Source organism: Sinohyriopsis cumingii, chromosome 14 (genome assembly GCF_028554795.1).
Source record: "Sinohyriopsis cumingii isolate HCF-2022 chromosome 14, ASM2855479v2, whole genome shotgun sequence".
Lineage (NCBI taxonomy): Eukaryota > Metazoa > Mollusca > Bivalvia > Unionida > Unionidae > Sinohyriopsis > Sinohyriopsis cumingii.
In genome coordinates this window covers 101,085,462-101,229,640 of record NC_142974.1, presented here as the reverse complement: position 1 = coordinate 101,229,640, position 144,179 = coordinate 101,085,462, and the positions used below count along the sequence as shown (strand labels likewise).

At 33.9% G+C, this 144,179-nt stretch overlaps 1 protein-coding gene and 1 long non-coding RNA gene across 2 annotated transcripts; both read right to left on the bottom strand.

Moving 5' to 3' along the window:
• Window positions 1–29,343: 29,343 nt before the first annotated feature.
• Window positions 29,344–36,104, bottom strand: LOC149784497 (uncharacterized). The gene is made up of 3 exons (XR_016414147.1): window positions 35,568–36,104; window positions 30,509–30,599; window positions 29,344–29,501 (listed from the first exon to the last, which is right to left on the bottom strand). It is a non-coding gene; the product is annotated as an uncharacterized LOC149784497 (long non-coding RNA).
• A 22,524-nt stretch (window positions 36,105–58,628) lies between these two features.
• LOC149784496 (coiled-coil domain-containing protein 60-like) lies at window positions 58,629–141,184 on the bottom strand. Its single transcript, XM_089932997.1, has 20 exons — window positions 141,092–141,184; window positions 136,284–136,367; window positions 128,292–128,324; window positions 119,696–119,772; window positions 109,927–109,996; window positions 103,941–104,071; window positions 100,220–100,369; window positions 94,965–95,156; window positions 91,838–91,942; window positions 90,234–90,327; window positions 89,761–89,784; window positions 83,373–83,399; window positions 78,785–79,013; window positions 74,870–74,996; window positions 72,111–72,177; window positions 71,629–71,714; window positions 69,853–69,993; window positions 66,436–66,594; window positions 65,103–65,193; window positions 58,629–62,139 (listed from the first exon to the last, which is right to left on the bottom strand). The coding sequence occupies exons 1-20, from the start codon at window positions 141,182–141,184 to the stop codon at window positions 61,840–61,842; spliced, it is 2,280 nt and encodes a 759-aa protein (XP_089789123.1). The 3' UTR covers window positions 58,629–61,839.
• Between the last annotated feature and the right edge of the window lie 2,995 nt (window positions 141,185–144,179).

Here is a 144,179-nt window from a genome sequence, read left to right as displayed (position 1 = left end):
GACTCATAAAACTGCTTACTATTATTGTTCGCCGTACTTTTAACGCACACGTCGTATACAGTTCATATGCAGCGTTTAAGGAAAATAACAATCCTAGATATGAATAATCCTCAGGATAAGAAGAGGGGTTAAATCAAAGCGTTAACTATTATCACACATTCATCCAAACTTTTGCGATCATTTAACTTGATATATTTTCTAGTATGTTTATATGTGTTTGTGTCCTTTAAGTCGTTCTGTATTAGGTAGCTATAACTTTGAAACAAAGATTGGTCGTGCAAAGTATACAATTTGACACGCTATTGACCTTAATTCGAAAATAACAGTTTGCTTTGTCATTCCTTAATCATTCAAAATTAATAAGACAATAAGGCATGACAGATCATTTCAGTGCTTTCAGTTTGTTCTATACAAGTAATTAGACTCTCTAAGGGCTCTATAGATCGTTATGGACTGTAAGATATTTCGAACCAAAAAGCATTAATAAAAAATGCATAGAGTACTTGGGCAGAAAATGTGAAAAGCTTTTTTGATGTAAAACCTGGATCTGGATTAAACCTGACTTTAACAGTTTTGAAATGAGTGAAATTAAACATTCATGTGAAAACTGCTTCAGTCCAAATAGATCGATATGTTTAAACTCAACCGGAAAATTAAACGTTTAAGGCAAGGAATTTGCATTTCATCATCGAACACCGGAGAAAACTTTAAATAAATAATGTCGGTGATTGTGTACATTGTATGACAAACTGTCCGTCATTTTGCTGGAGTTATTGCACGTTTTGTTTATTAGCGTGATGCATGTCTGACAGAACCTAGTGAACCCGACTGGTCCCAAAGTTTAGACGGAACGTTGGTAAAACTATTAAATATTATAGACATCTGAGATATATATGAAAATAGAGCATGTTGACAAAGCATTGTGTTGTTGGGATTTTTGTTAGATCAAATCATCTTTTCTTACATGCAACTGGATAACGGAATCTTGTGAACGCTATTAGTTGCACAGTTTCCAATTAATTGCCAAAAAACGTTGTACATGCTTGGTCATCATCTGAAGATGAATATCGACAAATCATTGTGTACCTTCAAATTGTTTTTTATAGTTCTGGGTCTTTTATCCAAAAGCTTAATTCAATATAAGACAGTATCTTATAAACGCAACTTGTCATGCACGTTTTTTTGAGTCTCTGTGAAACCTGAAAAATATTATGGTCATCATTGAGAGATGAACATATTTAAACAAATCATTTCCTACATTTATTATGTTTACAGTAGATGTTATGGTAAACTTCATTAAATGTGTATATTGACCAATCATTGTACTCAAAGCTAGTTTCGGAAGAGTAATACATTTGTTTGACAATAGACTCATCGCCATAATTTTGGATATTTTATTCTTTTTTAGAGATCTCTTACTTGGATTTTTTCAGCGGCAATAATGAAGTGCGTAACACGTCCACTTGTAGCGAGAAAGAGTTGCGGTTCAAATTCCATTGATGATTTCAATTATTCACAGCGGAATACTGTTTCATTGTCTTGATTTTATCTTTAGTGCTTTTTCTTATCTCGAATGCTTTTTGCTTATCTCGAATGCTTTTTACTTGTCTTGAATGCCTTTTACCAAACTCGAATGCTTTTTACTTATCTCGAATGCTTTTTACAAAACACGAATGCTTTTTGACCTAACTCGAATTACTTTAATTAACTCGAATGGTTTTTTACTTAATTCGAATGCTTTTTATTTATCTCGAACGATGTCTTTTAACTCGAATGCTTTTTGCTCATGAAATTAATTGTTAATAAGGTAGTTTAATGCCTTTATTTCCATACTGCCTTAATGTGCTACTGTTGCAGGCCGTACTATTTGTCAGCTTTAGAGTCAATATACGCGATAGGGCTTATTTGAAGGAAAACTCATGAGATTCAGCATTACACCAGCTGGCTTTGAATATACATATATGATATACACATTGTTTAGCAGACATTAAACAGTATTTCACAAGCGACGTTGAAACATTGTATTGTGACTAATAGAGAAGCTACGAGTGACAATAGAAAAATATTTCCAGTTTAATCCATAACAGTAAGTCGGGGTCTGGAGATTTCGTATCGTACCTCCTTATTTTTATATGTATGGTTTATAACGTCATAACGTCAATCTTTGAATAATCTAGTATGATATATATATATATATATATATATATATATATATATATATATATATATATATATATATATATATATACAAAACATTAGGAAATCATGTCAATTTTACGTGTGCGGTAGTTAGGGTAGGGTGAGGTGGATGGGGTTAAGATGGGGTGGGTTTAGTGGGGTACCTACTCATGTAAAACAGTTAATTTCATGTATCTATTCTTGTACAAACGACAGATCTAATTTACTGTAACCCATACAGTTTCAATTGTGATGTGAACATATATGAGTCAATCAAAGATAATGACCGAAATTTGTAACTGACACATAATGAAACCACACCTATTGATGTATCGCTAGCTTAAAAATAATGTACTTAAACATATATCACATCCAGTAGATAGCAAGTTAACTCAATCCTCCCCACCCCTTGATATGGTGCAGGAACAGCAATTATTTTTTGAAATATTCACAAAAATAGCAATAATCTAAGAATGATTTTAGCGTTTTAAAACACACTGAATACCGTATTTAATGGAACATGAACACAAGTGGCTAATGCAGTCGTAGACTAATTAGATCAGCCGGTACTCAATACACCGGTAAAATCGGATGCCGCTGAAATGTGCAGTGGTTTTAAAAATTGATGCATGGACATGTTTAAATTACAAATGAGTAATTCATATGCAACATTTCGAGTCAGATTTAAGTCCATGTTGGATATACATGTATAAATTTATAGATTTCTTGTCATGACATTTTGAACAGTTGCATCGCTTGGCACTCAGCTTTAAGAGGTTAGTGTTAGGACTGTTGTGCCTGGTGTCAGAATAATGTGACTGGGTAGGGCATCATGTTACATGTCTGCGGCATGATGACCCAGTGCTAGACATAACTATAAACTGCCACACTGCAGATATCGTAGCGATATGACTGAAAAATTGTTAAAGCTACGTTAAAAATCCTAATCACACGTACATGACATTTTGTCGAAATATATCTTAAGGATTAATGGGTTGCGCTTTTCGCCCACTGATCATGAAAGTCGTGTTCTCACAATTCAAACGAAATTTTATTTGTTGAAATCTCCCCGGACCGAAATACAAGAGGTAGTGAGTACATTAGAACTTTTGCTCTTTCACAGTGACGACTGTGATACCATTTCGTCAAGGGAATCAAAACCTGTTGCTAGCATGTTTTGGTATGCTAGAGTTGACCATGTTTGTTACTATCTGTAACAAGGAAGATAATAAGTGTCAAGGATGCATATACATTTTTACTTTATTAAATCACAACAAAAATCATAAAACTACTTGTGTAAACAAACATGAAATTATCCCTCCTGACGCTTCAAAGTAAGTAAGGCTATTTGCAAATTATCACAGAATTTATGTATTGGCAAATGTCCTATGAAATGCTGCAAATAATCATTCAATACTGAATCGTGATTAATGTTTATGCTGAAATGAAATAAACAATGACTCATTAACACATGTTTTCGAAGAATTTCACTTTTTTCAAATTAGAACTATACATATATCCCTATGAGTTTAGAAAGTCATTACAACAAACAAATTAAAAAGTCTTGCGTTTAGAGCTATTTTATTGGACTCTTACCATACACATGTATCCGCCAAGTTGATTGGCGTAAGGATAATACATATAATTTTGTAGTGGGTCAAAAGATGGCAGAGGCCTTTTACATAGTTGCAATGGTAAAGGTCCTACAATAGAAGATTATATTCTAGTTCCGCACGTGTGAAATCATAGTGTTAGACGAGTCCAGCCTATTACTTTTGTCAGTTGTCAATTGTGTCAATTTGTCAGTTGAATTTTGTCATTCAATCTGATTCCTTAAACCACTGCATATGTGTGGTATTGAACTAAGCGCCCTATTCAATACACCTTCGATTCGAAAGTAATGTATGATTAACATTTTGGTTCGGAATGTGCCTCATAAATGAAACATTAAAACGAAATATTAGAGTATAACAATAAGACCACATATAAGAATGTTCCTAGAATGTTTGAAATATAAAAAGTAAGTGACCTTAAAGTGTGATCAAATTGTTATGTGCAGCAGATGAGTGAATCTAACTAACCATTGTAGATGTGTGGTATTGAACTCGGTGCCCTGTTCAATACTCTTTCGATCCAAAAGCAATGTTTGATTTATATCGTGGTTCCAGGTGTGCCTGATAAATTAAATACTAAACATAACATTAGAATATGACAATAAGGCCTGGAATGTTTGAATTATAAAAAGCAAGTGAATTTAACGTGTGGTTCTATTTAGATATGTTCGAGGTGATACAGAATGTATTTTATATGAAATTTATGGATGTACCATATACGTGGACGTTCCAAACAATTTGATGGAATCTTACAAATTAAGTGATGTATGAATGGACCAAAGAAATGCTAGATGAATTGATCTAAAGGACAAGTGATGTATGAATGGATTAAAAGAAGTGACGGATTAATTGATCTTAAAGGAGAAGTAACGATTGACTGGACCTAACATAGAAGTGACATATGACTGGATCTAACGGAAAAGACAGAGATAGGATCCATGGATGTATGAATGGGTACAAAGAAGTGACAGTTGAATTGATCTAAAGGTGAAGTGTCGGTTGATTGGATCTAACACAGAAGTGACGGATGACTGGATCTAACGGAAAAGACAGAGAAGGGATCTATGGATGTGACAGATGAATAGATCTAAAGAAGAAGTGGCATATGAATGGATGCATAGGAGACGTGATTGGTGAAGGGATCGGGGACTATATGAAATGTTTTGGAATAAGTAAGGAAGAAAAAACTTTGTTATATGACAGAAGATTACAATGACAGATGTTAAAGACGTATGTAAGTATGTATGTATGAGATAAAATTTGAACAGGACCTTACACACAACCATTAAAAATGTATTATCTGATTAAGTATTGCTATTTTTTAATAATTACACCGTTATATTATAGTGTATATTGCTATTTGGAATATTATATTATTTAGTCTGTAAGCCTTTACACCGCTGCTTAATGACATTCTGTTCATTTGTGTATGTAGTTATCTTGTATATTATACATAATTATATTGTATATTATATAGAGTTATGTTGTATATTATATAGAGTAATCAAGTATATTATATAGAGTTATCTTGGATATATATTATATAGAGTTATCTTCTATATTATATAGAGTTATCTTGTATGTTATATATAATTATCTTTTATATTATATAATTTAGTTTATAAGCCTTTACAATCCTGTATAATGATACTCAATTATTAACAATAAAAACGTTTTTGTTAGCTTATTATCATCTCTAAATGGGGTGCATCCCATGTTATGACAGGAGATCAAGATGTGCTTATCCCACATACACCTTAACAGGAGTGGATCTTAGCTAGAAAACACAACCGATATGTGAGACTAATCAATTGGGAAATTGACATAACAGAAATAACAGAATTCCAAAGCGTAAAATATATGATAGAATTCTGTTACATAGTTTACTATTTTAAGGATTCCGCTCTCATCGCATCATTATATTTAGACTTGAATTCTTTTTTCACAGTACGGACTCTAGATAAAGTTTCATTCATCTTATATTCAAATTCGTGTTAAACAAAAACATAAAGTGATAGTCTGTTATTTATACAATAACGATTTATCTCTCCACCTAAACTACATATACATATTACACTACATTAAGTATATAAACAGACAGACAGAAAGAATAATAGCCAGTGGAAGAAAGGTTCACATATAGTGACAGAATTAGCAGAATTGTAAACGCCTCCAGAATGAAACGGCGGATTTTAGTATGGAATACAATCTAACCAATAACCTATAACAGCGGTGCATGCACCATTGGTCGAAGATAGTGGAGGCAATTGACATAAAAGGATACTTTGTAAGTTTAAAATAGAAAGTATCACTACGTGGCCGAAGAGAAACCGTTACATGTTTATTTGAGTGAAAAGTTTTTATACAAACACGAACCGGCAGTAGAAAATCTCTTATGTATGAGTCCATTCATTTTGCGTGCTCCCCTTGTCTCGATCTTGTAGGAACAGAGTGTTGAAATTTAAACAACTTAGTTTTGATTGGATGCAGTGGCTTTCCAATGAAGTTCACAGACCCGAAGCACATAAATATCTGCTCAATACGCCAAGGTGTAAATAGGGTTAACATATTGGAACATTGGCTAGCGAAGATGCAATTTAAAAGCCTGTGCAATATTCAAAATGAGACACGGTTATTTGGAAACTATTAATTTGCTAATGCAGCACTTTTAAGTTAGGCTGTGTATCCAACATTTAAACTATGCATTTCGGCTAATCAAAACTGTATCTTTTTGAATTTGTGCAATCCAAACAATTCAAAGTAAGGGTATAAATTATCGAGAGCTATTAGCATCAAATTGTCAAGAAAAATACAAAATTAATGTTGCAAAATAGTGGTCTAAGGCAGAGGAAGAAGCAAAACCTCAACAAACAAACACACACAATGTCTGCTAGAATAGTATTGTCTCAATGTGCTAAGCAATCAATAGATGGAATAATACTTGCAAGACACCAGGCACATCTACATTAATTCACAAACGAAATATATGTTCCTTCCTCGAAAAGTGAGGAGAAAATGCAATTCATACAATACACAACACCTAAGTGCTCTTCGTACCGAACAGTATATAAGAAAATCCAAAACAATTCTGAGAAAAGCAAACGGTGTTTGATTACTACATTTACCTATTAGATAACCAATGACATGTATTATGTGCCAAATATCTGCATACAATATTTTAGAAACATACAACAAAACTGTATTGAAGCAAAACTAGAAATTTGTATGTTCAAATATTTCGTAGGTGGCATACAGCACACGAATAACCATTGGACAAATCACACATTAATCTATTATAACGTTATTTTTACTTTAAGTTTGAAAACAACACAGAGGCTATTGATAAATCGCATTTAATTTTTAAAAGAGACAAAAGGGTGCGCGATATCATTAATCTGGCAGACCATGGCCAAAAATTGAATGCCCAGTGATATGCATTATCAGTGTGATGTCAATATGACGGCGCTTAATTATAAGTAATTTTAATGTTGTTATTCTTTATTATCAAACGCCATGCTGCAATGAAAAAACTTCTTAAAGTATACGTGTACATTTTTTATCAAACAGTTGATGAGAAGATATAATATAATGAAGCTAATGGCCCTATGCAACATTCCTTCAATGAGTTACCCAACATAGTAAGTTGAAAATAAGAAGTAAAAGAAAAATCCAAACGACCATATGTAACAATCCTTCAAATAATTACTAAACTTATTCATTTGAACATAAAAACCTAATGGTCCTAATTAACATTCCCTCAAAGAATTACTACACTTAGATGAAGAAGTAATATAAAAAACCTAGTGTTCAATTGTAACATTCTTTCAAAAATTGCCAAACTTAGTCAGATGAAGATAAGAAGTAATAGAAAGACCTTTTACACCTGCTACAAAGGACTCAGCACCATTGATGGAGACACAATCTCAGATACATTTTTATAAGACTTCTTTTTAAGAAATATTAATGTCAAGTTTGATCATACATTATTAAATTATTAAGGCAAAAAAGTGAAAGTTTAACACGAACTGAAAACAACCTGTAATAAAGATAAAAATAAAGGGATTGGTTTAGTCAATCTGCAGAAGGTGCAAGCATGTTTCACCCCCTGAAACCGCTATTCCATAGGTAGGTCAAACCAAAGATAGATTAGAACATCGTTTGATCAAAAGTAATAATACAAGTTTGGATATTACTTTACCCACAGGTGAACTTAAAGGAAGGAGTATGAAAATAAAAAAGAGACAAATTGGTTCTTTTTAATCATGAGGTGCTGGATCAAAAATGGCTTTTATGACATAGAAAAGGAATTGTTCCGTCGCAATTATAGTCATTGATACCTTTCCAGAGCAACACACATGCACAATCCTCATTATTTAAGTTATCTGGCTGTCCTGGATACCAGAAGGGATCAACTATCTCTCCATTCCAGCTCACCCAGCGTCCTTCATCAGTTTGATCGGACAAACCGATATATACTAACCAGCCTGTAAAAACAATAAATATGTATATGCATACATTATTCCCACACTTGATACACATGTACGTGTATACATGCATGTTGATATTCCCGTGTATTTATGTATGTTTGCATGTTTATTGTTGGGTGTCATTTTAACTTATGGCAAGGGGTATTTATTCTTTGTTTATTCCGCACATCATATCAAGAGAAATTGAATTTACTTTGTATTCGAATTAGGTCAACAAGAAAATAAACTTGCACTAGTTAAATGGGATTTGGGGAAAAATCAACGAAATATACCTCTTTTGGCAAAAGAGTTTTTCCGTTTCTACTTAAATTGCCAAGCACCAATCTTATTTACAACCGAATATGCTTCTATTTGTCAATGACATTGTGAAATAATTTGATGATGATGTGTTCTCTCTGCAAAGGAACAAAATATTCAAAAGCAATTGAAGAATACAAAATCGAAACACCCCGAGACTTTTCCAGTGACAAAACGCCCACGAGTATTCGATTGGACACAATAATTGTCCTCGGAACAAAAATATATAGTTTTTAAAATGTGTACACCCCTCAAATTGTTTGAACTTACAAGCTCAGTTCTGTTATTATCTTTTCTTAAATAACTTTGCTTAGTCACCGATTTTAACTCTTCTACTTGATGCCTCATTCTTTGCAGGGAAAATCTGAATTCAGTGAATGGCACGATAAGTTTTCATCTCAAATGCTTTAAATGGCAGTACATATATTTTATAGTGGAATTATTGTTTATTTTAATTTACATACAGCAATGAATTAAATGCCAAATTGTCACTCGGTTGTCAACCCCCAATCACGATCAGGATGCCATCCATAATACACTACGTTCTAATTTATCAAGCGATCGTGCATCCAAACCGAGCCATTCTTTAAGAAGTCTTAACTACACAAAATACATTATATGAATAAAAAGGGATACGTACATCCATAAATGGTATTGGTTGCAAAGTGACAGGTTTATGTCAGCGAAAATAGCGATTTTGGCAAGCTGTTGTGATGAACTTGATGTATTGGTGCAAGAAAAGTATGTACTATGTCATAAAATGACAGGTATACAGATACAATCTGCTATTGCAAATAAATCGTATGAAACAAAGAATGATATAATAGACACAGAATGAGTCCAACGGAGCGTTTAACACCAACAATGTTAAATGTACATGATATGTTTCATCATTAGATGTGTAGTCCCATTTCAGCTTACCTAACTGTAAGGTCAAATGATCTTAAGGGACAACTTTAAGTCCGACTTCCGTAAGTCAAGAATTGGCATTTTCAATTGCTTCTAAAAAAAATAATAATGGACGCATTCTGAACTAAATTTATCGCTGAACAATTTAGCATCAAGTACTTAAAAAATATTGCCGTCATTATTGCCGCCATGAAAAAAATGATAAAAACAAATTAAAGGATTTCTATCCATATATTCGTCTATTATAAACAGAATCTGATCAAATTAGGAAAAAAATACAGGAAATAAAGACTCTTCCGGTTTGTGTATATGACACTGAACCACCATTAAATATGGCCGATCTTGGTGATTTTGTTGTTTCGGTGTGTAACACAATTTCTCACCGCAAGATAGGATATACATTATTTTATAGTATTCCTAGTTGATGAAGAACCCTGGGAAATCCCGCTTAGAACGACCAGCTCACGGGAAGCTGGCAAGCTTTATCACATGCTTACATTGGCTGAGCTCAAGATTAGCACCCACGCTGATAGAGGAGAGTTAGCCGTGATCGGTCAAGGCAAGCGCTTTAGACCATTCAGGCACCTGCTGCTGCGAATAATAAAGAAGTTGCTGTTATTTAAAGTAGACAAATGTTTAAGCTGTTTTGGGGAATACTGCTCGATAGAGTTAGACCGAATCTAGCATATCAACTTTTGGAGGAAAACATTTCAAGTTTGTAGAAATGATGCAAATGTACCATACAATATGGCCACCATTGCTAAAAATAATAAAACGTCTAAACGACTTGCTCTCGACAGATTGCGACAAAACTTAAGAGAAAACGCCATGACACTGAGAGCCTTCGAGATTTGTAAATGAGGATGATCCTTTATCAAAACGGCAACCGTTGCAGATATAAAAACAACTTAAATGAATCCTTTATCCATCAGTGGCGGACAGAATTTGCGAACAGAATAAACATCCGTAGAAGGCTTCTTTAATAAACCGCTCAACATAATTTGATAAAACTTTGACATAAAGTATTTTTTAGTAAAGAGTTTGAAATATGTGCGAACTGTTCTGATCGGTTATCAGATTCTGTCCACCCTTGCTAAAACGAGAAAAAACTTTAAGGACAAGCAGCGCTGAACAGAATATTAGAAAACTGTGCAAAGTCTCATGTTATGAAGGAACCAAATGATGTCACTTTTACTAAAAGAGAAAAGCATTTAAATGACTACTTTTCCATACCCACTGAGCATAATTAGATAATAACCTTGTTGGCATTAAGACCTTTTAAATGTTTATAATGTTTATTTGCCATCAAATACAGTCGTCGTTACCACAAATAGGAATAAATAAGACAACTACATCATCTCTAAAACTGTTGCAATAAATTAGCCAAGCTTGGCAGAAAGCGACCTATCATCAAATAACGTTGTTGGTGCAATAATGATAAAATCTTTTAAGACTAAAGCGCTCACCGTAACTGCCATCTCACCTTTGTCTGTGTGGGGTCGAGTCTCGGATTCGAGCAATGTAGATATGTGAGAAAACTTGCCAGTAGCTTCTCGTGGATCCGTGGTTCTTTCCGGGGTTTATCCGGGTTTTCTTCCACCATTTATACTGGACGCCATGTATGCCCCATCTTGTGCTAAAAAAAGTCATTAAGCCCTACGGCAACAACAACAACAATCTCCAAACCTGCTGAAAGAATAAAATCTATTTTAATAGAAAGCATCTTTGCATGGTGACCTTTATAATTTGTATAACTGATTCTCAATAAAATATACCGCTCGGGTGGCCAAGTGCTTAGAAGGTCCGCCTGGGAAGCGGGAGGTCGAGGGTTCGACCCCCGGCCGAGTCATACCAAAGACATACAAAAATAGAACTAACAGATGTCTCGCTAGACGCTCAGCATTAAGAGGTTTGTGTTAGGACTGGTCGGCCTGGTGTCAGGATAATGTGACTGGGTGGGACATCATTCTACATGTCTGCAGCATGATGCCCCAGTGCTAGACATGACTATAAAATTCCACACTGCAGATATCGTAGCGATATCACAGAAAAATTGTTAAAGCGACGTTAAAACTCCTAATCACACACACACACACACACACACACACACGCTATATATAAAATATGGCGACCGTTTCTATAAATAAACACGTTTGAACGACTTTTGAAAAACTGCTGAAACGAATTTGTTAAAGATTGGCAGAGATTATCCTAGCAGAAATACAATGTTACAAATGATTTAAATCCACCACTACTAGACGAACCCCCAACTCCCCCAACAAACAAAAAACCCAAACATTTTTAAAATTTTATTTGTCGAGGAACAAACTGCTAAACATATACAAACCAGCTTTGACACAGAGAATTATGACCTAGAGACCTTTCTGCATTGGTCTAATGATGCTGATGTGCCATGAAATATGGATGAACATTGTTTTTAGACTAATAAGATAACAATTAACATCATTTTAGGATATTGCAACATAACGCATCCTGCTATAACAGATCTTTTGCCAACTGCGCTATCTTAGGATTTTAGGAAGACGTCAGCTTACTAAGCAACATAGGTCTACTTAGATTTCTTGCTGATATAACTATGGTTCAGAGACGTCTTGTTATTTCATGTTATTCTGGAATCTTCTGGAGGAAGGAACTCAAGGTTAGGTTCGAAACCCTCAAAACAGATATCGTAATCGGATTATGCCTACCTAATAAACGTAATACTTGGAGTATGCCAGCGTAATTGAAATCTAGTCAAGTGTACAATGTGTATACTAAACTATCACTACATAATATATGACCGAAAAATTCACACGGATTTCGTTGCCGCGTACAGCATTACCAGGGCACGTATAGTTTCAGCCTTCGCTAACTCAAAATAGGTTTGGTTTGCCCACAGCTGCAGATACAAAGTGACGACGGTGAGAAACCCAACTGCCTCGAGTTATCTGGCCGTGGATTGTACCATGATGAGAGTACTTACAGCATAATATCCACTTTGTATTGTCATTTTACGGAAGCAGACTCCAGCTGTTGATCTTTTCACATATATAAATTACTCAATCATTGCAACATTTGTTCAAATAAGATATGCAATTAACAGTATTGGAAGATATTGCAACAGAAAGCATCCTACTATAACATTTTTTTTTTTTGCCAACTGCACTATCTTAGGGTTTTAGGAAGATGTCAGCTCACTGAGCAATATATGTTCATTTGCATTTCTTGATTATATAAATTTGGTTCAGAGACGTTTTGTTATTTCTTGCTATTCTGGAATCTTCTGGAGGAAGAAACTCAAGGTTAGGTTCGAAACCCTCAGAACAAAAATATCTTACTCGGATTATGCCTACCTAACAGACGTAATACCAAGAGTATGCCTGCATAACTGAAATCTAGTCGAGTGTCACAACAATGTGTATACTAATAAACTATCACTACATAATATATCACCGAAATATTCACACGGGTTTTGTTGCTGCGTGCAACATTACCAGGGTACTTAATGTTTCAGCCTTAGCTATCTCAAAATAAGTTCGGTTTATTCACAGCTGCGGATACGAAGTGCCAACGGTGAGAGGCCAAACTACCTCGAGGTATCTGGCCATGGACTGGACCATGATGAGGGTACTTATAGCATAATATCCACTGTATTGTCAATTTACGGATGCAGACTTCAGCTGTAGATCTTTTCACATATATAAATTACTCAATCATTGCAACATTTGTTCAAATAAGATATACAATTAACAGTATTGGAATATATTGCAACAGAAAGCATCCTACTATAACATATTTTTTTTGCCAACTGCACTATCTTAGGGTTTTAGGAGTACGTCAGCTTACTGAGCAATATATGATCACTTGCATTTCTTGATTATATAAATCTGGTTCAGGGACGTTTTGTTATTTCTTGCTATTCTGAAATCTTCTGGAGGAAGAAACGCAAGGTTAGGTTCGAAACCCTCAGAACAGATATCTTACTCTGATTATGCCTACCTAACAGACGAAATACCAAGAGTATGCCTGCGTAATTGAAATCTAGTCGAGAGTCACAACAATGTGTATACTAATAAACTATCACTACATATCACCGAAATATTCACACGGGTTTTGTTGCCGCGTACAACATTACCAGTGTACTTAATGTTTCAGCCTTAGTTATCTCAAAATAAGTTCGGTTTATCCACAGCTGCAGATACAAAGTGCCGACGGTGAGAAACCCAACTACCTCGAGTTATCTGGCCATGGATTGGACCATGATGAGAGTACTTATAGCATAATATCCACTCTGTATTGTCAATATACGGAAGCATACTCCAGCTGTGATTTTGTCACGGGGAGTCATCGAACTCTGGAGTTTTATGTAACAGGAATATACTGTCAATAGTGACGTTGCTTCGAATGAGTATTGTGTCTGATTTATTCATGATTCATTTACATTGTAAACAGACATCTCATTCACATCATTGACCTTAGTGTTTTTGCTAGATCCAAGAACGCCGGAATTTATGTTACTTCAAGAAACATCAAGTAAAATTATGGGACTTGCTAATATCACAAATCCCTTTAAATGTTTTAAAATGGCACTGACTAGCGTTTGTTACATGTAGAGGCTCTTTTCTCGCTGATAAATATCAGAATGGGTCATTTGCAGATGACTCTAAATTCAGTATTGGCAGTAAAAGGAATACATTGCTACATTTACGGTTGTTTTGAGATTTATTGTTGACACTGCACCTGTACGCACAGTAAATTGTACCAACATGTTCTGAGTACGCACAGCCTCAGGTACCTTTCTCTTTTAGGGGCTTGCGTTATTATTTCTGTCAATCTGTGGTCTGTCTTTTCTATAATTATTGTATCTATGTGCCTCCAGTTAAATATCATTTACAAGCCCTTGCATGTTTCTAATTTAAAAAATGTTTATATCTTCACTTTAATCAATGTGAATGAATATGTTGATGTTTTCAGACTCTGAGCTTGAGCTTGAGTTTATTGCTTAAACAGTTTTGAGAATATAACATGTTTACTTTGTTCTATATATGTAGCTGCAGGTTTACTTACGAAGGTTCTCCCATATCTTTGATAAGTCATTAATCTGAGCTTTTTTTGTAACGACAAGTAGTTTGGCCTTTTCAGATTCGCACGCTTTCATTGCTTCGTTGAAAGATTTCTCTTCCGGGTGGTACTTGATGCAGAAATCAGAACCATCCAATGTGACATTCCTATACTGCAAATCACATGAGGTCGATGGCGCTGTAAAATGCAAATTCATAACTTTTGATTTAAAAAAACAAGAAAGAAGAAATATAGAAACAAACAGACACAGAGAAAGTATGAAAAGCAGAATGAAACAAATGACTGATCGATCGGTTGGTAAAAATATAAACAAAAGAGGAAACAGGCGGACATGCGATTTAAGTATCGAGGAAATTAATGCACAAATCATCTGATCGTTAGGCAGGTGTTTCTCAGACTTTATACAATTCATAAATGCAACTTTTTCGTACTAAAAATACATTTCATTACTTGGAAACGTGTTGTTGGCATCCGTTAGTCTCGAGAGAGGATGGAAAGGCGCCCATGAAGGATGTCCCGGTTGATGGATGTGCAGCGTCTGCTGTGGCTATGTAGCCCAACACGCGAATTGCGGTCGTTGCAGCACTTGCTGCACTTGAAGGTTGCGTCTGGTGTGGGTTGGAGCTGCTTCTTCTTCCTCTGCGATCGCTTCTCATCAAGTAGAAATCGTAGCTTGTTATCGCCGGTTTTCAGACCAGTGATCAGATCATGTCGCCAGCTGTAACGGTCTAGAGCGAGTTCTTCACATGTGTTGACATCGATGTCAAGGGCTTTCATGTCGCGCTTGCAGACATCCTTGAAGCAGAGACGTTGCCGTCTGACGTTGCCGTCTTGGAACGATCAAGCACCTCGTTGTTTGTTACTCGATCGTTCCAGGTGATCCCGAGTATGTGTGGGAGGCACTGCATGTGGAAGGCGCTCAGTCGTTTCTCTTGTGAGGTTGTTAAGCTCAACATCAAGCTTGAGGTTGCTGATGGTGGTAGAGCCGAGGCACGTGAACTGACTGACCACCTCGAGTTATTAGTTGTTGATGATGACGCTTGGGAGGGGGGGGGGGTCACGTCCTGAACCATCACGTTTGTTTTCTTTAGGCTGATGGTCAACCCAAACTCATCGCATGATTTAGCAAAGCGGTCCGTCGGGCGCTATAGCTCAGCTTCTGTGTGAGTAGCTAGTGCAGCATCGTCTGCGAAGAGCATGTCCTTGATGTTTGCTTCACGCACCTTGCTCTTTGCCTTAACTCGTGCCAGGTTGAACAGTCTGCCATGTGATCGCGTGTATTCCTTCTGTGGACGTCCCAAAGGCTTTCTTGAGCAGGAACGCAAAGAAAATGCCAAAGAGCATGGGGGCAAGGAAGCAGCCCAATTTCACTCCACTGCGGATGTCAAATGGGTCAGATGTTGAGCCATCGTACTGCACTGTGCTTTTTATGTCCGTGGATGGACTGGATCATGCTTAGCAGTTTTGGAGGGCATACAATTTTCGCCAGGATTGTGAAGAGTCCGTCTCTGCTGACCAGTTAGAACGCCTTGGTAAGGTCTATAAAGGCCAGGAAGAGGGGGCTGTGTTGTTCTCTGCATTTATCCTGCAGTTGCCTGACGTAGAAGATCATGTCAATTGTGGACCTCTCTGCACGGAACCCGCACTACGACTCTGGATACACTCTGTCAGCAAGCGTCTGCAGTCTGTTCAGGATGACGCGTGCGATAACTTTACTCACGGTGCTGAGAAGGGTTATGCCCCTGTAGTTGTTGCAGTCGCTTCTGTCGCCATTGCTCTTGTACAGGGTTACAATGTTGGCGTCTCTCATGTCCTGAGGCACTGCTCCCTAATCTCAGCACTGGCAGAGGAGGTCGTGCAGTCCGAAGAACGTGTAGTTCTTTTCTCTGAGGGACCTGGAATCTGGTAGTCGTGTCTCCTGTAGCGAGCCGATGTCGGCTTGGAGTCTTGCAAGTTCGTCGTTGATGAATGAAGTCTTTCGAACATCACTGATTCTTTGAAGATCATCTAAAGGCGCGGTCAGCATGGTTCAAACATTCCAGGTACCTAGTATGAGGATTGGAGGTTTCCTTGTTGGTTTTCTTTTGTTATGTCTTGGTGCAGTAGTTGCAGTCCGCTTGTCAGGTACTCACGTATTTTAAGCCTTACGCAAGGGGAACTGTTTCGGGACGGCATTTTATTTGCTGCGGACTGCCCAGTTTAAGGCGGGCAGTAGCTGTCCAGTGAATCCTGTTGGTCTCTCCCACCGTCAGAAGCATCCCCTGGCGAATGGCTCTACGACAATCGAGCGGTGAATTAAAACTATTAAACTGTTGCTTCCCGTGTTGTTTCGAGGCTCTGTAGCGAAGCTGAAGTGTCCTCTCCATTGTGCAATCCTGGGCAGGGTGATATGGAGAATAAAATGTTGCCCATGCAGCTGATGCCCCCTCTCCACGCAGCTGATGGAACCAAAGGAACCATAGGCCGATACCTAATGGCACCAGCTGCGTCGCAGGAGTTGCCAATTTGACACTGAAAGCAATGCCAAGTTTACTCTCTTAGCCTTTCCCATGAGAGGATATAGTTGCAAGGGAAAGTAGGTTTGAAATCGGAGTTTACCTTCTCCCAGATGGGCGACCACCCAAGGTTAACGAGCCCCATCTGCCCGAAGCGTCTGGTTGTGAGGCGACAGAAACTCACCTGTCATCCCTTCTCTTGTCAGTTTAAACAGATTCCGTCACTCGCGAAGGCCTGGAGCTGGATTTGGTTGTCAGAAGCTCTATGAGAAGCTGAAACAGTGCTACTACAGCTCCGATAACGTGAATATTGAACTGGTGAAAGTGAATGATGCCCACTATTCCACTATTAGATCATTTGAAGCAGAGAAAGAAATAAAGAAGCTGAAAGAAGAATAAAAAGAGAGCAAAAGAACAAAAGTTATGGTTTAGATATACTGGCACAATAATTTGCAGTGCTTAACATCGTTGATTTCCCTTTTTTATAGTAATTGTTATTTACGCATCGATTTCAACATTAAATATGATTTAGTCTTTGATTTTAATGCAGATCGAAAGATGACGTGGTCCCCTACGACGCATTAGCCCGCGATACCGCGCATCTAAAGAATAGATGCAACAACCTTCAGATATCTACTAAGCTAGGTATTAATACCAATCATAGCATATATTACAAAGAAAATATTCATATATAAAATAGCATAATAAGTAGGAATATATATTTATCGATATTAAGTTTCGAAAATAAAGTATTGAAATCCCCGCCACGTAAGCTTTAAATATTTAAGGGAGATTAATGATGGTTATAACTTTTCTCTGCATTTGGATATTTTGTACATTGCTGAAAATGAAATTTATTTACAAATGGTTAATCTTTCATTTCATTTGCTAGTAACATAATGAATCATACTTAAGAAGAATAAATAGCGTTATTTTGGAAACGAATTATGATTTTCCGCTTTCTAGAATTATTTGAAGCCAAAAGCCGTGCTGCAACTGTTTTCAGTCAAACATCCTGATGAATAGTTCGCTTTTTCATAACAGTTTTAACCCAGTACCTACCCGCTCCCCAACGATGTAAAATAATATTATCAATGCCAGGAATAACACCTCCGTAATGGAGGCTCGAACTATCTGTCATCCCTCTGTCGATTTGAGTGCCCGCCAGCAAATTGGGCATGACGAAGAGAACCTTTACCATCAGTCATCATCACATCACTAATCTATCGAAACTAGCGGCCTAAATCAATCGTAGAAGTTATGAGAAAAATCTTCTCATTACACAAGCATACGAATAAAATTAAAAAGACTAATGATGCTCCTGGTAACAGGGTAAATAATTGTCTCATTTTGCTATCAAAAATGAAAACAGTACTAGAATTTTAACGGTCAAATACACGATTTTACGCACTTAATCCTGGCATTTTGCTTTTCGTTTCTTTTTTTTTTTCTTTTTTTTTTTTTTGTATTTTATAATCTTTTCTTTCATAAAAGTAATTCTATTCACTTGTAATTATCATATCGCTAGTCAACTCTTAAATATAAATGTCTATATTTCCTTTGGGATAAATAAGGCAATACAATTCCATAGTTTACTGATCACTGCCGAGGGGTAAATATTTACTGACGTTGAATCACTCCAAACGGAATAAGAACACATAGTTCAACAGCATAAAAGTCTGCGATCTGTGGGATGTTAATGTAAGAAAATGTTTATTTCGAGTTTATAATTCATATTAAGATTAACGGGAATGACTGAATACTTCTTATGTTACTTATGATCTTATAATTATTACATGGGCAGAAGTTTATGACATTTACATCTTCAAGGCATCGTCATTATATGACCATGATCTATACCTTGAGTGTGTAATAGACCAACCATATGTACAATACTTGCCTGTGTAATAGACCAATCCATCAGAAAACTGAAAACCTTCCGGTAGTCCTCGCTGGAATGAAGAGGACAAAACACAGAGGCTCAAGTTTTTCTCATAAAAGAAGGACAAACATTTGGTCGGTTCATTGTCACATTCTTGCATACAAGCCAACAAATCAACCCCTGTCACATTACTGATTACTTCAGATTTATGTATGTTCTTTGGATAGATTGTGTCCTGTATCCAGTTCTGTTTTCCTGAAAGGAAATTAAAAAGTCAGTACATACATACATACATACATACATACATACATGCACACATACATACATACATACATACATACACAGCTACATGAAAGAATACTGAAGTGTGCAAATATCCAACGATTTCCTGCTAATAAGATCAGAAAAATAATACAATTAAATATTAATAATAACTGTAATAATAACATATACTTTCAACAGTTTAAACATATATTTTTCTTATAGTCTAAAAGATCAGTAACAAAAATGTCGTTCATTTGCATTTCTTTCCGAGTCCCGAATCATTTGTGCTTTTAACCTCTGTTGCGCTGCTTCTGCTGCAAATAAAATGGCCATGAACTAATGACAAATACTTCCGTGATCCACGTTCTTCCGCTCAGTTATGTTATATTTATACAATAAGATCTTGTTTGTAGATTGCAGATATATATATATATATATATATATATATATATATATATATATATATATATATATATATATATATATATATATATATATATATATATATATATATATATTATGGGACTGCAATACCAATGTATAACCCCTTAATGTACTATATCTCCTGAATATGTTTTCGGTACCCAATCTAACATATATGTACAAGTATGTTATAAACAATATTCGTCTTTGTTGGGTAAAGATTAATGATTGATTAGAACACGGTTAGATTAGGCATATTTGATTTGACCTTTGACCAGTATGTGCCTATTTGGACAAATATAAATTCATAACATCTGGACAAAACCAAAGAGGGAATGGTATTTAAGTTTAATTTAAATTTATTGTTTAGCTTCTTAGATACTGATGCCAAATATCGTTATGAGTCGCTAGTTTAAGAATCAATAAAACATACCATAAAGGAGAGATGCAAGAAGATCAAGTCCTGAACTTGTGTAGCTATCATATTACAGAGAACGTTAAGGCCGGGATCCTGCTAAAAAAGGCAAATTTTGAGGTTTCATAAAAGGATATACTTAAGTTTACTAGATGCAGTGCGAATTTTAACATATTTATGTCTCTACAATATAAATCGATTTGCCTTTTGGGGGGATACAAGTGAAACACATAACAAGGAAGAGCACATAGCCAAACCCACACTCGTCTAAACCTAAAGGTCTCTGACTGTAGCGAGCACTCTTAACAAGCATTAAGGACAATTTGGACCTTAGTGCCCCAAAAAGGTATATATATATATATATATATATATATATATATATATATATATATATATATATATATATATATATATATACCATAAGGGCCGTACATATCTGATAATATAACTGTTGTGCAACATAATATCATTTTGCCTGGAAAGTAAGGCTTTGCATGTATATAGTGTCATGTTCGATAATGGTTTCAATACACTCAGTGGATGTGGTAGCCCGTAAAATTTGTTAGTGGTTTACCCCATCGTTTGATCAAAGCTATTACCCATGTGGTAGTCTCGCTTCTCTAGAAACACCACACGGTCCCCATAATTTAATTTTTTTTTCCAAAGATGCAAAATCTGAAACTTCAAGGTTATTAAGAATATATGAATTTGTGTCATTTCCGTTTTACAAACGCGCATGTTAACATAATTTTACGAAACTTTTCAATTACTTTATATTCAAGACATTTATTATATTAACTTTAGCAAGAGTCATCACAATAAACGCGGTAAAGGGGTTAAGTGTGTGCAACTATTTTGTTATAATCTTAACATACACATGCGTCTGTCAAACTGGTGACCACATAGATGATACACAACTGAAACGTGAATCATCAGATAGCAGAGGCGCATAATTAACTACGATGGCAAAGAGCTGCATCGATCTTGTTTGCAAGCGCTTTCTGTTGAACAGTTTTGTAATCATCCCAGTATACCAGCATCTGAGCCGTTGATGGTAGATCTTAATAACATACCTTATAACTTTGGTAAAATCGATGTTAAATAAATATTGAAACTTTTAAAGGTGATTGATTTTATGAAAGGTGCATTAATTTTGCTAGGAAAAGCTCTCCCTGTTTGTGTCTCTGTTTCATACAAACACATTTCAGCACTCGGAAGGACACAGAGTACTTTTCTTTGGGTGTATTGTGAGATGAGAGGGCTAAATAAAATATTGTACTTCCTTGTGATTTCACATGAGGCTTTGTGGGGGCAGAACATCCGGTTCAGTTGAGTAGCGAGTCTCTAAGGGGAAGACGGATGTGAGACTAGCAGAGCAGTCGGAGTCGACAAGTCTAGTCGGTAGAGATAGTCCGGGGAGGAGGAGGAAAGGAGTCGAGGAGGAGAAAGTGGTGAAGGAGGAGGGTCATAGAGATGTCGAGAGGAGAAAGCATTTGGAGAAATTCGGGAGGATACACATGTGAGTAGAATAAAGGGACAGGTTGTAAGCTATCTCACACTACTAATCCAATGATGTAATAGGCTATTGCACGGTCTAGCGGAATATTGAATTGTCATTATATTGTTATTCTGCGGATTTCAGTTTTTTGTCTATTCAATCATTGTAACCGTCAGCATTGCTCACTGGGGGCTCAGAGGTGTACATCTATCTTTTACTAATTTAACTTACAACCGAAATCGAGCCTGGGTGGGACTTCCATAATAGTTGAGATACAACCTTGGGAGCACCCCACCCCACACCTACCATAGTGGCGGCATAGCAATCCCCCACGCCACAGTGTGTTATAGGAAATTACCCTTGAATAATGCGTTATCTAATCCAAATTGATTTGACTTCACTGTTTACTTTTTGTGTTTTACAATTTAAGCACTACTTTTTACATTTTAGCAAAACTGTGCGCATAGATAAAAATATTTATGAAAATTGTTTCCAAAATATTGGCACACCTTTCAAATATCTATCTTTTCTATACAAAACATTATTTTCTGGCATATGTACCCGCTTATGCAAATATGATAGGGTCTATTATTCGGAATGACTTTCCTTTTGCAACACTATCATTACCCAGCGTGAACACACGCAAAATCTGTTTTCAATTAGTTTTCCAAATTGTTTGAATATTCATTACCAAATTATATAGAATTTGTTTTTTAATGAATACCACTGTGATTGGAAAGTATGCTTTGTGGAAAATATCAGAACAATTGGAGAAGATTTCAATAAAAAAGTGTTTTAGTGTAACTCGTCTCATACTTCTTCTCTATGTAAGTGATTATAAATATATAGTTAAACGCGAAAAATTAATGCATAAATTCAGGACCATACTGATGTGAAACCAAATTTCAACCTCTCCAATAATTCGAAAGTAGTCTCTTTGGACATGCATTTCACGTGTTGAACAGTTTTTTGTTAATTTCTGTAAAATGAATAAATACCTAAAAACTTAGTTTCATTCAGTTGGCAAGTAAAATTCGATATACAAGTGTCATGTAAATTTCAGACAAACGTAATTGCTGTGAATTTCTTCTGCTTTTCATTTCTTTGATCTCTTATAACAATGACGGGGAAAGAATTTAAAATGTTCTCAAATTTATTTGCAGACAACTAGTCTCTCTTTTAGCTATTGACGATGAAATGGTCACGTTGACGTGCCAGTGACATTATAAGTTGCAGGTGACACATGTGCTATTTCGATGGGGTCAATGAGGCTGTTTTGTGAGTAGCAGCAAGAATCTGGATTATGGATTCGTGAAGACTAATTCACTGATAATACATTAATTTGACGCTATAGGATTGGAGTAGCAAATATTAATGTGTCCAACGCTATTGAGTCCATATTCCTGAATGTGTATAATTGCGTTTCACTATTTCCGTATCGTGCACGCAAACAGGACGTTTGCATATATGTTCAGTAATGTCCTCCTGCAGGCAGTGAGAGGAATGTATCCAAAACGAGATCTTTAATCTAAGCTGGTTTATTCAGTTTTCATTGTTCACCTGTCGTGTTTGACAATTTAAACATTTATTTTCAAACATTTGCCAAAATTAATTGACCTGAAAAGTAATATTAATCAAGGTTTGTTCCGAAATATACTTAAAACATCCGAATCCCTGTTTTATCTACGAACCATTGAAACATGACACACGTTTGTGCGAGCATATGTACCGTCGGCAGCCTCAATCATTCAGAGCGACTTTCCACGTTCACGACTAATAGGAGCCTGTTGCAATTCTGTATAAATGAGAGAGTGATGGCTCTTAATTAGTTTCCCAGATTGTTCGGATATTTATTAACAATGCTTATATATTTAATAAACAGGGGAGTATGTTATTGGCGGTTATTTGTGTGCTTTGAACTTACGTGTGAAAAATAACTTCACAGTTCGAGAGCATTCAACAAAGGAGCACACTTGTATCGCCTGACTGTCCTGGGTCAAGTCTTCCGCAGGCTGCTTCTCAAAAAAAGTGGTATAAAAATGGGAAACTTAAAACGTGGAAAATATACGTCATTAATTCAGGTCCAGTTTGATGCAATGCCAAGATGCAACATCTTCAAGACCTATTAAGTAATACATTTAGATACACATTTGCTACGACGCACAAATTATCCTGTTTAGATAGAAATATGCTAATAAATTATATCTCTACGTAAACACTGAGCATTCTTACCATTGTAAGATATTGCTTTGATCGCTTGTTGTTGTAGTTCAAACTTCTTGGGTTGATAAATGTACACCTAATTGCTCAGGTATAATTAGCTATGCAAGCATGACTTTGTTTCGAATGAAAATGATTTCCTGTTAAGAAATATACTGTTGTTCTTTATTTTTATTTTTTGGGGGGCATGATATCTCGTTTAAATCAAGAGGAAACGTTCAAGTGGTTTGCCATTTTCTTTCAAACAGTCTCATACAATTTTTAGTGGCAAAATTAGTAAGAGGGGACAAAAGTAAAAGTCCGGTGGGGCTCTAAGATAGTTTGGTGAGCAACAGCAAGGACCAGGTTTATGGATTCATGAAGATTAATGCACTGCTCAATACAGACATTGACATCGTGTGAATGGAGTGACATGATATGAATGTGATCAAACTAACAAAGTTCACTTCCTTATGTGTTCACAATTTCTTTTTATTATTTCCATATCGCATACCAAAACTGGACTTTTTAAATTGTTCTTACTGACCTCATCCTGTTGATATTACATGATTGATCAATCGTGCATGATCGATATAGTATTAGATGATTGATGATTTTACATGATTGATATAGTGTTACATGATTAATCGATCTTACATGATTGATATAGTGTTAGAACTGGAGAATCTATCATTAATTTTATTGGTCGTTTTCACATACGTTCACCTGCTGATATTCGTAGTTGCAATGAATGAACCTTTAACAAGTAGGAACCTAATTTAATTCCATAGAAACTGTATAGCGAACAGAGAGGGTATCTAGTAAACACAAACCACCTTGGCAGGAAATAACGAAGTTTCTAGCGTTCCATATCAATTTTCAATCCTTTTTCTTGTAGCTTTCGAAACAGATAAATGAAATAATTTGATGTTTCCAACAGTATCTGCCATATAATGTTAAGATCCAATTTTTGACGTTGAATATGTAATTTAGAAAGAATATATTTATATTATAAATTCTAACTAACCTGACATAACGTTCTTATTTGATTAAATGTTATGCTAACTTACCACAAGTAAAATTTGTCGGTGTCCAATTGCCATCTTGAAGACACGTGACTGTCGGGTTCTGATTTTTTTTGCCAAACAGACCTTCCTGGCATTTGTAGGTGTAGTTCTGTCCGACCTCCACTTCTGCCGTCTCGTTTATCGCACCTGATCTCACAGGAGTTTTACATACTGTTCAAACACGAAAATGCATCTTTAAAAAATCAGCTTCTGTAATAATATTGTGAAAAATAGAAAGATATTCGATACCCAATATTCAATGCAAGGTTACTTCACAAGAATAAAATAATTTTCCTTTGAACTTGGCAAACATTCGCAAAATGTATAAACCTATGTTGAAAATTAAAGAAAGGACACGAAGACTAAAAAAAAAAAGATATAGAAATTTATAACGTCGCACCTCTGCACAATATTTGATAATTTCAAACAGCAAGAGCTTGCCTTCTATTGTTTTTTGTTCAACTAGCTTAGTGATCTTTTTAATTTTGTCTAAATTAAAGTTTCTTATTCTTTTAAACTGATATCTTGAAAAATATGTGCAAAGCAATATTAAACAAAAAGAAAAGAAGTACATCTAAATTAGAAAACAAAATGGACGAAGTTGAACATGATATAACTATTTTTTAAGAACAAAACATATGGAATGTTTAATATTTCATAAAATCATTCGCAAAATATAAATAACACGATAGTGTTCATTGAAATGAAACTTTGGTAAACAACTAAAAAACTAATGAACCCCAAGATTGTTTTTGAAACGAGAATTGGTATACAAATCTAATTCTGTAAGCGTCTCTGTAATATAAACAAGAATCAAGTTTGACTTCTATAAGGATGGAACATACAGTGCAGATACATATTACATAATATACTTTATTGTCTATTTCGTATGCTTTGTTCAGCGGTAGTTATAACAAGAATATTCATTATATTATGATGCAATTTAATCTAAATTCGGTGCTTTTCTCTGACATAAATATTGTATCCACATTCACAACAATCAACATTTACTCATGTACCTTAAACTACAACAAGACTTAACGCAGGTTTCTGTTATTGGTGTGGATCTTTCTCCGCCCTCTACCTATGATTATGATGGAGACCTTTGAAGGTATTATATGCATGTGTGTATCCCCAATGATCTGTTTATCGTGTGTATTTTTTTTTTTTTTTTTTTTTTTTTTTGTAAATCAAAAGAAAGTTTGAGAACATGTTTTTTTCATTTTGGAATACGTGTTTCTGTTCCTGCCCTAATCTTATTTATGGTGCACGGGGTTGTACTCCCCAGGATTCTTTCCTTGCCTTGTTTCTTTATTTAGTGATCATTGCATGTGATCAGTGTACGTCCTGTGTTTGCTATATATATGGTGCTATAACGTATTGTGTAGCTATACCCATTATAGTGTTCTCCAGTTTGTTTGATCAGTGCTCAGTAACTGGCTAACTAGAAGATAGAACTCTGAATTTGTTTCTTTACCATCACACTATATTAAAGGCCGGAGGTGACATGTAATGCATGTCCATGGTTATGGACTCTACCCTATCATTTTGTAAACACCATATGATGCCAAAATACCTAACGCCTGCCCTAGACTTATGACATCTGCATTTGTCTTCTAAAATACGATATTACCCTACAATTGTGATAGAAAATTTACTCGTGCAAATAAATCTGAAATGTGACATCATGAGAGTGCATAGTGATAGGATGGCTCTTTCAAAATTTCAAAGAACTAAAGTAAAAGCTTTTTAAAATAGTTTGCACGAGAAGAAAACAATGGATGCTATTGTGATTCCTCTAACATCATTGAAAACACATTACTGGGCTTCGCGAAAATGTGGCGTAATTTATTTATTTGTTTTCATAGGCATTCCAAGCAATTATACAGAACTAGAATTGTTAATGTTTTCCATCAGCCAAATCAATATTAGATTATTTATTTATTTCTTGTTCATAACTGAGGACAATTTGCCGGTTTGTACCAACAAAAAACTGACTTACATGCATGTATCAAGTTCCATGACCATTTATACAACTGTATCTATGCAACTTGAACTACAAGCACACAACAACTTATATAATCATGCGTAACACAGTGTTTAATATTATATGTCACGTGCACTCATCAACTTCAATTTCCTTATATACAACGGTTCACAGCGTCAAGGAAACGCTACATCAACACATCATCTTCCATAACCACACACACAACAGGGCTAGGAAACTTAGTTATATATAAACGCGACACAAATGAATTTATTCAACATTGCAGGATCTTAAATTAGCGTGACAAATCCAGGGTGTGTCATATTTGTCATTACATATCTCCTGATAATTTGTAATGGTTTTAGTAATTGTTGCTTTATTATTGGGACTCTTTGTTAGGCAAATATTCCTCAAACCAATTCATTAGCAATATGCATGGCATATGCATCATACAGAACTGTATAGATTAGAATTTATCGTAACATGGATTAGTTTGCAGGATGATACCTGCCAGATTTCTTACAATATGGATTTAGCAAGATATTCTAACATATACATGTTTAGTGTGCGTGTGCGTGTGGCTTGGTTTTTTAACGTAGCTTTTAACAGTTTTTCAGTCATATCGCTACGATGTCTTCAGTGTGGCAGTTTATGGCGATGTCTTGCACTGGGGCATCATGCCGCAGACATGTAGCATGATGTCCCACCCAGTCACATTATCCTGGCATCAGGCCGACCAGTCCTAACACTAACCTCTTAATGCTGAGCGCCAAGCGAGGCAGCTTTTAGTACCATTTTTGTATGCCTTTGGTATGACTCAGCAAGGCATCGAACCCACGAACTCCCGCTCTAACCACTAGGCCACCGGAGCGGTTATGTATGTTTAGTAATTAGAAATAGGAATAATTATGTGTATTAGCTGCGAAATATACTTATCTTATATCTCAGAGATCAATAAATTCTTGCTAAAGTTTCATGTTGACAATTCTCCTAGAAAGTGAAAAACTATTCTCCTAGAAAGTGAAAACATTGTTTCCATAGTCGACCAAATGCTAGAACTGCCCATACCAGATAAACACTCAGATAAAATGCACATACTCCTGATGACACAGCTTGCTCTTTTATGATGTAATCTGCATGTTGAATAGAGCAAACATTTCTGCTTTTGGGCGATAGTGGCACTGGCCAATTTACTGTCGCACAGAAGACATTCATAATAAATCTCAGGCCATTGTAATTGCCAGCAAGGTCCGAATTATCACGAATTATTATTTTTTCCTGATTTAAAATCAGTAGTGAAGGTAATAAGTAGACGTAGAATTATCCATTTGTGAGTAGTTAATTAGCCACCAATAAACATGAATCATATTCTTGCTACACAATGGGCATATAACTTTTGAATTTTAGACAGACAGAAGTAAAATAAAATGGTGAAACTGTTCTTTAAACTTCCTGTCTGCATCGGAATTAGTAGAATAGGAATTTGCAACTATTTCTTGATATAGAGACAGGTGAGTGTTTTCCCTGAAGAGAACGGCCTTTGTAAAACAATTGCAGGTGTATGTTATAGGTGATTGAAAGCACCTGATCACCTCTGATGGCGCATAGTAACGTAAATAGATTGCGTACATTAGCCTTGTTCTATTGCTAGCATATCCGTACCACGAGCCCGTACAGCCTATCTGCTAGCGATAACAAAAAACCAATAAAGGCAGGAAAACAAAATTACAATTGATGAGCGATTATCTCTCTAACGTAATTCGCATACTATTGACTGCACGAAAATAAGACACGAGTTTCATTCGTTCAATTACAATTACTTTGACATTTGAACTAAGTCGACAGGATTATTGCGTAGTCCATGTACAAACCATCCATAAAGTGTGATACTTGTAGATGGTTGACAACTCAATTTATTGTTCCAAAACAAAATGTTTGCAGGCAGAAAGACAGACTCGCGACATCGCATCAATATGCTCCACTTTATGGAAGTCAAATTTAAGTGTTGCTCTAACGTTCAGGCCAGTCTGTATATGTTGCCTTTGTGTGTCCTTCGGAAAGGCACATAATATCCCGTTCGCGGGCACAATATAGAAAATAATGTATTACAAATGCCAACAAAACCACTAAAAATTCCTCAATCATGCGCCTTTAGCGCCACACCCAGTCAATGTTGAAATACTATCTCACCACCACTTAGCGACAATTATGAAAATTAAATAAGGGAGTGAGTTGGTTGTCAGAGTAAATTATGTTTTTATCCTGCATTATGAGCTGTTGTTGGTATCAGCTAGACTCTACAGCCTCACGATACGGATATTTAACAGTAGAATAAGTCTAACATACCGAATATCTTTATGTTACTGTAAACGAACAACATATGACTGGGTTCTAACTCCGGTAGAATGACATCACCGAGTAGAACAAAAGATAGTTATATGTTCGTACATTTTTATGAGTCCATGCTCAGTGTGTTTCTTTGAAGAGATTTGGGTTCTATCGAGAGAGAGAGAGAGAGAGAGAGAGAGACTTGCCACATTTGAAATTTGTAGGTGACCATTCAGCTGAGCTTTCAAGACAAGTAGTTAAATAGCTGCCTCGCTCCATGTCTTCTGATACACATCCATAGCGTGCTTTCGTACCCACCGCTGTTTCATTGGACGGCTGAATCGTTACTCCTGGTTTCAGTACCGCAAATGGACATTCTATATTTTGAAACGAATGCAAAGTTCATGCAAAAGAATTTAAGTTCTTTCATGTGTAATTAAAGCACTCATATATGGATGTTACTAACAAATTCAAAACGTCTTTCCGCTCCTATGTAAAAAATGAAAATATTTTGGAATAATTTCCTATATTTTCTCAACGAAGATAGAAGCATTATTTTTCTATCTTTATTCCGCATAAAAGGACGTAATCGCTAATTGCATTAGATTCCAGCAACACTTTAGTTAAAAATTGTTTTGAAATTCATAAAACTCTTAAACTAACCATGTCTGTAACATTAAAACGGGTAATCCTAAAACCTTTCAAAAGCAATGCTAGTATGTACATCGAGACTCTTAATTTAATATGACACTGCTTAGTTCCTGTCTTAGTAGAATGTATTTTGAGAGTCCTAAATCATTGCAATGTCCCATGTTAATAGTTTGCACAGTGAATCCTAAACCGATATGTGAATCACTTAATTTCTTATAAACTTTCAGAGCCCTAATTTCGTATACTTTGTCACATTTTTATAAGGCATCCTATACGTGTCTGAATGCAGTAAAAACCATTTAATGGTACACATAAATAGCAAATGGGCGCCAGGCTCTCAATATTGAATTACCACTTAATTAAAAATTGATTTCAAAACTAACACTCTTATCGAACAAAGACTAAAACGCCTTTAGAATGTTAAATATCTATTTGGTATGCATATACCAAGGACGTGTGATATACGTGTTGTATGCATGTGACAAGAATGTGTAATATGAATGTATTACGGATATGATAAGATTATATGATATCTACATGTTATGCATATGACAAGAATGTGTAATATCAGTGTCATGCATATGACAAGAATGTGCAGTATCCATGTGTTACACAGATTACAAGAATGTGAAACTGATTGGACACTAAATACAATAGGGTATAATGGTATATTATGCACAATGCAAAAAAATTCAAAACAAAATATTTGGAAACACATAATCTAAATCTGTACCCGTTTTTACGCATGTGCTTTGAGGATCGCCTTTGGTGTCGCACCTTTCTGTCCATGAACAATTTCTTTCATTGCAGTGTCCGACAGGAATCTGTAGAAATGGAAAAAATTGCTCATTTACATGTATTCAGGCTATTTAAATTAGGTACATTGTGAAGTTGTGTTGGTTTATAAATTAGAAACACAGTTACCGTCGACATATGCGATGTAATGTGCTTGTAAGTGTTTGTAAGTATCAGCAAAATATCTGAGGAAACTAAGGACATTCCTAAAACAGTGGTCTAATCTTTTCTTGAAAATCACTGAATGCTAACAAGGGTTTTTGAGTTACATTTGGGACACAAGAGTTTATCATATTTAAATAGATTTATGAAATCTTTTACATCATGTTATTTCTTTACGAAGATTTGTTTCAATAATTGATACAAATCTGCTTGTTGGTGAGATTATTCATTATAAACTAGTAATTTTTATGAATTTGAGCCATATATGATATTAGACTTTGAAAATAAAAAACGTATTAAGTTTATCTGATATGAAACAGTCAGTACGTTCCTTTCCAAATCATTGTTGTATTTTAGCATTTTTCTACGAAATGATAATCTTTCCGTTAGTATCAAGATACCTTGTAAAACTCCTGTACCAATGTGTGTCATATCTGCCTTACTATAAACAGGGCGTAGTAAATAAACTATAATGACCTTCATCTGTATCCCATCATTTCATGATATTTATAACACAGTTCTTATGAAAACAAAGTTTAAAATTGACTCATGATGCTGTTACAAAAATTGTGCTGGGTATTAGGTCATTACCTACGATTTACATTTTCATTTTCATATGGTATATCAAACTAAACTGTGCATTACATACTAAATGTTTGATTAAAATTATATCTCTAAATTGTCTTTTTAGATGTTATTTAAAGTTTTTCCAATACTTAGGAAATATGTAAGTCCGACTTCTGACCTTTAACCAGCAACCTGTAATACGAAAGTGCTGAACGCTTCATTTATAATATCACACGAGATTTTAACTGTATGAAGACTTTCTTTTCGCAGTTTGTCGCGTGTCACAAAAATAGATAAGGTCTTAATCAATCGGTTGTGCAGAAGGTTTGATGGGGTTATCCTAAAAAAGTAAATAAAAACAACAACAACAAACAAAAAACCCTGAAGATTGGAATTACAACTCTTTAAGCTGTGCTTTTAATTACATACGAAATGTGTATGTGGGTATGTATGTAAATGTGTGCATGAAAACGTTTTAAGTTTAAAGTAATAACCAAATTGTTTATGAAGAATATGTTTACTTTTCAAACTGAATGTTCTTCTTCTACTGATTAATTTTAGTTACTCCCTCAGGCACCAACTAATTAAACTGGGGGTCAACTGATGCAAATCAAATTTGTGCTGCACCTCATAAGAATATTTTAGTGAAATAAATCAAATAAAAGCTGAGTGGATTGTTGCATCTTCATAAAGTAACATACACTTTGATATCTAAAATCCCACATGATTCACCTTTTGTTTTGGTGTATCATCCTTTGCTTTACATATATTGTACATGCCATAATATTCTTCAAATCAGTAGTTGAATTTAGGATTTATGTTATTATTGAAACAATTATACAATGCCATTAAAAAGTGTTACCGACGGACCTATTATAGGTGCTCTGTCCTCAGCCAGACATATTGATCGTGGTCTTTTTGTTTAGACCTTCTCGCACTTTCCATTTCTAAAGCGAGTAGAACTAGACTAGACAATAGAATAAGACGACACACTAGACAGGCCTTGGAAAAACACAAATTGAAGGCTGATTGAAAACTGCCATTTAATTGAATAGAAGTAAAACATCAATTATACACAATATTACGGGGGTGATCATTTCAAATCAAATTTATCAAATGAGTAATTTTACACGTTATTAGATTTTGACAACTATGATTTTAAAATTATACATTAAATGTCGAAAATTTAAATTGAAATGGAAACAAATATATAATTGTATCAATCACGTGATGCAATATAATGATTTCATTAAATGAAACTGATGTGTGGTGAAGTGAAATAACATACATACGCTTAGATCTCAGATATTATGTTTCGATTTTACGTCATTCATGGCGTCATTATGACTCATGAGGTGTTATCACACACTATTATGGACAAAAAAAAAAGCAGCACATTGTTGCTAATCAATAGCATAAAACTGTTCATTTGTTAGCCAATCATTACCATTGATATCCCCACCTGTAAAGTGAAGTAGAGCGACAATGTACTTCTAACGTGCATTCTAAATATGTGTTTTAAAACTGGAACTTTTGTCATAAAATCCCTCATGATCTCTTGAAGTTCCTATCTCATATGTCAGATTGTTGCCATAAAATGGCCGCTGGATATGCCATATCGTTGTCATAGAATACATCACAAACCTTTCAAATCCCTGTCTCATATGACATATTAGAGCACCAGACAGCAACATCTAAAATATAATCTAATGAATGTATAGTGTTTTCAATTTGCACCTAAGTCTTCGTAGGGCATCTAATGTTTTCATATAGTACTTAGTATTTACTTTTAGCACATAGTGTTTTTGTATAGTGTTTTCGTATAACACCTTGTGTTTGTATATAGCACCTAGTGTTTTCTTATAGTACCTGGTTTGTATACTATTATTAGTATTTCCCAGCAGATCTGTGAAATTACTCAGTCGGTTCGATTTTCATGTGTTGATAAACTTATACTGAACGCAATGATGCCTTATTTTGATTCGTTTGTTGTTATTAATTTTTCATCAATTTCAATCTCAATGAGGAATATTTTCATAATTTGTTTAAAATGTTTATATTACGTTATTTTGGTTAACGAATCGCTGGTCCAAGAATAGCAAAAATGTACATTCTTAGGAATTTTTTATATTTGATAAAGAACCTTATTAAATTCTCAAATATCAGGATAACCGAAGATTTCTTCTTTGATAAAACAGAGTTCATTTATTTAAATCTACAATTGTATGGCTTCCATGTGCTATCAGATCATAGCTTAATTATCATTGTTTGAGTTGACGGATGTCAAGACGTGTTAAGAAAGGCATTTTTAAAATTTCACTTTCGGGTTCAATTAAGGAAGCTTGTGAAATTTTGGAAAGGGTACAAACTCTTGAACTATAGTAATACTATATACAACTTTCAAACAATTTAAAATAAAATTTTTAACACCGTTGACAACGATGTAAGAAGCGTTCTATTTATGCGGGTTTGCCTGGAATTATTAGCATAGTTGGATAGAAATTTGCCACAAATTCGTTGTATCAGTTTTCCATACAAGTGATGCCCTTTAAGAAACAATCAATCATGGAACATGGAAAACACTATTTCATTTAAAGAATAAATATACACTTAACACAAAGGAGTACTTAAATTTAACATATTACATGAAGCTATGGATTTGACTAACTAAGGGTGTATGTGGCCTTCAATTTCATCTTGTGTATTTAGCTCAGTCGACGTAGCTTACACTTCCATTTCGTCTAGGTTATCACAGTCGACATGTAGAAATGCCGTCATTTGACACAAACGTTGGAAAACCTAGAGAGAAACAAGTTACACAATACCAATATGGGACCCGAGAATACTGAACAGTTATCGAATTTTTCTTCAATGAATCGTATTCGTGGTGCATTTCAGTTTAGTTGAAATTAAGTAAATACATTAATACAGTGACTGACTTAAATTGCTCTTCTCTTTTCTATGTGGAAAAGATTGAGAATTTTAATAACATTTAGATTTACCAAATTTGAAATTCCTTTAGTTCTGTATGTAATTGTCGAGACAATGAAATTTCAATTTATTGTATAACTACAATCAATGTGCTTGGAATTTACTGAAATTGCAACATACCATAACATCATTAAGAAAATATATTAAACTTAAATATAAATTATGACATTGTGATATAAGATTTCAAATTCATACGTTTATTGGGGATTTTATGCTGTTTCTGATAAATAAAGAAAACAAGTTTAATAAAATGTTTCAAACTAGAAGTTTAACGCGTGTGTTAGCAGCCGAATTTTGTTTATTTCTTGCTGCATTTTAAATGGGATCTTCAATTGTTTGAGTAAATTTTGACACTCTCATGATCAGCTAGATATTGCTTGAGGAATTCAACATTTCACTTAAAGGAAACTGTAGCATCCCATAAGCAATATATTCCTTACTTTACATGGGTGTACAAGTATGTGTTACGTAAGTTCTGTGGCATGAGAAAATATACTTGTAATAATTATATAACATGGTTACATAAATCTGTTAATAAAATAAAATCTTTACTTGGACCGTTTTTTATTCAAAGCACATACAAATTCATTCATCTCGCGAAATAATATGGATACTTGATTCGGGAAATACGTGAAATTCATTAGATTTTACTTTATTGCACAAACTCTATTTGAAACAGTTATTAAATGAATTTTTTTAAAGTTTAATTGATTTCAAGAACTCCCTGTCTTTAGTGTCAAAGCAATGGAGGCGTATGTGCCAGGTCGTCTAGTCGACTAAATAAAATCTAGTGTACCGACGATCATTGTGAAACCGTAGGTTTTCCATATCTGCAGTATTGAGAAACTTGTAATAGTTCACTTCCAACAAGTTGTCTTACATCCAGATGTACAGTGAAGTCTATCAGTAAAGGTTCAGTCTAGACTTTGCCGAAATATAATCAAACTTTAGCGGAAATATTCTTTATTTTATGGCAGTTCAAAGGTAACACGTTATAAAAGAATCCGACAGTGTTAAAAGCCCATGAGTAACAAAAGTATGTTACACATTATGTCGAAATTTAAGCAAATAAACTTTCATATATTTCAATGCGGATATGACATGAATTAGCATCTGAGTATGTCAGTGAACAACGTGCTAAAGGGCTGCTGAATCATGCATGCAAGGTGATAATTGGGTCCTGAAAGTACCATGCACAAAATATGTATACAACGTCCATAATAACAATACAAAGATATATTAAAACAATATTCTAACAAATGGTATATTGTACTCACGTTTTTCCAGGTGTCTATATTACTGTGATCCGAACCAGCTTTGGGGCGTAGATTTATTCCTCCCTGTCCGGAATCTTCCTCGCACAATTGACATGAAAGGGCAGACCTTCTGTAGTTGAAAGATTTACATCTCTGTCTTCTAAGCTGACACTCAGTGGCGCACTGATAGGGGCTTACTTCGTATTTTGTGGTAAAAACAGAGCGAGGAAGAAAATGTCCAAAACTGAACTGTCCAAGACATGTGCCTCGCTCGCATGTATCTTCTGAGAGAGTATATTCCATTAGCAAAATAAAAATGATGCGTGAAACTTCTCCATTGTTTCTCATAATTCTGGACAATCTGGGTTCTCAACATAAATTGGTTTACCGACTTACGTATAACAAGAATAAGAATCTTGTCTATAAAACATTAAGTTAGTTTGCAAAATAAAATAAAATTGACAATTACTATTGAAGAATTTTGTCGACTATGTTTTTTGATCACTCCAAGAAACAATCTCAAAGCTCTAACTTTCCAAAAGAAGTACAGATGCCCTTGCGAAAATGGATCCCTGCCCCCTGGCGGCACATTGTCATTACTCCTTAAATGAATTCCTAATATTATAATTAACTCTAGGTTTGAGCATTCGTTCTCTTTTAATATATTCCAAAAGTGTATGGTTATCGATTCGAGCAAATATTATCAGTATATTGTTTTTCAATGGCTCTTTTCAAACGTATCGTTGTACCTGCAATTGTTTACTAGTCCCTTCTGACAACACATTATGTATAATTCATTGGAGTCTTTGTTCTCTATAACTAGATAACAAAGCTTATGAATTCCTGTCCCAAAACAAAACTCTTTGTTGGCTGCTTCTTTGGATTGGTTGGCTGCTTATTTTGTTGGTTGCTTGCTTTTGCAAACTAACTTTGAACATACGATTGGCTTTATTATGATGAATAAAGGTGATCAAAGTACCTTTCTCTAGGAAACACAGCCACCCGATCTAGCTTGGGTGGATGTCGAATCCTCAACGTCTGTAGGAGGATAATCCACTGTGATACAACTCAAACAAAGGAAGCATTTTAAAATATAACATATGGAACGTAACAATAAACGTCAGTATTAGTAAGGTATATGTTTATTAAGGCACAATATGAAAGGAATCCAAAATGATATAAATATTAAACGTGCTTTATATGGTGTTTCAAATATTGCTCACTCCACTTGTACATCATAAAAATCTATTCAACTTTCAACATTTTCTACGAGTGTAGAATACATAACAATGTTTCCTCCTTAAAATAGATTGAATATTATCATGTATTATGAACATACACTAAGATACTGGTCTTCACTTTGCCATTACAGAAACCGAGAAAATATCAAGTAGGAATACATTTCTGGGCATTCTTTGAGTGCCTCCTCTTAAATAAGTATGTCATAGACAATATTGCAACCGAACATGACCGATGCCCTCGTACTCTATGTGGTAGTATACCCACGTACTCTTTGTGGTCATATTCCCACGTAATCTCTGTGGTCCTACACCCACATAATCTCTGTGGTCATATACCCACGTACTCTCTGTGGTCATATACCTAAGTACTCTCTGTGTTCATATACCTACGTACTCCCTGTGGTCATATACCCACGTACTCTCTATGGTCATATACCTAAGTATTCTCTGTGGTCATGTACCTAAGTACTCTCTGTGATCATATACCTACGTACTCTATATGGTCATATACCCACGTACTCTGTGTGGTCATATACCTACGTCCTCTCCGTGGTCATGTACCCACGTGCTCTCTGTTGTCATATACACACGTGCTCTATGTGGCCATATACCTATGTATTCTCTGTGTCATATACCCACGTACTCTCTGCGCTCATATACTTACGTTCTCCCTGTGGTCTTATACCTACGTATTCTCTGTGGCCATATACCCACTTCATTGCTGCCTGAGAATCCAAGCTTTGTGGAAGGAATACCTATGTTTCAATCGAACCAATCATGGTAGTTGAGACACACACACACACACACACACACACACACACCTTAATGATTATATGTATAATACGTTTGTATGTTGTACTTGACCTTGCCCAAATGTGTATTTCTGCTTCGAAAAGAGAATCAATCCGGACTAACGCAGCAACAGAAAGAAAAAATAGAATTGCAGTTTCATAAAGATGTAAGAGAGAGAAAAGAAGGTCTAGATGGGTTAAAGCAAAGACAAAGACAAACGTGAAAAGGAAGAGAGGGGGATATAGATGCAGAGAGGAAGAGAAAAGGAAGAAAGGGAATTTCAATTGAGATTAAAATAATTAGTTCGGACAGGTTGAATAGACCCACCCCACCCACTTTACACACATTTTCAGGTTTTGTTGCCACCATAAATACTAGGTTAGTACCAACGTTGAAACAAAAAGTTGTTGTTGTTGTGGGGTTTAACGCCATTTTTTAGCACAAGATAGGCTATACATGGCGGCCAGTATTAATGGTGGAGGAAGAACCTGGATAAAACCCAAAAAGAACTACCGAACCAAGAGAAGCCACTGGCAAGCAGCTTCACATACCCACATAGGCCGAACCCGAGACTCGAACCCACGCAGGCAGATGTGATATGGTAGTGATCCGTAACGGTGAGCGCTTTAGACCACTCGGCCACTCGGGGCCCCACAAAAAGAAATAGATTAATAGTTTCCGCTCTTAGAAAAATTGCTGAAAATTTGCAAATGGCCAAGATAACACTGGACGTTGTTACGAAGCGTACTTATTGGGAAAGCTCGTGAAGCCTGTACTTTAGTGTCAGTACAACTAATCAAGATAGAGCTATTTCAAATCCCCTTATGTCTAAGAGGTCAAGGTCAAGGTCATGTATTGAAAACAATAAATTTGGTGAGCCAAACAAATCCCGGTCTAATTTGATTACGGAAAATTATATTCGAGACTACAGGCACATCAACACATTGAATATTGAAACTCTTTGGAATTCAGATGACATTCAATTAGACGTTCATATTTTTAGACCTATGATAAAGCTTTTAGGTCTATGTGTGTTTTAATTCAAATTAATCTATGTTTTTCAAATAAATTATTTATTACATTTTACGTTTTGCTTAACGTTCTTTTCTGTTACTCAGTTTAAGACCATAGAGCATTGTGTTGCCCAACTAATGCAAAATGGTACACCTGCAATACATGAAAGATTACAATATTAATAGATCTGTCTTTTAAGCCAACACTCTGTGGAACATAGATATAGGCTTACTTTATTGTGGCGACAATGTCCAAAACTGGTTTGTCCCTAAAATGTGTTTCTTCCACATGAATCTTTTGAAAGGGCATGTTCCATTAATAAAAGGAAAATGATCCGAGAAAAACTTCTTCCCTTGTTTCGCATAATTATGGACACTCTGGGAGGTCGAAATAAATTGTCATGTCATTTTACATAATTCAAAAATAATTATGAGAAGGATTCAGCTTAGAAATCTTAAAGGTGATATCAATTTTCTTGCCTTAGATTTACAATCAATATATATATATATATATATATGTGTGTGTGTGTGTGTGTGTGTGTGTACCAGAAATACTTTCATAAAGGTTGGAGAATTTTTAATTCATACTTTATGGCGCTCAGCATTAACAGGTTAGTGTTAGAACTGGTCGGCCTAGTGTCAGGATAATGTGACTGGGTGGGACATCATACTTCATGTATACGGCATGATGCCCCAGTGCTAATCATCACTATAAACAGCTACATTGCAAACATTGACTGAAACATTGTTAAAGCTACGTTAAAAATCCAAATCGCATCACATCACATCACAAATTCGTACTCTACGGATATTCATTGACAGGTCCGCGGGTAAACATCACCCATTCCTTGCCTGTACACAGAAGCCCATTTTCCATCACGACTAAGAACACATCACCAATGAATGATAACGCTGAGTCGGTGTTATCTACACTCGCGTGTAGCAGAAACACTCGCATCACGACCTAGTAATTAATTCTCATCTATCTACACGTGGACCTGAGTTCGAATTTCTGTATTTTACGATTTAAAAATTCTCTAACCTGTATGATATTATTATTTGTAATAAATATGAATTATGCCTATGGTCATCAAACATTTAATCCATGGATAGCACTTTCCGTTATGTCTAGTATATATAAAATCACACACTCCATCCCACCCCCGTCATATGGTGAAGTAAATAACCATTATACTTTTGAAATATTCTGAAAAGTCGATTCATCAGTAAATGATTTAGATCGCCTTAACGTTTTGAAGCACTCCGAGTATCGTTATGTTCTCCAACACGAACACAGGCAGCTAGTACAACCAAATAGTAAATCAAGCCTTCATCAATACACGGGTTAAATAACAATAACTCAACTTTGTGAAAAATCATCTCGTGTGATGGATCGTGATTAGTTTAGATACAATGTTAAAATAACTGCAGGTAACATATTTGAAACAAATATGTTAGTCTGGGAAAGATACATATTTAAGTTAAGTAAGTACTGAAGTTGAGTAGTTTATTAAATGTGGAGCCTAGTTTTAAGCGGTTGTTTATACTTCCTCCTTTACTTCCACGTTTGCTTTTAACCGCATTTCTGGGCGTGCGATGTTTACAGTTTGGTGAACCTAACATAAGGGTATATATATATATATATATATATATATATATATATATATATATATATATATATATATATATATATATATATATATATATATATGCGCACTTATATTGGGTATTATGCATACTTTAGGCAAATACACTTTTGCTTAGTACCCTTTCGAGGAAAGTCAGGAATTTTTTAATATTAAGGAGCACCCCAAATACTGTACTTAATAATGTCTTTCATGAATCGTTACAAAAACGAACTCGTTGTCGGAAAACTCGCCAACCCGAGAAGTGGTAGTTAGTGACGGCATTTTGACAGTTTCTTCTTCACAGTGACGCTTGAGGAGTAACTTCATGAAGGGTGTTGATACGATTGCTAGCACGAACTCTTCACAGTCCAGCCTAGTGTGTGCGCTACAAATGTAGTTTTGTGTTTTTGTAAGCTATTTACAATCCTCTTTGCAAATTGATTAGTTTGCTCCTTTTTATCATTTTATATTATCCTGCATATTGATTAAATGAATATAAGCCACAGTTATTATTTAAACATGAAAGATGGTTTAAATGAAGAAAGTAGAGCACTACAAATTCAGCATGTTACAGCTATCACTCATCCATTTGCTTGTAGTTTAAAATTTTGACCCCGTTGAATTCTGACAATGCCGGTTCTACTTTTAACGTTGAAAGTGGAACCAGGGTCAGTTCTCAACGTTGAATTTTAATTTTTTAAAGTCTGTGACAACTGACCTCAGCGTTGAATCTTGATCAGATTTCCGGATCATTATTTAAGCTCTGTATACATGGGTTCATGAATCGTCAAAAATGGAATGAATAGTATGTATAAAGTCAACGAAAGAAATGTAATGCAGTACATGTCATAAATTTATGAATATGGTTATCTTCCTCATATAAAAATAATATTATGTAATTTTGTTTGTACTTCGACTGCTCGCATTTATGCTGCTGCTGCTATTTTCTATGATTAGTATCAATGAATGTGGTTTGGGTGTGGGGATGGGTGTAATCGAGATCAGATTATAAAGACAAAGTTGACGGCCTATGATTCGTTAATTTCATTAGTTGTTCCGACATAATACACATCCTTTTACCTAGTCTGTGTAATTCAAACGACACCGACGGAAGAGCGGTGAACTTTAAAGGCGATTTTAACAAACCGAATTTCACAGTCACGTTCTTCCTCACACCTGATTTTGATGATGCCAATAAAGGTTGCACAAAGGATGTTCAGCCCGATAACGATAGCGGAGAAGACACTTCCCATACAGACGAAAGTTGATTGGAAAAAGACATTTTCATCATGACTGTAGAAACTTTCAGGTAGAAATGGAACAGAAAAGGTATTGAACGAAAGAGAGTTACATGAAGTAATATAAAGTATTCAGAGCGCACCACGTGAAGGCCATTGTGGCATTAACAAAACGTGAGTCATATTTATTACATACTTAAACTTGCGCTGGTAATGTGTTTTAAATCGATACTTTAATATAGAATTTTGCATGAGTGTTAATTTATTCACAGATGTGCTCAACTGATCGAAATACACTTGCAGATCAACGTTTATGTTAAGCCAGAATGATTGTATTAACACAATCCATTTAAAACGAACGCAGAACAAGGAAAATGATAAATAAGACATTTTTAAGAAACGTGCATACTACGATGATCAAAAGAGACGTAGTCAGTCAGGCGTTTTGGACCTGCACGGCTGAAACCAACTATTTTCTCATTTTCACATATAGCAAAATGTCATAGATCTACATACCTTAGTATGGAAGGCCAATGGCGTCTTAATACGAGGATTTTATTGATAATATTTGTTACGTTATTATGTTAGTTACTGATTTTATTATATCATGTTGCTATGTTTATATACCATGTATCTATTCCATTATATGTGTGGTGCCTTAATAATGCTATGTGTTATGTTTATTATATTATGTAAATATATTTTATATGACGTAGAATCTTCATTATAGTATGCACATTCTTTATTAGATTAAGTACATTTAATATTGTGTTATGTGGATGTTTTAGTATATTATGTAGATACCTTATTATAATGTAGATACTTTATAATGTAGACGCTGTATGTAGACGCTATATTGTTATGTAGATACATCAGTATATAGACATTTGACTTATACGGAGTGGCCGAGTTGTCTAAAGCGCTCACCGGTACGGATCATTTCCATCTCGCCTCCGTCTGCGTGGGTTCGAGTCTCAGATTCGGGCAATGTGTGCATGTGAGAAAGCCTGCCAGCAGCTTTTCGTGGGTCGCTGGTTCGTTCCGGGCTTTTCCTGGGTTCTTCCTCAGCCATTTATACTGGCCGCCATGTATAGCCTATGATGTGTTGAAAAATGGCGTTAAACCCTACAACGATAGCAACAACAACCAATACGGACATTGTTTATTACATGATCTGCTTTTCTTATTATATTATTTAGTAAATTATGTAAAAGCTTTATTGTACGTTATGGACATTTAATTTATATTATGTGCAAAATTTGTTATGATGATTTTATATTCTCGAGTGTCAATTTATCTTTCCACCGCCCAAGCGTACGATAGCTTTAAAATGCATATATTCATTAATCCTTCAATCGATCTGTCTGTATATACAGTATATGTATTGGCAGGTGCGTTCTGGCGAATTATTTTGGAATATAAGACCTTTTTAAGTAAATATTCAGTAATTCTTACAGTATATTTTGTTAGTTATCTAGGGCACAGGAGAAAATATATATAAATATACATCTTCTTAAAATGTATTGAAAGTGCATTTGTCATATGTCTAATCTTTGTGAACTATTTATTAGTTATGTAAATTTTCTTGACAACTTCGGCATTGATTATCTGCATGATAAGTCAATTGTTTTCTTGCTCAAGCTATCTCAAAATATCCAATCCACCTCATTTTACAAAAACAATTGTTACCCCCCCCCCACTAATTTAAAGATAAATTCGCCGTGCCTATGTTTTATAAATATTTTTTGTTTCATTATAATTTGTGATTTTTCCTGAAATATATTTTTTTTTTAAATCTGCAAAATTCTGTGTAGGCAGCTGCATTTCTGCCTTGTAGGCAGCTACGCTTCTGATCATCGCTAATGTACTGTTCAGTTGTTACCGTCCCTGTTAAACTTAACGATTTTACTGATGTGAAACATAGTCATTCATTTAACAGTCTGTCCAATTTTTCCAAAGCAAAGTTCCATTATTTTGAAAATAATCCGCAGTTTAGGTCTTTTTTGTTGAACATGTGCATCGTATAGAATTGCGGTAGTGACAGATGAACAACGTACTTCTATTTCACATAAGGATTTTTTTAAACGAACAATAAATGCTTAAGAAAGACACGCAGATGTCGGAGTGATAAATTGATTTCGTTGTAGAAGTGGGTCAAACAACGTTGAGTTTTAATGGCAGAAATGTTTACGATAGGGTCATAATTTCAACTGAAGGGGTTGTTAATTAGCAAGACATTTAATAAAGGGTACGGTGTTACCGTGAAAGTTTGATCACAGCTGTCGACAAATGACCAGGCTGAGTCAGAATTCAACGAGGATCAGCATTTAATACTTCACATGTGTCGTTGTTTAACAGCACATTTAAAAAGGTTAGTTTTTAACGTGAATTGTTTTTATCAGAGTCGTTTGAAATATGGCCCTGCTGGGTCAAAATGAAGCGAGCGTCAAAGTTAATAATACACTGGCGTGTGTATTGAAACGAGTGTGGAATATAAATTAGGCTAAACGGCTAACCACTAAGAAGTAATTCAAACATTTAAATGTACTTACAGTTTATCAAAAGCATTATTATACTTTAATTAACATCGCCACCAACCATAAACTTGTGCTACGTTGGTCGATTGATTGGTCGTGAGAGAGAGGGAGGAAATATGGAAATGCAGAAAGGATTTCGATGAAATTATGTACCATAATTCATTTATAAAATGAAATTATTAATATAATGGTTTTCACATTATTTTATCACGTCCTTCATAATTAATTAGTGTAAATTCTTTATGACTCAATATAATAGGGAGCCCACTCGTTCTGATATGGTTCTGAGCAGGTTTCCCCCAAAGCGGATTCGACTGAGGTTACACTGGACAACAAATTTTTACAAAAGTCATGTTACTGAAATAAAATTAGTCAATTCTTATCAATTTTTATGTGCTGAACACGAATATGACAGTCAAATTGCAAAATTGGCTCTAGTTTTTTTGTAATCTGCAAGAAATTAATGTTTACATAACGAAATGCATTCCAATAGTAAAAGGTCAACTGTAATAGCCTACCTATAAAAAATCAAGTCATTGACTACATCTTAGATTTCTTCGCCTGTCTCTTGTACAGCTGTTCGGGAGCATCTCTGAGGAGTGTCCAGCAGTAGTCAGCCAGCATTGTAGTGGACCATTTTCCCTGGTATCTTTGTTCCATTGTTGCGATATCTTGATGAAAACGTTCGCCGTGTTCATCACTAACAATACCACAGCTGCTAGGAAAGAAATCCAAATGGGAATGAAGGAAGTGAATCTTTAGAGACATATTGCAGCCAAGTTTCTTATACTTCATCAACATGTCTTCTACTAGTTCCTTATAGTTTTCTGCCCTAACATTTCCGAGGAAGTTTGTAGAAACTAGGCGAAAAGCATTCCATGCTTGTTTCGCGTCACCTTCCAGCAAGTTGTTGAACCGGTCATCTTTGAAAAGCTTTCGAATCTGAGGACCCACAAAAACTCCCTCTTTAATCTTTGCTTCGCTGAGTCGAGGGAATTTTTCATGCAGGTATCGGAATGCTGGCAAAGTCCGGTCAATGGCTTTCACGAAGTTCTTCATCAAACCTAGTTTGATGTGAAGGGGTGGTAGCAAGATTTTCTGAGCCTCAACCAGAGCTGGGTGTTGGATATTCTTCTCTCCAATGGCTACATTCTGCCTGTGAGTCCATTCCTTCCTCATGTAGTGCATTTCCCTTGCTCGGCTATCCCACTCGCATAAGAAACACATGTATTTTGTATATCCTTGCTGCAGTCCCATTAAAAGGGCAACTACCTTCAAATCACCACAGAGGTGCCAGCTGTACTTGTTATACTCAATGGAATTCAGTAGCTGCCTTAAGTTATCGTATGTCTCTTTCATGTGGACAGCATACGCTACTGGAATAGATGGAAGAATGTTTCCATTGTGCAAAAGCACAGCCTTGAGACTCAGTTTCGAAGAGTCCACAAATAGTCTCCATTCTTGTGGGTCATGAGTGATTTTTAAAGCATTCATGAGGCCCTCAATATCGGAACAGAATATCAGATTACTTTCCTTTCTGAAGAAAGGCTCCAATTGCTGGTGGCGCTTTCGATATGCAGTAATTGTGACATCTTCTTCTAGAAGATTCCATTGTTGGAGTCTTGATCCTAGCAATTCTGCCTTGTTCTTTGATAATTCCAAATCACGAATCAGGTCATTTAGTTCTTCCTGTGTTATTCTGTGTGGGGTTGATGATGCACCACAGTGAAAATCTGGATCACTGCATGCTGATGGACCAGGAGAAGAACAGGTCGACTCACCTTTGTCTTCGTCAGATGAATCAAGAGAATATTCTGCTGGAGGTTCTGGAATAGGAAGTCCCTCACCATGTGGAACTGGTCTCAATGCAGACGGAATGTTTGGGTAGACTATTCTCGACTTCTTTCGCTTCGTTATTCCGCCGGAAAGAGGAGGAACCAAGCAGAAGTAACAGTCATTTAGGTGGTTGCTTGGCTCTCTCCACACCATTGGGACTGCAAACGGCATTGATGACCTTTTGCAATTCAACCACTGTGAAAGCTGTGTTGTACATGTAGCACAGCATATATGCGGAGCCCAAGGCTTGTCTTGGTCACCAACCTTGCATCCGAAGTAAAGATGATATGCCTTCTTCACTTGAGAATTGATACTTTTCTTCTGGTTGGCAAATGTCACTTCCCCACAAATATAGCAAAAATTGTCCGCGGTATTAACACACTTTCGAGGCATTACTGTTCTTTATTGTACGTAAATGGATAAAATAATAAGTTTTATGTAACAGTAGCTTGAACTGTCTCGCACAACGTCTAAAATATTTTAAATGCTGAACCTATCTGATTGGGCTTTATATAGTACACTGCTTACGTCAGCTTCAGCAGCCGCCTGGCATTAGTATAATAGGCCTACACATGTATAGTACACTGCAGACGTCAACTTACTTCAGCAGCCGCATGGCATTAGTATTGCATTGCATCAGAAAATGATGCAATCAACTGTGGATGATGTGAGCATGATGGTATTATGCAATGTTACATCATTATTCCGGATGTTGCTGCAGTCCAATTTACACAGTGAAACATAGAAAATGAGGTATATGAATATCTTGAAAACGAGAGCCAATACAAATTTTTCACGGTTATATTCGTGTTCGGCACACCAAAATACTACAGATTAGGGCCTTTTCAAGTCAGTAATGATTTCACTGTTGACCAGTGTTATCAAACTAAGTCTAGCTTTTGTTGATCCGGGTGATCAAGTGATTTTTGAAACGAAAACTAGCAAGGTTAAAACATCTTGTTGACATTCAAGATATTTTTATAAAGTTAAAAGGTGCTGTCGCGAGAAAAAAAACCTCGGCTGAGATAAATGCAAACGGTGGCGTTAGAAACATTTAGGTGTTGGTTGCGTTTATTAAGGACTCTTTTGGCACGACCAATGGTGGAATGAACCAATACGTTGATGAACAGATTGCCAACGTAACTATTTGGAATTAATCAGAAAAGGAGAAAAATCAAATGACGAGGTAATCTTAGTAAGCGGCCCACATGTTTTCACTTCTGGTGAATATAGTTTTGGTGCATCAAAACTTCACAGTTTAAATGCAGGCGAGTCCGAATCACATTTTGTTATCATAACAGGAAGTAAAAGTGCGTGGGGTCGAATTAGAAAGAATGATGACCAATTTAACACAGTAATGTTATTAGCATTATTCGTTACCGTTGATGAGATGCAGTTCGAAGCTCTCAACGTTGACCAAAACGTATACTTAACCGTCTTTTGCGTTTATGTGTAAGATCAGAGTTATTCAGATATACATAATAGACTCTGACCGCGGTCATATGATTGCGAAATTGACAGTCAGGGTGCTGGACCAACTGGCAGCAAATGTTAACATCGATAACAATTTTGTCTCACGTCTCGATGAATATCTGCGTCAAAGTGGTATTAGCAATATGAATTGTCACACAATTTTGTTAAGAGTCAATGGCAACTCCACGTCATCTTTAAATCATCGCACATGCATGTGCATACGCTCAATCATTGATTAAAGTAGCATTTTCCTCTGTAGCCACTACTGTTACGCAAATCAGCGAATATTGTGCACTAACTAGTTGGGAAAAAATAGCTCGGCTGTTATTTAACAAGGATGCATTTTTTCCAGTAACAGTTATTGGGCAGAGACTATCCTTAAATGTAAAAGTTCAGGCGTGATCAGTGTGTTTTTAAATGAAAAGGGTGTCATACCCCCAGAACGCACAATCTCCGGAGATTTAAGTATTTCACGAGAAAGATGTTTTCTATAATTGTATGATAAGTGTGCAAGTAAAGAAAAGCTAATTGACTAGATGTGCTTGTGATTATTGCACCTGGACATGATGTAACCGGACACGTTCTGCCTGTTGTGTGATTCTACTAAACGAATATTTTATTAAGAGAAGAACTATGATGGACCCTCATTGTTACCGACGTGAAACGAAAGTCGAAGCGGAGCGACAGTTGCTTCACCAGAAAAACCGGGTTGATCATACAATACAAACGCACTTGTTTGGTCGTAGATGTCCTTTGTATCTTATATCGAATAACTTGAGTTCTGGTTTCCTTATTGCGAATTGGACTGTACACTTATTTTTCCAGATCCGCAATCATGTTCGCACATTTTTGTGGTTAAAAGATTTGCATCTCTGTTTTCTATGCCGACACTCATTGGCGCACTGATATAGGCTTAGATGGTATTTTATTGTAAAAACAGCGCGCGGAAAAAAGTCTCCAAAAATTAAGTTGCTGAGAAATTTTGTTTCTTATAAATGTATCTTCGACAATGGCATATCCCATTAGCAAGAGTGTAAACGATCCAAGAAAGCATTTCCTTGTTTTTCATAACTGTGAATACTCTTGGATGACAACATAATTTAGAATATAATTAACACCATGAAAGTATAAGTTATTGGATTAGAATGTGTAATGTTTATCTGCAATATGAGATAAAATTGCAGAGTTTTATTGAACATTTGTTAGGAGTATGAGCAATTGCAAATCTCAAGTCTTCCAATGTACATACATAAGCTCCAATAGCTCTGAATCAATGCCTATTGACAGCATATTTACACTTCTAAAAAAACATATAATGGCAGAGGGTGCGTCCTTATTGTCCCCACGTTTGTATTGTTTCACCATTATCTACACAATATATTTCACAGACATTTTTTGCATTCCACGGTTAAATGAACTCCAACTTTTATAATGAGATTTATGTTTTACAATTTGTTCTGCTTATGCTTATCGATTCGAACGAATAATGTAGGATAATTTATTTTTATTCTTACTTTTCAAAACGTATTGTTGCTTTGATTATACATCGCACGTGATTACACATCATGAATAATTCTCTTAACATTTCAACCCACATTCTCTCTAAATAGATTACGAAGATTATGACTTTCGTTTGAAGCCAAAAATATTGGCTGATTGGATATTTTTATATTGGTTGACCTGCAGCTAAATCTATTAAAATTGTATCACCTGAGAAAATGTGTTGCTCATGGCTTTTACAATATTTAAATTGCCCATTCGTGATATCTGAGGTTTTCTAAATTGTAATTTACCGGAAATGACCACGATAAAACTTATGATGACCAAAGTTAAAACGGGAGATTATAAGCTTCAAACTGGTCAGTCGTTTATTCGTCTTTCCACTGTACTCACGACACTTATCGATGACGTCATTTCACCTGCCAGCGCTCCCCCCCCCACAAAAAAAAATTTTAAACTTGTACAAGATTTAATTTTAAAATGTATTACAATTTTCATTGTTATTCAAAAAGTATATCATATATGAAATATGTTGCGAGAATCCCTTACACATTAGTCATGGGTGAAATAACTATATTTTAGGATGGTACAGAGGGGAAAGAAAGCCATGAAGTTCGCTATCCCAAGCATTTCGAACCCACTGACCACTCAAGCAACTGCTACTTCTGTATGGTGGACCCTTCCAAACGTCGGACTGGCATGAATGCACCTGCGATCACATATCCCGACCTTTCTTCATCCACACTGCCCTGAGCTCCCCTTCTCCACTCCTCCAAAGAGAGAAGCCGTCTTTGGAAGAGTGCAGCATGTCAGAGAGTGAGGAAGACGTTGTAGATCCAGATGACCATTTCAGAGCTGGAGCTGAGGAAAGAAACCCATAGACCCAACCAAAAAAGACCTCAACGACTTGATCAGTAATATTGGTCCTACCAAATCCAATGCCGAGCTTTTGAGTCAAGGCTCAAGCAGTGGAACTTGGTGGATGAAAGTGGGCAAGTCGCAGATCAAAGAAAGCGTCACCAAGGTTTTTCAGCTTCTTCACCCGTCTAGATGACCTCTGCTTCTGCCATTCTGCCATAATGTGATTAGTCTGTTCGAGGCGATTGGAATCGCCTGTAACCAGAATGAAAGGCGCCTCTTCATTAACAGCTCATCCATGAGCCTCAAAGCCGTGCTGCTCCATAATGGGAACAAGTACCCGTCTTTTCCCCTGGCTCACTCTATGCACCTCAGTGAGGATTACGACAGCATCAAGACCTTGCTGGATACCTTGAAGTATGTGTGTGTCAAAGGCGGTTTTACCAAGTTTCTTTGATAGTTTTGCCTTTAGAACAGCAGGGACACCAAGGCGCACTACCACAGGCGGGACTGGTCACAGCGGACCGGTTTCTCTGTAGGGAGGAACAACGTCAAGTGGGGCCCACTGGTAGACCCCCGGAAGATGTTTATGCCATCAATGCACTTCAAAAATGGGCCTTATGAACAATTTTGTCAGAGCTCTAGATAAGGAGTCAGCAGCCTTCAAGTACCTTGAAGACGTCTTCCCTTATATGTATGAGGCAAAGTTCAAAGCAATGTGTCTTCGTCGGACCACAGATAAAGAAGATCCTGGAGTGCAATGAATTCCGCAAGAAGCTCATATGTAAGGAGAAAGCGGCTTGGAACAGTTTTGTCACAGTGGTTCGAGGCTTCCTGGGCAATCATAAGGCCGAAACACATGTGGAGCTGGTTGAAACTCTGGTGAAGAACTATGGCACAGTCGACTGCAGGATGTCCCTCAAAGTCCATATCCTTCATGCTCATCTTGATAAATTCAATTAGAACATGGGAGACTACTCGGAAGAGCAAGGCGGGCGCTTCCACTGGGATATACTAGACTTGGAACGCCGCTACCAAGGACAGTATAACGAGAATATGATGAGAACTGTATTTGGGTCTGATTCGTGAAATTGATTGAAGGTATAATCGTAAATCTTGCAAAACTACTCCCTTCTAAATCTTGTGTGGTTATTTTTGTATTACTTTAATATACTTACATGTTAATTTTGATTCATATGTTGGTTTCTGACTTTATTTGAACTAAAAGACACAAATTCTCCCTTTTTCTCATTGGAAAAAGGTAAATTTCAAAATATCACTGTCTTGGTCACAAAATCAAAGTTTGTGGGGAATAATAGCCATTGTCTATACTTTTTAGGTATAAGTAATTACGAGAGAACACTCACTAACCAGGAACAAAAATTGTGTTACACAGAATATTCATTCGATTTGATGGAACAACAGAAACGCGTGTGCTAAGTTCTGGATCGTGCGCCTGCTACTTGATTTGATTGAACAACATAAACGCATTTACATAGGTCTGAATCATGCGTCTGCTGTTCCCTTTCACAGCTGCAGCGTTAATGACACACAACAAAGAGATATTCTACAATTCAACTCATCTAAAATTCATACACCAGTGAGAAAGCCTTTTCCAAACTTCATCGTTTCAACTACCTTCTACACGTTGCTGGCATGCTGTCAGTCATATATATTTTGTATGATATCCATCCATGAATAGACAACATCCAGCCGCTTTTACATTTGTTTATAAATGATAAACTTGTACATTTGTTTCTAGGAAATTATTAAGTTTTCCAGGAATTTGCAAAACCCACATATGCTATACAACATTTTCTTATGTCACGTTTTTAGGCTCGAATAAACTGTAACACAAGAAAAGAGTATAAAAAAAAAACAAGCTTTGAAGAAACAAATTACAATAATTTATTTTCCCTTTAAAAAGTATGTGCAAATTATCCAAAACAAAGTTTGAACTTACGGTTTTATATAATCAAATAAAAAAGAATCCAGGAATAACGATTTTTGAAGTCTTAATTACATAATTTTCTACTGATTTCAAATTCGAATCCCGACGATTAAGTCAAGATGTAAGACGATGACGTATGATGTACCCTGTGGATTTGAAGTATATAGTTCCTTGTAGAAACAAGAATTATCCCTCCGGTTTAGGAAATCTAAATAAATTTATTATAAGAACTGCATTCTTTAAGAATATCTCATGTGCACATGTATTTTCCACACAACAAAATTAATCCTTTTGAGTCCAAATAATTTGAAATAATTCCAATCTAAGTAATCTTAAATAACTCCAAACAGCACAACATACAACTTCCAGTGTAACAGCCCAACTTATACTGAGAATAATTCCCCAAAACAGAGGTTATATCGTCTCTTAAAACGTAAACATGGGGTCACGTGATGATGTTAAATGAAACTTATAGAAATTAGGTACTTGATAAAGGTCACGTATGACCACGACGAAAACCAAACATCTTACTCTAAGAAATAAAAATAATATTTACAAAAATTGTTTACATTTTAAGCTCGAAACCCCATCATGACCTCGACATCAACCAATCATTTTAAAATAAAAATAGAACTTGTTTACATGGTTGCTATAAATTTCGAAACAAGGTCAGGATTTAGATCAACATCTGGTGTTTATAAAACGAACAGTCAAGGTCAAACTATTTTCTGAAAAAGTATCATCTCTAGTGAACAACATCATGCAATAAAAAATATATAAATTTAAAACTGACAAACAATTAAATTGAAATAAATATATATTAAACCAGACATAATTAAATCACATATACATATTAACAATTTAATATTAACTCTTAAACCATATTTATTAGAGAAACTTTTAAAAATGCTTCTACAAGCATAGGAATATGATTGTTGGTGCAAGTGGTTACAAAGGGTGACAAAGAATCTTTTAAACATTTTTTAAACAAAACTGCTGTAATTTGCTTGCCAAAATTGTCTTGGTAAGCACTATTTCTCGTAGTATGTACTTATCGCTGGACTTGAGAGTGTTATGTTACCCACATCATGAACAAACTTTTCTTTATACATCTATAAAAATGTCATTTTTCTGAAAATCCGAGACCATGCTATATAAGGGCCTAAACATAAGCAAAGGTTGGTTTTAGACTTAACAAATTGTTGGGTGTTCATCAATGACTGGCAGTATTTCGATGGTGCTTTGAAAGTGTAAAATATTCAGAACATGCAATGATACAACCTCCATCCTTTCGAGAATAATAACTCCAGCTCGACTACTATGTCTAGTCGGAACAGCTCTCTACAAATCGATTCTGGTCTTTTATCTGGCAGGTAAGAGTATATGAATCCTTTCAAACATAAGACCATGCAAACACACCACTAAGTCCAATGGATTTTACCAATGCAAGACCTCAGATATTTTAGTTTGTCTCAAGCAGTGAATTCATTAAGATGTTAACGACATTAAATAAGAATTATATGATACTAAGTGCATAGTTTGTTGCTGAGAAACCAATTCATGACATGCACAACAACCTGGACATATGATGAACATGAACAAAGCTGGGAAAGTTGCCTTGACAACAGATGCCTAAACATCAAGAGAAACAGAGAGCCTTACCTTACAGTGACAGCAGTATTTATCATTCCAGAATGGAAGCTACTCAGCTGTCTTTTACAAATCAGGGCAATGCCAGAAAAATACACAGGATCCAACATTGCATTAGTGATTGCTGATGTAGTTGGTGAATGGCACATACTACTTCATCCCCTTTGGTCACTAATAATGTAACAGACATGTTAGCTGCAGCCAAAGAGACAAACTGCATTCCACATATCAAATGATATTCTTATGCTCTGAACCTAGTGGGTCAGATAGCTCTCGTTATAAACGGAGTGGCCCGCGCTTTTAGTAGAGTTGAAAAGGTTGTTGCCGCCTTATATTGAAGTTCAGTTTCTGTAGAACTCAGACAAAACATTGTCTACTTAATCATAATTGATCCACGGCGTATGTGCAAGATGGAATAAAACTACAGATGTGGTCGATAGATTTCTGCAGTGACGACCTGCTGTCTATGCAGCCCTAACTGTGATGGATATGCGCAAAGTAATTGATGTTACTATATTATCATAGGAGCAGACATTTGCATGCCCGAAACCACTTCCTACCATGCTGACTGTCCTTTTTACTTAACAAATTCTAACAATCTCATTCATCCTGCCTCTTCAGCACAGGCTGTTGAAAAACTGAATAGCACCTCCTCAGGAGGACTCGTCATTTGTAGAGATAGGAAATGTGCAGTAACCAAGAATCTCAATTCAAGGTACACCGAGTCGGAAACTAAATAGTTTCTGGTGTTGATCCAAGCTTCAAAATCGTACCTATTCTTAATGAGGATGAGACATTTCAAGTGGCTGGTAACAAAACCATTCTCTTCGTTTGAGTAAAAAAGCCTGCGAGGTGATAGACACAAGTAAACTTGTAGAAGTCGAGGTTATGAAGCTCCCAAAACAGCCATCTGATTCAAATTTAGCAGGACAGTCTTGTAGACCGCCAGTAAAAGAGGATGGAGGGCAGTTATCTTCAGGTCTGTTGTCATATCTGGCTTTAGTATCAATGCTTGGATATATATTTCTTGTCAACATTGGGACACCCATAATCTATACTCATGAGAGTCTTTTGCCCGAGAAGTTTTGCATCAACTGTATTTCTATTAATCGGGCGTGATCATGGCATTGATTATTTGAATTTCTCATTGCATTTGCCTCATATTTGCCAGTTGTGTTACCATCTCGTTCTTGCAATGTTATAAGATAGTTACAGCGCCAGCATTTTGCCAACATGTAAGGTACTTGCAATTCATGCTTAAGAAAGTTTACGAGCATTAACATTTTCAAGGGAGATAATTCCGAAGTCAGTTGTAGTTAAACGAAAGTTCCAGTTACTTCCCTTACACCTTAAAACTTTAAGTGAAACAACTATGGTCACAATATTTCCACTTTTTGATAGGTTTTAATCATTACGAGTTTTTGCTTGCATTACGTTTCCACGGACTGTCTATTTCTCTGTCTGTCTTTCCTAAATGACTGATATTTTTAGCTAATTTAATACTTTCCTGTAATTTATTATATCTTAACCTATTAGTTGTTAAATATTTAGTTGCCGAGTTATTTTATACTACAATTAAAAGTAGTGATATATTTATCTTTCTTTTTCTCAACATTCATTGTATGCATTCACATATAATTATTGATGCTAGTCCACAAACATGTGTACCCTAACAATCTGTGCTGCTAATATTGTTATTTCTCTCTCTCTCTCTTTCTGTCTCTCTCTCTCTCTCTCTCTCTCTCTCTCTCTCTCTCTCTCTCTTTCGCTTTCACAGTATTACATAAAAACTAGACATTTAAATCAGAAATCATATTATCAACTTGAATGTGGTGTTCTTGTTTCCACATAATTATCACCACCAAAGAGATAAAATTCCACCTTGACCACATTACAATATGTTCGCTCCGGTCAAGACGAATAGGTGAAATTGGATAGTTCCATGGTCAAGTGTTGGAGGGGTTTCCAAAATTTCAAGAGGGTCCTGACTTTCCTCGAAAGGGCACATAAGCATAGTCTTTATGTCAATTTACTGAAAGTGTGCACTATACCCAATGAACGTACGCAAGAACAAAACTCCTATCAAATTGCAAGTGTCAAGTGACTGTGCATTTGTGTTTGAAAGTTTTATGTTGTTTATTTCTTCACCAAAAGGGGTGGGGGGTGGCGGTCTGGAATGCATGCGGAAAACAAGATCTTACCTTTTCACCAATATTTATTGTAACTAATACCCAATGACAGGTCTCGACATGCTATCTACATAATGTACCCATGCGCATATCCGGGATGGAAAGCGCTTACGTCGTATCCATATTTTCTCATAGTTTCCATTTTGATCGACTGTACTCTGTACATGTTCTTACATGGATCTTATGAGAGTTGAAAATTCTTCGTTTAGTCCAATAGTACATGTTACCTGTCACAAATTCTTCTAATTCTTCTAATATTCCCGGTTTCAGTAACATATGGCATAATGTGGGGCTGAGAGAGGAACAACGATATATTTGACAATATGTTTAAAATATCAAGTGAAAATGTTGAGGGACAAAATTGTTCTGCAGAGGCTAACGGTTTAGACACGATTGTAAATTGAGTGTTCAAACATAATTTATCTGTTGAAAATGGATGTTTTTGTTCAGATAAGCATATTTACAAGGTTTAGTTTACAAATTAAGAGGTGGGGAGGTTGCTAGAGATCGATACACAGTATACAATGGAATCCATTTTCAACCTCAGTGTCATTTCAGCTGATGTTGTTCATCCTTCAGCAGACTGCATGTTAAAGATGTACCAAAGTATTTACATATGAATATTGATAAATTCGTGAATGCTTTAGATGTGCCAAAGTATTTCTATATAAACCCCATATTGATAAATTCGTGAATGCTTTAGATGTACCAAAGTATTTCTATATGAACCCCATATTGATAAATTCATGAATGCTTTAGATGTGCCAAAGTATTTCTATATAAACCCCATATTGATAAATTCATGAATGCTTTAGATGTGCCAAAGTATTTCTATATAAACCCCATATTGATAAATTCATGAATGCTTTAGATGTACCAAAGTATTTCTATATAAACCCCATATTGATAAATTCATAAATGCTTTAGATGTACCAAAGTATTTCTATATGAACCCCATATTGATAAATTCATGAATGCTTTAGGTGTGCCAAAGTATTTCTATATAAACCCCATATTGATAAATTCATGAATGCTTTAGATGTACCAAACTATTTCTACATAAACCCCATACTGATAAATTCATGAATGCTTTAGATGTACCAAAGTATTTCTACATAAACCCCATACTGATAAATTCATGAATGCTTTAGATGTGCCAAAGTATTTCTACATAAACCCCATACTGATAAATTCATGAATGCTTTAGATGTACCAAAGTATTTCTACATAAACCCCATATTGATAAATTCATGAATGCTTTAGATGTACCAAAGTATTTCTATTTGAACCCCATATTGATAAATTCATGAATGCTTTCGATGTACCAAAGTATTTCTATATGAACCCCATATTGATAAATTCATGAATGCTTTCGATGTACCAAATTATTTCTATATGAACCCCATATTGATAAATTCATGAATGCTTTCGATGTACCAAAGTATTTCTATATGAACCCCATATTGATAAATTCATGAATGCTTTAGATGTACCAAAGTATTTCTATATAAACCCCATATTGATAAATTCATGAATGCTTTAGATGTGCCAAAGTATTTCTATATAAACCCCATATTGATAAATTCATGAATGCTTTAGATGTACCAAAGTATTTCTATATGAACCCCATATTGATAAATTCATGAATGCTTTAGATGTACCAAAGTATTTCTATATAAACCCCATATTGATAAATTCATGAATGCTTTAGATGTACCAAAGTATTTCTATATAAACCCCATATTGATAAATTCATGAATGCTTTAGATGTACCAAAGTATTTCTATATAAACCCCATATTGATAAATTCGTGAATGCTTTAGATGTACCAAAGTATTTCATATAAACCCTCATATTGATAAATTCGTGAATGCTTTAGTAATAGTAACCACAAGGACACTGTCATACAAATTTGTAAATGTGTTTGATATGCTGTGAAAAAGTAGAAATTATTTCTAACTGAAAATTGTTATATTTCTGTATTCACCTCTTCAGTATATATGCATTTATTGTGAATATTTGTTTTTAAATTTTAGTCAGTGGCTACATTACTTGAAATAAAAAAAATTAAAATGAAAAAGGACTTCTTGTCTCTAATGTCGACAATATCAATTTTGCTCTACTGTGTTTGTGATCTGTTTGTGTTTTTCCTTATATTTTCTTTATAACCACAAAGCGAAATGATAAATAAATGTGTTTTTGATGGGAGATTGTATATGTGCATCTGAAAAGAAACATTTTGCAACTGTGAAATTACAACTAAATTTTGTGTCCATATCCATGACTGGATAAAAAGTAAAGATCATGTGGTAATTTTTCAATGTCAGTATCCATGACCAGATAAAAAGACAGTAAAGATCATGTGCTAATTTTTCAATGTCAGTTTCCATGACCAGATAAAAAGACAGTAAAGATCATGTGCTAATTTTTCAATGTCAGTATCCATGACCAAAAACAAAGTAAAGATCATGTGTTAATTTTTCAATGTCTGTATTCATGACTAGATCTTCATCAGATATAGCTAAGGAACTCCTCAAAAATTAGGTAAAAGAAGGTTAAATGGAATCCAGTCTTTGAAAATGGCCTTATCACATATTTCACAGGATTATTGTATTGAATAAAACAACTAAACAATGAAATGATTAATTTCTGCTTTCACATGCCACAAAAATATAGGAAAGGATCAATTATCCTGCTAAAATTGTATTTCATGATGTTCTTTTATTATTGTTGTTACTGTAATTATTGTCATTACTGTCAATATTGTCATTGCTTTCATTATTGTCACTACCATCATTATTGTCAATACTGTCATTACTTTAATATTATAATTTTGTCTATACTGTCATTATTATTGTATTACTGTCATTATTGTCATTACTGTCATCATTGTCAATACTGTCATTCATTGTCATTCCTTGTCATTATTGTCACTACCATCATTATTGTCACTACTGTCATTCTTTGTCATTATTGTCACTACCATCACTACTGCCAATACTGTCATTCCTTGCCATTATTGTCACTACCATTGTTATTGTCACCACTGTCAATACTGTCATTATTGTCAATACTGTCATTATTGTCATTATTATCAATAATGTTATTGTTGTGTTACTTGGTTTAATATTGGAATGATCTGCCAGCTTTGTTATATAAAAAACAACAAACATAAATGATAGCTATAATAATGTTTATTTTAAAATTGTTAATGTAGTACTACTTTATTCCATCTAGCCAAATAAAGGCCCTCTTGTCATAAATGCGCATATTTTTTCTTTGTATTAATTAAATACATATTCAAAGTATAAAAACAGGATTTATAAAATGTACAAATACCTCATGTCAGTTTTATAATATTAATGTCTTAATAATTGAGCACTGGACAATATATGTTATTATACACAGCTGAGAAGCATTAAACAATGATGGAAAACTTCAAATGCAAAAAAAAACAAAATGGTTGTGTTAAAATTCTGAACAATTCTACCTTCATCAGTATTTTATCACATACTGTAAAGATAAAGTCAGTCATCTAGTCAAACTAGTAATCTAGGTAATCAAAGTCAGTAATAAGTAACCAAAGTCAGTAATATAAGTAACCAAAGTCTGTAATCTAGCCAAATTTAATCAACATCACAAGTGTACAATCTGTTGTTTGATTTTGCTAACAATGCATTTAAAAACTAAAATTTCACTACCCATTATTATCTGTTGTGAGATCCAAGCCTCACATGTAGAGATCTGATGTGAGATCCTGGCCTCACTTGTATCATTTTTATGTGAGATCTAAGTCTGATACATATAGATCTGATGTGAGATCCCAGCCTTACATGTACAGAGCTATTTTGTTTCCTTCTACAAAAGTTTAAAGTTACCAGCATTATTTCAAAACAGTAAAGAGTCTTTCCTACAATGATGTATCTATTTGTTTGCATCAACATAGAAAAGTAATGACCTCTGGTCAATTGCTGTATCTTACATGATGTTAATTATTTGCAGCTCTATTTTGTATTACATGGAAGATTCGTTAACTGCAGTATCTCACATGTAGAGGAGATTAGAAACCCAAATGGGCCAGATATCATTCATCTGGCTGGCAAGATATCTGAGGCACATTAGATGAAGACGACTGGGATAACATAATGCTTTCTGATACTTAAAGGTTTTTGTATTTTTCATTAACAGCACCTATACTGGACATCAAATCAGCACCATTTGATAAACTTTTAAGCCCTAAGTCAGAGTGCTTTATGTAAAATGTGGTAAACTTCTGTTTGACATCATTTGTACCAGCATGAAAGGCCTGGATGCTTTCTAAATCTGTTCTGCGGTTTTGAGAAAAAGTCTTTGGAAATGTCATACTTGTATTTTTAGAAACAGTGGCCATATTTGATGATGGATCAGAATCAGCTCTTCAGGCAAAGATGGTTTTTGTCAAATCTGGTCGAATTCTGCTGAGAGCAAGGCCCCTTGAAGGTGTTTCTACTAAATGGAAATCAGAATGATTTGTATAAATATGAAAAAACTTCATGTCAGAGAACTTTTTATCAAACTTGATCAATTCTTTTTATCGGTTTTTGAGTACCGGGTAGTCAGTTCAGGATTTTTATTTTTTAATAATGGCTGCCATATTTAATTCAACATGACCATCCTTTGTACAAATTTGTAAGTTGTTCATGACAGATGATGCACATCATATGGTGCATGTGACAGATGATGAACGACAGATAATGCATGACAGATGACGCATGGGAGATGTAGAACCATCACCATATGATTACTTGGCTTATAAGGGCAGCTAAGACAAAACAATCTTACAGAATTTAGAACAATCACACTGTCTCATTCCTAGGCTAATTTCAAACTAGAAATATATTAATTTGGTTAAAATGTTTTCTAAATTATTGCATTTGAAAAAATAAAACAGGTTTTTAAAAGGCTGATTAGGAATCAGTAAAATACTCAAGACTTTCTGATACAAGAGATTTTGCTGACTAACATATACACTCAATTATAATAAATGCAATTACACATAAAACAGACCCTGATCTGTTACTGTATAAAGTACCCACAGATCAGAGTTTACATTATTTGTTATAATCATTACTCCAGACAAACTGTATACATCCAGTACTGCCTGCAAATTATGCAATGGCAGACCCGAGTCTGTGCAGTTTGAAGCTGGACCCAAAATTTGAATGAGTATATGACAACAGTGGCGGCTAAAACAGCAAGACAATATACTGGTGTAAGCCATTTTGGCAATCTAATGGACAATGTCAATATATTTCTGTAAGCCATTTGGGCAATCTAATGGACAATGTCAAAATAATAATGTAAGCCATTTGGACAGTGTAATGGAAAATGTCAATATACAGATGTAAGCCATTTTGCCAATCTAATGGACAATGTCAATAAATTGATGTAAGCCATTTTGCCAATCTAATGGACAATGTCAATATACTGATGTGAGCCATTTGGACAGTGTAATGGACAATGTCAATACACTGATGTAAGCCATTCAGACAATGCAATGGATATTGTCAATATATTCATGTAAGCCATTTTGCCAATCTAATGGACAATGTCAATATATTGATGTAAGCCATTCGGACAATGCAATGGATAATGTCAATATATTGATGTAAGCCATTCGGACAATGCAATGGATAATGTCAATATATTGATGTAAGCCATCCTTAAAATGCAATGGATAATGTCAATATATTGATGTAAGCCATTCAGACAATGCAATGGATAATGTCAATATATTGATGTAAGCCATTCGGACAGTGTCACGAACAATGTCAACATACTGATGTGAGCCATATGGACATTGTAATGGATAATGTCAATATATTGATGTAAGCCATTCAGCGGGTGCAATAGATAATGTCAATATACTGATGCAAGCCATTCGGACAATGCAATGGATAATGTCAATAAATTGATGTAAGTCATTCTGGACAATGTAATTGATAATGCAATGTTTTGAACACAACCAAAAGTGGTGATACTGACAAAAACCATGTAAAACAAACATGTGACCAAAACATCACACAACTTCCTATTCCTAGATAAGGTTTACTGAAAAATAAAATTTCTTTCCAGACTTCTCAAACATACGAAATGTAGTCTTGACTTGAACAATCTGATCATCCCTTACTTGTACATTTCGGGAGTTTAAAGGAACAATAGAAATTAAACAACTAATAAAAGCAGTAAGAACAGTTTTATGCAGGAAGCAGCCACGTACATAAGCTAGTTGAAAAGAAAATAGCAAACTGCATGTAAAACATTCCAAAACAGCTGTCAAAATTAAAAGCACTGAAAAATCTTTCACTGGCAGTCTAATTATGATAAATCATAAGAAACTAAATTTCTTTATTTCTGAGTTCTCCGTACAAAAGCTGACTGAACAGCCCTGGGTCTTGAATCCATTGCACCTTCATATTTATCTTTTCCTTTGTCAGTCTTTACTGTAGGAGGAGCTGTCTGTGGGCGTGTCACTTTGGGGAATCGTTGTTGGAACCACTCTTCATATTCCTCAATAGTCATTTCAACAATTCTCTCCCGACAGAACTCAATGGCTGCAGTGACATCAGGGCTGCAAATTTCCCACTCTCGAAGAGTTTGCAGAACCTTCATAAACTTGTATATACTGTGTTTTCCTGAACCCTCCACCTGAATGGACAAGATATAATAACTGATCATTGTTTCTACAACAATGCAATTCTATTAGATCCCTGTTTCTGGCTTCGCTAACACAAGCCCTATGTAAAAATTTCTATATTTAATATTATTTAACAGATACATGAAATGTAACTTGGTAAAAGATTTTTTAAAAGCATAATTATTTTTTTTTAAATATTAGTCAAAAAGTAGAAAATATTCAAAAATGGGTTAAAAAAATTAATTTTTAGCTTTAACATTAAATACTTAGTAGCTCACCACTTTAAATGAATGTTACTATCAAATAATAGAATGAATGAAATTTATGGTCTGAATCATTGTTTAAACATACATCTGCAACATAAAATTGGGTGGAAGTAAATATATTCCAAAAAATATATATATATATATGTATGTATGTATATATATATATATATATATATATATATATATATATATATATATATATATATATTGAGAGACAACACCTTTTGACAGCAAATACAGTGTCTCTCAAGGCAGGTAGTCTTTTATGATAGGTTTGTGCAAAGGACCAGTTTCCATGGTCAAACTTCAATACCGTTTAAGATGGAAAATACCACAATCATTGTACATGTACTGTACTTTTTATTCATAAATAAAATGTTGCTTACATTCATCAATAATTTTATACTTCAATTTTTGTTTCCATAGTAACATAGCTGTACATCTATCTTAATACATTCACATCACATGTACAAGCAATAATTGGTAGAATTTTCTCATTCTTGTTGAATGTTGTCAGTGATCAATGATAATAACAACTGTAGTGATTTTCATCAAGTATTGGGACAATATATATATATAAATATATATAACTTAACCTGTAACAGACTTACTCTATGTCACTGCTCTATGTAGAAACAACATCCAAAGGCTTAACTCAACAATGAAATAAACATATTAACTATTAACTCTATAAATAAAGGGTGTAATTGACCATGGTCATTCCCTCAAGACAGGATTTACTATATATATATATATATATATATATATATATATATATATATATATATATATATATATATATATATATATATATATATATATATATATATATATCAGCCTCGTGTGTTTTTAATGGAGACATTATAATACTATGTGTGCTTCATTTGATCTGAGAATGAAAATGTTACACTATATGAGTGAAAAAAATGGAGGGTGACTGGTTACTCCCATTTGGTTTCATGTGAAATACATCATCAGTTTTCACCAGTCATGTTGGATGATAAACTCTTTGTTGAAAAATGAAGTTCAAATGTTTGAGAATCACCCAGCACAAAGTGTAAGAATGTCACACAAGTAAAGTACTATCTCAAGTGAGTCATTGGCTATGACAATTTATAATTGCTTCCTACAAAGTTTGGTAAAAAATAAACTTAGAGTGATATTATTTCCCTTTTAGTTTCTTAACTCATTCGGCCCCGATCCCGTCTGTAGGCGTGATCCAGTTTCTGCATTCATTGGCTGATCCCGCCTGTAGTCATGAATTGTTTACTGCATTCAATGGCCAATCCCATCTCCAGGCGTCATAAATGTGTGTTAGATACAACGTCTCTGATTGGTTAGAAATGGTTTATTCCAAGAACTAAACAACCATTAAACCAATCAGAAATGATTTTATTTTCATTTGTGGAAATCTGAATTGTTCTGAAGCAAAAGGCTAAAGTTTGAGAGCGGTTTAACTACACGTGCTCTGTTCATGAAAAATCATAAATGATGGCGGACGGAAGAATGATTTTTGATGAGAGCAAAAATGTGGAGTTTCTCGGGTTTGATCTCGAAAATATTGAGCAAGCTGAGGAAAGATATGTTCAGCAGTTGAATATTTTGTGAGATTTAGATTTGGACATAGAAGTTTCTGAGATTGAATCGTCCAAAAATGATGATGCTGACAGTGATGATGACGGAGTTCTTGCGGATAAACGTTGCACATAAGTTTGTAAATACTGGATAAATAAGTTGTGAAAAACTTCAACAAATAGGGAAAAAATTACATCAATGTGTCGACAAATTCATTTGAAATAAATGGTGAAAATTTCGTGGATTTTGTTTGGTATAAGAAGAGAAATTAAGGTAAGAGTGAACGCATGTGCACGATGTTTTCAAACAGGTAAAAACTATGGGGCACAAGCAGCTAGGCACGGCTTTGTGCTTCTGAAGCATATCAGCAGAGATACTGAAAACAGTGCTGGGGCCGAATGTCCACTTAAATAAAGCAAACATCTTTTCTGTTTTTTGTACAGAAATTAAAATTACAACATTAAAAGAATCTGTTAAATTCTTAAGTGTGTAATTACTTCTGCTTTTATCCCAAACAACTGTCCCTGTTTAACCCTAACAGATGCCCCATTCTACCCCTAAAAACTGTCCCCTTTTATCACTAACAGCTGTCCCTTTTTGTCCCTTTTTAACAGTTCACAAGAACCAGCACTGGTGATTATTTAAGTTTTGTCCAAAGTACAAACAGATTGATCATGTGACATCTGCATCTGCCAGAGATGGGGTAGATAAGCAAATGAGATTGCAGAGACCGGACTTGCTGTAAATAATAATAAGAATGTATGCAGGACTGAAAATATTTTACCATGCAACAGAGTGAACTGAGAGATTCTTCAAAATAATTAGTAAAATTCCACTATTTATGCTCAAAATTTGTAGATGAGTGGGTGGCACACAGCAGAACCTAATATTTCCTGATAGGTAACCAAAAAATTTTGCAAGATCACTGATAGATACCCAAAAATATTGTATATGGTGAAAACACATGATTGGCAAAATGATGTTATATATATATATATATATATATATATATATATATATATATATATATATATATATTGTCCTGATAATTTTCTGTGCAATGACCAAGTTCTTTCTGGCTTGAGGTGAAGGGTAACGGGTAAATGATGGTCCTGTACTCAAAAACGACATACCAATCCAAATCTGGCTAACTTTTTCAGGATTTTCTGGTATTGCCATTCCTTTTGTATCTCTTCTGGGATATTTTCTACAATATCTGTATACCTGCAAACATAAAATCAAATTCTGACACAACTGTTATATTTTGTATATTTTCAATGATGGTCATATAAGGCATGTGTTGGACATATATTTATTGATGGAGCTTTCAAGACTTGTTGATATTAGTTTTCCGGTACAGTTTAATAATACTTCAGTATCTATGTAATATTCTATATCATTTGCTATGTTTATCTATATTGTGTGCTTAAATTCTATCCATGATTTTAGGTTGTAGTTTAAGTTAATCATCCACTGTAAACAAGATACTTAGACAGCTAACTTTTATCCATGATTGTAGGTTGCAGTTTAAGTGAATGGTCCTTTGTAAACAAGATACATAGCTAACTTGTATCCATGATTGTATGTCTTAGTTTAAGTTAATGGTCCTTTGTAAACAAGATACTTAGCTAACTTGTATCCATGATTGTAAGTTGTAGTTTAAGTTAATGGTCCTTTGTAAACAAAATACTTAGCTAACTTGTATCCATGATTGTAAGTTGTAGTTTAAGTTAATGGTCCTTTGTAAACAAGATACTTAGGCAGCTAACTTTTGTCCATGGTTGTGGGTTGTACTATATTATAATATTTGTAAACATGTTGACATGGCCTTTTGACCTCAGAAAGTTCCTGAAGCAAATTTTTGACCCACATTCTGGTATTTCTTATTGTGTCTTAGCTTTCTGTATAAGGCTCTAATAAATACAATTATTTATTACCTATTTTAAAATCAGTCCAAAATAATCACTTTCAGTAGTGCAGACCTGCCAACCCTGACAAGTCCATCTCAGTAAGGCAGTTGATTTTTTTCTGTAAGTTTGACCAGTTTTCAGTCAGGTGTAATCTCCTATACAGTGTAGGTGAGAATATTTGATAGTTTACATACATTCCTGAACACATGCATGAATCAACACATATGAATATCAACTTTGGTCTAGTGTAATCAAGTATGAACCAATATATATGAGTAAGACTTTGGTCCAGTGTAATTATGTATGAACCAACATATTACAAGATACACTTTGGTGTAATGCAATCATGTAATCATATCGACATGCACTTTGGTCTAATGTAATCATGTCTGAAGCAACACATATCAACATGCACTTTGGTCTAATGTAATCATGTCTGAAGCAACACATATCAACATGCACTTTGGTCCAGTGTATTTATGTATTTCTCAATTAAAATACAATAAGTGTTTCACTATAGCAATAGATCAGAACACCTGAACATGTCAAATTTTACCAATTTCCTTTCATCTGAGATTTCTTCCTCTGATCCCGAGGCTGGCGTAACATCCTGGCACTGTCACTACGCATGGCTGTGACAGCTCGATGAAAACTACTTCCTGTTGTGGCTGATACAAGAGCCTTGAACTTGGTCTGGCAAACTGGCATTCGCTGCCTGTGAATATGAAATTGATTAAAAAAGACACGTCTTAAAGCATAAGATATATATACCTATACCAACATACCTATCTGACCTCACCCATGTGTACACACCAGCAAGATACTTACGCTCCTCTTCTGACAATCATATACTCATTATTCCCACTAAGTCATATGGACAGTGTTCTTTTGCACAACAGGGCCCAGCAACGTGGAATGAATTGCCCACTGAACTTAGACACAAAGACACAGTGATCACATTCAAGAGGGCTCTCAAAACTCACTTATTTCAACTGCAAGAACAACCTTAAGGACTTAATAATGTTTCCTACCTGAAATATTCTCAGCATTTCTTTTATTTTTAAATGTTTTTCTAATTTCATGGTGTTTGTTTATTGTAATAATATTATTATATGTTTTTTATCTTATAGGTGTTGTCTAATGTTGTAAAGTGCTTAGAGCTCCTAAAGATTAGGCGCCATACAAAGTCCTCATTATTATTATTATATATAAAGTGCAAGAAGAGTCCCAAGAGGACCTTATCTGTTCATCTGGCTGTTGATGAAAACCTGATGAAATTATGTTTCATAACTGAAATGATGTTGATCATTTGGACCACAAGATTTATACTGTACTCTTCATAAATGTCATGTTTTATTTTTTTTCACTAAAAGCTAATGCAAGAATTGATTTCATCTTATGTGTTTAGATCATACAAGAAGATGTTACTCAAGAGCAAAGATGGCAATTAGTTAAAAACAACCAATCATATATTTTTGTTTACTTAGACTGGTCATGGCTGGCATGGACACTGTCATTATCCATGATCATGATAGCATAAATGCATGATCCTTAGGAAATTCATAACCAGAGATTCATTACATTGTGACAATTTTTGGCATTGGGTTGTTGTTGTTAACTGAGTGCCATTTTGTAACCACATGATATTTTATACATTTAAACATATCCTACTGGTGTGAGAGAATCCCAGCATTTCCAGAAAAGCACCCTGAAAACTGGCTTAATGCAGTGTTTGATATATTGAAATTGCCTGGGATTTCAAGATTCTCAGATTCCATTGCTTATTAGTCATGAAGTCAGCGATGTGTATAAAGTAGATTTCTGAGACTTACTAAATGCTACTGAGGATGTAGTAGAGAAAGAAATAACAGCTTTATATAAAGTTTTATCTTTTGTCCATTTGCTTCCAGCATGGTTAAATATATACAATTCATTGATTGTTATTAATGTTGCCATCACCATCCCTTTCAAACCATGGAAATAGTCAAAAAAATAAAACATAGGGGTCAACAGGTCTTATGGTGGCCAGCTTCTTTAAATGTTATGGGTCCTGACAGCCAATAAAAATTTTCAGTGCATCTTCAAGACCCAGCCTGGAGATTTCATTTTTATGTCAAATGAAATGAACCAAAATTCATGGAGTACAGAAAGATACAATAACCTAATTCTGGCAGTTTTGATTCATTCATTACATAAAGAAAATGTTCTGTATATGTAAATATTCACTATGTTTATTTCTAAAACTCTTAAATATTTTTAGTGCTCCTCCAAAGTTGGTACCTTTCCTTTTAAACATGTCTTAAATTTTCTTTAATAAAGACACTCCCAAATTTTAGAAATACTTAATTAAGTCATACAAAATTAGGTGTGAAACATGCACTAAGTGATTTCCACATCTCTCAATCTCTGAATAAGGGAAAAATGTTTAGTGGGGTAATCAAGTTAATTTCTATTATGAAAGTATGAAGGATTTTCACCCCAAATGTTGTATTACCTAGGAACGTGCACGAGTTAAAAAGAATTAGCTCTACTGCAAATAATTCAACATACTAGACTAATACATGGTGCTGCCATAATTTTCCTTGAGATGCATTATTTCTCTGAAAAACACATTTGTAAGCAGAACATTCTAAAGACTGCATATTACTTCAAAGAAATACCTTTCCAAACTTTTAAACTATCATACAATGAAACCAGTTATGCATGAGTCACTGAGAAATAACACTGGATTGAGAAGAATAGGAATTTTATTTTAGATGAAATAAGTTTTTATGTACAAACATTTGATATTTATTTTATACTTTTGTATATTTATGCATTAATGACACCACCACCACCTAATAATGGATCTGCTCCTTGTCCTAGCCTTTATTTAGAGTCACTTGAAATTTTTAAAAATGTGCTGGTGTAAACTGGAACATGTTCATAAAAAGTAAACACCCATGAACAATGGAAAGTTGCCACCAAAAGAATTATATAATTATCCTGGTGGGATTTGAGACAAGACAAGGAAGTCTTAATCAGATGTCATCTTTATTATCCTTCAGTAAAGCAAAGATAATAGAATCTATGGTGGGATTTGAGACAAGGCAATGAAGTCTTAATCTGTGTTCATCTTTAGTATCCTTGCAGTAAAGCAAAGTAAATAAAATCTTTGGTGGGATTTGAGACAAGGCAATGAAGTCTTAATCAGTGTTCATCTTTATTATCCTTGCAGTAAAGCAAAGTAAATAGAATCTTTGGTGTGATTTAAGACAAGGCAAGGTAGTCTTAATCTGTGTTCATCTTTATTATCCTTGCAGTAAAACTAAGATGATAGTTTTTGACCAGATAGTTAAGTACTGATAGTTAAGCTTCTTCACTGCTTTCATTACACAAGATCAGTATTCTGATGGATAAATGGAAACCCCAAAATCAGAGTCATTAAGCTGATGGATAAATGGAAACCCCAAAATCCGAGTCAGTAACTGATGGATAAATGGAAACCCCAAAATCAGAGTCAGTAAGCTGATGGACAAATGGAAACCCCAAAATCAGAGTCACTAAGCTGATGGATAAATGGAAACCCCCAAATCAGAGTCAGTAAGCTGATGGATAAATGGAAACCCCAAAAGCAAAGTCAGTAAGCTGATGGATAAATGGAAACCCCAAAATCAGGGTCAGTTAGAGTTATTTATGCTGCAAAGTACAATGGCATATATATATCATGTAGGTATCTTTGTCATTTTCTGCACCTCAAAATTGTACTTGTTGATCTCTGAAAGCTGACGCCTTTGATGTTGGCAACCTTAAATTAAAATCTAAATTTTTACATGATACAGGTGATATTCTCAAATATGAAATTGGCTGAAAATGGTACCTTAGTTAGAAATATTATGGTACAATAGTAATTTGTAGTCTAATGGAAGATAAAATGTATGACTGTATGCCAATATTTAATAGCATTATCCTCTAAGTGAGATGTCAAATATACCTTTCCTTATGGTCTAACTGGTCATGCAGCAAAAGGGCTTTGTCCTCCCGTACCTCAGAAAATTTTTGATTCATATCGGATGGCATGGAACTGCGTAAATTACTTGGCAGAGATTCTTGAAATTCTCGTAATGCTGGAGAGCTAAAAATAAAATGCAGGCTGATACAGCAAAATATCCACATCTTTGAAGTTAAGCTGAATATATATATATATATATATATATACTTGTATCTAATAATTAAATTATGTTGAATAATTAACTTGTGTCTAAAAGATTAAGGAACAAATTCATTAGCTGTCACACATTAATTAGATCAAAAAATGTTGTGAATTAATAAATATCACTGGTATGCAAATAATCTATTATCCTGTATTTTACATGTGCACAGATGGTTTTAAATAAAAATTTAGCAAACATTTACATGGGGAGTAATATTTAAATATTTGCATGCATACATGTTGAGAAGTTTTGTGCATACTTTGTGGGAAGTGTCAAATTTTGAATTGCAATGTACTTTAAAGTTGGATGCATTGAGCATTAAAATTGTATCACATTTAAGCCAGAATGGTCATTGTGAAGGATCACTTCGACCTTTCTTCGTTCATCTCCCCCCATGTCAGAGTAAACTTCAAAGGAACAGCATTCCAACTCAGTGAAATTGACTGTGATATCTTAACATGGTCCTTAGAAGTAAACATTTGAGCTACCAAACCTAACCGCTTGGTAGGAACCTATGTCCGCTTATCATTGTTTCAAAGGGATATTGTCACACACTGTCATTCTCATATTTTGAGCTGTCTAAACCTGATGAAAGGAAGTATTTTTTTGGGAACAATTTATGGACCGCTGCCTATGATTGGGCAGAATAAATTAGGGCATACAATGACCTTAGTCTAAATTCTTTCGTCTGAAAATTTCCTAGTAGAGGAAACTTAGTCTGGACTCTGTGGAAAGCATAAAGAGAATAGTGCTTTCCTCATGAAACAAGAAGGGGACCTGGTGGTCATCTTGTAAAAAGAAAGACATGTTTAGTGCTAGGATGCACAAGTTCTGAAAGAAAACAGCAATAACAAACAGCTTTCTGAGAGAAAGACGAGACAGTCTGAAGACAGAAGTCCAGGGAAAGAAAGAATGATGAAGTCAGAAGAAAAAGGACCAGGAAGTCCATGAAGGGGCAAGGCATAGAGCTTAGGAAGGATGAACTAGGAGACATTGATATACGGTCAATGGAGGAAGATGATACAATCAATTGTGGACATTGCGCTCTTTTCACCACTCATTATGATGATGAAATAAATCCAAATTGGACATGCCAGTTAAATTCTACTGATATAATCTAACTTGAATTGGAATTGCCGTTATTAATTTGTTCTAATTAAATTTGTTATTTTCTTGTCTTGGCTCATATTGCTTTATTTCTCCCCAGTATTCTTGCTCAGTTCTCTGTTGAAATTCCATTCTTCACTACCGCTGGGCTGTAATATCAAGGGAGGTCATCCTCTAGATAATGCCAGCCAAACCCAATTAACCACACCTCTTACAAAGAGGTCAATGTTACAATTTGGCACAGTTTGACCTCCTTGACCTTACCAAGCAAATCCTTCTGGGCTTGTTGAGAAGATCTGTGCATACTTTGGCAGTTTGACCTCCTCATCCTTTCCATGCAAACCCTTATGGACATATAGAGAAGTTCTGTGCATACTTTGGCACAATCTGACCTCCTTTACCATACCATGCAAACCCTTCTGGGTAAAATCAGGGCCTGCAAGCCTTACCTCTTTGGTCGAATCATGTGTGCATCTGCTCTCAGGTATCTGGCTGACCTGACTCTTTCTTCCATAGCTGATTTATCTTCTAATTTCTGTAAAATAATTAAAACATAAATGAAAACTGGGTCAATATATTCAACAGTGAAACAGAATGCCTGAACCATAAGGAAATGCAACATGCTGTTCAACATGGAAAGCATGCTCAGCAAACAAACTAGTCAGCACTTATATGGAATACATGTTGAAAAAAATAAATTCACTTTTTTTACTTACTGAATTCATCTGTTAATGAATATAATTCAATTTCATTTTATTTTCCTTTTTCACACAACAGTTATCACGTACAGAATCTTATCAATGTAAAGAAAATAAATTCTATACCACACTCTTTTTAAGAGTGAAACATGACCTGTAGTATGTGACTTAAGTCTACCATCATTTCATATAAATTAAGATGTCTGTCCCTCAAAGATAATTCAGAAACTTACAGTATCTTCTGGTGACTTCTTTGACTTTTTGGATTTGTTTCTTTCTTTGTCTTCACCATCTTTGTGTCTGAAAATATAGTCTTAATTTGCAAAGAGACTACAAAGGGAAGGCAGCCTCTAAACAATGGAGATAGCCTAACTGTATAACAATTTACAGTGTTAATGACATGTCAGTAAGAACAAAGATCTAATGAGAATTAATGAAACCTAACTGACTGGGAAGTCTGATAACCTAGTATAAAGAACTAGTCGAACTCTGCAAATCCAAGACAAATCTGCAACACCAGAACTAATTTCTAACTAAAAGTTAATGAAATCTGGTTTGAATACTTAGATAGAAAATATAGAATAATGAAGAAATTTCAAGATTCTAACTTGACAAGTGGTGATGTTAGAGCAGATAAAAGTTTTTGTTGTGTTAAGTCCCAGGACAGCTTCCATATTTTCTATATTTTGTGATGGAAATAAATAATAAATATTATGACTGTCTAAAAACATTAATTTATAGTCTTCAAAACAAAAAGGGGGAAAAAATTGCTCCAGTGATGAAATTAGCATGTATGACAATGTGCTGATGTTGGACTGACCAATGTTTGAGCTCTGACCAACTACAGGTCTGGATTCTTATGTCTGATTGGCTACCATCTGAGTACCCACCAATTACAGGTTTGGAATTTTATATCTGATTGGCTATTGTGAGTACTGATCAGTCAAATGCCAAGGTTTTGAGGTTAGACTGAATCTGAGAATGAGAATGTATTTTTTTCTAAATTCAGAAGCTGATATATCTCCATGGTATAGCAACTGTTTACTGACTGTTTATTTCAGGCATGTAGTGTGGAGGATATTTACTTTTTTTAGGCTTTCTGTGTCTGCTCTGTGTTTCTAAAGATACAAATGCATTTTTAATATCAATTATTTATGATATTTTATGTTTAATATTTTTACATTCTTTCAGCACTTTTATTCTGTACTGTAATTACTGTAATACCCATTTTCTTAATAACAGAGGACTATACAGTATAGCCATGGATGTTAATATTTAACCAGATTAAAGTAATTAACCCCAGCCATCATATGGTATCTAATGCATTCTAAATCTTTGCTTTTCCTTTCATTTGTGTTCGACAATTTCTTTTAATTGATCTTTGACAATTTCCTTTCATTTGTTTTTGACAGTTTCCTAATGTTTGTCTTTCACAGTTTCCTTGCATGGTGTTTGACAGATTATTTTGCCTTTTACAGTTTCTTTTCATTGTCGTTGACAGTTTCCTTTCATTTGTATTTGACAGTTTCCTTTCATTTGTTTTGACAGCATCCTTTCATTTATTTTTGACAATTTTCTTTAATTCACTTTTGACAGTTTCATTTCATTGTCTCTGACAATTTCCTTTAATTGATCTTTGGCAATTTCCTTTCATTTGTCTTTGACAGCTTCCTTTCATTTTTTTGGACAGTTTTCTTTAATTCACTTTTGACAGTTTCATTTGATTGTCTTTGACAATTTCCTTTAATTGATCTTTGACAATTTCCTTTCATTTGTTTTTGACACTTTCCTATCATTTGTCTTTGACAGTTTCCTTGCTTGGTCTTTGACAGTTTATTTTGCCTTTGACAGTTTATTTTCATTGTCTTTGACAGTTTCCTTTCATTTGTCTTTGACAGCATCCTTTCATTTATTTTTGACAATTTTCTTTAATTCACTTTGACAGTTTCATTTCATTGTCTTTGACAATTTCCTTTCATTTGTCTTTGACAGTTTCCTTTCATTTGTCTTTGACAGTTCCCTTTCATTTGTCTCTAATGGTTTCTTTTCATTGTCTTTACAGTTTCTTTTGTTTTTGACAGTTTCATTTAATTTGTCTTTGACAATTGCCTTTCAGTATCTATTACAGATTCTTTTGTCTTTGATAGTTTCTTTTCTTTGCCTTTGACAGTTTCCTTTCATTTGTCTTTGACAGCTTCCTTTCATTCTCTTTCAGTTTCTATTGATTTGCCTTTTGGTTTCCTTTCTTTTGTCTTTCACATTTTTCTTTTATTGTCTAAATGGACAGTTTCCTTTTATTGTCTTTGACAGTTTTGTTTCACTGTCTCTGATAGTTTCCTTTCATTTGTGCTTGACAGTTTCCTTTCATTGTCTTGAGTTACTGAGGGAGAGGTATAATTGGAAATGAACAAGTTTTACATATGAATACATAAGATGAAGGATAAGGGCCAAGTAAACCAAAAATTTTGCACTACTGTTAACAAAACTATGGAACAAAATCATAAAATTAAGGATATTATTGTAGACATAATTTTGGCATGAAATTAACACATGACCAAGAAGATGGCCTTTTTATGCACATTGCAGATCATATAAATATTAATCCAAAAGATTCTAATCAGCCAAACAAAGATACTTAAATTTATTTAAAGACAAAGTACAATAGTGCACTGGATTTTATCTACATATGAAACGCAATGTCCAATTTTGAGACAATCATCTGCATTAGGAATTATTCTCATTATTAAACTGTTAAACAAAGCAAACCAACTAATTTATCTTACCAGAATTTTTTTTTATTTCAGATGTTCTAACAAGGAAAGGTTCAGAGAGAATTAAATTAATATAAGCTAAAACAACAAGGGCTCAAAATAGAATCTCTGGATGGGCCCCTTAGAAAAATGAAAACCATTCAGGTACAGTACATTAATATGCAACACATACCTTCATGCAAACAAACCAAACACTCAAGGGAATTTAAACCACAAATTACCTCTTTTCCTTTTTTCTCTTCTCCTGACTCATTGGTGATGCAGGTGCTTCCTCTTTCTCCTTGTCATCTGTCTGTTCCTCTTCTCTTTTCAAACTCTCATAGTATTCGTCTAGAAACTTGAAAATACCTATTAAAAAATGTGTTTAACGCAAATTTTAAAATACTAAGGGATAGTCAGGTGTTTTTTTAAATTAGACCAAACTCTCATTGCAAAATATTCCAGGACGAAAACTAACATTTTCACTTGTTAAGATGTGTAATAATTTTCATTTCTTAATTGTATGGCCTATTATCTGCCCTTTCTAAGTTTAGAGGAGGCTCCCGCATTATAAAAAATGATTACTGTCAAATAATTAACTCAGACTCGATTAAAACTAGTGACATCTGATTGGTCAGAGTTCTGACATTCGATACTCATGCACTAAAATTCTGATGTATGATTGGTCAAGAGTCTGACATTAGCCAACATCAGTATTCTAACATATGATTGGCCAATGCTCATGTAGATATTAGTCAATAAGATATCAGTATTCTGACAAGTGATTGGTCATATGTATTACGAAGTATGATTGGTTAGTGCTCAGATATCAGTCTATCAGACATCATAATTCTGATATCTGATTGGTCAATTTTTAAAAATTAACTAAGAAGACATCATTATTCTGACATATGTTGTTCAGTGCTCAGACATTAGTCAATCCAACATCAGGATTCTGACAGCCAATTGGTCAATGCTCAGACATTAGCCAACTAGACACCAGTACATTACTTTGATATCCGATTGGTTTGTGGTCAGATGAGTCAATCAGATATAAAAATTATGACATCTTATTGGTCAGTACTCAAGCATATGACTTCTAGGGTATATATACCGTGGAGTGAAAACTTATAATTTGTCCCACAAATTGTTACATCCTTGCTGTCTGCAGTTATTATTACTAAACAAACAGATAAATTCTGAATTAAAATTAATTATTAATCAAATGATTATATGAAGTGAAGTTTGTGTTACAAGCATGTGAAAAAATTTCCCCCAATAAAAACACTTGTGCATTTTGCTGTCCTGTCCTGTGAAACCTCAACAAATGTTCCAACAGTCCTGGTTATGTTTACACCTGAATGAATAAATTCCTTCGGACTTATAGTATGTTTTGTTCAAGATGTCAAAGACTAAACATAACACCTATTGTAATGCTTGTGCACAATGATCAAATATCAAAGTGTACCATGAGTTACCTCCTCCTAGCGAACAACAGTGCACTTCTAGCACTCTCCAGTTCACCTTTATAAAAACCATATTGGTCATTTGTATATATATCTCTATAATGCTTGTGTATGCCCACCTTGCATTCACCATACAGTCTTATTAGCACAACTGGAATATTATTGGGTTGCAATGAAATTTAATAAATCGTATTACCATCACATGAAGATACACATATTATCAAATCAGCCTGCTCTCATGTCTCTTGTTCAAGTTATTTGCCTGGTTGCTTTGTAGTACTGTATGGCATAATCTCAACAGCACAACTCGTTTCACAGTATTTGAGAGACAGAAATGAAACTTGGTCAATATTAAGGTCATAACCTGAGGTTGTGCATATCAACAAATTATCATGCTTGTTCAATTTGTATTAGAGTTATTGCCCTTTAATAGCTTAACAAAGTGTATGACACAACCTCAGTAGCATAGCAATCCTGCAGTATTTGATGACTGCAATGAAATTTGGTAAATAGTAAAGGTCAAGAAATTTTTTTAATGTAATGACCCAGAAATCTGGTAAATAATAATGACCCAGAAATTTAGTAAATATAATAACGTTGAAATTCATTAATGTAATGACCAAACAATTTGGTAAATACATTGACTATGAAATTTGGTAAATACATTGACTATGAAATTTGGCAAATACAATTATCATGAAATTTGGTAAACACAATGGCCATGCAATTCAGTAAGTATAAGGTCCATCACCTGAAGTTGCATATAATGACAAATCTCTTTGTCCCACAGTTTTATTTAGAGTTATTGCCCTCATTGTCTTGTAGATTAATGTAGCGAATGACATGCATTAATGCATCTAGTCTGACATACTTGGAAGGATTGCCATGAAAGACCTGAAGCGTCCATCATAACAAATCAATGTTTTCACATGATTAGTATAAGAGTTCTAATGACTTTATGGCATGCAAATGAATGCAGTGTATGACAAAATCTTCTAAGCACAATTCAATTTACGAAATTTCAATGGCTCATCTTGAAACTTGGGACATGTTATGATCATCATCTGAAGATGTACATGCAAATCAAAGGTCTTCTACAGTTTTTAAAGGGTTATTGCCCTTTTCCTTTCTGTCCTGGATGCTGATGTCCTGTATCACTGAAGCTTGTGAGCAGAACTAGTCTAATAGTTTATAATGGATCACCATGGAACTTTGTATATATTATGGTTATTGTTTAGACATGCATATGTCAACAAGTCACTTTGCTCTCACACCATCTTGTAGAGTTATTGCCCTTTATGTTCTACAGCCCCATGCAGTACGAGACATAATCCTGTGAATGTAATGTCTTGTTGTTTTTTTATGAATTATTCTGAAAACTGGTGTACATTATGGTCATCATCTAGGTCTTATTGTCTCTGTGAATTTTGCAAGAGTTATTGCCATTTTTACACAATTTTTTAATGCATTTACACTTGCAGTTTTAGTAGATTTCTGTGAAATAGCCATGATATCATCATCACCATCATCATCATCATCATCATCTTTATCGTCATCAGATATAGATAGTGATTAATCATTCTGCTCTCCCTTTATAAGAGTTATGTTTTTTATAGTTCATTTCCTTCAGAGGAGAAGGACAGAATGCAAGGGCATTAGGGCTATATTTACATGTGTATATTTACATCGTTTGTACAGTATATTAATTGTTGATTCATTCATGGAAGCAAGTTGGAATAAGAAAGAAATGGTGGATGTATGTAATTAATTGAGATCTATTTTGATTACTTATCCAAGAATTTATAATAATGTATAATATACAGTATTTGACAAATGCAATAATGAATAAAATACATTTTTTATATTAAAAAAAATTAAGCTGCCATGTGTAGATTTCTCAAAAGTCATACAAATTTTCCAATGACTTTAAAGAATAAAGAAATCATGCGAAATTAATATTTCTTTATTCCACTGCAAGACCAATTGCTAAATTTTAATATGAAAATAATTCTATACAAAGAGCTGTCAAATGTCACAAGTACTATGAAAAAGGCATACAAAATTATGTAATACTGACTAATAAGAAAAGTGTGCTTTATAATGTTGAAAAAAATCCTCTTGCTCAAGGCGAAGACCAATCATCTTGTGTATTTTGTGTTTTATATTTAATAACTCAATACAAAAACCTGAACAGGTATAAACCCCTTTCCATATTAGAAGGATTCTTGTTATATATAGATGACATTTGCCACTCATCCAGTTACTTTACAATTCTATATCCTGATTGTTATTGGACCAATTAAGGGATTAGCTATGTTATTGTTAGGTATCTTGCTACCTTTCCACTATGATACAGAGCATTTATACAGCTTAATCCACACAAATAATCAAACAGCGTAATCCACACAAATAATCAAACAGCTTGATACACACAAATAATCATACAGCTTGATACACACAAATAATCATACAGCTTGATACACACAAGTAATCATACAAATAATTATACAGCAGTGAAAGCTGATGACCACTGAATAGTGACTATAAACCTCTGCATATACTAACATAAAGGATCAAACCAGGAACTCAAAAGGTATAAAGCAAGCATAATAGCAATTATATTATCCTGAACCAGTTCCACAGTTATGATGGTCTGTTTTGACCAATAATTTTTAAGTAACTGTGACCTACTTTTGTTTACAGAAATGTCCTCCTCTTCCTCCTCCTGCGTGGGAGATGCAATGGAACGACCAAGAAGTCCACTGTCGTAGCGGGAAGAACCACTCATCAGTGCCATCTGACTGGTTGGCGTTGAGGGCACTGCCAAAACAGCAGGAGAAGTGGGAGTTTTTGGACCAGTCATAAATGAGCGACGCGTCAGAATTTTGCTCCCTTTTGATGTGCTAAGTCTCTTTGAGATCTGTTAAAATATCATGTAGGACTTGTCAATGCACCATGCTTTGTTTCTAAAGCAAGTAAAGACAGGTTTCCAGATCAGGATTTGATAAGCAAACAAAAAAAAAACATTATGGAAAAAATACAATTAATAAGTAACTTCAAGAATTAGATCTGTTGACTCTTTTAAAACAGCTAATGTCACAGTGAAAAATTAATAATCTTGCAAGTTTAACTTCAAAACATTTGAATGGTTAAGTCAATAATAAATATATGTATATTAAACAGTATTATCTTGTAACCTTTACAAACATTTCAAATATTCCTATTTAAAATCTGCAAAAAAGTCAAGGAATAAATGGAAAGTTAATCAAACAGAAACAGAAAAATTACAGAACATTAACAAGTATCTGTAATTCACTCAAAATGTATATTAATTAAATGAATTACGAATAAACGACCTTTACTTATGAATGAATGAGCTTTAAATAAATAGGTTTATCCACATACTGCTAAAAAGAAACAAAGGAACAGATCAGTATCTACATAGCCAAAAAACTGACAACAGCGAACAAAAATTGCAACAGTCTACAACAGTTAACAAAAATTATATTTTTTAACAAAAATTACAATTATGGAAAGAAAATGAAAGAAAACATTGATTGCAACATAAAAGAATGTGACCACAAAATTATTAGAACATAAAGGTAGTGCAGGAATGTTAAAGTAAAAGCAGCTGAGTGTCATGGGATTGATAATCTCTCAAAAGAAACGATGTAAAATAATAACTAATTGCTTCTATGGACCCAGACTAAGGTTGTCATTCATCAAAAAATGAATTTATGTGTATCAGTTTACAAATACTTAATTTCAAAGTATGTCTCCATGCTTTAGTTTCAGAAGTAATAAGAAAAACCATTATGATCAAAAATTGTACACCATCTTCAGAAGTATACAACTTTAACCTTGAAGAGTTGAATTTGAACTTATTTGACTGGCTATCGTTCAGCTGATAACTTATCTGATTGCCTGGCTATTGTTCAGCTGATAGTTTATCTGACTGGCTACTGTTCAGCTGATAACTTATTTGACTGGCTATTGTTCAGCTGATAACTTATTTGACTGGCTATTGTTCGGCTGATAACTTATTTGATTGGCTACTGTTCAGCTGATAACTTATTTGACTGGCTTTAAATATCAACAATACCAATTTTAATTATTGTAGGAATCTAGTGGAAGAGACCTAGATAAATATCTTATTAATGTTATGTTTAAAATCTGTTGCTGTTATAGAACACTGCATGCATGTACCAAAATTTTATTTATCTTGTACAGTTCATTTTGTTACAATGACATTCTTTACAAATGAATATTCATGTTCTGATAGAGAAGTAGAGGGAACAACACGTCAAATGGAACATTTTATCCTTTAAACAGAATATTTGTTTTCTGATGGAAAACTAAAGGAATAAACATGTTCAATGAGAAATTTGATCTTTGTGAAAGAATATTTGTGTTCTAATTGAAAACTGAAGGGAATAAGAATTAAAAATGTGATCCTTTCAAAGGTATATTCCAGCTCTGATTGATAACTGAAGTGAATAAATAAATACACAGGAAAAACTGGATCCTTACAATAGAATATTATTCATCTTCTGACTCTGACAACAATTGCCTTGTAACAAACATAAATACAATCCATATGCATTGTCTTTACAATGACACTGAATTTATGTATTGGTCTTTACAATGACACTGAATTTACATATTGGTCTTTATAATGACACTGAACTTATGTATTGGTCTTTACAGTGACACTGAATTTATGCATTGGTCTTTATAATGACACTGAATTTACGTATTGGTCTTTACAGTGACACTGAATTTAAGTATTGGTCTTAACAGTGACACTGAATTTAAGTATTGGTCTTTACAGTGACACTGAATTTACGTATTGGTCTTTACAGTGACACTGAATTTATGCACTGGTCTTTACAGTGACACTGAATTTATGCATTGGTCTTTACAGTGACACTGAATTTATGTATTGGTCTTTTACAATGACACTGTCCTTTCTTGGGATTTTACTTTTACTGGAAATAAGTCACAAAATAGACTGTAACCATTTCAGCTCTGTAAAAATGAGTTTTAAATGAAGGAAAGTATGCATCAGATTAAAGATAAAAATGACAAAAATATGAAATATGTATTATACATCTGTATTTCTGACTCATTCTTTTCCTTTACATGTAAGAGTTTACTGTATAATTTTATATTTAATTTCCTGTATCACAGCCATTTATTAAGAAGAATCCTACTGCCTAAACAACAGTGTACAAAAGATCAACAACTTAAAACAAATCAAACTATAATTCTCGAGGACTGTTTTCAAGCTAGCAAGATTGGCGGTATAACCAAAAAGAACACATCATCAGAGGATAACTCATACTATATTTTGTAACTAAAACTAGTGCAAAATTCAAAGAAAGAAATGAAGGTAAAATACAAAATATGCAATAAATACATTTAAGAAATACAAAAAGTGCAAAATGTGGGTTGGCACAAATTACATTACCTTAAACAAAAGTGCTGACTTGAAAATGAAAAAAAAGAAAGTAACTTACTGATGTTAAATTTGTCAAATAATTTTTTTTTATGATCACTACTTTGAAATGAAAGGGTCTAGTAATGATTTAGCAGGATTAACATGTACCCCTGTTTGACCCTCTTGACAAGTTTGATCATTAAACATGGATCCCCTTTTCCTTGGTGTGTATTCATTAAATTTTAAGCTGTTCCTGGTAAATGTTTTCCTGTACCAGTTTAAATGACAATACAGACATTTATAAAACTAATTCAATGACAAAATACTGTTCATATTCCTGAAAATCCAGTTAAAATAAAAAATCCTGTCAAAAATCCCATCAAACTGGAAAATCCTGCCAAACTTACTGTGATTAAAAGAATGACACAATGTTTCGTTTCCTATAACAATAGCAATTTTTATTCTAACAAATAATTTAAAAAGTTTAAATCTGAAAACTTTTGCAGTAATAACTGAAGCTTTGATAAGTTTTATAGTGCTACAATGTTAATTCTTTACATGATGGTTTCTAACATTCATATGATATTCAGTATAATTCATGTCCTTGTTGTATGAAGGTGACCACAAGGACACAAATTTCACAGAACCCATCAGGGCAAAAACTCCAAGAAATTCCCACAATTTAGAACAATAAACTTGACTGATACAGAGTCATCTGCCTAACTTTCAGGACCTCTCATTCCTGACCTTCAGGAGTACTCATTCTTGACCTTGAGGAGTGCTCATTCCAGACCTTTAGGAATGCTCATTCTCAACCTTTAGGAGTACTTGATAAGTTTTATGTTGTCCTAATACACTAAACATTATATATCATGTCACATTATCCATGTTATTGTTTTTTAAGGTTTAAAGTTTTCATATTTGCTCAGCTGTACATATTCTGAGGTTTCCTAGATAAACCTTAGAGTATTGGTTGCTGACTTTCCAAGGTAATAGTCCAAGGACAATTTTTTTTTAAACCAGTGACAGACAGGAAATGCAATAGGGTTGAATTGGTGCTTTAAGGCACAACAACAGATTATATCATGCCAAGGCAAGTAAAGTGCTTTGCTCAAGTATACACATGGAAACCAATCAGGGCTGATCAATGGTGGGAACTGAACTCTCAATCTTCGAGTCATGAATCCAAAGCCTTACCCATTAGCCATATTGGCACCATGACATCAAATGCTTAGAAATGAATTCAAAGAGAAAATCTACAAAACTCCAAATTCTGCTGCAAATCTGCAAACTCTGTGAAAAAATTTAATTTGTGAAGAAGAGTGATTACCCTGTTTAATGACATAATACAGTCAATTTATTGACCAGCAACATTATATTTTGCAGTACTAAGTTACATTCATCTGTTGGTGACTTATCAGGAACGTTTAAACATGGTCTTGTATACAGTAACATACTTTAAACTGTCACTATAATGATAAAACATACTGGTGTTAACTGAGCAGGTAGACTGGTTTTGTATGTATTAGCTTGTTAAGCAAGAACAAGAAGAAAGCAGCATAAGCACAGTCTCTGGCATCCCATGATTCATCAGGTTACTGCCCTATACATAGATGTAATATTATATATGAAGCAGAACAAGATCAGATCTGCTAGTCTATGATGTAAGTGTTTGTTGTTAACAGTTGGACATGCTTTGTTGGTGATGCCAAAAAGAGTAAAACTACCCAAAATATAGAAAAAAATTCTACAAGATTTTAAACATAATTGGTTTAGTACCAGCCCAATGTAAGTAATTTAAAGGTTATTTGAATCATTTGGCTGCAAAAAAATCTTTACCTTTGGCTCTTTTGGTTGCAATGTCAACTTAAATTAAGACAAAACAATAAACTGCAATAATTAAATATATATGGTAGGATAAAAGATGTAAAGTGACGTATTCAAAAAATCTGTTTGTGTCTGCATGCATCCAGGCACTTTAGGCTCAAAATCCATTTGCATCTGCAGACATCCAGGCACTCAAACTAAAAATTATTTCATGCCTACATGTATCAAGGCACTCAGGATCTATATCATTTATATCTGTATACATCCAGGCACTCTCAGGTTCAGAATCCTATTGTGTCTGAATTTATTAAAGCATAAAATCCTTTTGTGTCTACATGCATCCAGTCACCCTCAGGTTCAGAATCCTTGCCACTTCATTTGCAATTACATATATGAACTTTTAATCCACATTCTTTGTACAAAATAGTGTAATGATTTTGAACTGTATACAAATAGTGTAATGAATTTCATGCTGTATACAAATACTGTAATGAATTTCATACTCTATATAATAGTATAATGAATTTCATACTGTATAAAAATAGTGCAATGAATTTCATACCGTATATAAAACAGCATAACGAATTTCATACCATATAAAAAAGTGTATTATTTCACACTTATAAAATAGTTTAATTAATTTCATTCTGTAAAAAAAAAATAGTGTAATGAATTTCAAACTTGTACTGATATACAAAACCTAGGAATTAAATGTGATAAATCAAATTTCATACAGTTGTTATAAGTTACATTGAACATAAGATTTTATATCCCTATATTGAAAAAAGCAGCTTTTAAACTTTGCAAAGAAATAGAATTGTAAACATATCATTACAACATTGGTAATTTTATACTGGATAAAGAAAATGTTAATACTATATATTTTAACTGAAAGTAGAATCAACTAAGTTACAAAATTTAAACAATACCATGCATAATAAATTTAGAATATTTTGTTCATAAATACATTGCTTGTGAACAATTAAATGTTATAATGAAACTGGATCAAGTTGAAGATAAAAATAAATGAAAACTATTTTAAAATAAAACAAACTCATGCAGTTACTTTAATAGAATATACATTATTCTGGAATTTAGTGCTGTAACTAAGCGTTTTACAAAAAGCATTATCAGGAAGTAACTTAAAGTTATAAGGTGCCTTCATTCCTTAATTTCCAACATTTTAAAGCAGTTGTTAGACATAATGAAGTAATTTCCATCCTTGGCAGGGACTATAATTATGCAGTTAACATGCATTCATGACAATATGGAGTCATGCAAGGTGCCCTACCTTTTTAAAAGATTTTAACTGAGATTTGTTTAGTACCACCTCATTGTAAGTACTTGAAAGGTTATAACATTTTGGTGTAAATAACAGCAGAATTTGCTGTTTTGGAGTTTGTTTTACCTTTGTCTGTTGTGGTTGAAATGTCAACTTAAACTAAATATACAACAATAATTAAATATGAACAAACACATCCAGGTAATCCTTTTGTGTCTGCATGCATCCAGGCACTATCAGGCTCATAATTATTCATATCTGCATCCATCCAGACACTAGGGTTTTAAGTCTTCATGTATGCATGCATCAAAACACTCTCAGGTTAAAAATCATTTTGTGTCTGCATGCATCCAGGCACTTTCAGGCTCAAAATTCTTTTGTATCTGTATATTTCCAAACACTCAGGTTCTAAGTCCTTTTGTGTATGCATGCATCAGGGTACTCTCAGATTCAAATCCCAGTTTTGTCTGCATGCATCAAGGCACTCTCAGACTAAAAGTCATTATGAGTCTGCATGCATCCAGTAACTGTCAGACTAAAAGTCATTTTGTGTCTGCATGCATCCAGGCACTCTCAGACTAAAAATCCATGTGTGTCTGCATGCATCCAGGTACTGTCAGGTTCAAAATCCTTTTGTATCTACATGAATCAAGGCACTATCAGACTAAAAGTCATTTTGTGTCTGCATGCATCCCAGCACTCTCAGACTAAAAATCCATGTGTGTCTGCATGCATCCAGGTACTGTCAGGTTCAAAATCCTTTTGTATCTGCATGCATCAAGGCACTATCAGACTAAAAGTAAATTTTATGTCTGGATGCATCCAGGAACTCTCAGGTTTAAAACCCATGATGCTTCACATGTTATTTATACCTATGAATATTTGTTCCATATACTGAATACATTTACAATGTACTGATATACAAAACCTAGCAAGTAAATATAATACATACAAGTTCATACAGTTGCTACAAGTTACACTAAACATAAGATTTTACATCCTTATGTGGAAAAAACCAGCAGCCTTTACACTGAGGAAAAGATCTGATTTTCTAAGCATAATATCAAGCATTGGTATCAACTGGATGATGCAGATGCTAATACTGTATTTTGTAAATGAAAGGAGAATCAACAGAATTACTAAAATGGAAAAACATGAATAATACATTTAGAATATTCCTTCACAAGACCAAGGTACTTAGACAATAGTCAACTGTTGCATTTAAAAATTTAAATGATAAATGGAACAGACAAAGCTGATGAACAAAATAAATGAAAACTATTTTCAGATAAAAATGAATTTGAGCAGTTACTCTGATTTTTCTGATGTCCCTTAGCATTTTATTACATCATATCACTGTGTTTGCACCTATACATTATTAACATGCACTAAAGATCTTTTTGTCAATACCAGCAAATGAAGCATAGGTTTTGAAACAGCATCACATTAAATATGTTAAAATTGACTAGTAATACAAACACATGCTAAACACCATGAAATTAAATATCTCTTGGACATGGCCAGTAATACAAATACAGATGCTGAAACACTGTATTAAACATCTCTTTGACATGGCCAGTAATATAAATACAGATGCTGAGACACCATGAAATTAAATATATCTTTGACATGGCCAGTAATACCAACAAAGATGCTGAAACACTATATTAAATATCTCTTGGACATGGCCAATAATACCAACACAAATTCTAAAACACCATATTAAATTTCTCTTTGACATGGCAAGTAGTACAAACACAGATTCTGTAATACCATATTAACTATCTCTTTGACATGGCGACAATACAAAGAAAATGCTGAAACATCATGAGATTAAATATCTCTTGTAATTGCAATTGTTTTACCATGGACTTTTGCCCCTTCCCAAGGGAGACAGCCTATGATGACCTTTTGCACACACCCAAGGAACCACAGTGGTGGTAGACTTGAATGACCTACTGCTCATTTCCAAAAGACCCCAGGGGTGGCAGCTTAGGATGACCATTTATCTACTGCCAAGGGACACCAGCGTGGCAGCAATGAATGACCATTTTTCCACTCCCCTCAAGACTCCATGGATGGAATCTACCCACTTCAAAGGGATCCACTGAGTGGCAGCCTAGGATGACAGTTTACCCATTCCCAAGGGATCCCAGAGTGGCTGCAAAGAATGACCATTTGTCCACTCCTAAGAGACCACATGGGTGGCAGCCTAGGATGACACCACTAATGTAAATGTCTTTACAAAAGTAGCAACATAAGTTTAATGAACTTTGACCCCATGGTTTACATCAAGATGTGGTACAGATAGATGGCTGAACAGACAGGAGGAATAAGCATAGGGATAAATAAAAAACAAGCAGCATGTTGCGGATTACATGTCACTACCTTTTCTGAGTATCATCATAAAAGCCTAACAGTATTTGTAACACAGAATAGTGTGTATACCAAAAATGTGCACAAACTAGGTCACCATCATAGTGCATATGCCTAAAAAGAAATCTACTAATTAGGTCACTGTCATAGTGTGTGTGCCAAAAAGATCCACTTAAACTAGGTCATTGCACCCAAAAAATAAGATTCAGAATTTGGAAATGGAGACGAGACATGAGTTTAGTATCAGTAAAACAGATGAATACAGAATAAGTGGAACATGATGTATATATTTCACTCCTTGAAAATCAGAGAAGATAAAAAAATTTTGATTATATAAAGATGGTTATAAAATCAATCAAACATGTATGACCTGGACTAAAACTGAAAACTTTTAACTTGTACAATCAAATATGTAACTACACTATGTGCAAGAACTGTAACATTTTGGCACAGTGAAAGACACGAAACATTTTTATTACTATCAGAATCAAACAGCAAACATTAAAGACAGGTAGAGAGATAGATAAGTGAAGAGATAGATAGATCTCTAAATTTATTTCATGATACAAGGTTTGATTTGAAATTTTCAGATGCCTTGTTTATAATAATTAGTACTTATAGTGTTTTTCAATATTTATATACATATAATATTACTAAAAATATTCCTTACTACCACACTGCACAAAAATATCAGTAATGACTGAGGGGAATATTTCAATGAAACCACAGGTAAATACTCTAAACTAGAAATGCTGTATTAATGTCAATGTGTCAATTTACTGACTTTTGATTTAGCATTACACATGCAAAAAGGTGGGGCAAAGTGGGCCAGGTTTTGAGCATTTATTTATTTAGCTAATTTCTTTCTCAATTACAACATTCAGTATTCAACACCGAGATTACCAGACTATGATATCTGTCATTCAAAAATTAAATCCAGAAGGCGTGGAGAGATTGCTAGAGAAGAAATTATTGTCAATCATGTAAGTCAATCATATAAGTCAGTCATATAAGTCAGTCATATAAGTCAATCATATAAGTCAATCATATAAGTCAGTCATATAAGTCAATCATATAAGTCAGTCTTATTAGTCAATCATATAAGTCAATCATATCAGTCAATCATATAAGTCAGTCATATAAGTCAATCATATAAGTCAATCATATCAGTCAATCACATAAGTCAATCATATAAGTCAGTCATATAAGTCAATCATATAAGTCAATCATATAAGTCAATATTTTAAGCTCAAGTTCATGTAGAACATTGTATTTACAGGTCAGTAACTGACATAAAAGACATAAATACAGCACTTCTGTCAAAAAGCAACAAAATACTGGTATGTAACAAACCTTTACTATTGCCTTTGTAAACTTGGAACAAGAAAAAAGGAGTCGGTAAGTATGTTGAATATTCTAATTATTTCACCACTTTAAGGCTTTTCTTAAGTGTTGATTTACTTTTAATGTGAAAAACTTTAAAGAACACCAAGTGATAGTTGAATAATACAAAAAAAATTAAAATGAAATTGAACAACACCCTCAAAATGTGAAAACTGTATACAACATACAAAAATTATATCACACAAAGAGGATTCACATTTTTCACATTTGTTCTGATAAAAAACTTCTGATAAAAAGGTTCATCAGCAAATTCTACCTGCTTTTACATACTCATATCTTAAAACTTGTGATAATTGTTTCTGGAGGTTTCTTTTCTTTCTAAGATTGAAAATCAACTCTACTATCACCACCATACCAAACAACAGCTTGGTTACAATTTAACAACAAATGCAGATGAAATGGAACAAATTAATCTCTGAAAAGTAGTCATAAAGCAGCTTAAATCTGTGGTAAAAACAAATGTACCAGAACCAAAATAAGAATTTAGCATAGTAAATGTCATTCCCTCAGCACCAGTTATATTACTGACAGCAAAGCAAAGTAGTTAAAACACATTATTTCTTTACTGCATGCACAAGACTCCAGCCTTTACCAAGTTTAGTTGTTTGTTTTAAATTGCAACTCCAGAATGGAAATATATCATTTAGTTTAGGAATCCAAAATCTGAAGATTTTCTTTACTTATAATGTTAAGCTCAACAGATATTTTGAATCAGAGTGTATCCTAAACAATAAGTGAATCTGCCAGCCTACTCATCCAATACTGCTCCTGTGTGTTAAATTCAGAGTTACTTCCCTTGCTAACAGCATTTCCTCTCCCATGTTTAGCTACTTTTCTTGCCATAAGTAATATATAAAATGTTGTAATATATGTTCTTTCTATTTTTAATATAATTTAAAAGATGTGGATCAGATATCAAAGCAATACATACATCAATTTTAACAAGTTCAAAGCTCAAGAATTGTCCATGCTGAGACATGCAGTCATACTAACAAGTAAACTGGAATGGATGGAACAAATGACTAAGATAATGATATCAAGATTCCCCAATTACAGGGAGGGCATAGCAAGATTTTATTATTGGGATGAGCATTTTAGCACAGAAATTGATTTGTCCTCAGAAGGAGACGCAGTGTGGTTACTAATCACCTGTGTATGACAGACCTACCCAGGGGGTACAACTCTTGCCAGGATTTCATGAAACCATGTGAAAACACACTGTTTAGTGCTTTGTAAAACAGAAACACATCTACATATTCAAAGAGCATGCTAATGTAACAACACCCATAATAGTGGCATGCACCAATGACTTGATAGAAATTAAGGATTTGTAGGTACCTGAAGAGAAGGTACATTTTGTGACTGAAAGTTGAAAATAAATCATAAATATTTCTCAGGTGATGACTTCACGGTGATAAATGAATTCAGATTTTTTCAAGCACACATAAATATACATACTGATAACCCTGAAAAATGGGGTTTGAGTACTTTTATTTTAAAAATATCATTAATGATAAATTGATAATTATAATGTAAAAATCATTGAAACAGCTGACATTGCAAGTACTGTACAGTTGGAATGTTTGCTTGGATTTCTTTTGTCTTTATTACAATCATTATGTTATTCATAACAAACAATCTTTAATGCAGTCACAAGACGTTTGACTGTATATGACTTTTTTTGTTTTCTACTACTGTATTGTGAAAGTAAACAATATTCTTTTTATTCTACTACTGTATTGTAAAAGTAATCAATATTTTTTTTTTTCTACTACTGTATTGTAAAAGTAATCAATAATCGGTCCACTTACTCTGCCCATAGCATTGTTGCTGATAAAGTTTGTCCAGGTGGGAATATCACCTGTCTTCTTCTTCTGGGGTGGGGCTTTGGAACCTCCTATATCACTGCAAATAGGATATATATATATTGATTACATCTTCATAAAAGTTAGGGAAACTATTATGGGATATTACCAATATGGAGAACATAATGGGATATCATTATTATTGGGAACTATATGGGATATCACCAGCATGGGGAATTTATATGGGTTATCACAAGTATTGGGAACTACATGGTATATTATCAGTTTTGGGACAAATATGGAATATTACCAGTATAGGCAACTATATTTGATATCACCAGTATGGAGAACAATATGAAATATCACCAGTATGAGTAACCCTATATGATATTACCAGTATGGAGAACTACGTGTGATATTACCAGTATTTGGAACAGTATGGATATTACCAGTATGGGGAACTATATGAGATATTACCACTATAAGACCTATATGGGATATTACCAGTCTGGGGAACTATATGGGATAATACCAGCATGGGGAACTATATGAGATATTACTACTGTAGGAACTATATGGGACTTTACCAGTATGGGGAACTATATGGGATATTACCAGTATGGGGAACTATACGGGATAATACCAGCATGGGGAACTATATGAGATATTACCACTATAGGAACTATATGGGACATTACCAGTATGGGGAACTATATGGGATATTACCAATATGGGGAACTATATGGAACATTACCAGTATGGGGAACTATGTGAGATATTACAACTATAAAGCCTATATGGGATATTACCAGTATGGGAACTATATGGGATAATCCCAGGATGGGGAACTATATGGGACATTACCAGTATGGGGAACTATATGGGACATTACCAGTATGGGGAACTATATGAGATATTACCACTATAGGAACTATATGGAATATTTAAGTATGGAGAACTATATGAGATAATACCAGTATGGGGAATTATATAGGTTATTACCAGTGTGGGTAACTATATGGGAATTATTTTGAAGAACTACATGGAATATCACCAGTATGGAAAACTAAATGGGATATTACCTATATGGTGAACAATAAGGAATATCACCAGTATGAGGAACAATATAGGATGTCATTAATGATCAGCATAGGGAACTATACGGGATATTACCAGTATTGGGAACTATTGGAGTATCACCAGTATGGGGATCAATATGTGTTATTTCCAGCATGTTGAACAATATGGGATATTACTAGTGTATATATGTGAGATGATATACAATTCATATATCATTTATGAATAAAACTTCAGACTTGAATTTTATGAATCAGAATGCTTGCAGATGTAAACAATGATCTTAGATGCTTTAGTAATTTTACAACCAAGGTGAACAGGAGAATTGCTAAGTTTGCATGCATTCTATTCAGCTGAGTGAGTGTATGAAGATCAAATAGGTCACTAATTAATCAAATGGTGAATTGATTGACTGATTTCAACAATGATTACACTGTAGTGAAGTCTGTTAGTTCAATTTTATAGTCTTCAACATTGTTTTGTAATAGTGCATTAACAAGAACACTTTAAATGGCTGAAATAGTGCTACATACGTGAGACTCCAGGAAGATGTAATTGGCATCATGGCAGAGGGTGGATCTGTGCTCATGGCATCCAAAATCCAGTGTAATACACATAGCTGCCGGAACAAAGCATCCCTGCAATGGATAGCAACACTGTGTTTTGTACTGATCCATGTATCAAACACAGCTAGATTTGTTTATGTACAGAAGCTTGCAAGATAATTAGCATGCTGGACATTAAACTTCAGTAGCATGCTAGACACTTAATGCTTCAGTAGCATGCTAGACACTAAATGCTTCAGTAGCATGCAAGACACTTAGCACTTTAGTAGCATGCAAGACACCTAGCACTTTAGTAGCATGCAAGACACTTGGCACTTTAGTAGCATGTTAGACATGTAATACTTCAGCAGCATGCAAGACACTTAGCATTTCAGTAACATGCCAGATACTTAGCACTTTGGTAGCATGTAAGACACTTAGCACTTCAGTAGCATGCAAGATATATATCACTTCAGTAGCATGCAAGATACATAGCACTTCGGTAGCATGCAAGATATATATCACTTCAGTAGCATGCAAGATACATAGCACTTCAGTAGCATGCTAGACACTTAGTACTTCAGTAGCATGCAAGATATATATCACTTCAGTAGCATGTAAGATACATAGCACTTCTGTAGCATGCAATACACTTAGCACTACAGTAGCATGCAAGATACATAGCAGTTATGTAGCATGCAAGACACTTAACACTTCAGTAGCATGCAAGATATATAGCACTTCAGTAGCATGCAAGACACTAAGCACTTCAGTAGCATGCAAGATATATATCACTTCAGTAGCATGCAAGATACATATCACTGAAGTAGCATGCAAGATACATAGCACTTCAGTAGCATGCAAGACACTTAGCGCTTCAGTAGCATGCAAGATATATATAACTTCAGTAGCATGCAAGATACATAGCACTTCTGTAGCATGCAAGACACTTAGCACTTCAGTAGCATGCAAGATAGATATCACTTCAGTAGCATGCAAGATACATAGCACTTCTGTAGCATGCAAGACACTTAGCACTTCAGTAGCATGCTAGACAATTAATACTTCACTAGCATGAGTAAAATATTGTAGTAAGCAGTAATAGAAACCATGGAAAGCAGGTTAAAAATGACCCAATTTTAGCATGCTAGACATCATTATCCTGTGTAATTCCAACAGTTGCATTGAAATAAGTGTTACTACCTGGACAGAAGACAAATGGCTGAAGAGAGTCAATCATACATTCAACTATCTTCTTTAGAAGATTGTGATTTCTCCGCAAATAGATGAAATTAAGTATTAATTGTGGCTCTAGAATTCAACACTCAATGATACAGTTACGCAATAGCGTACCCAGTCCTGATTCTTATATGCTCTTCACCTAAAATATTGTCAAACATCTTCCAGGTGAAAATTATTGATTGCTACAGACTTTTAGTGGTGGTCTGATACTAAATGGGTCAAGAAAAGAGGACATTAGGTCCAAATTATCATAACAATTAACTGGGTGTAATAAATTTGTTTCAGCACATGCAGCTTTCATTGTTGCCCCATGAGATGTGACATTCAATCCAGTCTGACATTGTCCAAAACTATTAATCTACTTTAAGACAAATTATGCCATATGACTTTTTCTTCAGGGGATGTTGGGTGTACATAATAACCTTCCAAAGAATAAGAATATTTGAGGATCAAAATAAATGAAATATAGTCACCACTTAAATGAATGTATGATTAACTTTAAAAAATGATACCCATTACTGTGTTATGTATATCTGTATTTCTTGTAACTCTTGGTACATGACTGTATCAATATTATGTGATTTTTGTTCATAACTTTAAACTGTACAAATCAGCTGTAATCAAGATACTAGATAGCTAATTAGTGTACATGGGTATACAATTATATTTAAACATTAATAGTGAAGATTGCATAGAATCTATAAATAAGTATTTATGTAGATGTTTACAATCATTAATAATAATATTAATAATAAAACCTATTTACAAGTTTCAGGTTATTTTCCATTGGATAGGTATACCAATGGGATTTTAGAACAATTACGTTTTTTCCCATTGGATGGGTTTGGTCCAATGGGTTCTTTTACATTGTAGGATATCTGTAAAATGTCACATAGCAAGTAGGAGCAAAATACATTTTCACCCCTTATGCTCTTATATATGTACACAGAGCTTGGCAATATTTTCATTCTTATTTCCTAAGTACTTGTTGTAACATCAGTCTTCAGATTTATTTAATGTTGTGTTTAGTATAATTTAAGAGGAAACATTTGTTTGGATTATTCACTTGAATTACAAAGTGCTCATCAGACTAAAATATTATTCTGGGACTATCGTGACTTATTCAAAGGAGTTCTGAACAATGCTATTGTGACACATCAGAACTGTTGGCAGACCAGGAGATTAGAGGATTTGAAATTAATTCTGAACATTTTATTCTTTTGGACCTGAATATAACATGTTTAGGATTATTTTGGATTCAATTGATAATACTGTAATTTCCTCTTAAATTATCATTTTATAACTTTGATAATTAAATTATACAAGTTTTACAAAACTAGTTGATTCTGCTTCTTCCTGTTAGTTAGTTTATGACCATGGTTGGAACAACTAACATAGTCAGAACTGAATGTCTGTATGACCTTTATGATTTGCACTTTAACAGAGTAGCTGGCTTCTTAGTACAATGACTGAGCTCTGAGAACCTTTCTAGACTGAATAAAAAACAGACTCCTTTAGTACCTTTCTAGACTGGATAGAAAACATACTGCTTTAAGTACCTTACTAGACTGGATAAAAAACAGACTCCTTTAGTACCTTTCTAGACTGGATAGAAAACAGACTGCTTTAAGTACCTTTCTAGACTGGAGAGAAAACAGACTGCTTTAAGTACCTTTCTAGACTGGATAAAAAACAGGCTGCTGTAAGAAAATTTCAAGACTGAATAAACAACAGACTTTTCACTCATATCTTTCCAGCAATCAAAGGCATATATTAACAGATCTACATGTATATATATAAGAACTTTCACAGAGGTAAGAAATAAGTGAAAATATGATATTCATGCTGTTCAAACAAGAATACAAAAATATACCTAGAAATATCCTCCGGTAATCTGTAACCCTCTCGACTATAAATACTAGTGTGTTGAGGGGTATAGGGCCGAGGTGTCTGAGTTTTCTTCTTGCGCATACTTCCTGGCCGAGAGAGAGCAGATGTGGCTCGGGAAGCCAGCATGGCAGACTGTGTTTTCCTCCATTCCTCCTCATCCTCTGCTAGTGCCATCCTAAAACACAAAATCAGACAATTTCACAATAATAAGATGAAATGAAGTTTTCATGGACTTTCATTTACTATATTATTGTTCTACACTGGAAAAATAATTGAAATTAAAGAAAAAATGTAAACATCACAAACTGAATATTCCACTTAGACCTGACACTTACATGAATACAGAATGAAGAACATGTAATAACTCTTCCAAGTCTGGTTATCTTCATAAAATATGATATTTGTCAAATCAGTATTTATCAGTGATAATCCTATCTGTCTGTCCGTCTGCCTGTCTATCTATCTCTCTCTCTCTCTCTCTCTCTCTCTCTCTCTCTCTCTCTCTCTCTATATATATATATATATCTTCCCCACAGTCCTTCATGTTTTGTCACATAGCAATAAAGGTCTGGCACTCCATGTGGCAAAAGGAAAGTGTATGTGCTTACTCCCATGTTTACTGGACTCTTCAAAGTAACTACTACATTGCAAAATAATTCCTTAAACCACTGATGATTTTTGTAAACATTAGGTTCACTGTAAATTTAAGTGTTACAGAATTAAGAAAGGGCTGTATAGAAATACATTCAAATTTGGAGCATGGAGACCTTGGCAGAACATCTTTAAAATGAACAGTCAAGAATTCAAATTTATATACCAAAGCCATCTAATATTGAATGTCCCTGTTACCTAAAATCAAGCAAACAAATTTTGAAAAATGCTCATTGCACTGGACTGGAAGCTGTACAACATGGAAGACTATAATGCTCAGTATGAGAAGTCACTCTCATATAATATAAAACACAATATTATTTTGTGAGGATACAATCTGATTCTCAGCCAAAAATGACTTTCTGTGAGGAATACATTCCAATGCTCAGTCTAAAATGTCATTTTTGAGAAATACAGTCTAATGCTCAGTCTAAAGTGTCATTTTGTGGGGAATACAGACCAGTGCTCAGTCTCAAATGTGTCTTGTGAGAAATACAGTCTAATGCTCAGTCTAAAGTGTTCTTTTGTGGAAAATACAATCTAATGCTCAGCATAAAATTTCCTTTTTTGAGTAATACAGTCCAATTCTCAGTCTAAAATGTCTTTTTGTGGGGAATACAGTCTAATGCTCAGTCTAACTATTCTTTTTTGTGGGGATACAGTCCAGTTCTCAGTCTAAAATGATTTTTGTGGAGAATATAAGTCTATTGCTCAGTCTAAAGTGTCTTTTTCAAAGGTTACATCTTCTGAGTAAGTTGCATACATTATGAGGAACTTTCAACACATCCTGAGATATATAAAAAAATCATTGTATATTTATATAATGAACAAGAAGAATAAATAGATACATATATTGGACAACTTAACTTTATGTCAATCATAGATTACCTAAGTTCAGTCAGATATCTGCATCACTTCTATTACTCTGACAATCTTTTATATTTCCAATATAAAACAAGAATTGTGTTTGAAAAAAATCAATATATATATATATATATATATAACTATTCTGTATCATTTAAACAAGGCCACAAATAATGTGTGCAATTAGCATGGATAAAGCTTTCAATGTCTGAAAATTATTATGGGAAGAAACAATTTCTTTTAAAAAGCCCATTTTTTAAAGCAGCTGTAATGTTAACTTGTCCTTAGCTTTCACCACTGCCACGCAGTTTGTACACCCAACTTATTGTACATGCTAATCCTCCATATTTAGTGTTACAGAGTTGTACTGATGGAATGTACTCAGTACTAGTGTGACAGAGTTGTACTGATGGAATGTACTCAATTCTAGTGTCACAGAGTTGTACTGATGGAACTTACCAAATACTAGCATAACAAAGCTTTACTGATGGAATGTACTCACTACTAGTGTGACAGATCTGCACTGATGAAATGTACTCAGTACTAGTGTCAGAGAGTTGTACTGATGGAATGTACTCAATACTAGTGTGAGAGCTGTATTGATGCAATGTACTCAATACTAGTATGACAGTTGCACTGATGAAATGTACTCAATACTAGTGTCACAGCTGTACTGATGAAATGTACTCAATACTAGTGTGACAGAATCATACTGAATGAATGTACACAATACTAGTGTGACAGAGTTGTTAACTAGATGGCTTGTACTCAAGATGTGTGACTATGAAAGTAACACATATCACTAATTTACTATGAAAGAATCCATATAACTAAGTAACTATGAAAGCAACACATATCAGTAAATGACTATGAAAGTAACACATATCACTAAGTGACTATGAAAGTAACACATAACACTAAGTGAATATAAGAGAATACATCGTAACTATCAACAAGAGTGCTATGAATGGCACATTATAGGCCTCTCTGTTATTAATGGTCCACTATGACGATAAGTGAAATTGTTTTGGCCGAAATCACTTTTCTTCTTATAGTCACAGTAATTTTGACCTTGACTTATTCACCCTAGAAATGATAGGTTTCTTCTTTATTCCTAGTGAATGCCACCCACAAAGTCTGGTCCAAATCTATGAAATAAAACTCAAGTTATTGTGCAAAAATCATTTTTCTTCTTGCAGTCAGTGACCCCAAAATCAATAAGCTTCTTCCTTACTTCAAATGCAAGCCATTGGCAATGTTTGGTAAATGAAGTTGCTCAAAACTAAAGTTACTGTGTGGAAAGCAATTTTCTTCTTCCATCACAGTGACCTTGACTTTTGAGCTTTTGACCCCAAAATTGATAGGATTCTTCCTAAGTCTAAGTGCAAGCCATTCACAAAGCTTGGTAACTGTAGATGGTAGAAAACTTGAGTGTTTGAACATAAACCATTTTTTTTTTCTTCCAATCAGTGACTTTAATCTTTAACCTTTTTATCCCAGTAGAGAGTTCTTTCTTACCTCAATTGCTAACCATTAAAAAGTCTGGCAACTGTAGATAGTGGAGAACTTGGGTTGTTGTGCACTAACATATTTTCTTGTTTCTGTCACTGTGCCCCTGACCTTTGACATTTTGACCTTGATATCAACAGGCTTCTTTCATACCCCATGTGACCTTGATGTCAACAGACTTCTTTCATATCCCATGTGACCTTGATATCAAGAGACTTCTTTCATATCCTATGTGACCTTGATATCAACAGGCTTCTTTCATACCCCAAGTGCAAGCTATTCACAAAGTTTGGTAGCTGGATGGAGTAGAACTTAATTTATTGTGCATAAACCATTTTTCTTCTATCTCTCTTGACCCTGACTGTTGAACTTTTGACCTTGAAATTTATAGAGTTCTTCCATACCATGAGCACGAGCCATCAACAGCAATTGGTAATTGAAAATAGTGGACAACTTCTTATTGTGCAGAAAGAGAATTAGCAATAAAATGGACAGGCAGATATCATAACATAATACTGCATTATGGCAGGCATATAAAAAGAAACAGACAATGTGCATGTTGTTTCCATCACCACCGTAAATTATCTTTGTACACCGTTAAACTTGTTACCTTACATGAGATGAAGTCTTCCTATATAAAATTATACAACACATTACAATTCTAAATGCATACCAACCAAAGAAATCTTATCTTTCATTTGCTTCAGGAAAACAATTTGGATTATCATCTACTTTGAACTAATACTTTTATGATTTCCAACTTTCAAGTTAAAAGATCATTTGTTTAGAAAACATTCAGGTTCAAATTGTATCATACAGGATAATGAAATGAGATAGTGAATTGCAATATCTGATCTACATATTTAGTACATACCCACTTAATCTACATGCATGATGTGGCAATATACAATATGTATTCAATATGTACCATCATACCATACACCCAGATTGCAATTGCTTATTAGAGAAATTATTTTATGTCAGCATATATATATGATTTGATGCAATAAAACTTTAATAGTTCTCAGTTTCATTCAGACAGTAATACCCAAAAAATATTTAGAAATCATAAAAGAGATAGTAATAATACAAAACCACATTTGTGTTTTGTTCAATGTCAGCAGAAGAACATGTTTGATATGGGTTATGAATATGTCTTGGCCTAATGGCATCAATGAATCTATACTAAACTCATTCCATCCATAAACTCAGAATAAAACATACACAATTTTGTACAATTACAACTCTGAACAACCTGTTAATAAAACATTTTTATACTGGTGTATCACCTTACTAAAATTAATTACACTATGCTTGACATAACTGCACTGATAACTGGTTCAGTTGAACTTCAGTCTGTGTACCCTGTAAAGAAAATGGTCTCTTCCAAAGAAGCTCAACCTTGAACTACTTAAAGTCTCATGCTCAATATAAATGGCAAATGAGAAATGTTAAATACAAATATGTTGTGCTACAAATATGTCTGATTCCAAATAAAGGATTGTTCATTTATTAATATGTACATTAGAATATGAAATAAAATGGATTCTTGAAAGATTGTGTCTTTAGTGGGTTCTGTAGTTATTGATTTATAATTGTGCAACACATTGCAAAGTGTACACACAGCTACAATTACACAATATGCTATTTGCATTGGTGATAACTGTACAGTATACACACATTGATAATCACACAATATGCTATTTGCAGTGGTGATAACTGTACAGTATACACACATTGATAATCACACAATATGTTATTTGCAGTGGTGATAACGGTACAGTATACACACACTGATAATCACACAATATGCTATTTGCAGTGGTGCTAACTGTACAGTATACACATATCAATAATTACACAATATACTATTTGCAGTGGTGATAACTGTACAGTATACCCATATCAATCATTACACAATATGATAGTTGCAGTGGTGCTAACTGCACAATGTACACACATCTACAACTACACATATGCTGTCTGCAATGGTGTAAACTGCATAGTGTACACACATCTATAAGTGCACAATATGTTGTTTGCAGTGGTGCAAAAATGCACCATACATTCTTTGCTATTTTTTGCAGTGGTGCAAAACTGTACAGTACACACAGATGTACAGTTGCATAATATGCTCTCCTGCAGCTGATAACAATTGTACAAGCAAACACATTAAACTGCATATATATAAAAGCATGACAGTCAGATACAAACCCTGTAAATGTGACGATGGCAAAATCCCTCTCTGGACTGCTATCTGTCGAGGCATTATCATCATTCTCAATGCCCAATTCCTCATCCGTATCAGGGCCAGAGGTCATGAGACTGGTGAGAAATGTGTTCTGTGGGGCAGGCACCAGATAACTAGCAAGGCAAGCAATATAGTGACAAAGTCAACATTTAACACACTCAAGTAACAGTGGCAGCAACAGCAGCAACAGCAAAACGGTGTATAACTACATGCATGGTTAATATAGAAACCAATCAGTGAAGACTGGTAGTATATAGTAAACCAAGAAACTTCTACAAATATTATTCTTACATGCTTAAAATGAATCACTGGATATCCATATACACCTCTCCTTCGATAACTCGCACACAACAGGGTCCACAAACATAGACAGCACTATAAGCAAGGCGCGAGTTACCAAGGGACCCCCAAATTTTTTTTAAAATCGCTCTGACATTGATAAAACTGTTAAGGGGAGTGGCAATAGGTAACTTGGCTGTTTAATGACTGAATCCTCATTTTACAATTACGTCGATAATCATTTTTAATAATGCGTTTTTTCTTATTAAGTTGTTCATTATTCTGTTTAAATAACAGTCTGGTTCCCATAGTGGTGTTTAATAGTATACTACCAAATCGGGAGTCCACAAGCAGGGAACTAGACTAACTATTGATAACCACCAAACATGATTCCTTTATTTTGTGACATGTCTATGTCGAAACTCAATTTTGTATTGTTCAATTAGTAAAATGTCATGATTTCATTGGAAGTAATAATGAAATTTTTTGTCATCCCTGAAGATATCTCTAAGTGCCAGTTCAAGAATTTTCTGAAACTCTCTTGCCCACAATGGACCATATCTGTGAAATCAAGCTCTTTATTTTATGAAGTATACATTTCGCTTGGCCGCCTTGTTATCTTTGATAAGTTATGAAAGAGTCGGTTAATTTAAGGTAGTTTATGTTACATACACAATAATGTTTATAACAGTGTTCAATTGATCAAATGAAGTGAGTTAACCTGACATACGACCGAGGCCGCTAGATTTTAAGTTAGTAGGATTTTTGTGCGTTTTAACTTTTCTTTTATTCCACCTCCTTTTTTTCATTCAAAAGACATAATTAATGTGATAATACAAAGGAAGCCAGCTTTTAATTCAGTACAACAATACAACAAATACTTCTGCAAGTCAGTTATCAAAACACTTTTGGCACTTAATTAGGTTCTCTGAGAAATGCTCACAAATATAGCTGTTACAGTAGATTGATGAATTTTACATTTAATTACATGAGGACACATTGCATTTATGACAATTACACTTAAAAGGAACTAAAAGATAGTACTAGAGCACAAATTTCAATTGATAAAATAAAAATTAATTTGTATTTATTTATTAAAGTACTGCCTCTGCTTGGTGTAAGTTACATTTTCATTGATTTTTCCTTGCATATCATTAATTGCGGTGTGCTAGGAATGTCATTTGGAAAGAAAATGTAAAAATATTTATGACTTATTTTTAAATTTGATATTTCATAGTATTGATCAAAATTTCCAGGTCCTAGCTACTGTTTTTGACGATAAAACGAGCGATACATCAAAGTTTCTGTTACCAATTTTGATAGCGATTTTCTTCAAGTTCAACAAATAGGGGTCATATCTGGGGTACTTTTGGATTTTAAAAATGGGATCCATGCCAGACCCTGCGTTATAAGCAGATTTGCAAGTTATCAGGGTGCGAGTTATTGAGTGAGTGGTGTAGATTCTTTGCTTAAGCAGAATTTCAGTTAAATGAGGAATGAATGCTTCAGACTTTTTTGAAGTTTTGGACTACAATTAGGAATGTGCAAATTTTGAAACTATTTTTTTGTAAATAATCATTATATTCCCCCTATTATACCCATCTGCAAGAGATTGGGGGGGGGAGTCATCAATTACACCCACCAATGCATTGTCTGGATTTGGTCAAAGATGAGTTGTGCAAAATTTCAAAAATTATAATGACATTTTAAAGTATTTTCCAATCCAACTTTAACTATGCAGTCAAAGCAGAAAGTGGCATTATATCTGTGTGATGGATGCAGAATTATGTCCCTTGGTTATTGTTACAAACATTTGTAGTTTTGAAAAATAGTTTTCACTACTTGCATTTTTTTGAATTAATTGCATATTTACTCTTGAAAAATTAATTTGTGTGCAAATTAATGGCTGCTGGAAATGTTTAATTGATGCTTGAGTCTAGATACCATTAACTCCATCAAAAAATGGATTCTTTCTCTTAAAAAAGTTTTCAATATTCAGGATGACTTAAAAATCCCAAAGGAAATTAGAATCAGCACAAATATAATGCATTTAATTATAGCCTAATTCAATGGATGAAAAGTGGAACCTGTCTGAGTTCACAAATACACTACGTCAACTTAAAGTATAAATTTCACTAACCTTCCACTTTTGTTGTCTCACTACTTTTGTACTGTATATACACAATGTACCTGATTGGAGCATGATCATTTAAATTTTCTGTTTATTATGTCCATATATGAGTTTAGCTTATTATCAAAGCTCTGTGTGTGTGTGTGTGTGTGTGTGTGTCTCTGTTGAAAATAAATAGGCATATAATATAGGCCCATCAGGAGCATTAGTTTCATGCAACTAATTGTGTCACCCTCTTTAAATAGTTATTATTATTATTATTATTATTAATATTATTATTATATAGCTAAAGAAATTAAATTTTAAAAATGCAGTTATTGTATTACATCATAAAATCAATCACTTTAAAAAATTTCATTAGACATGGGTTGAATATTATTTGGTAACATTTCAATGCTGATTCTACAGGATTTAAGTATTTCCATATATATATATATATATATATATATATATATATATATATATATATAAATAAAATCATTAAAACTGTTTAAATCTGAAGATTATCCACTGATGATAAATGCTACTACAAGACAGTCTATATATTTCATAACAACTAATGATAATGACAAGTGATTAGAGAGTAAAACTCCATTCTTACAGCTCATTGACTTGGTGTCAAAACTTGTATCCAAAAGTTTACCATCAAATTTACAAATGGCATCCAGAATAGGTCTGTGCTGTAACAAAAGCTCATTCTGCACACTGATAAGTGAGAATATCTGAATATAAGCTTGACTACATCATGCCATAGCAACAGCACCAGAAGAATATACAGCATGTCACGAGAATCAAGTTCAAATATACCATAGGCATCTCTAGTTATTATTGACATTTGTGGGGAAATAAGTCATTTTTACATGCACTTAATTGAATCATGTCTTAGAATGTTCAGCATTTGTTATAATATTCTTAGGTTCAATGACAATACAAATCTGAAAATGTTTTGAGAATAAAAAGACTTCTAAACTCCAATGGTAAAATGGTTAATATCTTGTTTTCTTTAAAATTAAAGTTTGATTATTTCAGTTTTCAGGTCAATACTATTAACTAACCTCTTTAAATTGGTCAATTTTGCATTGAAAAAATGCTCAAACATCTGCACATTCCAATAAATTAAAAATTATAGTCAATAACTCTGTTTGATATTTAAATGATTACCATTTTGAAATAATTGTATCATTTATTTCAGACATCTATTACATTTTTAAATATGAGAACTTATGTATAGCTGTATATATAGTGTACAGCTATCAATAAAGGGAGGTAACTACCTGCTGAGATCTGCGTCCTGATCCAAGTCATCGTCTGTGCCTTCCTCTCCGTCACTCTCCAGCTTTGGAGGCTGCCATTCATTTCGTGCCTGCTCCCGTTTTCGCTGATTTTCTGCCTCCTGCTGAGCTTTCTGCAACAGGTTGATTGAAATGAATGTTCTGCTAGTGCCTGGATTCATTTCAATTACTTATGTACATTTGCATAACCTCCCTGCTCCTCTTGTTTTACCCACATGGGGAGATAATCAAATCTCCAATATTATTTTGCACTGCAACATGCAATTTTAGTTATGGCTCAAAGTTACAAGCCTATTACTGTCGGTGGCACTGTGTGTAAGAGATATATATTTTTATTTAATTCCAGGTACAGTGAAAGTAAAAGAACAATTTCTAAAACATTTTACTGGCTTTACCATTAGATTTGGGATGCCAAAAATAATTATCTTCTTTGACGTCCCAAAACATAGGGACAATTAAAATAATTCCCAATAAAAATGGAGCAATTGATTCTGGGGTTAGAACATGGCAAGATTGACTGCTATTTTTCAGTTTTGGAGCTGGCCATTTACCAAATGCATTACACTGCTGATAGGTCAAGACTCTTGCTTCCAAACTAGAAAATACATACATTGAAAAACAGCAGTTTGTAAATATGAGTGATGTGATGTCAGTTCTGCTGTACATGATGATCTGATTATGTATAAAATTAAATGGTTTCAGCTTAAGTGGCAGATTGAATAAAGACTGTCAAAAGACTACAGCTTCATATTTCCTCAGAAATAGTACCTTGAACCTCACTGTGATACCGTGTTGTCATTTTCAAATAGGCTGAATAAATGGCCAATCAGTATTAGTGGTGTTACAAATCACTGATAAAGTGGCATGTGGTGTATAAACATGATTTGCAGGCATTATTGTTCTGTGAGCATTACTGCGGTGCAAACATGATGTGTGGGTATTATTGATGCAAAAACATTGTGTGAGCATAACTGCAGTGTAGACATGTGTAGCATTACTGCAGTGTAAATATTATTTATGAGCATTATTGCTGTGTAAACATGATGTGTGAACATTACTGTGTAAACATGTGTGAGCATTATTGTAATGTAAACATGATGTGTGAGTATTATTGCTGTATAAACATGGTGTGAACATACCTGTGTAGCGTTACTGTAGTGTAAACATGATGTGTGGACATTACTGCAGAGTAAACATAATATTTAAGCATTAATGCAATGTAAACATGATGTGTGAGCATTATTGCTGTGTAAACATGTGTGAGTATTATTGCAGTGTAAACATGATGTGCAAACACGATTGCTGTGCCAATATGATGTGTGATGCTGATATGTAAAAGAGTTGACTTGTATTCAGTAACGTGAATATCAATCATGCTTGAAAACATATAAGAAATTCTCTCTCTCTCCCTCTCTCTCTCTCTCTCTCTGTCTCTCTCATGTTAAAGAAGAAAACAATTTTAATGATATACATTAGGACTATTGTCATTTACTTAAATGGAGAATATTTAACTTTTCTGATTTGGATTGGATTTAAAAACTCCAAATGACAGGTTTATTTTCTTGGTAAATGCTATGCAAATATCCGAATTAATACTAATGCAAGACCTTTTATCTGATTCTTTCTCATTATCTTTTAGATAAATGGCCTAATAAAGTCCATGTACATTTAAATGGCTCATGGTCGTTCCGTACCCAAGTCGTTTCGTACCCAAGTCGATTCGTACCCAGATGAGTTGTTTCGTACCCAAAACAATGGTCGTTTCATGCCATGGTGCTGGTTGTTTGGTACCCAAGTGAGCAAAAATGTGTACAGTATGCCAATGCGATCGGCTGTCTCCCCCTCCCCCCAAAAATGGCTTGGTTGCCCGTATAATATACCACGTTTAACACCTTTAAAAGCAGGTGATAAAAATTTAAATTAACACCAGTATTGGGTCTTGGAGAAGAGAAACTTACACAAACGACACTATTGTATCTGCATTCAGCCCCATTATTAAAAGATCGCAAAATGTATAGTTGTTTTGAGGGGATAACCATTTGTAATTTTTCGGACACGTTAGTCATTACTAAATAATACCAAGAAATATGACAATTGTTAATTGGAACTATACAAAAATAATGGACTTATTCAGTTATTTAAACCTGGCCAACATTTTTATTTTTCTTCTTACTGGCAATGTGAATATTGTTTTAATTCCATTTTGTACATAGATGCTATTATACAGTGAAAACAATACAATTACTGTAATTATCTGTGTTTGGTAAATTTTTTGCCTGGATATGCTTTGTTTAAGCTAGGAAAAGGGAGCTGTAAATATGAAAATACTTGTACACTTGTAAATTAATTGGTGCGAAATGACAAGCACCTTGGGTATGAAATGACCACCAGCTTGGGTACGAAACGACCTGCACCTTGGGTACGAAACGACCAGCACCTTGGGTACGAAACAACCAATTTCCACTGGGTATGAAACGACTTGGGTACGGAACGACTAGGTACCCATTTAAATGACATTATACCATTAAGATAAGCAACCAACAATGTGACTTACATGTAATGAGGACCATTTTGATGCGTCGTAACAAAGATTACACTGGGTGTTTGTTTGTTATGGTTTTTGGATTTTAACATAGCTTTAACAATGTTCCAATTGTATCCTTTTAGTACAATGTCTGCAGTGTGTAAGTTTATAGTGATTTCTAGCACTGGGGCATCATGCTGCTGACACATAGCATTGTCTCCCACCCATTGCATTTTGCGGACGCCAGGTCAACCAGTCCTAACACTAACCTTGTACTGCAAACTACCAAGTGAGGCAGCTGCTAGCATCATTATTATAAGTCTTTGGTATGACTTGGCAGGGGATCAAACCTCTGATCTCCTGCATCAGAATCAGATACTCTAACCACTTAAGCCACCCAGAGTGTTTTTTTAGATTACACTAGAGGGATTCAAATGAGTTTTGAATTTATTAAAATGGCATTTGAAATTTAAGTTTATGTATACTTTTTTTTATAAATTTATCACTTCTTTTTAGCAAATATTGTGGTTTTCTCCCAGGAAAGAATAATGTCCAAAGGAGAACTTCTATCTGCAACCTGGATAAAAACCTTTTATCAGGTCTTATCTATCAATGTCAACCAAAAAATAATACCTAAAAAAGCACACAAACTGAAGAAGAAAAAAACTTCATTTTCAGACATATGATGTTTATGTAAGACTGTCATCAATATGCTGAAAATTACAACTACTGTCAGTCTTTAAGAGGCATCATACACTGCCATTGTTTTAAATTTTCAAACAAAGTGCACTGTATTAACTTAAATTACATTTCTGTTACTGCATCAAAACTGTAACTGATTTTATTCAGTGTATTGAAAATTGAAGTTAAAAATAACATTACTGACCATAATACATGTATAGTAATACCTCGAACATTCGTGAGGTTAGGTTCCAGAACCAGTCGCGGATCAGGAGGAATCGCGAATGTTTGGTACAAGTCACCAAAAATGCTAATAAATGCTTATTTCTAGGGTTTAAACCTTAAATATGACCCAAATCATGCTCCCAAAGCACTTTAATTTCATTTAAAAGTTAGCTTAATACATTACCCTTAAAAAGAGAAATAAATGGTTGACGTAAAAATAGAGTACAGTATCGCCTAATGGGTATTTGCCACACTAGCGCATTTACAGTACGGTACATGTAAACTAATATTACCCCTATACTAATTCGTTGGCTGCCGTTTTCTTTTGCACTCACAGTAATGTAAAACCAAGTAACGAATGGGACTGTAAACTTAATGACTGACGTTTTCTTTGTCATTGTCACGAAGGTAAACTAGGTAAACTTCACATGTCACAGAAGTCATATAATGAAGGTACAATTTAATAAAATAAAGAAAACATGTACGTAGAGGGTACCAATGAAAATTTCACGAATCCGTGAATTCGATAATCCAGAAACGCGAATGCACAAGGTATTACTGTAGTCCAAAAACTTGTAATCAAACTGAAAGGTATACTGCATTGAAAAATGAGTGGTAGGTATACTGCATTAAAATATTAGTGGGAGGTAAACTGCATTGAAAAGTGAGGATGTTTGCAACAAAAATTCAAATATCACCACTTGAAAATTACAGACATGAAGAACACTTATCAAAAGCTGGATTTTAATTCCAATTGATGGGAGATATTTTGTTTAAGTGCTTTACCACCATTATTTTGGTCAACAGAGTACATTTCTATACCACACTCTATTGTAGTCTCAAAAATGGCTCATCGCCCATAATTAATTCTTGATGAAATGTTTATAGGAGACAGCTTTACCTCTGCATCTTTTCCCTTCTATGTGGCCTTTATTTTGATTTATGTAAAAGATTAGCCAAATCTATTTAATAAATTGCAAATTATGCTACCAAGAATCTCCTGACGGTCCAAAAACTGAAAATTTGTTTTGCTGATTATCATTAAACTGTTTTCATTCATGACATGGAATTAAAAATATTATTACAAGGTTAAACAAAAACCATGTAAAAAAAGACGAGACTTAATTTGCAATATGCACAGCCCAGATCTGCTATCATATACCATGCAGGCAAATCAGGGTTGACACTGTTCCACTGAAATCATCCTACAACAAACAGCAATGATCCATATCAGTCTGCATTTTGTAGGGGCCAATCTATGTCAACATTGTTCTATTGAAATCATCGCAAAACAAATAGCAAATATCCAGTTTTGCTTGCACATAAGGTAGGGACTGATCTATGTCAACATTGTTCTATTGAAATCGTTGCAAAACAAATAGCAAATATCCAGTTTTAATTGCAAATAAGGTAGGGACCAATCTATGTTAAAATTGTTCTATTCAAATTATTGCAAAACAGATAGCAAATATCCAGTTTTACCTCCACATAATGTAGGGACCAATCTATGTCAACATTGTTCTATTGAAATCATCCTATAACAAAATGCAAAGACCCAGATCTGTCTGTATATAATGTAGGGACCATTCAGGGTCAATACTGCTCCCATGAAGCCATCCTACAACAAACAACAAATACCCAAATCTGCCACACATAATGTAAGGAACAATCATAGTGAACGTTGTTCCCTAAAATCACCTACAATGAACATCAAATACCCAGACTGACCTTTCTTTATTGTGCAGGTAGATCAGGGTCAACACTGAACCCTTAAAATCACCATACAACAAACAGCAAATACCTAGATCTGCCTTCACATAATGTAAGGACAGATCAGAATTACCTTTGATCCCATGAAGTCATCCTAAAACAAACAGCAAAGACCCATACCTGACTCTGCATTAAGCAACACAAATCAAAGTCTATACCACTAGTAATGTATTGCTCACTATACTCAATCAAATAAGACAGGTACTATTGTATTCTCTGGAACTATTTCTACATGTTTTGCTGACTGCTCCAGTGGCCTAGTGGTTGAGAGCATCTGCCTCGCATGCGGGAGGTCGTGGGTTCGATCCCCGACTGAGTCATACCAAAGACTTACAAAAATGGTACCAGCAGCTGCCTCACTTGGTGCTCAGCATTAAGAGGTTAGTGTTAAGACTGGTTGGCCTGGTGTCAGGATAATGTGACTGGGTGGGACATCATGCTACATGTCTGCGGCATGATGCCCCAGTGCATGACATCACTATAAATAGTCACACTGCATACATCGTAATGATATGACTGAAAAATTGTTAAAGCTACATTTTTTAAAAATAAATCCAAATCCAAAAGCACGTTTTGTTTGTATTTTCACAGGTTAATAAATTATTTAACCAAAATATAAAATAATTAAAGCCAAAATATAATACACAAGTTTTTCCATATATGTACAGAAACTTCTCTCTACAATCAACTAGAGGACAACATATAATAAGGATTTTATATGGACTATTGGTGATTGAACAATAACAATACAGTTTTCACTTGACTCACCTTTGCCTCTTTTTCCTTCTCAATGAGATCAAACAAACCATGACCCAGGCGTACATTCCGTATCATACTCCTGGAAACATAATGAATCAGTATATTTATTTTTGGTTTACTGCACTCAATACATAGCATTTTTATATGCTCATTTTATTCTCTATTAAATCTGCATTGTCAGAATCATTCAATATTATATGATACTGAACTTGCACACAACTTCATATTGCACTAATACAGGAACTACTTTCTATTCTAAACAAACAATGGACACAGACGCTAGCACTTTTGATTTGTAAACAAATCATGTACACTCGCATAGTAGGCACTTTACGTTTTGTTTGATTAAATTTGTTTCTGAATGAAGCAAAGCAGATGTTTCATGGACTGCCACATAGCAGCTGCTTTGGCACATTCCGCATATCTTTTTTGATACAATGTTTCTGATTTAGGCTAGCTATGCAGTAGATACCAGAAAGGGTCCTTACAAATAACATGCGAGTGATAAGGCATAAACTGTCTTCTTTAGCTGGTAAAAAGAACGGCATAAAAATATACTTACAGTTTTACATCCTGAATTTCCTCAAAATGTACTTTCTTAGTTCTGCAAATCTGAATTACATGAGCCATGTCATAGGTTCTCAATCTTGATTACATTTTGAAATTGTACTGTAATTTCAAATATAAGTGCAATTATTTCCTCCTTACTGCACTCAAAATGAAATAAGCATTAAATTCCATAGCATCTTTTTAATAATTGCACTTGAAAGACTTCATATTTTTCCCACATTATGATTTCAAACATTCAATGACAGAAACAGAAACACATCTGCAAATGTCAACATGCTTCTCCCTCACTTCTTCAATCTGATGTATTTCATGTGGAATTGTCACATACAAATCCAGTCCATAAATCATGAAATTTTGTAGAATTGACAAAAATACCAAAATCTATTCATTCCAGATCAAATGGAAAAGCTGTTGCAATGGGCATTCATTCATAATATGACTCCAAATTTCAATTTTAACCAGAGGCACCATTTTCTTTCAAAAGTTATGTCTAGCACACGACTAAGTTCAAATTTATCCGGGTTTAGTTAGGTGTGCAGTAATAATGTAATTGTTGTGTAATGATGAATCTGCACTTGTGTATTTAGTTTGGAATACAGTATACATTAAGTTACTTTGTTTCTTGTAGTGTTTTTATAATATAGTTAAGCATTAGGTAGAATAAGAAAATGAGCATATAATAAAAAGGTTACTGCATTTGTATGGGAAAATATGAACTCATTTTTTCAGATGGATATACTGCACTCCCAATGCATAGTAACATTGGACTCAGTACATAGTAATATTCCAAGATACAGCTGAGTAACAGAAGTTAGATTTCAGTAGAAACATTTATGTCTGAGACTGTCCCTTACCGAATGGGGTACACATAAATATGTACCATTGTCCATTAACCTGTGTTATGAATACAAAAATATTAATAAATCTTAAAGTTTCAGCATCTTTAACAATACTGACTTTGTCAACAGAACTCCAATAATGTTTCATCATTTTGAATACCATGAAAATAATCTGAAAAACTGGAGACAATAATTGGCTTACAGTAAATTTGTTGGTCTGAAAAAAAATATAAAAGGAAAAATTAACCAAATCATTAAAATAACTTATAATCTGGACCAAGAATTTGCCTTCTAATAAATGATAATAGGACTAGAACAGTTTCCTCTCTGTGAACATACCATTTTTGTTGACCATGCAAAGAATGACCTGGATCAAAATTACACTATGTACTAATGTTTATGCAGAGAATGAAGTGGATGCAAATTATGCAATAGATGGATGATCATGCAGTGAATGTCCTAGGTCAAAATTACACCCTCTAGTAATGATCATGTTCAAAATGATTTAGGGGAAAATTACACTATGCACTAATAATCATGCAGAGAATAACCTTAATCAAACTTACACTATGCAGTAATGATCATGCTGCAAATGACCTGGGTTGAAATTACACTATATACTAATGATAATGCAGAGACCTGGATTCAAATTATACTATGCACAAACAATCATGCAAAGAATGACCTAGGTTAAAATTATACTATCCATTAATGATCATGCTCAGAATGACCTTAGTTGAAATTATACTATGCACTAACAATCATGCAGAGACCTGGGTTCAAATTACATGATGCACTAACAATCATGCAGAGAATGACCTGGATCAAAATTACACTATCCAGTAATGATCATGTGCAGAATGACCTGGGTTGAAATTAGAGTACGTATTAATGATCATGCAGTAAATGGCCTGGATCAAAATTACACTATGTGGTAATGATCTCACAGAAAATGAACTGGGTTAAAATTACACTATGCGGTAATGATCTCACAGAAAATGAACTGGGTTAAAATTACACTATGCGGTAATGATCTCACAGAAAATGACCTGGGTTAAAATTACACTATGTGGTAATGATCTCACAGAAAATGACCTGGGTTAAAATTACACTATGCGGTAATGATCTCACAGAAAATGAACTGGGTTAAAATTACACTATGTGGTAATGATCTCACAGAAAATGAACTGGGTTAAAATTACACTATGCGGTAATGATCTCACAGTAAATGACCTGGGTCAAAATTATACTATATGATAATGATCCTATTTAAAACATTTTTTATAAAGACACATACATATACAAGCATGTGCAGATTGCTTAATAATTAGGTTTCATTTCAAAAGTCATCCAACAAATTGTTCACAATCATGCCATCTTTCTGAAATAATACAGTATTATAACAATGTCCATTGGAACCATAGAGGGAACTGCCTTCTTCTGAAGTATATGACAGATATATTTTATCACTGTTACAACTCTATCATCTTAAACTAAGTAGTAGAAAAAGCAAAGCCAACAAGTTTAGTAAAATTCAACAAATAATTTTTTTCCACTAGAATAAAAAGTGAAAATTTTAAAGATATTTACAGTATTGTGAATTAAATTCCAAATTGTTCTATCACACAACCAAAAGTATGGAGTTTTCCAAATGAATTATAGTTGTGTTCTGAATGAATTTCAATCTTAAAATGTGCTAATGTACCAATATATCAATATTCTTGATGTATCACAACGATGTAATCCAGAATGTTCATGAATGAGTCTTCAATAATCACATCAAAGTGTTTTAGCCCAAAAGTAAATGAACACTTTGCAATTTCAATGAATAAACTGAATGAATAATAAATCAATCCTCTCAACTTATATCTGAAGACAACTAAAAGTGATATTCCACCAAGACTGATATTAAAATAGGAATTTAATAATTTGTTTATCAAAACCTTATATAACAACTTTACACACAATATATTTTGACCTTCAAAGGTTATAATCAAGGCTAGGTCTTGAACTAAGACCCAAGTAAACATCTATATATAACTTAGAAACAAAATAAAAGCAGGTACACACCAAAACTCAATCCTCAATCATGGACAAAGGTCAGGCACACAAAATAAATTAAATATACATAACACTACCACTTAATGAAATGGGACTCATGCCTATACTTGCCTTATATCAGGAACTGCATTATAATAAAGGACCTTATAGTGAGGGAGTGTTATACTTTTATTTTAATAGCAATGCATCATATTGATATGCATATTTTTAAATTAAAAATGGCTGCACAAGCAGCCACTCAGCTGCATTACAACTGTTGGAAGGAGAAAACTGATGTGTTCGCTGATGGGAGGCTGCAACAGATACCAGAGTTGAGAAAAGTTTAAACCTCTGTTAATTTACAAACTAGAAAACAATCTAAAAAAAAATTAAACTTTTTTTTTAAAGCTCCATCCAAAAAGTATAGACACGTACCATGATGAAAAAATTTCTCAAAAGAGTGAAATTGACATTGTTGTTTTATTATGTCAATAAGCTACAATATGTATGTAGATGAATATCAAATTAAACAAAAAGAAAAATATGAAAATTAAAGTACCATCACCTTTTAAATCTAGTAAGAACCAAGAGTGCCTCTAATAATAATAATAAATAATAATAATAATAATCATAATAATATGGATTACAAATTTATCCAAGATTAAAACTTAATTTTACCAATATTTGCTACACAGAATGATAGAAACCAATAAAACTTTTAATTTTAATTTTATATTGAAACACATAGCTCTGCTACAAATTCAAAACTTCTACCTCTGTAGAAAGGAATGTTTAAGTCTGGACCATACATGTGAATATAAACTATTACGTTTGCTCTGACCCTCATATCTATGACCCTGATGACTGGAAAATAAAAACATATCACTGAAGATGAGAATATTTTAATACTGAGGGAAAAGATATACAATCTGAATGCAATAAAATTATCATACTTGAGGAAACTTCAACATGGGGTTTTTGTCACTTTGCAGCTGAGGCCAAAATTGCAAAAAATGTACCTCACTGAACAATTCCTGATAAAAGTGGCTAAATTGCTAAATTTTCAAAAAGAATTGTAAATTCATGGAACTCTCCAAATATAATGTATTTCAAATCATTCTCCTAATAAATATTCAAGACGGACCTGTAGATGTAAGTTATTTGAGTGCAAAAATATTCAAGATGGCCATGTAGATGTAAGTTATTTGAGTATAAAAAGTATTCAAGATGGCAATGTAGATGTAAGTTATTTTAGTGTAAAAATATTCATGATGGACGTTTAGATGTAGGTCATTTGAGTGTAAAAATATTCATAATGGACATACTGATTTAAGTTATTTAAGTGTAAAAATATACAAGATGGCCTTTAGATGTAGGTTTATTGAGTGTAAAAATATTCAAGATGGACATGCTGATTTAAGTTATTTGAGTGTAAAAGGTATTTAAGATGGCCATGTAGATGTAGGTTATTAAAGTGTAAAATATTCAAGATGGACATATAGATGTAGGTTGAGTATAAAAAATATTCAAGATGGACCAGTAGATGTAGGTTATTTGAGTGTAAAAATATTCATGATGGACATTTAAATGTAGGTTATTTGAGTGTAAAAATATACAAGATGGATATGAAGATGTAGTTTATTTGGAGTGTAAAAAATATTCAAGATGGACCAGTAGATGTAGGTTATTTGAGTGTAAAAATATTCCTGATCGACATTTAGATGTAGGTTATTTGAGTGTAAATATATTCATGATGGACATTTAGATGTAGGTTATTTGAGTGTAAAAAATATTCAAGATGGACCATTAGATGTAGGTTATTTGAGTGTAAAAATATTCATGATGGACATTTAGATGTAGGTTATTTGAGTGTAAATATATTCATGATGGACATTTAGATGTAGGTTATTTGAGTGTAAAAAATATTCATGATGGACATTTAGATGTAGGTTATTTGAGTGTAAATATATTCATGATGGACATTTAGATGTAGGTTATTTGAGTGTAAAAAATATTCAAGATGGACATTTAGATGTAGGTTATTTGAGTGTAAATATATTCATGATGGACATTTAGATGTAGGTTATTTGAGTGTAAAAAATATTCAAGATGGACATTTAGATGTAGGTTATTTGAGTGTAAAAAATATTCAAGATGGATATGAAGATGTAGTTTATTTGGAGTGTAAAAAATATTCAAGATGTACATGTAGATTCAAGTTATTTGAGTGTAAATATATTCAAGATGGCAATGTAGATATAGGTTATTTGAGTGTAAAACATATGTAAGATAGACATGTAGATTTAAGTTATTTGAGTGTGAAAATATTCAAGATGGCAAAGTAGATGTAGGGTAAATATATTAAGGATGGACATGTGGATATAGGTTATTTGAGTGTAAAAATCTTCAAGATGGACTTGTAGATGTAGGTTTTGTGAGTGTAAAAGTATTCAAGATGGCCATGTTAATGTAGGTAATTTGAGTGTAAAAATATTCATAATGGACATGTAGATTTAAGTTATTTGAGTGCAGAAATAATCAAATTGGCAATTAGATGTAGGTCATTTGAGAGTGAAAATATTCATAATGAGCATGCTGATTTAAGTTATTTAAGTGTAAAAATATACAAGACAGCCATTAGATGTAGGTTTATTGAGTGTAAAAATATACAAGATGGCCATTAGATGTAGGTTTATTGAGTGTAAAAATATTCATAATGGACATGCTGATTTAAGTTATTTGAGTGTAAAAATATTCAAGATGGCCATGTAGATGTAGGGTATTTTAGTGTAAAAAATATTCAAGATGGACGTGTAGATGTAGAGTATTTGAGTGTGAAAAATATTCAAGATAGACATATAGATTTAAGTTATTTGAGTGTAAAAATATTCAAGATGGGATTGAAGATTTAAGTAATTTGAGTGTGAAAAAAGATTCAAGATGGACCTGTACATGTAGGGTATTTGAATGTAAAAATATGCAAGATGGCCATGTAGATATTAGGTAATTTGAGTGTAAAAATATTCAAGATGGCCATGTAGATATCAGATTATTTGAGTGTAAAAATATTCAAGATGGGATTGAAGATTTAAGTAATTTGAGTGTGAAAAGAGATTCAAGATGGACCTGTAGATGTAGGGTATTGGAGAGTAAAAATATGGAAGATGGCCACGTAGATATTAGGTAATTTGAGTGTAAAAATATGCAAGATGGCCATGTAGATATTAGTTTATTTGAATGTAAAAATATTCAAGATGGGATTGAAGATTTAAGTAATTTGAGTGTGAAAAAAGATTCAAGATGGACCTGTATATGTAGGGTATTTGAATGTAAAAATATGCAAGATGGCCATGTAGATATTAGGTAATTTGAGTGTAAAAATATGCAAGATGGCCATGTAGATTTTAGGTAATTTGAGTGTAAAAATATTCAAGACGTACATGTAGATGTAGGTTATTTAAGTGTAAAAATATACAAGATGGCCATTAGATGTAGGTTTATTGAGTGTAAAAATATACAAGATGGCCATTAGATGTAGGTTTATTGAGTGTAAAAATATTCATAATGGACATGCTGATTTAAGTTATTTGAGTGTAAAAATATTCAAGATGGCCATGTAGATGTAGGGTATTTTAGTGTAAAAAATATTCAAGATGGACGTGTAGATGTAGAGTATTTGAGTGTGAAAAATATTCAAGATAGACATATAGATTTAAGTTATTTGAGTGTAAAAATATTCAAGATGGGATTGAAGATTTAAGTAATTTGAGTGTGAAAAAAGATTCAAGAAGGACCTGTACATGTAGGGTATTTGAGTGTAAAAATATGCAAGATGGCCATGTAGATATTAGGTAATTTGAGTGTAAAAATATTCAAGATGGCCATGTAGATATTAGGTTATTTGAGTGTAAAAATTTCAAGATGGGATTGAAGATTTAAGTAATTTGAGTGTGAAAAAAGATTCAAGATGGACCTGTAGATGTAGGGTATTTGAGTGTAAAAATATGCAAGATAGCCATGTAGATATTAGGTAATTTGAGTGTAAAAATATTCAAGATGGCGATGTAGATATTAGGTTATTTGAGTGTAAAAATATGCAAGATGGCCATGTAGATATTAGGTAATTTGAGTGTAAAAATATCCAAGACGTACATGTAGATGTAGGTTATTTGAGTGTAAAAATATTCAAGATGGCCATGTAGATATTAGGTAATGTGAATGTAAAAATGTACAATGTAAATGTGTAAATGTGTGTTATCAATGTGTATCAATGTACACAAAATGTATAGCTTTGGATAATCTGCATATAAACATGTCCAACATGAATGCACACATTGGTTCTGGATGTAAAAATTGATAACATCTATATATGGATGTATGTTGTCTTGGTGATAAAACTGCACAATACTGATGTACAGATTTAGGCATAAAATGTAACAGAAGAATTATAGATGTGAGTTACATGGGTGTAAAAATGTAAAACATGTATATACAGACATGGGTAATTACTGTAACATTTTAATATTTGGAGTGCAGAGATATTTTATTTAAGTAAGACAATGGTAATGTTACTGCTGTTATATCAATCTTGTTTACAGAAGTGTTAAGTGATACAAGCTCTTTGCAGTAATTTAAAAAAATACTTTGATAAATTTTGATACATGTAAATGTACCCATGAACTGTACTATAACACGGCCATTTTGACATTTTAATAATGCAGAACTATACTTCAACAATCTTCATGTTTCAACACATCTGATGAAATGATCAATACATAAATGATTCAGCATCCATTTAACATGTGAACTATATCACTTTCCGATGGCTATAGTGTATGCTGCTGAATAATACTAAATAAAATGACCAATTTCATTAGTAAATTGACAAGAAATGTCATGTGAGGACAATGACATCACAGCCAAGATTTGGACTGATGATCAATTTCAATGGTAAACTGACAAAAGATATCACATGAGGACAATGATATCACAGCAAGGCATCACTCTGATGACCAATTTCATTGGTAAACTGACAAAAGATATCACATGAGAACAATGATATCATGTCAAGGCATCACTCTGATGGTAAATTTCATTGGTAAACTCACAAAAGATATCACATGAGGACAATTGCATCACAGCCAAGAATTGGATTGATGATCAATTTCATTGGTAAACTGACGAAAAGATATCATGTGTGGACAAAAACATCACAGCCAAGAATTGGATTGATGATCGATTTCATTGGTAAACTGACAAAAGATACCACATGAGGACAAAAGACATTACAGCAAGGCATCACTCTGATGATCAATTTCATTGGTAAACTGACAAAAGATACCATATGAGGACAATGATATCACAGCAAGGCATCACTCTGATGGTCAATTTTAATGGTAAATTGACCAAAGATATCACATGAGGACAATGATATCACATCAAGGCATCAGATCCATGATATTGCTGTATCACCATTCCAGCAATTAAATCTCCCGTTTATTATTGTTCCAATAAAAACTATAAATGACCAGTTATCTTTACAAAACTTATTTTCATATTCTGTTCAATGACTAGCCATTATCATAATATCAGAATGGTCAGTGATATATCACATATGTGAAATGGTGTGTGACATGGCATATCACATATGTGCAAAGCTGTGTGATATGTCATATCACATATGTACAAGACATCACAGATGTCATGAATCAATGGTATGGCAAGGTTCTTTTCTGAGACATTTAATTTGGAACTAGGCCTTAAATTTATTTAGCATAATGAAGTGATCTAAACATTCTTACAGGAGTTACTACACCTTTTGCTTTCAAGCTCTAAAACAACACATTTGCAATTAAAAATGCTTAGAATCCCTAAAACCAAACAGTATAAATTTTACTGTTGTATATTAATTACTTGGTCAAAAATAAACCTTGCAAGAACATTAAATAGGTCAGCATTCAAATTTATAAATAATTTGAAAACAATTTATCCATCAAGGCTTGATTGCCTTGTCAGGAACAGGTTGTACAATGAAGTGTCCATTCCAGATCTTGCTTTTATTTAGTGTTTACCTTTGATCCATACTTGGTTTCCTTTAATTATTTCCCACCTTTATGATAATATTTTTTATCCAATAAAAGTTTGAGTTAATGCAAAATTACTCATTATTACAATCTGTTGCAAGGAGTCCCTTATATCATCTGCACATCTCTTGCACTAACAACTGGCAATGATTTCAAAGACAAACATCATCACAAAGCAATAAAAGCCTAAATAATTTGATAAAATTAATGATAAGCACTAACACTAACATAGCAATAGCATCTTACCTTCCATGTGTAACTTCCTTATTCACAGTGTTCAGATCTTTTCTAGACCTCCTCAAGACAAATTTAGCTGCAGTAAACTGAAAAGAAAATTGAGGACATTTCATCCCTTGAATCATTAAGGTACCAATACACAATGAGTGAGTACCATTATGCAGTTTGACAGATTTACAACTGTTAGAATTTTCATGCCATATATGAATGTGGGTAGTAAAGTACTTTGGTGAAAACTTATCTGTGTAGTATTATTATTCATATTTTACAATGTTTTAACTGTTCAATAACATACACAAACAGTATAGAGAAAGCTAACCTGACACTTTCATCCTCACACTAAGGACTGTATCAGCAGACTGATTTAATCTCTACTGACTGTTGACATCACTTGATGGAATGGTGAGCAGTGTTAACAGAATGCCCCAGATATGAGGCAGGTTGTAACAGCCCATGTCCCTGTTCAGTATCAGTTTGTGCAGATGTAGATTGATTCTTTGACCCTCGCTCAAACAAGGTTTGATCTCAATCTAAGATATTTACTGAGTTCCAAGTTACAGTATGGCATGGGTAAACATTGTGAATGTGCCGTGATACTTCACATGCATATCTAGGACAATCTGTTAACATCGCTCACCATTCCATTGAGTGAATTAAGGTTGAAAATATTTGAATTTAAATATATCTTGAGCTTAAAGCTGCTAAGGAACTTAACATAATCCACACTGAATCTAGATTGACAGTGTAACTGATGAGTGTGATAGCATAACTGACATTAGTGTGATACCATAAATGACATGTGTATCTTAATGTAACTGACATTAGTGTGATACCATAAATGACATGTGTATCTTAATGTAACTGACATTAGTGTGATACCATAAATGACATGTGTATCTTAATGTAACTGACATTAGTGTGATACCATAAATGACATGTGTATCTTAATGTAACTGACATTAGTGTGATACCATAAATGACATGTGTATCTTGTAACTGACAAGTGTGACAGTGTACAATTATGTTTTTGTATTACTGTGGATGATCTGGTTTCCTGACCCACCTAGCTATCACTGATGCCTCATTCATGTAACATAAATAACAATAGAAATGAGTAGTGACAGATCCGACATCTATCCACCATTTATAATTATGTTACATTTGTTTCATGTTCATGCTAATATGAAAAGGGTGTGTAATCTTAAAAACAATATCTATTATTTTCTACCCTTGAGTACATTTCTGCAGTTTGGTACTGAGTACTACCCCTCTTTAATGTTATTCACTGCAGCTTCAAAAGTGACCTTAGTCTTAAGTGAGGCCACATTTAAAAGAGAGATGTCCAATCAAAATTGTGTCATTTTATTTGCTGCAACTAAAATAATGACCATAGTTAGAATATTGAGGCCACTTTATAAAGAGGGACGTCCAATCAAGGCTGTGTCATGCTATTCATGCTATTGACTGCAGCTATAAAAGTGACCACAGTTATAATAAAGAGGCCACCTTATAACAAGGGATGCCCCACCAAGGCTGTGTCATGCTATTCACTGGAGTAATCTGAGTACATCTTACAATGAGGGATGTACTCCTGGTTCTGTCATTATAGTGAGTTCATCACAATAAATATGGCACTGTATTCTCATTACAATAAATATGGTACTGTATTCTCTTTACAATAAATATGGTACAGTATTCTCATTACAATAAATATGGTACTATATTCTCAATGCAATAAATATGGTATTGTATTCTCATGATAATAAATATGGTACAGTATTCTCATTGCAATAAATGTGGCACTGAATTCTCATTGCAATAAATATGGTACTGTATTCTCATTACAATAAATATGGTACTGTATTTAACAATGTGATGTCACATCACAATTAATCAAACCAAAACTAAAATATATTCTAATAAATTGCATAACAACCACATAGTAACATGCAGATGATTTAATGGAATCCATGGTTAGTTAAATTAAACACATGCTAGGGGTATCCTGAGGGGATCCATGGTTATGCTTGCATTATACACATGCTAGGGGTATTCTGTGGGGATCCATGGTTATGCTTGCATTATACACATGCTAGGGGTTTCCTGTGGGGATCCATGGTTATGCTTGCATTATACACATGCTAGGGTATCCAGATGGGGATCCATGGTTATGCTTGTATTATGCACAGACTAGGGGTATCCTGAGGGGATCCAAAGTTATGCTTGTATTATACACATGCTATCTGTATCCTGAGGGGATCCATGGTTATGTTTGTATTATACACGATACGGGTATCCTGAGGGGATCCATGGTTATGCTTGTATTATACACATGCTGTTGGTATCCTGAGGAGATCCATGGTTATGCTTGCATTATGCGCATGCTAGAGGCATCCTGAGGAGGTCCATGGTTATGCTTCATTATACACATGCTAGGGGTATCCAAAGGGGATCCATGGTTATGCTTGTATTATACACATACTAGGGGTATCCTGAGGGGATCCATGATTATGATTGTATTATGCACATGCTATGGGTATCCAGAGGGGATCCATGGTATAATGCTTGCATTATACACATGCTAGGGACATGCAGATGGGGATCCATGGTTATGCTTGTAATATAAGCACAGTAGTGGTATACTGTTTGGATTTAGTTTGTAAGACCAACATTATTTTCTGCAAGTCTATGTGACCCAAGGGTGTGTGGGTCCTCAAACCAATCACTTTGTGAAATTCTGCTGACATTCTTATTTATGTGCATTTAGTCTGCATTTAATAACCGTATTCAGTCTGAGTAACATGTATTTGGTATGAGTCAAATGTATTCAGTCTGAGTTACATGTATTTGGTATGAGTCAAATGTATTCAGTCTGAGTTACATGTATTTGGTATGAGTCAAATGTATTCAGCCTGAGTTACATGTATTTGGTATGCGTCACATGTATTCAGTCTGAGTAACATGTATTTGGTATGTGTCACATGTATTTAGTCAGATTTACCTTTTACACTCTGGTTTACATTTTATTTAGTCTGAGTTACCTGTATTCAGCATGAGTGACATGCATTTAGTCTGAATTACCTGTATTCAGTACAAGTTTAGAATTATATGTATTTAGTCTGAGATCAAATCATCCTCTGTTGATTAAATTTAAAAGAGCTCTTAACAACATAAATTACTTGACAACAGAATAAATTCTTGGTCAGTCATTTTTATGTTATCATGACAAAACACTTCTGATCAAATGCAAAATTAAATACTCAAATGTAAATTGTCCTTACCATAAATGAAATTTCTTTAAGAGGCGATCTAAAAATTGCATGTATCATTAACAAAACAATTTCATTTCTGCATAAACCATAAAAAACATGAGCTATAATCAGTGTAGCATTGCAAAGAGCACTACAAACAACCAGTATTTGGCAGGGTCTTGAACAGAAAATTTACAGAAAAAAAAGGATTGTATTTAACAATTAAAGGGCAATAATGCTAATGATTTAAAATGGCAAGCAATAAATCTTGTGCAAGAATTTAACAATTTAAAGCTGCACATGATGTTCACTTGAAATCAAATAACTCATGGCACTGTTAGGTGCCAACAACAAAAGTTTTACAAAAGGGGACATTACTCTTTTACTGGCATTTGATCAATGCAAAATCATTTCATAGAATGAAAATACCCAAATTTAAAACTCTTTTGAACAAATATCATTAATATAAAGCTGCAAGTCAAACTTTAAATGAAATCCACTACAAAATTATGCTATGGAAACTAACATCAGAAGGCAATCAATGGTCATAACTCCTGTAAATGAAATATGGAATTCTGGAAATCAAGCTCAGTTAATGGTTTTGTATAAAGATGCTTGCTAAATTTGCTAAAATATAACAATCCTTGTTAAAAGTTTTGTTGCAGAAACAAATTTAGGTTGGGACTCAGGCATAATAATTCCTGTAAATGATACTGTGGAATGCAAAAATTCAAAATCATTCTGGTATTACTTGTATTTGGATATAACGTCAAACCAAATCTGGTTCAAATCTAACTTATAATCCAGTACTTTAAAATACTACTTTAAAAACCAATATTAAGGGGTCAAGTAATCTGGAATCCATAACTCCTGTAAATGATGAAATAAAACCCTAAAATTCAAAGTCATTTAAGAAAGTTGCTCTACAGAAAAGAAAGTTAGGATGAAAGGCAATAACTCCTATGTCACGGAATTTATTACTTGGATTAAAAACATGCACTCAGGGTTTTTCTTCTGTACAGTGTTACCTGAGGCTGGTTTATGTATATTGTATGTTATTTTAAAATGGTGAGTTCAGCTCATCCTATGCTGCATGAGCAAAGTGCTTATGATGGGAAAACCAATATACCCTGAGTGCACAGGCAGAGTATGGCTACATGGCCTGTCTATAAATTACCTCATCATAGTGAGCAGTCTACTTTAATGATGTGCAATCTCCAGCTGTTGAGGCATGTGAGTTAAATGTTATTTTCCTATTTGTAGTATAGGATATAATTGTTTTATTGTCACATTTATCTTGTTTTTTAGGTAATTCTGACTTGTGTCATATAATACTGTGTTATAGTCTGTTTCCTAGTTTACACGTATGTAACTTAACATAATGTTTATATTTGTAATAATGTTGTAATTATTGAGTAAGAGAAGGTGTTATATTAAGTACTATAAGATTCTTGCCTGAGCACAGGTTCACTTCTGAACCTGATTATCACCTTGTACAGTAGTCCTGATGATATAATATATATAAAATAATCAACTGAAGCTTACAGTACATAATGTCATTATGTGATGTTATACATGACCATGTCATTTGTAGTACACGGATTCAGATAATATATTTTTGCAGCTGACTCATTGGTGATTGATTGATTGTTGATTGGTGAATGGTGACTGGTGAATGTTGAGAGTAGTGCTGAAGGAAGTGATAGTTATGCTGTATCTCCATATATGCACCATATTGTAGGTGTTTAGCCATAGTGCTAATTAATTTGGGTTGTGTTATACCCAGTGTGCTGCTTTCTGGGGTAATATTGGCCCAGAAGAAGATAAAGGTCATCATGTGGTGAAGAACCAAGGCTTCTGGACCAATGGTTTTTCACAGACCAAGAGATTTTATGGATCTTTAGGCAGACCCGGTGGGGCAGACCTTTCATTATGGCTCCTCCACCGTTTGACACACCATTGGGGCTCAGAAAAAATCTTTCAGACTTGTGTTTGAATCTGCAAAATATATGTCCCAATGTTCGATATCAAATTTCACTACTTGAGTGGAAACTCATATATCATTAGTTGAGTGGAATCACATCAAAAATTTCACTACTTGAGTGGAAACACATCATATTTCACTACTTGAGTGGAAACTCATCATATTTCACTACCTGAGTGGAAACACATCATATTTCACTACTTGAGTGGAAACTCATCATATTTCACTACTTGAGTGGACACTCATCTGTATTATTAGTTGAGTGAAACATATCATACATCACTATTTGAGTAACTATATCATTTATTACCATTTGTGTGGAAATTGTCAACGTTTATGTGCATTGTTTTTTTCATTGTTTGTACGGAATCACTTTGAATCATTAATCATTGTATCATTTTTACTATTTAAGGTTTTTTCTTGCGTATCGGTTCACATTTCATTTAAATTGCAAATACAATATCAGGTTCATGCATATTTTCTTAAACATCCAATATCTGGATTTTGTTGGTGCACAAATCAAACAATAGTCTTTTTCATTGAATCATTCATAAATAAACATTGTATTTTTGTTACCATCAAAAGTGATCATCATTATAATTCGACACCAACCCGGTTATCTTGTTACATCCTAAATGAGACATCAAAGCATGAAAATTGAATTCTTTTGAGGTCTAATCAATATAACCATGCATAGCATAATTTCATTGACCTGAAAATATTTCCAGTAATGTTATCTTGCAGAAATCAAATTGTTGATGGAGACACATTGACAGATAGACAAATGGCAAGGTCAACTGATGACTGGATGGAGAACATAAGTACATAGAGCTATTCTGACTTTGTAAAGCAGAACCCTAGTTATGCATACAGAGACCTAATTGTGCATAGACAACCCTAATTATGCATAGACAACCTTAATTATGAGTATACAGAGTCATAATATACATTATAAGAGAGCCCTAATTATGCATAAAGAGCACAAATCATGCATCGAGAGCCCTAATTATCTATACACAGAACCCTAATTATGCATACAGAGCCCTAATTAGGGGTTTCTATCCAGATCCCTAATTATGCATATACAGAGCCCTAATTATGCATACAAATAAAACTAAATTTACTGTTAATAGCTATTTTAAAAACTGGCTCAAGGACAATTTATTTTGGCAAATAATTAAAATACATTTTTAATACATAAAATACCAGTACATAATAAACAACTACAGTATTTTATCCCACTATTTTCAGCAGTCTAACTATGGGGTCCTGTTTACCATAATCAGCCATTGTTACTATGGGTGGGTCTTTGGAAATGTTATGCGCATTTTACAGTCAGCCGAAATTTGTATTACTGCAAAAGCAAGCAAGCACCAATGTTGGGTTGAAATAATCAAAAATGAATGCCTTAATTTTATTAGATGTTAAAACGTGAGAAGCAAACATAACTCAAACTCATGCTACATGCAGCTGATGATGAAATAAAAGCATGAGAAAATATATTTTCCACAATTGTAAAACTCATTACCTTTGCATGTCACATAAACTGATAAAAAATATATAAAAATAACAGCAATATTCACAAGTTCACGTATCATCCATTCACAAAATGTTATTTACAAATTCTCAAAACGTTTTTTTACCAATTTGCATATTATTTTAAAAATAGACTATACATGTAATTTAAACAAAATTCCCAAAACTTTTACAGAATGCATCCTGGCTGTAAGATCTTTTGAATATGTTCACATATTGCCAATATGCCATCAAATATTTCCATTTTTGCAATATGGCTCATTTTACTAAAAACATAAAAGTCTTTGAATGACTTCTCTTACACTGCACGAAAGAATTTGTCCAGATTTAAGATAAAGCACTGTGGTATTGAGGGCCTTCAGTTTGTTACTAATAATACCAATCTGCCATCAAATATGGCCAACATTTAAATTAATAGAACAACTTTTAAATGACTCCTCAAAAACAGAAAAAATGTGCCTAAATTTTACAACATGAGGGCTTTCAAGTCCTTGGAAATACTGCTGATCCATCAATTATATATGGCCACCATTACTAATAAAAGAAACACCTTGAACTGATGTTTCAAACACCAACCAACAGAATTCAACCAAATTTGAATGAAAACACCCTGACATAAAAGCCTTACAAATTTAGTACTAGTAATACTGATAACCACCACCAAATACAGACACAATTATTAACAATAACAAAACCTTTTTTTTCAAAAGCAGAAGACAACAGAATACTGCCAAATTTGGAAAACAAAAAGAATCATCCTGACATCAAGGAATTTCAAGCTTGTACAAATAACTAGAATCCTTTATCACATATGGCTGCTGTTAGATTACAGATAAGAAAAAACTTCAAACAACCAAATGTAACAAGAAGCATCCTGACATTATAGCTTTTCAAAGTCAGATTCTGACCAAATGTAACAAAACATGACCCGACATAAAAGCCTTTCAAAGCCATACAAATGATGCTGATTAACCTTCAAATATGGCCATCATTACTAAAAATAGAAAATTTGTAAATGACTTCATAAATATCATTCAATAGAATTTGACCAAATTTGACAAATAACACCCAAGCATAAAGGGTTTTCAAGTTTATGCAAATTATTCTAATCTATTGTCCAACATGGTTACCATAACTAAAAACAACAAATCATTTTATAGATTTCTTGTCAAAAACAACTCAATAGAATTTGCTATTTTGCTATTTTTAGTTATTAGCCAGCCACCATAACATGTAGGGGATAACCTTAACAAGCCAAACGAAACCATGTACAACAATTGTTCAAATAATAAAATTTTGTTTCTGACATGCTAGTTATATCAGTGTTATATGTATCTTGAATATCTCAAGCAAGATCTTATGTTTAAAAGACCTTTACTTCCTGTATCACTTAACACACCTAATGTCTCCTCTAGAATTTGTCAGCTGACAATGAACTTAGAGGGTTATATGATAACATACACACAGACATGGACCCCAAAACGGCCATATTATAGCAGCCATGATTGCAAATCATACACAGAATGTACAGAGAAAACTTGATCTGCAAGTGAAGTTAAATTACGGGCAACTCTCCGCTTGCAACGTTAAAAATAAATATTGCCTCATATTAAAGCTTTAATCCTTATACATTTTCTTATACAAATGAAATAAGCAGCTTTTCTGGCAGATGAGTCTTATATTTGGAAAACCCTGGCCACACAATGTTGCAGCCACAGCTGATGTCACTGTCAAATATTTATGCCTCTGCAGAGCTGATATGTACTGCAAAATAATCATCAGAGAAAGAAACCTCAAATAACACTGCTGGCAAAACCAAAACTGTCCCACTTACAGAAATATCTTCTTTCCTTCTTCGTTGTCTTGCCTGTAATTACAGCTTGCAGTAAATGCAACAATTTTACCATAAACTGTACATATAAAAATTAAGCAAGGATGAAATATTATATAAACATAGCTATTTTAGCTGTTTTTCTAAAAGGCAAACAATGTAATACATACACTGTCTTATTTGATGCATAACAATCAATAGAGAATCGGACAACATTAAAAACTAAGAGTGCCCGCCAACTGCAGCATATAGTATGACCATAATACAATACTCTTGCACACTGTAACAATTTAAACATATCTAAAAATTATCCTGACTACATTTTTTTTATGTTTAAAATATTACTTGCTCCAAACATTTCTGTACCAAAGCATCATGTCCACCAACAAGGAGCCTAATGGCCAAGTAGTCTAAGATGCTCACCTTTACAGATCAGTGACACCTCACATATCTGTCCATGTGAGTACAAGTCTCAGGCTCGAATGACATGGGTATGTGAGAAAGCTTGCCAGTTTCCTGTGGGTCAGTGGATTCTTCCCAGGGTTTTCCCAAAACAATATGCTGGTGGACATGCATAGCTTTTCATGTTTTGAAAAATGGTGTTAAAACCCATAACAACAACATGTCTATATGCATGCTTTTCTCAGCTGTTTTAGTCTCTTCCACAGCATCCTCACAGAGAATAATAAAAACTAACTTTGCATACATCTACAAAAGATATCCAAGTACGACTCAGCAGCAAAAAAAAAAGATCCTAACCTTTTACACTTGACAGTCATAATGCAACGAAGGCCAATCCACATGCAATAATATTTATACGTGCCATTAACAATAATAATAGCAGAAGCAGGAACAGTATGAATAGGTTCATGATCAAGTTTTCTATTTTATTCATATAAAGACAATAATCCCTACAGCCATTAAAAGCACAAGGAATCTCAAAACAATGAAACTTTCAAGCCTTGCTTTCCATAATAATGATTACCTTTAGGTTTGTAAGAATAGCCAATAACCATTTGACAATCAACGAAGATGTTTGACTTTCAAAATTATTTTGAGACCTGTGAGCAATTGGAATTCTTTAAAATGGACACAATTCAATAATATCATAGCAAATTTTGAAGATAGAGATCGTGTCTTTATTGTTTAAATGTTGTGATTTAAATACAATGCATTGTACAATGATACTGTTACAATGTAGATCCATTTGATGCTGAAATCATATATAAAATATCACTTGTTACTTTGGTGTTCATTTCTCATTCTGCATGGTTGTCACAAGTGATGCCCCCATGAGCATGACCAAATCTATACTAAATTTTAAGCTATAAATGCAAAAGTGAATATTCTGACAAACCAAATATCCTTTAAAGAAAATTTGCTACTCAAGGTATGAAAAGAGCCATATCAAAACAAATGTATTGGTAAAGAACATGCATATAATCATCGAAATGTACTATCCTGCCATGTTGTTAATGTATTTTTAGCTGAACAATAAAGTGCTATCTGCCTTTAAAAGTATATTCAAGATGAAAGTATGAAGCTGACTGTGCAAGAATGAGGGACAGCATTTTACATCCAAACCCAAACAAACAAACTAGGTTCCACTCTACATATGTATACTCTTCAGTAATGCTGTACTATAAATAACACATTTATATCTTTAGGAGTTCTACAGTTTATTGTGAAATGTTGTAATCAACCAGTGACATCCTTAACTATATATATATATATATATATATATATATATATATATATATATATATATATATATATATATATATATATATATATATATATATAACTTTTAAAAAAACATCTATTATTATCTATTCTGAAAAAGAACAGAATTTGATAAAATGAAAACTATTTGAAGAGAATATTTAGATTCATTTAGCAAACAACTTACACTTCAACAGGATAGCACACACATACATATTTATATACTTATATCTATATTCTGGACAATTTTTAATGTACAATAAATTGTTGGCAAGTTTCAGTTAGGACTTTACCTAAGGCACCCTGTACATAACAGTTAGGACTACACCCAAGGTACCCAGTACATAACAGTTAGGACTACACCCAAGGCACCAAGTAGACAGTTAGGACTATATCCATGGTACCCAGTACATAACAGTTAGGACTATATCCAAGGTACCCAGTACATAACACCTAGGACTACACCCTAGGTACCCATTACATAACAGTTATGACTACACCCAAGGTACCCAGTACATAACAGTTAGGACTATATCCAAGGTACCCAGCACATAACAGTTAGGACTATATCCAAGGCACCCAATACATAACAGTTAAGACTATATCCAAAGTACCCAGTACACAACAGTTAGGACTACACCCAAGGTACCCAGTACATAACAGTTAGGACTATATCCAAAGTACCCAGTACATAAGTTAGGACTTATACCCAAGGTACCCAGTACATAACAGTTAGGAATATATCCAAAGTACCCAGTACATAACATATAGGCTATACCCAAAGTACCCAGCACATAACAGTTAGGCTATACCCAAAGTACCCAGTACATAACAGTTAGGCTATACCCAAAGTACCCAGTACATAACAGTTAGGCTATACCCAAAATACCCAGTACATAACAATTACGCATATCCAAAGTACACAGTACATTACAGTTAGGCTATACCCAAAGTACACAGTATACAACAGTTAGGCTATACTCAAAGTACACAGTACATCACAGTTTGGCTAAACCAAAAGTACACAGTACAGTTAGGCTATACTCAAAGTACACAGTAACATAACAGTTAGGCGATACCCAAAGTCCCTAGTACATAACAGTTAGGCTATAGCCAAAGTACACAGTACATAACAGTTACTTGCTATACCCAAAGTATCCAGTATATAACAGTTAGGCTATACCCAAAGTACCCAGCACATAACAATTAGGCTATTCCCAAAGTACTCAGTACATAATAATTAGGCTATACCCAAAGAACATAGTACACAACAGTTAGGCTATACCCAAAGTGCACAGTACACAACAGTTAGGCTATACCCAAAGTGCACAGTACACAACAGTTAGGCTATACCCAAAGTGCACAGTACATAACAGTTAGGCTATACCCAAAGTACCCAGTATATAACAGTTAGGCTATACCCAAAGTGCACAGTACACAACAGTTAGGCTATACCCAAAGTGCACAGTATATAACAGTTAGGCTATACCCAAAGTGCACAGTATATAACAGTTAGGCTTTACCCAAAGTACCCAGTACATAACAGTTAGGCTATACCCATTTTTTTAGTACCCAGCAGGGAATCTGGGTGTGTTTAGAAACATTATCATAAATGTCATTATTTTCACTGACAGACTGTGACCATGTTATTGCACAAACTGAAGATGAACATTTGTGAAAACAATTACATTATATTATGCTCTACATACATCCACCCCTGTCTTCCTGGTACTTGATGAGTACTTTAGGCATACATTTGTAAAATGGGTCCAGACTAGTAAATAGGTTCGTACAAATGAGTGCTAGCATGACTGTACTTGTGCTGCTGGCCCTAATAGTTTTTGACAAATATCTTAAAGCATTCAATGTTTCTTAAGAAAACATTTATTTTTAAAATAGACCATGTACAGAATTTTTTAACATTAACATAAACTTTATGACCTTAATTCTTTTTTCTTTGCTTTTGATTTGTCTTTAACATTTTGTAATTTTTTGTATTTATTTTTTGCTGGAATATGATGTCCACTCTGCAAAATGTTTCATTTCTTGTTAAAACCAAATGCACTTATTTTATATTTCGTTTGTATATCATGGATAATTAAATTTTGCAAGAATTTGCTGAGAAATAGCATCAAAACGCATCAAGTAAATCTTTGCATCTGGAATTAAATCAATCTGGCAATATGATTAGTTTTTCTCTTGGTTATCTGCTTCACAAAATGCATTTTTAAAACTGGGTCAGTTTTTTACAAAGCTCCTAATGCCCTTCTTTTAACTCTGTTCCAGATTTATACAATATAGCAACCAAATGATAACACTGACATACAGAACTGAAATCAGGAGGGGGCTATCTTCCTTTTTTTTTCATATGTCTCTGTACAACACTAACTCTTATAACTGAATTAATCCTGGAAACAGAAATCACTACTCACATTATTCACAACACTATTATACACTTTATTTTCAATATAAAAAAGTAAGAGATGTCTGTTTCCCAAATTATAATTTTAATATGCTACAGACATGGTCAACCATAAACTTTACTTGACTCAACTTCTTCTCTAGGAAGTGAGAATGTATAATTGGAGGAACAGGGCATGTTCCGCTATCATTCAAGCCACAATTTTAAAAATGTCAATAAATAACATTATTGTATCAAATATAAAAATATATACTGCAAATTATTTTTTACATTCTAAGGATTCAGGAGAATAAAGACTACTAATTAATTAATATGTTTCATTCATATTCTGACAAGAAATATCATCACTTAAAAGTAAGTTACTGATATCAAAATCCAACAAAAAAAATCAAAGACTCCATTCTGTACAAATTTACAGATCCTAAAAACAGCATGCATATAAGATTGCATCAGACAACAAGTAATCGTTTTACATTTGTATTACCCATCACAAAGGTCATAGGTCTAGTTTATCTAACAAATAAGTTAAACTCAATTAGAGTAGAAATGAAATGATTACCATTACATGAAACATCATTGGAATTAGCACTGACATTCAAACTGGAGATTTTGACCATTTTTTTAAAATGTACACATATATCTTAGAAACTACTGAGAAGAGAGATGTCTATGACATGAATTCCTTATACATTTGTGACCTTTGATACACATGAATTTTAAAACAAATTTGAATTACTTCATATTAATTTTCAAACAATACTTACATACATAGATCTCTTGGAAACTGTCGGGTTTTTTCTTTACCAGAAATTAAATAGCTACATGACTCTATTAACTACAGACTGTATCATAATATCAATATTTATTCTTATAAGTGTGTAATGTGTTGTTCCACTTTTTGCAAGTTAGTTCTGAGTGTTATTCAGTTCTGATAATACATGCTTTATCTTATGATCAAACCTCACTGCCTAATATTATAATACCTAATTGCTTTATCTTACTATAATACCTAATTGATTTATCTTATTATAATACCTAATTGATTTATCTAATAATATCTAATTGCTTTATCTTATAATAATACCTAATTGGTTATCTTATTATAATACTAATTGATTTATCTTATAATAATACCTAATTGCTTTATCTTTTTATAATACCTAATTACTTTATCTTATAATAATACCTAATTACTCTATCGTATAATACCTAATTGCTTTATCTTATACTAATACCTAATTGCTTTATCTTATAATACCTAATTGCTTTATCTTATAATAATACCTAATAACTCTATCTTAAAATACCTAATTGTTTTGTCTCATAATAATACCTAATTGCTATATCTTATAATAATACCTAATGTCTAGTTTAATATCTTTTATGTTTAAAGTTCCACTGACCTCATGTATTGCTTATAGACACATAATTTTCCACTACCATGCACACTCATTTATGTGTGGAGTCAAACTGCAAACAACACAGATCCTGATCTATTGTTGCAAAATGCACTGGTAGATCAGGGTCTATGCTGTTTGTTCTACTGATTACTCCAAACACAGGGTGGTAAAGCAGATCTACAATCACATATTGTGTACAGACAGCAATAACAACAGGAATAAATTTAAAATTTAGATTTGTAAAAAGAAAAGATCTACACTTCACTAGGAATTTTCAGTTTAATAGTCCCATTTAAAGGTTACATTAAAGCTTTTGAAATGGTTTCTTGGATTTGATATTAAAAAAGAAAATATAATTGGGCAAATATGGCTACTGGACTTAATATTCTGACTTCAGCAGCTTGCTGTCTGAGGGTCCTGAGCTAGGCAAGTGGAACACGGAGTAGGTTTTATTTTACTTTACGATTTTTTGAGGGGACAATGTCATGTACATATTAACTTGTAGTTTGAAAAAATACACCTTAATTTATTATGCATAAAACACATATAACAAACCAAAATGAATTATTACAACAGTCATTAAGATTTGGTCACTTTGGAATCAAATAGAAAGAATATCCCATATCCAAATGCACAGCTTCCTGGCAATTGATTGTAGACTTCTTGAATCAAGTCACTGAATGAAAGCATCAGGACTATATGACTCCCTTCAAACCTGAATAATCTGAAGATACATTTATTGTGTGTGTGTGTGCATATATATATATATATATATATATATATATATATATATATATATATATATATATATATATATATATATATATATATATAACTGATTTCCTGTTGAATGAAATATACACACACATACATACAATTATCAACATTTCAATTTTGCAGGTATTATGTTTTAACATTATGGAATCAACTATAGCCCTTTGTATAGTAAAAATGTGATATCTATCACTAAAAATGTAGAATGGAGCCTAGACTGAAGATTTCCAATCTTAAGTACGGAATGCCATGATTCCTTATTCTTATTTTACCATCTGCTGCATCCTCTCACCTTGGATCCGCTTTTAAAGATTGACTGCACCTAATGATTAGCTAAAATTCCATGGACAGTATGATAGAATGTAGGATCACTTTACTTCAAAATGACAAAGTAATGAGCGATATTTCATACATAATGGTGGAGTTACTGGATCTGCTTTGTAATAAAATCATTGTAGAATGCACTATAATTAAATCACATAAATAAACATCATAAAACAATAACTACACACTCCCTATTTATGAAAACTGTTACTATTGTTTTGAATCATGACAAGTAATGATACTGTGCACAAGTCTTAAAATGATCTGCTGAAAATAACAAATAAAAAACTTGTTGCAACAGCAATTTTATCAGTGAAGTTGTCAAATGTTGATGAGTGGTTATCAAATGCTGATCAGATGTTGTCAAATGCTGATCAGTGGTTGTCAAATGGTGACCAGTGGTTGTCAAATGGAGACCAGTGGTTTTCAAATGATTATCAGTGGTTGTCAAATGGTAATCAGTGGTTATCAAATGATGACTTAACTGGTCATCAAATGGTAACCAGTGGTTGTCAAATGGTGATCAGTGGTTGTAAAATGGTGATCAGTGGTTGTCAAATGGTGATCAGTGGTTGTCATTGGTGATCAGTGGTTATCAAATGATGATCAGTGGTTGTAAATGGTGATCAGTTTTGATATCAATCTTGAAGGAATCGGATGTTATGGAAAGTAAAGGTCAAAGTTTAATCTTTTGAACATTCTTTGCATCTGTTGGACATTTAAATGTGAACATTAGCAATATTAGAGATTACTGTCTTTATATTAATAAAAGCTAGAAATTGATCATGAGCCCACTTTATGGCTTTCGATAAGCATTTGATTAATTTTCCTGTGTAGAAATATTGGTGCTGGTGCTTTGGTGTGGCTGCAGGTGCATTATAATTAACCAATGAGCTTTTCTCAGCTCATTCACCATCTCTCAGCACTTTAGAAATAACTGCAAGCAACAAATGTAATTTTACTCACACTTTATGCGTGACTGATTGGAGAAAGACATGGCATACCAGACTTGTAAACAAGAAAGTGTTGAAAGACCTGGTGGTTTCCACCAATCACGTGCCAGCATTAAGTGGAACAGGCATCAAGGGCAACTTCCCCCAGGGTACAGGCCAGCTAAGCAATTTTTCAAGGAAACCCATATTATGTAAATTAATAGATAAACCAGTCATGGACCAGATCCAGCCTGCTAGCCATATTTTGCCTACCCCTGGTTCAGATCAAGTAGCAATGAATATTGCCCTTTAAAGATCATAACAGAAAGGTAAAATATCATTTTATATACAGTACATGTACCAATTTCCCTTAATCTAACTGGAGTACAAGAAAATATAATCTGAGAGAAATAATACTTACAACAGGCTTTTTGCCATTGAGTTTATCTTTTTCATCTTCATCTTCCTCTTCTTCTGAACTACTGCTACTCTGTTCATAGCTTGCCTGTTAAACATAGGGCAGAAAAAAGATCATCCATTAAAATTACATATTGACAAAATAATGCAATTATAACTAAAGTTTTAATCCCAATTAGTGTATATACAGCATGGTCAGAACTATGTTTGCATGAGTCCACACTATTCTTGAGACTTTTCAGCAAAGATTTTCAAAAATTGTATTATATACTTTACATAGGTTTATAATGTTAAAAAAAAACACTCAATTTTGTTTCTTCTCAACATTGAATAGTATAGATATTGAATTGCTGTCACGTAAATTACAAAATTAAAATATACCATTATGAGTTTCTGTTGAGTTTAATACATTATTTTATTGACCTGTGTAACATGATATTGACCTACAAGAGGCACAGACCCATCTGTATTTGATAGGTCAATAAAAGCTTTATGGTACGAGCAAAACGGAGGCCCATCTGTATTTGATAGGTCAATAAAATCTTTATGGTACGAGCAAAACGGACCCATCTGTATTTGATAGGTCAATAAAATCTTTATGGTACGAGCAAAATGGAGGCCCATAATTGCTCCACTTCTTTGATATCATTATTGAAATAACCCCTAACTGAGTACAAATTAATGCACGGTATTAATTTTGAGTGCATATGATCTATCAGCCAAAAAGAATTCAAACATATTTTTGTGTAAGTAATATTATCATTATAAGGTCAATTCTGTAGTACAATAACATGGGTCATGTATGCGCATTTACTCATTTTAAATTAAATACCTTTCACTGTGACATCAAAGTGCATGACATTTGATCCAGATTGTACTGGATCACATCTTTAGGTTCAATTTATCCAAAAATGTCTACGTACTTTAACATTGATTTTGCCCTATGTGCCTATTGGGTCATCTAAAGAATGACCTTCCAAAGAAATATGGATGTATACGAATCCAGATGATGCAAATACTTACCACTTCAAAGTATGTAGAATCAAATTCTAAAAAATGACATCCATTACTGCAATAGTCAGTGTTGAATGCCTACATGACCATTTGATTTGAAGTATTATAAGTAATTATGTCAGCTGATAATTTAAATTAACAATTTAAGCTAAAAGTGTCAGATCAGAAATTACGTTTAAGTTTAAAAGGGTTGGTCTGGGTCAGGCTATGAACGGCTTCAATGGGTTGATCTGGGTCAGTCCATGAACAGCTACAAAGGGTTGATCTGGGTATGTGCCGGCCACAGATGGTTTTACATAATAAATACTAATAACCATACAAATACTTCAGTGTACAAATCTACAATACTCTTCTACTGGTATTTTTTTATGTAGAAGGAAATGTAAATAGCTGATTTTACACATGTGCTGATTTAAAATGCAATTAACAAAACAGGCAGTAATTTTATTTTGTGTTAGCCTTGGCAAGTATAAGATTGGAAAGTGCTCAAAAAATGTCAGCAATTATTGTACTTAAATTGCGTGACTTTATTCACAACCTGATATAAATCACTGTTGCAAATGCATGCACACCTGTTTGTCTCACTCTGTATTGCCCCTGAGATATTAAGGAACATTTATTTAAAGATTTTGTCCTCAACAGAATATATGAGTGTAAATATAATTAGAATGCTATTTAGGTTACAAAATTAGCCCTGTTGTATAATAAAATGTCTCTTCATGCATGAGCCATTATGTAATTGATCATGAGGATGTCATATAATTAACCTGTTGTATAATAAAATGTATATTTATGAATGAGCCAGTATGTAATTGATCACTAGACTGTCATATAATTAACCTGTTGTATAATAAAATGTCTCTTCATGCATGAGCCATTATGTAATTGATCACTAGGATGTCACATAATTAACCTGTTGTATAATAAAATGTATATTTATGAATGAGCCAGTATGTAATTGATCACTAGACTGTCATATAATTAACCTGTTGTATAATAAAATGTCTCTTCATGCATGAGCCAGTATGTAATTGATCACTAGACTGTCATATAATTAACCTGTTGTATAATAAAATGTCTCTTCATGCATGAGCCAGTATGTAATTGATCACTAGACTGTCATATAATTAACCTGTTGTATAATAAAATGTCTCTTCATGCATGAGCCAGTATGTAATTGATCACTAGACTGTCATATAATTAACCTGTTGTATAATAAAATGTATATTTATGAATGAGCCATTATGTAATTGATCACTAGGATGTCATATAATTAACCTGTTGTATAATAAAATGTATATTTATGAATGAGCCAGTATGTAATTGATCACTAGACTGTCATATAATTAAAATGTTGTATAATAAAATGTATATTTATGAGCCATTATGTAACTGCTCACAAGGATGTCACATAAAATTAACCCTGTTGTATAGTAAAATGTCTCTTCATGCATGAGCCATTATTTAATTTATCATGAGGATGTCATATAATTAACCCTGTTGCATAATATCTTTAAATATATGAGCCAATACATAATTGATCAGTAACATATAAAATTAACCCTGTTGTGTAATAACAAATGTCTATTTAAGCATGAGCCATTATGTAATTGATCACAAGGATGTCATATAAAATTAACCCTGTTGTGTAATATCCAATGTCTATTTAAGCATGAGTCATCATGTAATTGATCACAAGGATGTTACATAATTGAAATCTCCTGTGGTTCCAATAAGATATATTAACAAGGAGTCAAGCTATAACTAACTATAGCCATTCATACACATTCATTTCAATATATTAACAAGGAGTCAAGCGATGATTAACTAAAGCCATTCATTCACATTCATTTCAATATATTAATAAGGAGACAAGCTAATAGGATAAACTACAAAATTACGCCATTCATTCACATTCATTTCTTGCCAAATGCAACTACTTCAAAAATAACTGGGGTTTTCTAGTGTGAGAAAAACCTGCAATACCATGACACTACGAAAAGCTACATTACTATAACAATTCTATAAAAAAAAATTGCAATGTGCATTATCAATGATTTGACATGATGATGTTATGGGTCATAATGATGGTACTAATAATAACTACAGCTATTTTGTGTCTTCCCGTAACAAACTGACACATGCTAATTTGATTAGGTCCTTAACCCCCAATCCCCAACCCCACTTAATTAAAGAGTCTTAAATAAATGTAATACATGTATTATGTATGTTATGAGACTACATGGTTGATGTTTGGTAAAAGAAAGAAAGAAATATCATTGAAACTGCAATTTTTGTACATTTGACCTTTGATTTTATCCCCAGAACCATGGGGGAGATACCCCAAAACAATATATATATATATATATATATATATATATATATATATATATATATATATATAGTTTTTACATGGGCATCTGGGTTATATATGTACTATGTTGATGGAATGTCTGCTCAAAGGTTAAGAGAAGACAGTTACAAACAGAAAGATGCATGGACAGACAACACACATGCATCAAGAGAGAGGGTGTCAAATTATCCCTCAACTAAAAAACAGAGATAATGATCTTAATAATGATTGTATGTGTCATCATTATCATCATCATCATCATCATTGTAAATAATGATACATCTTAGACAATTGGACCAATAAATATTAGACAATTGAAAAAATAAGTTAATACTCTCATCTTTTATTTGGAACTTAATCCTTTAGTCTTTTAGTTTCCTCTCCATCAGAATCATCCAAAATAGAATTCTGCAGTATCCTTACAATATTTTAACAAATGTTTACTATGGATATTACGTTTTTACGTTTTAGTATGGATATTACGTTTTTACGTTTTAGTATGGATGTTACGTTTTTATGTTTTAGTATGGATATTACGTTTTTATGTTTTAGTATGGATATTACGTTTTTACGTTTTAGTATGGATATTACGTTTTTATGTTTTAGTATGGATATTACGTTTTTACGTTTTAGTATGGATATTACGTTTTTATGTTTTAGTACAGATATTACGTTTTTACGTTTTAGTATGGATATTACGTTTTTACGTTTTAGTACAGATATTACGTTTTTACGTTTTAGTATGGATATTACGTTTTTACGTTTTACTATGGATATTACGTTTTTATGTTTTAGTATGGATATTACGTTTTTACGTTTTAGTATGGATATTACGTTTTTACGTTTTAGTATGGATGTTATGATACTGTCTGTTTATTATTCCATCCATCCACTGTTCATATCACCTTCTAAACCATTGTGTAGAAATTCACAAAACTGTAGTTATATTACCCTTGGGGTAATGGAGAGGGAGGGAAGGTAATTCATGGATCCAAATCCTTGGACCCATGGAAGGGGTCAAAGGTCAGATATATAACATTTCAATTACAATGACAATTTTGAATATCAGCTTATATATGCAGTAATACCAGAAGAGAAATCATATATTATATGAATTTTGCAATATGAAAACTAAGTCACTGTCAGAGGGTGCGGGTGAGTACAGGGAAGGAGAATATAGAAGAAAATTGGAATTTGCAATGGCAGTCCACAGAAGTTGCTCTAATTTCCAGCTTGACATACTAGGAACTTAATACAGTGTATGTAGTCTTGATTAAAAATATCTCTTCTTGATATACCATTACAATAATTTGAGCTTCAAGAGCCATGCATGTTGAGACCTTAATGATCTATATTTATATTTGTTCCTTCAAATAATTTCAAAGTAGATTGAAATTTCCATGAAGTAGACAATATATTGTGAATGTTTTCCAGGGGTGGCATACCAAACTGGCCATCATGGGTATCCAAATATTTGGCCAGTCTCCAGAGGAAGCCAGGTAAAAGAAGGCTGGTTTAGGGATGTTTCGATCAGCCATTTTTGGACATTTTAGTTAGTTTACAGTGGAAGCCAATAGAAGACAGGTATAGAGACATTTTGGTCAGTCATTTTTGGCATTTTTGCTAGTCTACAGTGGAAGCCATGTTATAGAGGGCAGGTATAGGGACATTTTGTTCAGTCATTTTGGGGCATTTTGGGGGGCAACAGTGGAAGTGATGTTATAGAGGGCAAGTATAGGGACATTTTGGTCAGACATTTTGGGACAATATGGCAAGTCTCCAGTGGAATCCAGGTTACAAAGGGCGGGTTTAGGGACATTGTGGTCAGTGGTTTATGAGCATTTTGCTTATAGGTCTGCAGAGGAAGCCAGGTGACAGTGGAATGGTTTAGGAACCTTTTGTCCAATTGTTTTGGAAGCTCTGCTTAGCTACTCTACAATGGAAGCTAGGTTACTTAGGGCAAGTGTAGGCATGTTTTGACCAGTGATTTAGGGAAGTTCTGGCAGATTACAGAAGGGTTAGTTTAGGGACATTATGGCCAGTCATTCTTGGAAGTGGAAGCCAGGTTATGAAAAGCCAGATTAGGGATGTTTCGGCCAGCTATTTAAGACATATCAGGCTAGTCTATGGGGGGCTGGTTTAGTGATGTAATAATATATCTGTACATATTGGTACACAGCTATATCACAAATCTTATCATTATGAATTCTTCTTGTTATGGAACTATCTTTGTATACTGCAAATATTACTTGATATTATGATAGAATGCCTTACCCTTTGAATGTGTATTTTAATAATGGCTGAGAACCAGTCAATCTTGAATGTTTGCTTTAGCAATGGCTGCAAACCAGTCACTTCTGATTGTCTATTGTAGTAATTCATGGCTGAAAACTAGTCAATGTTGAATGTTTGCTTTAGTAATTTTCTGCAAACCAGTCACTTTTGAATGTCTTTTGAAGTAATTAATGGCTGAAAACCAGTCAATGTTGAATAAGCCTAATCAGATGAGAGGAACTGACAGTGTACATTGAGCCGGTAAAGAGTGTTGTTAAATTTGCTTTGGCTTTAAATGCAGAAAGATGGTAAAAATAAAATATCATTAGCTGTATGCCATAGATGCTTCACTAGAATGAGCTATTCTAAAGGGTCATTGCAACACACATGCATCAGTATCATCCATCCGTGAAAGCCAAGCATTATCTTTCAGCTGCAGACTCTCGTCACTTACTTGGCCATAAATTAAATTCTATTTGTTCCGACAAAAAAGAGAAACACAGCTGACAGAACATGTTATTTATTATAATAAATCCATACAGGCTCAGCAAATACAAGATGTTCAGCTGCAATACAATAATTTATAAATCACAATATAATTTCATCTGGTAAAACTGACACCTCTAATCTGAACCAGTCATTTTAAAAAGGTTTTGTCTTGGCTACAGAAGATTTCTTTTGGCCAGTTTAGAGGAACTGATTTGGGGATCTTTTGGACAGGAATTGACTGAAGTTCTGGCTAGGCTACAGAGAAAACCAAATTAAAAAGGGGCTGATAAAGGGGCTGGTTTATGGATGTTTTGGCTAGTCAGCCAGTCTGCTGAGGAAGCTGGCTTTGCAAGGGACTGGTTTACAGAATTTTGGGCTAATCTAGCAGAAGAAACTGGATTACACCTGTGCCAATTTAATGAAGTTTTGGTCAGTCTACAGAAGAGATGAGTTACAAAGGGTTAGTTAAAGGAGGTTTTGGATAGTCTATGGAGAAAGCTTGGTTACAGGTGCAGGGGAAGTGGCCAGTTTAAATAAAGTTTGGCCAGACCACAGTCATGGAATTACAAAGTTACTAGTTTAGGTATTTTGGCCAGACTACAGGAATTCTGGTTTTATCAAGTGAAGTTTCACTTACCAGTTAAGTTTAAACTATAATGATTTTTTGAAACTATATTAATGAAAATTTTCTTGACATGTAAAACTTAATATAATTAAAAATGAGTCAAATAGAGGCATGACATGCTGACTGAATAGAAACTATTTACTTTCCAGGCCTCTCAAGAGTAAGGAAATCATTCATTTGCAATGTAAGTCTGTGTACATAAAGCATCTTGTTGACTTTGGCAGCTACGGTAGGTGTACAAACACAATTCACAAGTCCTATTTTCAACAGTTATTAGCTAGGTTATCAAGCATGTCAATACTAAGTAGTTCCTTCAGCACAACTCATTCCCATGAAAAGCAAAAGTCCACATACTGTTTTAAAACCATGAAAGTGGCAATGTGTAATATGTCAAACTCAGATGCACAGATAATGACAAATTACTGGCCATTATTTGAAAATATGTGATTTGTTTATGTTGAGAAAACCCAAATTTAAAATTTTAAAAAAATAATTTTAATAACTTGTGAAAATAATGAAGAAGTATTAAATTACAAGACTGAAACTAAATTTGTGATTTCCTAAATGTCCTTTTAATCATTCAAACATAAATCATTGTACCAACTAAAATCTGAAGTATTAAGCCTGACCCTGTATTTACAAAACCCCTCAACTAGAGTGTACACTGAACCCAATATTTCACATCAATGGATTGTGTCACATTTGTTATAGGTAATCCAGACTGCAGGTTTCAACACCCATCCAGAGAGGGGGGGTGGCAATTCTATTTAAAAACAAAAAGGGACTAGCATGGGATATAATGGAAGTAGGGAATGTTTTCAAGGGAAGGATGATGCATGTGGTAGTGGATGAAATACATATAATCAATGTTTATATGCCAGCGAATAGGGATCAAAAGAAAATATTTTTGGAACATTTTAGTAAATATATAGAGAAATTCTCTACAGAAAACATAATTATAGGGGGGGATTTTAACTGGGTAGGCGAAAATATAGATAGAGAAGGGAATTTAGCGCCGAATGATATCAGGATAAAACCGGAAATGGATTTCTTTATAAAAAAATATAAATTGATAGATGTATATAGGATACAAAATTTATTAAGAAAACAATATACATATGAATACAAAACAAACAAAGGGAGTC

Bases quoted from the DNA above. Each gene is read 5' to 3' on its own strand.
- LOC149784496 (XM_089932997.1), bottom strand. From the start codon at position 141,184: ATGGCTGATCGAAACATCCCTAAACCAGCCTTCTTTTACCTGGCTTCC. The intron at 89,785-90,233 runs GTAAGTGGACCG...TTCAACTTTCAG, and splicing joins GCAACAATGCTATGGGCAGA to TCACAAAATGTACCTTCTCT. The intron at 65,194-66,435 runs GTAAAATTTGAC...TTATGTTTGCAG, and splicing joins TCTCAGATGAAAGGAAATTG to GTATACAGATATTGTAGAAA.